Here is a 125,015-nt window from a genome sequence, read left to right as displayed (position 1 = left end):
GGGAAATAAACCTGCTGAATATTAAGTGGCCTACCCAATAGCAAGGTTTTTTGTTTTTGTTTTTCTTTTTTTTAGAGGCTGTCTCAGACATGTTCCAAAATGAAGAATGAATGTTTGCATCTTACACCTTTCACCACAAAAATGAAGTACAATTCATGGTGTACTTTCTCATGTACTAGAGACAACATATTTCACACGTGGAATGACATCTGCAAACCATCTGTAAGTCACACAAAACACTTTAACCTTCAGTTAGGTTCAACGCAAGAAAGAGTTGGCTGCAGTGTACGCAGCCCAACGGTTTTGGCTATGGGCCTAGAAGTCTCTATGCTATTAGAATATGAGCGGTGGAAAGATACCAGGTGTAAATTATGGTTAATTCCAAAAAAAGAAAAAAAGAGAAAAGAAAAGAATCGCATTGCAGACCTCTGTAATATTAAGAAAAGCCATGACACATGCAGAAAAAAATATATACACCATTAAAACTAACAAAAACCAGTAGCAGCTGCAGTTGCTGAAGCCAACCTGAGTTTCCAGGGACAGGGCACCCTCCCCTCAGAAGAATAGAGCACCCGACTCAGGTGCTTCTTCCGGCCCTAGGCCAACAGAATTTACTGAGGTGAGAGGGGCGAGAGCTCTTCCAGTCTGGCCAATCACATATCCCCAGCCTGGGATTGAGGGGTGGAGTCAGGTGTTCGGGCAAGTGATTGGCTGGGAAATGGTCCTCTCCACCAATGGGAGGGGCGGCGGAAGGAGGGGCGAGGCCTGGCTGCCTTAGTGCTTCCTGGAAGTCTCTGGCTGGAAAGATTCCAGAGGCAGGGAAGGGGCGCCTGGAAACAGTGGAGAGACAGCGGTGGCGGTGCAGTCCCGGATCCTGCAGGCAAGTAAGGGTGGCTTGAGGGATCTCGAAGCCAAGAATCGGGTCCTCTCTGTCCACTCTGAGGCAAGCCCTTCTTGGCCGACCCTGCTATCCCCGGCTGACCGCGTGGCCCTGTCTCCCTGTGTGGGCCGGTGTTGCATGTAGCCCTGGGTCCTCACTCCTGGCCCTCAGCGTCTGACCCGGTGAGAAGCCCCAGGAAGGCGGGAAGTTGGAAGGAAGTAAGGCAGAGAGGGACGAAAAAGAAATGGGACTCAGTTTTATAGCAAGGCAGGTTTCCTGTAGCTGTCTTGGAAAGTAGCCCGGGGCTATAGCACAGGTTCACAATTGTTTTGTGCCATGAGTCAAACTGCAGGCCCCGTGAAGCTAGGCATTGGTGAAGTCCAAGTTGTCCTAGTGCAAGAAACACTCATGTTTAGGGGGAAAATAGTTCCTTTTATTCTTGAGCCACTCCTTTTCTGGCTCTGGCCTTGTCTGTGTTGTCACTCTCTTGTCCTTACCTGTTGCACTCACCCCCACCTTTTCCTTTCACGCCTGTGCCAGCCTCCTGTCTCTCCAGAAACTCTTTCTGGCCACCATTCTTAGAGCTGTTTCTCCTGCCAGGAGCCTCCTGTTGTTCCCTTTCCCGACCCTGCTTCATTGTCTATAATCCCCAGTAAAGGGAGGAGGAGTCCCGGGAGAGTTGAAGGTGTTTGGACTCTCCTTTTAGTAGTGTATGAAAGGATTTCCCCCAAAGCAGTCCTTTGATGAGCTATTCCCCCAGCTATGGCCCCTTTTATTTCCACAGGCCTTGGGCTGTCAGCTTGCTTTCCAAGACCTTCCTTACACTCTCTCAGCAAAGATACAATGTTGCAGTATTTATGTTGAGGGTCAATAAGGAAACTTACAATGCTATGTTCATGCAAGGCATTGAACATCTCTAAAACAGGTGATAGAAAATGGGCACCAAGGAGGATAAGCAGTATGAGTTGCATGTTCCTGCCCCCAAATGAGGTGTTAGTGTGCCAGCACACCCTCAGTCCTGGGCGTGGTGGGGATCTGCTCTCTGAAGCCAACCTGAGGAGAAGTGGTTGAGCTTTGGGAGCTACATGCCTGAGGCCTGTGAACTCCAACTCTGTTGGTGGGCTTTCCCTGTGGTTCACAGTCTAGCAAGGGCCTACCTAGCATGTGCAGCAGCATTTACTGCAGGCAACATTTTCCAACCTGCAAGAGACCACCTGCCCTTCCTACTCATCCCATCCAACTGGGATCTTCTTCCTCTAGCTTGCTGTACTTTAGATACCATTAGGATTTACCAGGTTTCAGTGAGTTCTACTATCGAGGCTGATGCATTTTTAGGAATCTTAGATGAGTTGGCAAAAGGTTCATGTTTAAATATGTTAATTACTGGACGGTGTGGAGAATGGGTTAGAAGAGTTTGTCAGATGGTCTGGGCTGCTGGGATCCTTGTTCACTTTTTCATGTATTTTTTTTTTAATAGTAGAGAAACAAGGTTTCTAGCTTATGTTTTCCCTTACCCACTTATTGAAATATATATTTTTTATGTTTATCTCCTTTGAGAGAGGAGAGAGAACTCACATGAGTGAGGGAGGGCCAGAGAGAGAAGAAGAGAGAGAGAATCTCAAACAGGTTCTGTACTGTCAGTGCAAAGCCCAGTGCAGGGCTGGAATCCATGAACCGTGAGATCATGACCAAGATTTCAACATTCAGCATGGCTTGACATGAACCATGAGATCATGTGAAGGTTTCAATATTCAAACCAACCGAGTCACCCAGGCACCCTTAATGAAATAATGTATTAAATATGTTCCTTTGTCTTCCCTCCACAAAAGGTCACTGAGAGCCCTAAGAAGGTATTTCGCCCGTAATATCAAGGAGGAAATTCTCTCTTCCCATGTACTTTATTTTGGAAACAGACACTATTTTCTTATTCATCTAAAGAAACTTCTGAGCTGATCTGGAAATGAATATAAATAGTAATTCTTAGGGAAATAAAAACAAACAAAATATTAACAATTTTTTTGTTGTTATTTTACTTGACCCTGGTAGGGACAGAGATACAGAACACCAGCCTATGGAACAAAATGTGACTATTTGGCCAGACTACCCATGATTCCCCAAATTCTGTGAGATCAAGAAGATTATGTGGTCCATCCCAGTTCATTATAAGATGGGAATCATTTACCTTGGATCAGGGACAAGCGGGGCCAGAAGACAGAAGCACAAGCCAGTGTTCCAGGTCGCCACATCGACTATCACTCCTAATACCTCCACTTCTCCCTCAAGTCACATCTGTTGTCCAATAATAGTTACTTATGACCAGCTAAAGGAGAAAGAAATAAGTCTAGACTGATTGAGTAAAACAGACTGCCTCTACACTACAGTACCACTCAGGAGTGTCCTTGGCAGATAAAAGTGAAGGGAAACGCACCTGAGATTTGGAGCTTCCAGCAAAGGCAAATGTGCCCAATAGTTACAGCTTCAGGAGGTGTACCCGATCATCCTTTGGTGTTAAAAAGAAGTGACCTGCGGTAAGAATATATGTAGACTCCCAGAAATGTGTGAAAGACTAATTGGTCAGGAGGCTGGACAGAGAAGTAATGAAACACTGGACAAAAGCGTTCTGTAGAAGAGACATACAGCTGACCCAAAGCAGAGGACACCCGCGTAAAGGTGTTTGTGTTTACAGTTAATATCCACCAGACAGCTTCAAGCATGGAAGGATCTTGAAGCAACCAGTTAGACAGAATGGTGTGGCCAGAAGTCATCCTCTGTCATCGGTCACCCTCAGTGTTGGAACACGTGTGAAACGTATGCAGTAGACATGAGGGTAGAGATGGAAGTTGTGCATGAATCCAACTGTGTGGGTCCCCACACACCAGGGCTACTGTCATCGTTGCTGCTGAATGTGCAGCCTTCCAGAAACAGAGCTGATGTGGACACCAACCAGCCACTTAGTGTCAGGTTAATTACAATGGACCTCTTTTGCCCTGAAAGAGTCAGCAATTCATCATGATTGGAGTTGATTGTATTCAGTCAGTTACTTTATGGAATTGCCTTCTCTGTTTTTAGGACCTCAGGAAACAAAAGTAACTGAAGGTTTACAAAGTAATTGATCCTCCCAGATAGGATCTCATCCAACTTTGTAGCCTGGAGGTGCAGCTCTGGGCTAGTGGTCATGGCACCTGTTAGTCTTCTTACATTATCACATGACCCAGAAGCTGTTGGCCTACAAACGATGGAACAGGCTTGGAAGGTGCTGCTGAATTGCTAGTTAGGAGGTGATACCAGCGGAGATTGGGTGGCTTCCTCCAGGAGACGGCAAATGCCCTAAATCAGCGGATGGAGGTCTGCAGTGCCCCCAGATCAGGTAGGATTTTTTTTTTTTTTTGCTTTTGAACAAAACGTTCTTTTCTTGCCTCAAAATATCCTTTTCTTTGCTCTGAATATGCGGTCACATAAGAGGCAGAATCAGGCCCTTGTGAAGTTACATTTTATTAATTTCAAAAATGGTTTCATTCTTAGCCATATCTTGATATGCTAACATACTTTTAGGTTTAATTATTAAATCTACCTTGTAAAACTTCTAAATAACTATTTCTAAAGTTATTTTTATTGTTTTGGGTTCATCTATTTTTATCAGCATTTGTTCCTTCTCTAACTTTTAACGTCTTGAAATCTGGTATTGTATTTTTATTTCTTCTTTTAAAAAAAGTTTAGGTACTTAAGACCATAATTCTGAGGGGGAAAAATATATCTAATTGAAAGCCATATATATTCATATGTAAATTTCAGTTTCATGAAACATGTTAATTGATCTTTGCTTTTCCAAATATATGAGGAAGCAGACTCCAAGCTCTGACCTGTCAACACAGAGCCCGATTCAGAGCTTAACCCATGAACCGGGAGATCATGACCTGAGCCAAAGTCAGATGCTTAACGGACTGAGCTACCCAGACACCCGGGGAATTTAATTTTTAATAGATATGTAGAGGAAAGAAAACATACCTGGTTTGGGCACTAATCTAAGAAAAATTTACTCATTAGTTTCAGCATGTTTCTGTGTAAAAATAATGAATGAACTCTGTAATGGAGAAACAGGTGTGATATTCATAACTCTTTGCTTAAGAACTAATAGTCCTTTGAGACTTAATTTCCTCTTATCTAAATTGGGAATGATAAACCATATCTATTTGGGGCCATATTTAAGCAAGATAATGAATCTAAAACACTTAGCAAAGTGAGCTACTGCATCTTTGGCACTTAGCACAATGCAACTTTGTGTTTTCTAACCCTCCCCTATATTCTAGCAAGCTGTGTTTCTTTGTCCTGGGGCTTGGTAACCTCATAGCATGCAGTTAAGTCAAGGCATGTGCTTCAGATTCTGTGTCTCCCCCGCTCTCTGTTCTTCTATTGCTTGCACTCTGTCTCTCTCTTTCAAAAAAATAAATAAAAACTTAAAAATTCAGAAAAAAAGGGGTGCCCGGGTGGCCTGTAGGCCAAGGATCGGACTTCGGTTCAGGTCATGATCTTGCAGTTCGTGAGTTCAAGTCCTGCATCGGGCTCTGTGCTGACAGCTCAGGGCCTGGAGCCTGCCTCGGATTCTGTGTGTGTGTGTCTCTCTCTGGCCCTCTTCTGCTCACACTTTGTCTCTCTCTGTCTCTCTCTCTCTGTCAAAAATAAATAAACATAAAAAAAAGAAGGCAGGGCAGTAGTGGACTTCGTAAAAGGGCAAATGATGATCCTACTATGGAAAGAGATCTTTGCCAGGGTATTTGGAAGAACCTCAGATAGAAGCTTGCCTTTGCGAACTACACACAATTTGGCCTTGACCACAAACCATCTCAGAGGCTTTTATTTGTTGGTTGAGGTGATGATCCCAGTTACTGTGTTCATTCAGAGCAGAGCAAAAGGAAAAGGTTCCTTTGCTATTGACACTTAATTCCAAGGTATTTTCCAAATTCAATTTAATGTAACATTAATAATGTAGTGATTTTGCCCATTTTTTAAAAATATTGTTTAAGGTTATTTATTTATTGTTGAGGGAGATAGTGCAAGTGGGGGAGGGGCAGAGAGAGAGAGAGAGAGAGAGAGAGAATTCCAAGCCGGTCCTTCACTGTCAGTGTACAACCTGATGCAGGGCTCGAAGCCACAACTGTGAGATCATGACCTGAGCCAAAATCAGGAGTCCGATGCTTAACCTACTGAGACACCCAGGTGCCCCTGATTTTGCCCATTTTATTCACATTGCTCTATCCCAGTGTTTTTACTGTGTCTGGTAGTAAGAGGTGAATAAATATTGAATGAGAGTTATTAATTTGCATAATATAAAATGAATTGGTTTCTCCTTTCTTTGGAGATCTTGCAGTAAAGGTCATGTAGAACAATTTTACATCTGAAGAAAGACATAGCACAAGTTCAATTTTAATGAAATTCAGGATGAGTTCTTACCATTGCTATTGGAGAATTAATAGAATTTGTTCAGTGGTAGGTATCTTTATTTACAATCAGATTGTTAATCTTTTAGGACATTGGCTTTTTGAATTATTGATTCTAGAGCACAGTATATATAGACATACTTCCTCTTCCAGATTTTCTTCTTGTATTTTATTGTTTGGCCTTTTGGATTAAAATTGAAAATAAATCTGCAGTCTAATTTTTGTATATGGTGTGATGTTGGCATTAAGATACACTTAGGAGTATTTTTTCTCCATACAAATATCCAGTTTACTCAATAACATATGTTAAAAATAGAGAGCATTATTCTCTATTGCACTGTGTGGCACTTTGACATATCTAGACAGTTGTCCATTCTAGATTTCGTGTTTATCACATTGGCCGTTTTCAGAATCTTTGCATCAATACCACTTTGACAAAATGGATACAGACTTTTGCGTGAAGCACAGTGAAGCCTAGTAGGAGTACAGAGGTTGGCTTTAGTTATTTGAGGACCTGGAGGTATATTACAGAGTAAGGGAATAACTATGTACGAAACAAATGTCCTCATACTGAAAATACAGAACACTTGCTTCAGTTAAAAATCTCCTAAGGACATGACATAATTTATATTAGTGTGTCTGTTCTTCTTAGTTGCTACAACTCATCAGGGGTCTTTATTGGCATCCTATGTACAACCTCTGTTTGAGAAGTTCAGAGAAGATAGAATTTACACCTAGGACTAAGTGTTTCTTTATGGGGAGTCGTGGAACATTCTGGCTAACATGATTGTCTTCAATTTGCTTATATTACTGTTGTAAAGTTAATTGCATTTCAAAGGGATTTTTGGAGATATGATAATGTTCTACAACCCTTTGAACACTGACCAGAGTTATAGATTGACCTGGCAAAGTGGCTGGCTTAGAGGAAGAAATCAGGTGAATAAACTTAGGGCAAGAACATTCCAGTTCTAGAAGGTTAAATCATCGTGGAACCTGCTTGGGATTCTCTATATCCCTCTCAAAAACAAATAAATAAACTTAACAAAAAACAAAACACTTTTCCATTTGGATTCATTGACATCATACTTCCTTAATCCTTTTATTGCTTCCTTTTCAGGCTATTTTTGGGGATTCAACTGCACCCTGTTTTAATGTTCAGGGTTTTTATTTAGCATACTTATATTATTTCCTTTTCTTACTCAAGTTGTCTGCTCTCATAATCTCAAACACCATGTTTATGACCTTGATTTGCAAATTCAGTATCCAGCTCTACTCTTCTCATCTGATACCTGATACCTATATCAAACCCCAGGCTGGATATCTCTCCTTAATTGTACCTTGGGCAGATCACATACGTAAAAAAGAATATTTCTAACACAAATGCCATTCACCCACACCTTCCTTATAACAGGACATTGCTATAGGATCTCTGTAGTTTCTCATTCCAAAAACCTCAACATGATTGCCACTTCCATTTCTCTTATCCCTGACAATCACCAACCTTATGACCCCACCCATTAAACACATTTTATATACACTCAGTTCTTGCAACTCCTGGAACTGACCCTTGCTCAGTCACTACTCTATCCTTTTATTGAGACTCTTTTATCTTGTCTTCTGCTGTCAAGTTTGGGCCTTCTTATTATTCGGTACAGGACTGATGTTCTTAACATCAGTCATAAATGATTGATGATTTCACCATTCTAATTGCAATACATTTGTAGTCACATGTTGCCCTAAGGATTAAAACTAAATTACAATCTCATCTTTTCTAACCTTGTATCTGTCTGCTATTCAGTTTTTACAGCTGAATCTCTTAGTCATTTATTCACCTGTTTTTTGTACAGTCCAGTGTATTCACAATTTTGTTTTTCTCTTTGTTTTGCCTGAAAATTCTTTTTCTTATATTCCTCAGGTTATTTATCATCAATCTTCAAGCCTCAATTACATATTACTTCCTCAGGGGAGTCATTACTCAAGTCCTTGTATTAGATTACCATCCCCTGTCAGGCTGCCTGTGCACTCTTCATTTCTGAATAGCAATTCTCAGGATGTTAATGTCAAAGTTTGCTTAATAATTTTTGTCTGTGTCACCTGTTACACTGAAGGCAAAGTACTCATTTTGCTCCCCAATGTTTTCCTGTACCTGAGCAGTGTCATGTCTAGTACTGTGTATGTGACATTTGGGAGTACTTACTAAACTCAGTATTTTCAATGGATATTTATCAAAGTTCCAGAGATATCTCAAATGCAGTGTGTTCAACATAGCTTCCACCATCTTATCACATAAATAATATTCTTTCTTTGTCACCATCTCATTGAACAACACACCATTGACTTGACTTCACAAACCAGAAACTTGAGCATCAACTATGAAATCACTCTGGTCACCAAGCCATAAACAATTATTAGGTATGCTCATAGATCCTAAATATTCTCATACCCCTTATCATATTTCAGTTCTCACAGGCACCATCAGTTCTTAGTTGTGCTTTTGCTATAGTTTCTAAACTGTTCTCTTACAGATTTATAAAGAATTTAAAATGCCACGAAGAAATGCTAATGATAGAATGGTACAAAACAATGTAAAATGAAAAGTTTATATATGCACTAAGGTCATGTCTTCATGGCATGGACAGACTCTAATAAATAAACATTTGGAATAGAGGGATTATATAGCTTTTAATTCCAACATCTTTAATGGGTTTGCAGTAAGTCACTAATGGGAAAAAATAATAAAAGTGGGAGAAGGCTCAGCATCATAGTTTTAGATGTTCCTCAGGTCACCTCTAGGAATGAAAAAAGTCCAATTTCATTGTGTCCTGTATTTTGATATAATGACCAAGTGACAGAATAAACTAAACAATAGTCATGATTCCACAATTTTAGGTAGACACGTGTCTAAATGGGTGGACATGTGTCTAATGCATTAGAAAGCCTCTTGAGTTCTTTAATAATCAGGTATCATAAAAGACCATGAAGTTATGACATTATTATTCAACTTGTAAGTTGTTGCACACATGGGAAGTAGCATTACTCTTCTGACCTTAAAATATTCTTGCTGATCAAACCCAAGGGTTTTACTACATTTTCAGGGAACACCACTTCTTCATCCTGCTTCGGATCTGCTGGGTCTTTACACTGTAGATGATTGGATTCATCAGGGGTGGAAAGAGAATATAGATGTTGCCCATGAGGACATGAACCGAAGGGGAGAGATGCTTTCCAAAGCGGTGCACCATGGTGAGGCCAATGATGGGGATGTAAAAGACCAGGACAGCACAGATGTGGGACACACAGGTCTGCAAGGACTTGAGCCTCTCCTCGCGGGATGCAATTGCCAGCACTGTGTGCAAGATGAAAACGTAGGAGATGAGAATAAGCACAGCGTCTAACAACAAGGTACAGATCACCAGAGCCAGGGCATAGAGGCTGTTGAAGCGGATGTCAGAGCAGGCGAGCCGGAGCAGGTCCTGGTGCAGGCAGAAAGAGTGGGAGAGGATGTGAGGGTGGCAGTAATGGAAGAACTTCAGGCGAATGATGACAGGGAGAATGGACAAAGCTGCCCTCATCAAAATGGCCACCATGAAGTGAATGACTCTACTGTTAGTCAGGAGGGTTGTGTATCTCAGAGGATTGCAGATTGCAGTGAAGCGATCAAAGGCCATGGCAAGAAGGACCCCAGACTCTATGGAGGACAGACCATGGATAAAGTAAGTTTGGGCAATGCAAGCATCTTGACTAACTTCTTGGTTGAGTCCCCACAGGACCCCCAGCACCGTGTGCACTGTGGACAGCCCCATGCACAGGTCAGTGAGAGCCAGCATGGCCAGAAAGTAGAACATGGGCTGGTGCAGACTGGGCTCTGTCCGGATCACATGCAGCACCATGCAGTTTCCCAGGAAAACCATGGCATAGATGGAGGAGAAGGGAATGGAAAACCAGGGATAGTAGTGGTCCAGGCCAGGGAACCCCGTGAGAATGAATATTGAGGTATTGATAATGGAAGCAGAAGAAGCAGGCATGATTATTTGAAGGTAATGTTCAAGATGAGATCAATATTTACTGACAGTTTTGTCAAAGTGTCTGCTGTGTGGGAGCAGTTGAGTCTAACACAGGTCCTCACACTGTAGCACAGGTCCTCTACAGTACAGGACGGTCTCACAGGGAAGCTCCTTGGTATTAGGTCTCAGGTTATGGGAGCAAATCAATGTCCTGACCGTCGTGGGCAAATCAGATCATGCCCTTCATTTGCTTTTAGTCCCTCTGAGCCGCTTGCAGGACACACAGCAAGTGACAGTGGCAAAGCCATTGAGAGCATAAGGTTGCTCCTGTTCTGCTGTCCCGAGGAAGCCTCTGCACGCTGTCCTGTGGCCAGTGCTTGTGGCACAAGGAGTCAGAAGGCTCCGGTTTATGAGGAAGGAATGAGAGGATTGTGTGGACCAGGTGGACCCAGGCTCCTGGGAGGCACTCTTCCCTCTTGGTGGCTGATGCAAGTGGAAGATTCCACCTGGTCACTGCAGGCTAGTGGCTCCCTGGGATTGAGAGGACTGGGTAAATGGCAGAATTTTCCAGATCTTTGTCAGGGAGAGAGATTCACTGGGTCGACTGAAAATTCAATACCTACTCTGAAGGAGATGGAACGAGGTAAACAGTCAGGGAGAAAGGGTGTATCAGTATACCAAATAATTTTGAGTTTCCATATCTATCTGAATCAATAAAAATGTTTATATAAGGCTTCTTTATTTCTTCCCCAAATTTCACCTTTACTTTTCACTGAAGCCTTAGTAAACATTTCTCCATTTTCTGAGCCCCTCAGAAAGGGTAACAATTGTGAAATATACCCAGAGGACTCTGTATAACATAGACCAATGATTTTGAGGAAAAAGACTGCTTCAACCTTATCCCAGTTGAGGGAAAGGAATACTCTTTGGTCCAGCTGCCTCAGAATTCCTGTCTCATCTAAGGACAACAGGGACCACCATTCAAAGATTGTGCATTCTAAGCCAGAGAGGGAAAAAAAAGGAGCCTGGTGGTGGTAGAGGAGGAGGAAGACCACTGTGGAAATCCTTGTGGAGGTCACTCCTCTGAGAAACAGACCCAGTAAAATCTCAGAAGCACTAAGATGTAGTTAGAAGATTATTGTATGCTTGCCTTCTCCATCTAAGGTCCCTTACCAGCAACCCAACAGTGGTCCAATAAAATAACAATTGATCACAGCTAAAAGATCTGTAAAATACAGATTTTCTCTAAGGAGGAATACATTGGAAAAATTAACGTCACAAGGGGTATGAAGAATGGGGACAACAGCTTCTCTATAGCTACAATAAACACAGCTCAGCTTCTAGCTGCTACAAACCTTCAGTTTGTAAAACACACATTACCTGCGAAGTACAATCAAGAGAAGTACAATAAAAAGAGGTATGCCTGTATATTGGTCTATATTATCCTTTTCTTGTAATGTCTTTGTCTGGCTTTGGTAGGAGGGTAATGCCGTTTCATAGAATGAGTAATAAAGTGTGCCCTCCTCTTCAGTGTTTGAAGAGTTTGAAAGGATTGGGCAGTATAATTTTTAAGAGTATCAAATTCAGTTTCAAACTGACCTCATTACAAATCCCAGTTGTGCCACTTTCTAACAATGTGATCAATTACTAAATATCTCTAAGCTTCAGTTTTCACCTAAGAATAAAAAGTATTAGATTTTCATTATTTGAAAAATATAAGAAATATTTATAAATTACTTAATATTTTTGCCATTTATTTAATTGCTCAATAATTGATTAGTTGTCAGAATTTTGTAATGCAATTTATGTGACAGGCAATTCAGAAATATACCACTCATTATTTAATTTGTCACCTCAACAATTTATTCCTAATTTTTTATATTCCAAGCACAGGGAATGGAGCAATGGCCATGTTCTTAATATATCTTCTCTAACCCTTCTGTTCCATCTAATTAAAATTAAAAAATATATATTTATGTTGAATGTTTTCTCTGTCCATTTAAGCACAATTTGGGTCATTAGTCAACTAAATATGCTTAATTAAGTTTTAAAATAATTGCTTTTTAAATAATTTTTTAAAACATTTCCAACAAACAAATATGTCTTCAGTCACCTTACATACTTGCTTTTCTGAGTTTAGTTATTATCCTCAGCTTTCTAATATTTTATGCCTAAGAATGCTTCATGGCTCTTACCATATGAAATTTCACACTTGTCCTGTGCCCATATGAAAGTGGAGGAAAGGAGAAGTATAAAAGTTTTGCAAAGCAACTATTATTTTTTGGGGAAGATAGCCAGTTTGTCTCAGACTAAAGAGAGATAAGTATTATCCTCTTGTCTGGTACTTCTGTAGAGCTCCTTTCTGCTCTCATTCTCTATCTGCTTTCTTACAAAGGGTGGCTCATGGCACACCTTCCTGAAGGAAAACTCAAAAAGTCTCAGCAATTTCCTCACTTGGTGAGTTTAGGTAGCTTTTATCAGTGTGCCTTGGGCTCCTTTTGGTACTTTTTTAATGTATTCAGAGACAAAGAGAATATATGCTAATTCTTAATCTACCTGGAGGGAATTATCTGAAAACTTTTTGCAATATACCTTTGAGGGAAATCTAAATATCTGCACCATATAGGTCTACTGTTCTTGTTATAGAGATTTGGGAAGGGAATTTTTATTTCCATACACTGACTTCAATTACAGAATGACTATTATTACATTGTGTTTTCTTATATCTGTCTATCTATCATCTATCTATCTATCTATCTATCTACCAAACAGATCCTTCTGTTCCTCACATGAATCTCACTTCTCTGCCTCCCATTTTCAGTTTCAATAATGACTAATCACCCCAGATCAGAGTCCATGACATGGAAGTGTGCTTTGCTATTGGGTGATTTCCAGTTATAATCAACTATTTGAGCCATGAATATTGTTCCAATGGTCTCCCCATTATCCAGCTATTTGGCTGTAGAAAATTAGTTTCTGAGACTTTTTCTGCATGGCTAAGCAGACACTTAGCTATTGGACCAACAATGAGGCCCTTACGGCAGCAAGGGACCATTCTATGGACAGGATTCTGTAATTCAGGGTGGTGTGCTGATAGGAACATATACCAGCATTAGCATGACTGCTACTACTTTTGCATTTGAAGTAGTTGAACTGAGCTTACCTTATTTAAACTGTTATGAGCCTTGTGAAGGAGCAATCTCTTCACTCCCTTATCCTTCTTGGAGTCCATTAAAAGCTAAATACTTTCTCATTGACTTAATCTTGATTTCTTCAGTGTTTATTCTCTGGCCACTGCTTATTCTTTCTTCCCTTGAAATCCTTGGGCAATAAAGTCCTTGTCATTGTTTTAGCTATCACCTGTATACTAATTATTAACACATACATATTTGAAGTTCTGACACTTTCCTGAGCTCTATATTCAGAGCTATATATTTAGCTATTTTCTGTACATAATTGTTTAATTACCTGCAGAAAACTCACATTGAACAATGCAGAATAGAACTCTACATCTTTTTTTTTTAATTTATTCACTCTGTGGGGGGTGGAGTGCGCTATTTAATTTGTGGGGAGAGGGTGAGACAATACATGGGAGGGGCAGAGAGAGAGAGGGAGGGAGAGAATCTCAAGCAGGCTGCACTCAATACCGAGCAATGTGGGGCTAGAACTCACAAACCATGAGATCATGACCTGAATCAAAATCGAGTCCGATGCTTAACTGACTGAGCCACCCAGGTGCCCCTGAACTCTTCATCTTCTCATCCATCTTTATTTATAGTGCCAGTAAAATATGCTATGATCTATGGTGAGGAAGCATGCGGCAAGCTGACACCCTGCAATCCACTCCCCACCCCCAGGTGGGATAAGTGTGATATTCCTCAGGCACTCCTGGCTGCCCAAGAACAAAGGAAATGACAAAAACAAATGGTTAAACTGATAAAGTCTCCATCAGTTTACAAATATTTTAGTAAATTACAAGAAAAAGGCGATCTTATCAACAGCCTAATCTCCAGAATCTCCCTACTGCTAGAGAGAAAAACAACCTTAGCTTGACAATAGCTAGGCCTCCAGTAATCTGTGAGTCTTCTTTAATGGAAATCCCTTTAAGAAACATCCTCTTGGGGCACCTGGTGGCTCAGTCAACTAAGTGTCCCACTTCACATCAGGTCGTGATCTCATGGCTGGGCTTGAGAGTTAAAGCCCTGCCTTGGACTCTGTGCTGACAGCTCAGAGCCTGGAGCCTGCTTCAGATTCTGTTATCCCTCTCAGATTCTGTTATCCCTCTCTCTACCCCTCCCCCACTCACACACTGTCTCTATCTCTGTCTGTGTCTCTCTTTCAAATATAAATAAACATTAAAAAAAGAAAAGAAACATCCTCTTGACTTCATTTCCTCCAACTCTAAGGTATATAAACAGTCACTCACTCTTCACAACCCCAGTGCAGCTCTTTCTGCCCAAAATTATAATTTTGTTGTTTTGTATTTTGTGTTGTAACATCCATCCACTTACTACTTCCATCCCCCACTGTATATAAGTTTCCCTCTTAATCTATTGTCAGTGCAAAAGCTAAAAGGGAAGGTTTTACAAAGTATGCACAAAGAAGTAGCCACAGCATTCAGTGCACAGGCTATAGCAATGGAATTCACATGTTTTATCTTCAAAGCATCCTTCATTTATAGTTACGTTCAAAACTGATGAGATTTTTAGAAAAAGCCTACAGAGAAGATAATTTTGATTGAAATTTTTTTCATTCTTGGTATTTAAAAATATGTGTTGAAAAAAATATATGTTGGTAACTGTGACCAGTTTAAGAGTTAGATAACCTTACCATTCTTGAAATTTCTATTGAGAAAAACAGCAAAATCCTAAAATTCCCTAAAAGCAAAATTAAGAAGTCCTCATAGGTTTGATTCTCACATATCTGGAATTACATTCATTGCCTGTGAACATTTCACCCTTGCAAGTGATACAGGCTGGCTTTGTCGGAGGACTCAGAGAGTGGGTCCCACAGTACCAGCCAAAAGGGTCATTGGCTTTGCACAGGATAGAAATCAAATGTGAGCTGGTAGGAAGTAAGAGCAGTTTATTGAAGACAGAGAGAGTGCAGATACAGACAGAACTTCTGGGAGGCTCAAAAAGGAAAGGAAAGTGAGTCTCCTTTTTGCTTCGGGTGTGGGTTTTTATTGAGGGCTGTGGTTTGGTGCACATGTCTTCTCAGGCATCCGGAGTGCTTAGGTGTTCTCCGTAAGTCATTTATGCCCTGGAGCCAGGCGTCTTGGTGAGTCAGTGTTCTTGGAAAACGTTCATGACAACCCACCTGGTCACCCCTTCGATGTCATCTATTGTGCTGGAAGCCTCCAAAGAAATCATTAACTCCTCCTTTACAAGGAGGATCTACATTATCTGTTTCATAAAGTGTGTGTAAAGTCGGGGTATAGGTCCTAGCAAGAACAGAAGCAGGAAAGGTAGCACAAAAGCAATTTTTGTGGACTCCTTTTGGTTTTCCTGTTTCACAAATGTAGCCCCCCCCCCAATCATTCATTTATTCAGCAAATACTAACCAAGTACCTAATGTATAGGAAAGGGCTACCTTCAGGAAAAGGGATGCAGTCGTTAGCAAGAGAGAATGAATGCCTTTCTTCGTGGGGATTATTTTTAGTGGGGATTTTCCAGAATGCTTCTAATATAACTGAATTCCAAATATACCCATCACTCTATTTGTCAAAAATTCTTTCTCCTAAACTCTGAGGCAAAGCCCTCATGTGCATTTTTATGCATTTGTAAAGTTCTTAAGTTGTTCTTTCAAACGTTTTCTATTTAAATTGGTAGTCCCCTTCATGAGTCTTAGATATTATGAGGTTTTCCTCAAAAACAGTGGCTGTATCTTAAGTTTCATTTGTATTTCCAAGGTCAACAATAGTGTATTTTACAGAGTAGGTGCTCAGTGAATTTTTGTTTTATTAGAAATAAGTAGAGGAGAATGTGGTTATTTTTTTCCCATGCGTGAGAACTTCATAAAAAGACGATGCTGTCTCCTTGTTACATTCTTCTCCTCACAATGGTATTTTATATTAAATGGCTCATTACACAACAACTATGACTTTCCCTCTCTACCAAAGATTTAATGAGCCTGAGGGTCTCTGATGCCAGCCCCACCCAGCCAGAAGAGGCTTAGCATCCTCAGCCGGATCTGCTTGGTCTTAATGATGTAAACCGCTGGATTGACAACGGAGGCGTAAGAAAATGAAGATAGGAGAGCAGCACACAGCTGGAAGGGGAAACCCCCTTCCCAAATCTGTGGATCATGGACAGGCCAATCATAGGCGTGTAGAAGAGCAACACAGCACAGGCGTGGGAGACACAAGTGTTGAGGGATTTGAGGCGCTCAACATTGGAAGCAATGGATAGCATTGTTTGGAGATCAGCCCATAGTAGAGCACAATGAGCACCACAAAGAGACCATAGGCACTGTTGATGTGGGTGTCCGCACAGGCCAGCTTCATGACATCTGGGTGTAGGCAGTAAGAGGGGGAAAGCAGGTGATTCTGGCAGTAAGGCAGCTCCTTCAGCATGATGGGGGCCGGGACGTGGAGCCTGATGCTGTGCACCACACTGGCCAGGCCCAAGCTGGCAATGTGGGAGCTGGCGAACATGGTGCTGTAACGCAGGGGGTTGCTTATGGCCCCAAAACGGTCAAAGGCCATGGTCAGCAGCACAGAGGACTCCGTGATGGAGAAAGTGTGGATGAGGAAGAGCTGGGCCAGGCACATATCCACCGCCACCTGTCTGAGACCTAGCATGTAGAAGGGGAGCATGGTGGAGGGGAGCGTGGAGGCAGACAGGCCCAGGTCAGTCGCTGCCAGCATTGACAGGAAGTAGTACATGGGCTGGTGCAGAGTGGGCTCTGACTTCACCACCCACAGGATCAGGCTGTTCCCTTCCAGAGAGGCCACATACATGGCACACAGAGGGATAGAGAGCCAGCTGTGCACAGCCTCAAGGCCTGGGACCCCTGCTAGGAGGAAGGAACTACCAGTGTGGTTGGAGTCTGACATGGTGACCCAGCAGGCAGAGTCCCAGGCAGAAATGCCACCACAGGCCCTGAAATCAGAGGAGTTGCTGGGTCAGAACCTCCACCATGAACCAAGACCTTGCAGTGACTCCCCAGAGTGTTTCCCTGACAACCCTGGCCTTGTGATTTCTGAGGTCTTTCCCCCAATTCCTAGATAAGGGCCCTTAAGCAAAGGTGAGTTTGAATTATAAAAGGGAATCTTATAATCATGGTGAGCCTGGCTCTGGAACCACACAGCAAAATTTACCACAAAAATCAGAGTTTGAAACATGGATCTAGAAAAGGTCTGAGACAATATTGGTCTCAACTCTTCACTATATACATCCTGGGATGTGAACTCTAGATCCTTATATAGTTAGTGTGTCTGATCTAGGAGCAGAGTACAGGCCCTTCACTTCCTGTCAAGTTCTTCTTCACACTGTCTTTAAATAGGTACTTCAGGGTGGTGAATATCCCAATCTTGCAGACTGACATCTTGTTTTAAAATTAAAACAATTCAAAATAATTCCCTTTCACATGTTAGCCCACCTGTGTGAGCACACAAATACAACTTTATCACCCACATGGTTTAAAATGTCAAGCTATGGCAAAAATTCTAGATATTTTTCCAAATATGAGTCATTCTCCAATTGACCTGTGTCTCGGGAACATTAAATAGTATGATCTCTAACTCATAGAAAATTAAAACTACCTTGAAGCTTTTCTGTAATTTTTTCAGCATTATATTGATGAGCATATAGAAATCAGAAAAAGATATTTATGTGTGGAGGAATCAGAACTTAGATCCACTGATAAAGTGATTTCTGGAAAAATACAATAATGGGGGACTACATTTTCTGTCTTTGCTGTGTTCACTCCCATGTGCTTTAGCTCCTGTTTCATTCCCTGCCAGTTGGGCTCCCTCCTCTATTCCATCCATCATGAGTTCCATTTTCTGAGAAAGCACTCAAAGGACTGTCTGAAAGCTTTTGCCTTTCCTCCTAATCATAAACAAAGGAGGGAGATTTCTGGAGTATCCCAGGAGTACAAAACTGAAGAATAATAGCCAACAAGGACAACTTAATTTTTAGGAATCTTAATCATACATTCAGAGATTTGTTATGTTTGGTCTTTCTCCAATGATACTGATTTTTCATTTTATTGCCTTTTCTCTCATGTATTTGAGAATAATCTAGTATTTGTCCCTCTTTCTAGGATTTCCACATAATAATGAATTCTGTCAGTTTTTCTTCAGCAGGTAAAAATGTGCAAGTGTAATTTATTGCTTCCATATTTCACCTAAAGTAATTTACACAATGTTCTCTGATATTTGATTGTAAAGCATCTCAACCCTTAGAAGTTAGATCAGTTTTTCCAGATTAAGAAACTTAATCCTTAAGAATTCAAGTGAATAACTTTACTCAAGTCCCATCAATTGTAAAGGAGAATCTAGGATTGGAAAAAATTTTCTCTGACTCAGTATCTTTTACTCTGGATATTGTTGTTTGAATGTAAAGACAAATGCCAGCTATTAACAAACATATCAAAACATTCACAAACCTTATCCTTACATCTAAGGAAATAAAAAATTCCCATGAATTTCTGTGCTTAAAAATTTCTTATTAGGTGGCCATTTCTGGTTTTCCTCTTAAAAATTTCCTATATGATGGCTATTTCTGGTTTTCTTCTTCTAATTTACTTTATTTCCTCCAGATTAAATGCCCTCATTTTCATTCAGTAATTAAACCATCTAAGGAACTGTTCTAGACACAGATATTAATAAGATCCCTTCAATAATAAGGGAAGCATGAATCAGTATGTCAAGTATGTGAAGAAAATAAAACAGTGTGGAAAGAGAAGGGCATGTAATTTTCAATAGTGAGTTTAGGTGAAAGCTCTCTGAAGAAGGGAGAATTGTAGACAGGGCAAAACAGAAAGAGGGAGCAAGACTGTACCTGTCCGGGTGAGTGAGTTCTAATTGGCAGGGAATGTATGAAGGTACATCACTAGAAACTTGAAGTTGTTAGCGCACAAGGTAGCTATGAGATAGGTATTTGTTAAAGCTGGAATTGTGATAGAAATAGGAGAAGTTAAGATAATAGAGATAACCTTCCAGAACCAACATGATTACTTAAGAAAACTACATTTCACTTGACTGGGAGTGGGGAGGTATTTTCTTCTGTGCTTCAGCACATACACCTAGTGGCTCTGACAGTGTGGACTCTGGGCTGGTGGCATCAGCAGCACAGGACAGCTTGTAATAAATACAAATCATTAGGTTCCACCCCCAACCTACATGCCCATCAGGATATGTCCAGTTGAAGTCCAGCATTTGGTGTTTTAACAAACTCTCCAGGTGATTCTGATGCAACCCAAAGCCTGAGAATCACTGAGGCACATCGTTAGTTATAGTACTTTTTTTGCAAGCAGATGAGTGCTGTCGGAAAAGCAAGGAAGTGGGAGAAAAGCAGAGGTTATGAATTAACAGAAAAGGGACATTCTTAGACAAAGAAAGAAACCTTGTTCCCCAGTGCTAAGAAAATCTGCAGTCTGCTAAATTCTGCTGCTGTTGGAAGCTGAACAGGGTGTTTTAGCTCTCTATATACAGATGTATGAATTCCTAGTCAGTTACTGACAGAGGAGCTAGCGTGAAATAAGACAGAGAGATTTTTGAGGACACGGGGAAGAATTGTGTGTTCAAATTAAGTGTTTGAATGCCACGTATGAATTCTTCATCCTGTGTTCATGCTGCACTGTTTCTTTAAAATTAGAAAACAATCTTTAAGATTTTTTTTTTAACAGACTGAGAGTTCTCTACCTTAACCCATAGATTTCAAATGTGGAGATAGAAACAAAATGAATGGACATAGTGCAAGCATAGTCATAACTTCTGGACATTATTTCAGTTAGCATTTGAGAAAATGGACTTATTAGAAAAGGCCCTGAGGTGCTCATATATGTGGAACATATTATTTTTGTATATTGCATTAAGCTGACTGTGCAGAAGAAGAAGAGTTTGGTGAATTCGTGTGTGTGTGTGTGTGTGTGTGTGTGTGTGTGTGTTGTGTGTGTGATAGTTTTTCTTAATTTTTAAGAAATACTTGTGGAATGAAAGGATTTTGTGATAAGAAACAGAAAAATATAGGTGAAAAGGCAGGGCAACTGGTTTCTGGTCCTGGCTTCAGCACGAAACACTGGAAAACAAAAACCAAACAAACTTGAGCAAACTTAGACTTAAGTGACAGCTATTTATCCAAAAGTAAGAATGCACTACGAGAGGGGTGCTAGGGTGGCTTGTCCGTTAAGCGTCTGACTCTTGATTTTGCCTCAAGTCATGATCTCACAGTTCATGAGATCAAGCCCTGTGTGGGGCTGTGTGATGACAGTACAGAGCCTGCTTGGGATTCTCTCTCTCCCTCTCTCTCTCTCTACCCCTCCCCTGCTCCTGCACACATGCTGTCTCTCAAAATAAGTAAATAAACTTGGGGGGAAAAAAGACTTTGCTGTGACCTCCTTTACAGAAACTGTTCCTTTTGGCTTGCCAGCAGATTTTCAATCAGGTATCAGCCTGCAGCATCATGGAATAAAGTGGTGGTTCCTAACACCAATGTATTTTCTTCTGGAGTCGTATTTGGATTCAGATTAATATTAAGTGTTAACAGCCAATATTCTGCAATGCCATTAATAAGAAATAAGAGAATAGATGTACACAAAGGATTCTCCTCTCATACCATATATCTACACTTACATATACAATGCTGATTTCACTTTTCCTATTGTCTAAATAATGGAATAGGGTGAATTGTACCAATTCTCACAGCATACCAATCTCGTAGGTTTCTCTGATGATAAACTAAGACTGGGTGGATGAGTTCCTAGTATTCTGTACACCACTTAGAAAATAATCATTGTTAATATGTGTGTGTTCTTTAGTTTTTCCTACCTTTACTTACCATGCTCAGAATTCAAGGAGCTTTTCCAAATAGGATTCTTCAAAGATTTAGAAGTAATTGCAATTAACCTTGATCACTCTGGATTTGTCTGTTCACATCATCATTCTGTTACCTTCCATCATACAAATAGAAACAGACTGCCTTTTCAAACTGTCTTCACAAACGAGGAAATTTCCATTCCTTTCTGCTCCTCAAACTTTTCCTCATCTCAGCATGTCTCCCTTAAGGGGCATAGAATCCATCTGCCTAAAGTCTTAGGAAAACATAAATCAGGCTATATTTAAGGCATTGAAGATGTATGCTCGTTACCAGCTCATCTCCTAATTTTCAGCCTATCTCCTAATTTCCGATTTATTTGGTTTTATCTATTGTGACAGCACATTTGAGGAAACTTATCCAGTAGCTCCCAGATGGTACCCAAAGATAAAGAATATTTTTCTCCATCTAAATCTTTAATACTGTACTTTTTCAGGGTCTTAAAACATATTAACTCTATTCTTAGATGAGCACTAATAAGGAACCTTGGCAAATGGCTATACCCCTTTCCTCCCAAGCCCCGTGTTCCTGGCTCACCCACAAGGAGGACATAAGAGCTGAAGACATTTCTCACCCTCCCCCAGGGTACATTCCTGGATATCATCCCTTGATGAACACAGTGGGCAGCATGGGCTTTGGGGAGCAAATACCTTTAACCATGTCACTGCCAAAGAAGTTTTGCATTGCCTGTAAAGAAACTCCGTCGTGATTGGAAACTCTTTGGTCCTGTCCAAATCTGTCTCAGTTTCTGACTCTACTTGTATTGTGATTAAAAAGTAATTAGCTGCTCGAGAGTGCAGGCTTCAACATCAGAAAGACCTGAATTGAACCTCTCAGTTTCCTTACCTGTGAAGTTGAAATAGTGAAAGAAACTAATGTACAATGTTGTTGTGAGGATTAAATCAGGTACTCCCTTAGAAAACTTACAACAATGTTTCTCAATACTCAAATAATTACCTATTATTTTATCATTATTTTTCCATAATAACATTGTGGGTATTTAATATGATAGTATATGCGAACCATCCGTTATCATTCCTAAAAAAAAAAAAAAAAAAAAACAAAACAAAAAACAAAAAAAACCGCACATTAAGCACTTGATAAATGTGGTGATGCTGATGTTGATGTACATACAAATTCAACAAAGAAACTTTCTCTTGTTGCCACGTAAATAATAAGAGTTGAATGCAATGAAGGACTTTATATCTTTGAGGAAAATAGAAATAGAAAATAGAAATAAACAGAACAGAAACAGGTTTAGCCACAGCATTGAAAACCAAGGCAGACAATTCATACTTGCCCAAAAAAATGTTTTGTAAAATTCTTTGTTTCACGATACAAGTGCAAAACAAAAAATTGCAGCTCGTTGTGAGCACATTTGTCAAACCTTTGAGTATGAATGAAAGAAAATTGTGAGGCTCCCAAAAGCTTTCAAACTCAATGTTATAGGTCATAAAGAAGAACTGGATGTTGAACATATTCCGACAAATAAACAACTGTAACTCTGGGCAAGATATATAAAATATGTCAGGCATTGTAAAACAGACAGTGTAGAGCTGTGGTTCCTTGTGATAAAGGAAACAGGAAGTGAGCTAGATATCCATGCAGGTTCTCTGCCAGATGGTGCTTTATAAGCTCAGCCAAGGAAGTTGAATGCAAAGTGAGGGCAGCTCTCTACCTACTGGAGGGAGAAGACCAAAGTGATTTTAGAGAGTGTGAGGGGTCAAAATTTGGGGCACCTACTGGATATAAAGAAGTTGAAGAAGGAAGGAGTCCTAGAAATCTACTTTGGTATCCGTTTGAGGTTTTCACCAAGTACTAAGCTGCAAATTCATGGGTCAAGAGTCCAAAAAGCTTGGCAGAGAACATCTCTGAGACAGAGTGGGCTGTAAGTTGCATGGAAATTCTGGAGGTCATTCAGTATTGGTACAACTGGAGTTCCAAAAAGGGAGAGTGGACAGAGCTCTTCGAACACCTTGGACATTGACATGAAATCCTAGAAGGGCCATACCATAGGGATAGGAGTATATGGTATGGTTTCTGATTTCATGCAATTGATTCAATATCATGTGCTCCTTTGACATCTGAAACTGGGAGAGCATCTAAAAGCCTAACAATAGCTGCCCTGCTCTTCCCAGATATGCCCCCACATCCAGTGGACAAGGGTCCCCTCCCAGCTCATTCCCCTAACAATCAAATATGCTGCACTCCAACTAATGGCTTTCACTTGCCTGTAAACCCATGAAATTATTCAAACAAAGCACTCACGTTCTCCTTTGGGAATGAGAGGAGTAACCCCATCTTGCTGTTACTACCGAGCCTGCCTCTCATGGGCCTTTGTTTGTTTGCTTTGTCCCCAAGTGTAACCCAGGTGTGCCCCTTGCCTGGTGTGCAGTTTCCTCCTTTCCCCAGTCTATGAGTATCTATGTCTAATAAACTGCTATCAATCCTATCTTTCCAGCATCAAGTACCATGCTTTCATCTATTTCCATAACCCTACAGTAGAAATCCCTTTCTCACCAACAAGGTGAATAGCAGGAAATTAGGAGAGAATACTGTAACCAAAGAGTGAGGGCTAATTAGCATCAACCCTAATAAGGCATAAAGTCAAGATGCAAAAACATTAACATGATCCTGACTGCCAGCTCAAATCAGATTCTCTTTATATAGGATAATGTGACCCATATTCTCAATAACATAGCATTTGCAATGCTTATGGGCACATTAAAAAAAGACAAGTAAAAAGCAGAAAGATAATCAGAATAAAGTAAAACAGCTCATAAGAAGAGATTCAGGATGAACAGAGATTCTAGAATTGGGAGAAAAGAGCCTTAATAATTTTGAAACTAAATTTATGTATATGAGGGATGAAATGATGAAAAAAATAAATTATAGATAATGGTATCCAGATTTCTCACTGCCAGAGAAAGAAATTAACATATAAGAAATCATATTTTTAAAGTCATATAGGGAAAAAAATCCTTGAAATTTACAATTCTAATCTAGTAAAATTTTAGAGTAAATATTAAACATTTTCAGGCTGAAAGGAAATGATGACAGGTATAAATTTGCACATATGCTAAGGGATACAGAGTATTACATGTGGCAAATGCGAAGGGAAGTATATGCAAATTGTGGTATATCCACAGTGAAATATTATTCAGCAATAAAATGGAATAATATAAAATCAACTCAAATGGAACTCAATATACTTACGCGGAGAGAAAAAAGCCAGACTGCTAGCAAAAACCATATACTTTATGAATACATTGATGTAAAATTTTAGAAAGATGTACACTAATCTGTAATAACAAAATCATCTCAGCCTTTGACGGGTTGAGTGGGAAAATGTACTGGGGAAGAACAACAGGAAACTTGGGAGTAGTGTGTATGTTCATTATCTTGAGTTTGGTGATGATTTCATGGGTGTGTATGTATATTAAATTTATCAAATTGTATACTGTAAATATGTGCAATTTCTTATATGTCAATTATTCCTCAATAAAGACATGCATGTGATATTAATAGATTTTGAGGAGGGTTACCCAACATAACAGAAAATGTGGTGGTATGCTAACAAAAGGTATCTTCAGGGGCACCTGGGTGGGTCAGTTGGTTGAGCATTAGACTCTTGATTTCTGCTCAGGTCATGATCTCAGGGTCATGGGATTGAGCCCTGAGTTGGGCTCGCTGCTGTGCATGGGACCTACTTAATATTCTCTCTCTCTCTCTCTCTCTCTCTCTCTCTCCCCCTGCCTCTGCCACCCCTCTCTACCATTCACTCTCTCTTCAGTACCTTGACAATTAAAAAAAAAAGTGTCTTCAGTACCTTGACAATAGAGCTACATGTGTGGGGTGGGAGCAGTAGAGTGGTAGCAGAAGAGGAAGAGCATTGGATGTTGCGATCAGAGTTACAAAATGAAGTAGCAGTCAGATGCCAGAACCTGCCAAGTGTTCATTAGGCACTTCAACTTTTATTGTGTTTCTGGAATGCAGGATCTGTTGAGAGATGAAGTCAAATCACAAGGGCTTTGTATGTTGTGCTTATATATTTCATCTTTCCAGTCCCCACTTAAAATTCGTAAGTTCAAAGAGGTATCCTGAAATTTCCATCATTCAAATGGACCCATCCTTCTTGTGTCCTCACCGGAAGCTGTGCTGTCTGTTGTCAGAGCACCTGTGACTCACTGGGGAATTATATGCTTACAATTCAATTTTCCCTGATGATTTAAACTTTTCACACTGAGCTAGAAATATTCTATTTTGTTTTCTTTATATTTTGAATAGGAAGTGGCCTAGTATAGATGAATAAATAATATTGAAATGAATGACTCTGTAGGAGAGAAATAAAATACTGGTAGTATGTTTCTTTTCATCTCAACATTATAAATAACTTTACAATGTGTTCTGATCCTAAATACTAGCACTTAGGTAAAAGTCTTAGTTGACTTAGTACTGGTTATGTTTTTAACAGGGCAATTCTATCAGAGAGGTTAGCTGAAGATTTAATCCAGAAAGAAAAAGACCATGATAAAGCGAACAAATCATTTTCTCTAGCTTTGACTTGTTTATGAAAGCCTAGTCAGTTCTTTTAAGAATCATCTTCCAGGAGGTCTACTTTGCTTATTTTTTCTAATATTCCCTGAAAGATTGAGAAAAAAATTAAGTTCTACATGATACCTATCATTCAAAAATTATAGCATGCCATGGTAAGTTTATGAAAGCACAGAATATCTCTTGTATTTATTAGGAAGTGAGGAACAGCTTTCACTTCATTCAGAGAGCTGAAGAATATTGGAAGCTGTGTCCACCTTTCATGTATCATGGAGCTTAAAAAAAACCTGAACTGCTAAATAGTCACATTGTAATACATTTTATTATGGTAATTCAGGTATTTGTTTCTTGAAATGTATTTAAAAGTTCTGTAGTTCATTTGGTGTGTATTTTCCAGTGTAGCACACATCTAAAGTTATTACGTAATTCATAAAAAACATATTTTGATTTTAATATTTGCCAAATTTTCAGAAAATATACAAAGTAAAGCCCTCTTGAGCTAAAGTTTATAAACCTCTAGATTTTTAGTTGGAGGGTATTTTAGATGTCTTTGAATTCCACTCTTCTAATCTGCTTGCTTTTTCATGTAAATGATACTCTTTCAAGTGGCTGACAGTTTCTTCTGTAATAATCTGAGTCTTTCACAGGCTGATATTGATATTTGCAGAATGAGCAACATGTTTTTCTCATTAAATAGGTACTGTTTTAAATGGTATATATTTAAATACATAATATATTTCAGTCAGTTTTTTTAATAATTAATCAACATCAGATGGAAGCTGTATACTCTGTTTCCTCTCAGAGATGTGTTCAGTCAGCAGGCTGATTATCAAAACCAGTATTTTATCTCTGTGATTCAGAGTTTTTTTAGGTGGAGCATCTTCAGAATGCATGCCCGAATCTCTTTGGTTTTAACACTGTAGACAATTGGGTTGAGCATTAGAGGAACAAGAAAGTGTAGATAGGAGAGAAACATGTATATACCTGAGCTGGTAGCTTCTTTTTCCCAAAGTGATGGATCATCGACAGGCTGACCAGTGGGGTATAAAATAGTAATACAGCACAGCTGTGGGAAATGCAGGTGTTAAAGGCTTTGAGCCCCTCAGTGTTAGAAGAAATGCTCAATACTGTCCTCAAGATTAGCATGTAGGAGAGGAGAATGAGTACAGCATCCAAAGCCAGTGTGGAGAGCATGACAAAGAGCCCAAAGTCACTGTCCACAAGAGTGCTAGAACTGGCTAGCCTTAAAACATCAGGATGAACACAATATGAATGAGACAGAGCATTCATAGGCTGAAATTGCCGTCTTCCAAGGATCAAGAACAGGGGCAGATGGAGGGCAGCACTACATATCACAATGGCCAGCCCAATGGCCCCAATGCGCTTGGTTGTGAGAATGGTGGCATAGCATAAAAGCTCTCGAATAGCCACATGGTGGTCAAAAGCCATGGCCAAGAGCACAGATGATTCAATAACTGAGAAAGTATGGATGAAGAAGAGTTGTGTAAAGGTTGCATCTCCCACCTCTCTCTGGCCCAGGAGAAAGACAGCTGTCATTGAAGGCAGTGTAGAAGCTGAGAGGCCCAGGTCTGCCATTGAAAGCATGGACAGGAAGAGGTACCTAGGTGTGTGGAGGCTAGGGACAGGCTTGACAATGTACATTATGGTGATGTTGCCCAGCAAAGACACAACATAGATAGAGCAGATAGGAATAGCTGTCCAGCAATGAGAGGTCTCCAGTCCTGGGAGTTCCATCAGTATGAAGATGAAGCTGCTGGCATTATTGTTGTTAAGAACTGCCATAACTTTGGGAAGAGCTTGCCCTGGAAAAATTATGGAGAAGGCAAAAAGTTATTCTTTCACAGCATTTTCCTAGCATCTCATCCCACAACGCCCATGACCCATGCTTGCAGAGTAATAGCACTCTCCTCCTCTTTTTACAGCTCTAAATCCCATTCCTTTAGAAGTTCCTCTAGAGTACAATGCTGGCTCTTTTCTTGGCTGCCACGAAGCCTAGTTTTCAGAGGCTTTTTGTGCCTTTCATTGACAGAAAATTCCTTCCTCATTTCAAGATATGTCAAGTTTTGAAAAATGGAAAGGGAAACTCTGTGGTGAGAGTGCGCGGTACCGATGCATAAACTAGATTAGTTTTAATACCAGAAAATCGGGCTCTAAAGAAACCTAGGTAAGGATAATTGTATTTAATGGCTGCCTGGGGGTTAGAAAGTAAAGTGTAAGAATGTTAATACTGACTCTGAACTCCTGATGTCACCAGAAATATCTTTTTGTCTGAAAGGGATTCAAAAGTAATATATGTGACCAGAAGACAAGCCCAAGGGTTTGGGCTTAATGTGTATGTCTACTGGGTTAAATCCCTTCTCAATCTTTGTTATCACTCTCTGGAAAAGTGTTTGGATAGCTGGTTCAGATGTATGAGATGAAGAAGATGAAGACTAGATAATATTTGCAGCTAGAAATACATGTATTCTCAATGGCATCACACATTTACTGAGCTCCTACTACTTCATTTAAATAATATAATGACAGGCAATCTATAACTTATGCCTTTGAAGGTCTAGTAATCCACTGGCCAACACAGAACATATCCATGAGGGCAATGACCATGGGACAGCTAAACATCCCCTCTGGGAATCTACACTCTCCACAACTCACCTTTTTCATTTTTTTTTTTAAAACTTTATTCAGTTTTGAGAGACAGAGAGAGACAGAGCATGAGCGGGAAAGGGGCAGAGAGAGGGAGATGCAGAATCTGAAGCAGGCTCCAGGCTCTGAGCTGTCAGCACAGAGCCGGACGTGGGGCTGGAACTCACGAACTGTGAGATCATGACCAGAGCCAAAGTTGGATGCTCAACTGACTGAGCCATGCAGGCGCCCCAACCACAACTCACCTTTTTAAAGAATGATCCTGGTACCTTCAAAGACAATTATTAAAGAAAGGAATACAGTGTGAAAACTGAGTACATAGAGTTCAAAAGAAACCTTGGTCACATATATGAAGTTCACACTGAATGATGATTTTCTTTGCTAATACCTTAGGAAATTTCTCTTAACAAGGGAATTTTCAACATGCTCTGGGCAGTCATGACCAGTAGGGGGCAGCCGTGACCAGTAGAACGATCTTCATTGTATTCCACGTTTTCAGACGCTAATTATAATGTTGCCCATAAAGTCATGAAGAATACTTTCAACATGCTAACCATTAGTCTAAGGAAAACCTAGAGAAAAAATTCTGTGAAGAGTGAACAACGTGTCAGAATCAAAACAACATGGCATTTGAACAGTAAACAAATATTGGCAATTATTATAGGGCAAGTTGTGGAGGAAGAAGTGTATAACCACGCATAAGAAAGGCAAAAAGAGGCAGGCCTATCAGATTTGAGAAAGGATCTGCAATGAAAAGAGGAGGACTGAGTTTCTGTGTGTTTATACCCATGGAGAAGTAAAGGTAGCTGAGTACTAGTAGTCATCTTTGTTCTAATAAAAACTCCCTCTGGTTCCAGAGGGCAAGGTGTGCAATGCATACACTTGGTATTCATTAACTTGCCTCAACAGTTTTTCTTATAAGCTGTTAATCGCAGTGTATTTTCAAAAGAAAAGAAAAGCATCCCCCTCCCAAAGTCATATACTAAAATTCTCATGAATGCAGAGAAGTTATAATTATTCATCAAAATAAAACATCTGGGATTCAGCATCAATATTCCTGGGAGAATATTTAACAAGCTGCTATAAATAAAACAGCAAATCCATTACTGAACCATGACGAGTAGGAAAGAGGACAATTTTATATCCAGAAGACTAGATAGTATGTGACTAACCAGTGATCAATTCACAAGTAGGAAAAGTCTCAGGGGCTACTTGGAAGTCTTTGCCTTGACTCTACCTTCTAAGAATGTCGGGAAAGAAAGGTTGCTACTATCAGGCTCTAAAGCATGGTGTATGGATTCTATCTATGTGTCTCATTCTGTCCAGAATAGGTATTGAGCTGTGTAGGAACCAGTCATGTCAGGAATACAAGCTTCCACCCTCCAAGGATTGTGGATCCTCGCCAAATATAAAGCTGAATGGGAAGAATCAAGGACACTAGGGATTTGGGGAATTGCCTGAGACAGGAAAGCAGAGAAAGAAAATAGTACCAGACACTCTATTCTGTGAATAGTATGAAGTAATTGTTTTCAGTATATTTCGATGTGTATTATGTGTCAGGTACATTACTGGACTTTGCAGAGAGGTAATGGTGTATACAAAACCTAATTCTGATAGAGAATAATTATCCAAAGAGCATCATTTCATCTGAAATAGTTGTGGCAATCAGTGAGGAGAAGAGGGAGAGGTGTTTCTGACAGGCCCAGTCATGATGCCAAATGTTTAAGGACCAAGGAGATAAAATCAAGCAGAAGTTAGAAGCATGTATTTCTCTGCTTATTTCTCCTCGCTGTCCACTTCTGAGTATGAGCATATGGGAGAATTAACCCTCCCACATGAACATTTGACAGGATGTTTATGGTCACAAAGTGAGTAGCAAAAATGCTATCTTCTTTATTTGAGCTTTACCAGGAAAAAAAAAAAGAGAGAGAGAGAGAGAAACTTTGAAGATTTTTCAGTCATCTTGTCCAATTCCTGCTAAATTGTTACTGCAATATCCATAAAATAAATGTGAAACTCTGTCTCAGAAAGTAATCCATTCTATAGTGATATTTAAGTAACTCACGAAAGACATCTTTCTGTGCTGCCTTTTGTGCAAATTGGAGAAGTGTTCTAAGCCCTTACTTAGTAATTGACAGTCTAGATTGTACCCGATGAAATGAGCCACCTGGATTTCCTTTACTCTCATAGTCTGAAAGGATTTCTGTATTTAATATTTAGTAAGGAGTAACTATACAATGTTGTTATTCTTTTACTCATAGAGAACGGGTGCATATACAACTCCCTGGATTTGGACTCACAAAGAAATGCTAAAATGACAGGAATTAACAAGGACTGTTAATTTTTTACCTCTGGATAAAGGCTGACTTGCAGTGCAAGCCAGTGTTATGCTTGTCTCTTTTTTTTATTTTGTTTGTTTAATTTTTTACAGTTTATTTATTTATTTTGAAAGGGAGGAGGGGCAGAGAGAGAGAAAGAGAGAGAGAGAGAGAGAGAGAGAATCCCAAGCAGGCTCCACACTGTCAACATGGAGCCTGACTTGGACTTGAACCCACAAACCATGAGATCATGCTTTGAGCCAAACTTGGACACTTAACTGACTGAGCCACCCAGACTCCCCGGTTATGCTTCTCTCTGGACACAATTCACTCCTCAGTTTCTTCCCTAAGTGTCTCATCATTATAAACTGAGGGGCGTTGACATTTTGTTGAATAGTGCCTAATATTCGTAGAAGATAGTGGAAATTTGAATTCCAAAAATCTTGTCTCAAAAATATACAACTTTCTGAGAAACACTGCTGTATTGCCCATACCCTATGGGGCTCTTTGGCTTTACAGACTTTCAAGTTGTTAATGCTGCTTCAAAGCACTAGATGGACAAAGATGGAGTCCTGGAACTGTTTGCACCTGCCCTGGGAAACACTACACGAACTAAGTCACATCAGTTCCTCAGGGAGGAAAACCAAGAAACATACTCTTAACCACAGAGAACAAACTGATAGTTACCAGAGGGGAGGTGGGGGGGGGGGGGAAATGGGTGAAACAGGTGTTAGGGATTAAGGAGGGCACTTGCGATGAGGACCTGGTGATGTATGGAAAGGTTGAAACTATATATATTGTACCCATGAAACTAATATTACACTGTGTGTTAACTAAGTGGAATTTCAATAAAAACTTAAAATACCCCAGCATGAATGCAGAGTTATTATCCTTTTTAAAAAAATCTCAGGGGCGCCTAGGTGGCGCAGTCGGTTAAGCGTCCGACTTCAGCCAGGTCACGATCTCGCGGTCCGGGAGTTCCAGCCCCGCGTCGGGCTCTGGGCTGATGGCTAAGAGCCTGGAGCCTGTTTCCGATTCTGTGTCCCCCTCTCTCTCTGCCCCTCCCCCGTTCATGCTCTGTCTCTCTCTGTCCCAAAAATAAATAAACGTTGAAAAAAAAAATTAAAAAAAATCTCATAGCCTAGGTTCCATTTTATCAATCCTTTAAATCATTTCTTTTAAGACAAGAACTCTACATAGCTTTTCATCCTGGGAGATTTATTAGTAAATATTTGGTGTTGCCTCTGTTATAATATTGTGTGAGAATTATGAATCATATTTTCAGATTTCCAGTTTCCCTCCTTCCCTCCTTTGCTTACCTCTTCCCTCTTGTCTTTCTTACCTAAATTATTTATCAATTATCTAATACGTGTCTTACATAAATGATGTTTGGGTTGGTAGTTGATCTTAAACTTTACGGGAAATAATTGAGTGATTGTTGGGTAAGGAAAGGGGGCCAGGGATTATTCCCCAAAACTATAGAATATATCATATAAGAGGATTAGAGGCACTGTATACCTCCAGCAAATGTTTTTCTTGTCTCAGAGATCCTCACACGGAGTTTACAACCATATCTAGGATAGCCCATGACTTTTCTTGACTTCCATCCCAAGTATGCATACAACATGATTTAAGGTAAGCTAATGTCATTTGAGGAGTTTCTATCACTCACCAGACCCCAGGGCAGGGACACAAGCTTTGTGGATTGTCATGCAGCTGGGGGCTCATGAGGCCCCCTGCCTTGAGCATAGTGCCAAGTAAGCAAGTTTATAAAGCATTGGTTCTGGAGGCTCACAACCAATCCCAGTGAGACTCACACCCAATCCTTGTGGTATAGGATCTCAACAAGCATCAGATGTTCATGTGCTAATCTTAGTGTGTCTTTGCCAGGCCTCTAGGTGAGGTATAATTACACACTAGAACATGGAGCCAGTCCTTCTTTGAACTTCCTTTCTTCTTTTCCCACTCTAAGACATCCTTAGCCCCTTATGAGATATTTTTTTAATGTTTATTTTTGAGAGAGACAGAGAGAGACAGAGCATGAGATGGGGAGGAGCACAGAGAGAGAGAGAGAGAGGAAGACACAGAATCAAAACAGGCTCCAAGCTCTGTATTGTCAGAACAGAGCCTGATGTGGGGCTCGAACTCCCCAACTGAACCGTGAGATCATGACCTGAGCCAAAGTCGATCGCTCAACTGACTGAGCCACCCATGTGTCTTAGCCCCTTAGAAGTAGAAGTTATCACATTGATCCTAGCTTTTTTTGGTCATGGAAACATCTTGTGTCATATTCTGATCTCCAGGACATACAATCTTTATATCCTCCCTGACCCCCCAATTCAGCAGGTTTTTTTCCCTTCAATTGTATATATCTTGGGTGGTGAGAGTTGAATATCTGCAGCACTATTTTCATGAATGATAACATGACCAAGATTATTTTGCACTGATCGGTCTTTGTTACAATAACATACAGCTAACTTTTCCCTAGTGCTGCCCCTTTTCCTCCTCCCTACTTCCTCAAAGTGAGTTTTCAAACTTACTGAGGAATGGGTGAAGGAGATTAAAAAGGATTCACCAGGAACATACGAAAGGGTCCTGGATTTTGTTTTGAAGGTAAAAAGAAGAGTGATATAAGATGCAAAGTTTGGTCATAGTAGGCATGGAGCTGGGCAGGAGTGGCCTGGGAAATTGAAGTAGGGACCAAACTGGGCATGAGGCAGAGGAAACATCCAGGGGTACCACAACCACTTGCTAGTTCAGTGGTTCACCAAAGCACTCATACAATTCAACAGAAAGTTATACTCACGGCTAAGATTTGACATAGCAAAGGACACTGTGCAGGAACAGCAGGAAAAAGGTGTCCATTGTGACGTCAAGAGAGGCCACATACAGGCTTCCAACTGTTTCTTCTCTTTCTGCAAGGGTCACTGTAGCCACAAACCTCAGGGACACATGAGAGATGCCTCTGTCCAGAGAAGCCTGCTTGAGTTATGGAGTCCAGTGTTATTAAAGCAAGCCAGTTACATAGGTACATATCTGTTGCATGACCAGTGTGTGTAGACCCCAAACCAGGCAACAGGACACATGATAAATTCTATATTTGTCTAACATATGCTACCAACCTGGTTCATATTGAACTACTGCTTTGGCATACATAATAACACTACTACTCAGTAACTATGTGAACATTCCAGAGAATTATTTTTAGAGTTTGGTCAAGGACCACTCATGAACATGTCTACAGAGATATGCAAGAACTGAGTAAAATGGATCTGTTGCATTAACTCTTTTCTTGCAGGGATCTTCTGTGCATTTGCAGGAGTATGTCGTGACCATGACCACACTGAACATGGGTCGGAAATGTTTTCATTCAGCATGTGTGAAATATGAATAATTTTTAATGTGACCTAAACATAATTCTAATCCTAGATGACAAAATACAAAAAAGACTAGAAATATTAAATCAAAACTAGGTGGATTCCCATTGTGGATCCTTAAGTGACAAGGAGGATATTTAAGGAAGAGAATATAGCTGGAACAATTGTAATAATTTGCTAGAGAGACAGCAGGTGGTTAAGTAAGAAGGTCATTTATTTTAGGGCATGGAGCATATAATCAGTGACAAAAATTTTGAGCTAGAAAATTATCAAAAAATAATAGTGGTAGCTGTGAGTAAAGACTAACCTGCAAGTGAAGAGGAGCAATGGAAAAGTTTAAATGAGTGCGCAACATAATCTTTAGATTTTGAGAGCTATTTTCAGTTCTGCTTGGAGTTGTTTGAGAATGAAGACAGGGAAGCCAACTAGCAGGATGGCTACATGATCTACTTAATCATTAAGGTCTAAACTGAGGCAGGAGGAGTGGAAATGTAAAAGTGGTGAAAAATATTAAGAGAGTGAAATCTACAATATTGATAAGGGATTGGAAATTACAAGTGAGGGAAAGTGAGAACCATGTGTGGCACTTGGTCTGCATTTTTGGCTGGAGTGAGGGAGTAAAGGGAAATGCCACCCACATACATGGAGAACACAAAAGTGGAAGCAGGAAGAAGTAGCAATCGAGGTTGGAGCAGAATGAGTAAGTTCTTCTTTGGCCTTGTTGAGTTTAAGATTTCCATGTAGCATACAAAGGGAATTATCCCAGAGTGACATGTGAACATATCTGAAATTCAGGAGGGACGCTGAGTTTGAGATTGATATGGCAACATTCATATTCCGGGGGTTAGCAAAAGAAGTGAAAACAGAAAATGCAAGGAGTCAAATTATTCAGAGAGATCAGAGAATAAGCAGAAATGAGGGGTGTTAGAGAAGCCAAAAAGTACAGATATTGAATAACAAGTGAGTGGTCAACAGTGTCAATAATTGATGAGAGGTCCAGGGCTGAAAAGGCAGATTTGAAATACGTTATTTGATTTGTTATTTAGATTTCTTGATGACTTTTGCCCAAGCAATTTCAATAGAATTGTAGAGGCAAAATTTTGTTATAATGGCGTTGAAGAGGAAATGATTTCTACTTCAGTTAAATTGTTGGCAACTATGTTGTTTGAGGATGCATACTTAAATAGCCCCACTATAAAGAAAAACAATGAAATGAACAGTACAAAAGTCAGCATACTGGTTTAATGCGCTGACAGTGGTGAGGTTATGTTCAGGAAAGGCTGCAGAGAAAATTTAGGTGTTGATAACTTATTATTTCATTCCTTAGGTGATATTTATACAGATGCTCATTTAATAAAAATTTATTGAATTGCACATTTATTTCAGTGCAACTTTCTATATGTACTTTATATTCCACCATAAAATATATTTAAATTTGACAAGGAGGAGCAAATTAAGACAATTAATGAATATTTTTCAAGTAGCTTATTTATGCCAAAAAATTTTATTGAAGTGAATTTTATTGAAGTGAATATTATTGAATGGAAGTCAAGGGATGAGATAAGAGTCTTATATGAATAAGGATAGCATGTATAATGAAATTACCCCAGAAGTTTTCTTACAGAGATTGGGGTTGAGTCTGACAATGTTATGGAGATGGGAAGTATTTGCAGAATTCTAGAAACCCCTGCAATACTATTAATGATATTATGTAGGTAAAGCAAGAGGCAGAATTACCTGGAGGAACTGAATTTCTGGAGCTCCCTTTTATCTCCTAAACAACACAGGAATCTTTACATCAGTGAAAATAAATATATCCAAATAACATGTAACTATATGGGCAAATCTCAAAAGCATACATTTGTGACAAAGAATAGTGATTTTTTTTTTTGGAGAAGATTTAAAACAGTGCTATAAAGCACATACATGCATATCACATACACTTTTGTGTATGCTTGTTATATACACACACATCCATTTAACATAATAAAACATGGAAAAGAAAGATAAGGAACAGAGTAAAATTGTATGATTAATTTGGATATTGAGTTTAACATCTATGATTCAGAGAGATGCAAAGAAATTTTGCCTTTATTGTAATTTGTTTTACTTAAAACATTCTGACTCAATTGAGGCAAAATATTATAATTCAATAGAACCATATAGAAATTGTATGGCTTCTGTATGTTTTTTGTATTATTGTTTGCATCTTTTCATCCTTGAAGCATTTCATAATAATCATAATAATAATATAAACAAAAGGGGAAAGAGAGTAAGGTGGATGGCAAGATGGAGTGTTTCAGATAATAAAAGAAACACATTTAGAGATGGACATGTTTGACCATCTTTGAATAAAAGAGATTACATTCTTTTTCTAATATTGGAAGGAAGAATTTTGATGGCATTTCTAGATATAGATTCTTTTATGTATGTGAAAGTGAAGAAAGGGTCTGGTGTGAAGCATAAGTGACTGGAAGAAAGTTGCAGGTATTTGAAATGGCAAGTGTGGATCATGAAAAATGTCACCGAGGGTTTCAAAAATATGCATCCAGACACTGAAAAACCAAATGAATTGAAGATCATTAATTTGTAGCCATTACAGTATGAAAACTCTAGTGTTATTCTTAGGGAGAACTCAAAAGCACAGATGTAAGACTAGAAAATACAAAATATTTAAATTGATTCCAAAGTTAAGTTTACAGTTGAAAAGTATTAAAAGAAAAAAAAATGAGTGCTGATGGAGCTTTTCCTGGAATATGTGTGGTCCATAGTGAATAGGAAAGTCAATGATAAAATGATGGCTGTCCTGGACTTAGGGAAAGTGAGGGATTTGGGACTAAAGATCTCAAGCCCAAAGTCCAAATGCGGTGAAGTCAAGGAGTGAACATTCTTGAAAGACAGAATATGATACTACAGATTGACATACTGGATTTAAACATTATACTTTTTCCAAATGATGATGATTTTTAGAGTGTGGCAAGAGAAGTTTCGTACGTCCAATATAGGTAGAGATTGTTGGTATTGTAAATTTCATGATTTTATAGTTTTTTTAAATAGCAATATTAGATATTCACTTGTTTGCTTCTTTCCTTTACTCCCTACTTCAACAACAATATCATCAATAAAACAAAGCACTATGCAAGCAAGAACTTTGCTTAATTCATATTATATCTTCAGCTCCTCAAAAAGTCAAGGATAAAGTAGGTATTCACTAAAAAGTTAACACCATGTCAAGGTATAGATACAGATGATAAGACCAAGTACTTTGTTCACTCTGTCCAAGATGAACTATAAGACTATAAACTTCTCTGACTAAAATATATGAACCAGTGGACAAAGAAATAATGCAAATAGTTCATTATTTCAGATTTTTATTTCCTGAATAAATTTTATTGTTCAATGTACATTTGTTCAAATCATAGAATAGAAACAGTTTTAAAAGTTACCCAAACCAATATACTGTATAATTCAGAAGAGTCAAACAGAATCTTTGTGGGCTTTTAGAATATCAGCAGCTCTTTGCTTTCATGAAGCATTCTTTCTCTCTTAGGATCGTGCTCATTTATGTTGTAAATGTGACTTGGGATTCTCCTGGTCTTCTTTTGGTGAAGAGTTTCTGAATTTTATCTCGTATCTGCTTGGTTTTCGCTACATACACAACAGGGTTCATCACAGGGGGAATGAGAAAATGCATGTTAGCCATGGTCACGTAGATACATGAGGGAAGTTTGGGGCCGAAGCGGTGCAGTATGGACAGGCAGATCATGGGTGTGAAAAAGAGAATCACAGCACAGATGTGGGAAATGCAGGTGTTGAGAGCCTTGAGACGGCCACCATAGGATGCAATGCTCAGTACAGTTTTAAGTATCAGGACATATGAAAAGAGGATGAAGAGAAAATCAAGTCCCATAGTGGATAGCACCACAAACAGTCCAAAGATGCTGTTGATCCTGGTGTTGGAACAAGAGAGCTTTATGATATCAGGATGCAGGCAGTAGGAATGAGATAATACATTGGAATCACAGAAGCACAGCGTCCTCAAGAGGATGGGGAGAGGCACCTGCACAGTGAATGTTCGCACTAGAATGGCCAAACCTATCCTGGCAATTACACCGTTGGTGAGAATGGAAGAATAGTGCAATGGACGAGAAATGGCCACATAGCGGTCAAAGGCCATTGCCAGTATGATAGCTGACTCAAAATCCTGGAAGGTGTGAATAAAAAACATTTGGGTGAAGCAAGCAGAGAAGGTGAGCTCTCGGGCATCCAGCCAGAAGATCCCCAGCGTTGTGGGGAAAGTGAAGAGGGACAGACCCAGATCAGAGACAGCTAGCATGGCCAGGAAGAGATACATAGGCACATGGAGGGTCTGGTCCTTGCAGATAACTGTCATGATGGTCATGTTGCTCACCAAGGTAATGAAGAACATGGCACAGAAGGGTATGGAGATCCAGATGTGCACAGCCTCCAGCCCAGGTATGCCTGTCACCACAAAGGTGGAGACAGTGGATGTGGTGCTATTGGTGGGCAATATAATGCCAGAAGTGCATGCCTTTCCTAGAACAAAATTTATTGACTCAGTCACAGATGTTAAAATTTGACTTGAACCTTTGACAACTCATAATACACCTTACTTTAAATTGACCCTGAGTTGTCTCTAATATGAGATTAAATGCTGTTTCCCAACAGAGCATCTAAGCCTCTAGACTAACAAACAAGACCTGCTTTTTTTGATCAAATTCCCTAGATATTGTAGCTTTATGAAGGAAAAATGAAGACAAAAAAGTATCATTGGTATTTAGTTTATCTAAGTACTTTAACTGATATAATGTTTGTTATAAATAAATAAATAATAAAAAATCCAAAGTATATGATCTGTTCAAGTAAATTTCTTTTAAAAATCCATGCAAATTCATACTTGTTACTGTAATTACAGTGGTACATTCCTGGGTATTTCTTACTGCCTTAGACTACCTTGATCCATATTAGACAAAGCTACTTAAACTGTAGTTCTTGGCACATTTTGATATCCTATTATTTCTCCAGTGAGATGAGTGCAGAAATTTAAATAAACCTTTGATTTAAAGGTTTATTTTAAAGCCTGGGTGGCTCAGTCGGTTAAGCATCTGACTTCAACTCAGGTCATGATCTCTCAGTTTGTGAGTTTGAGCGCTGCAGTGGGCTCTGTGCTGACGGCTCAGAGCTTGGAGCCTGCTTTGGATTCTGTGCCTCCCTCTCTCTCTGCCTCTCCCTGCTCCCTGTCTGTCTCAAAAATAAATAATAATTTTAAAAAGCTAAAAATAATAAAAAAGTAAAATAAATCTTTAGAAACTTTTGCATTAATTGACATAATGTATCTATGCTTTAATTTAAATAATTTAATTTAATAATACTAATTATTATTAGTATATAATAATAGGGTTATTATTGCATGTATTTTTCATTTCATTTCCATTAAACATAATTTTAGTTATATTTATGAAAGTATTTGGTGATTGCAAAATTTTAAGTATACCTTCACTCCATAGGTTATGAAGCACTGTTTCATGATAATTCATTGTTGAATATAAATGTGTTTTTTTTTCAATTGAACATGAACAAAAACAGCAAGAATTTAGTTCTATATATTTAAAAATACTAAAATTTTGAACAAATTGTTTAATTTTTTTAATGTTTATTTATTTTTGAGATAGAGACAGAGTGCAATCTGGGGAGGGGCAGAGAGAGAGAGGGAGAAACAGAATCTGAAGCAGGCTCCAGGCTCTGAGCTGTCAGCACAGAGCCTGATGAGGGGCTTGAACTCACGAACTGTGACATCATAACCTGAGCCGAAGTCGAAGTGATTGAGCCACCCTGGTGTCCCTAGATTGCTTAATTAAAAAAAAAAATCATGTTCATGGTTATGTTTGACCATGTTTGACCAAAGTATTGTAAATATTTTGAATTTTAATTAAAAAGATCTAGAGATATTTTGCATAGTTACTATGTACTTGTGTAAGCAAACAGTTCATTTTTAATGATGATAACAAAATGTTATACAATGCCTATTTTATTGACTTAATTCAATATAGGTATGGTTATTTATTCATCCAAATATTCAATAAATATCAATTATTTTTCTCCATATTCTTATTGGCTCTAAGCTTGAAGATTATAACAAAGATCTAGGAAAGTAAAATTAGCAACTTCTTTGAAGAAGTGACAAGCTTATTTAATAATCAACAAAATGCACAGTATGTCAGAGATGAGACCGTTTTCATAGTCTTCATTACCAAAACTTATTTATTTAAATAAAACAATGAATCTTGTGATACACTGAATCTCTTTCCCACAGACAGCAAAGTACACATTTTTATGAGTTCATCTCTCACCAGATTCTGTTTTTATGGAACTACATAGACATTGCATTTATACTTATATACCCTTCCTATCGTAGCAGTTATCTCACAATGACAATAAGCCATACAAATATTTGCACGTATGCCTTTCCCAACCCCTCATCTACCCTCACTCACCAATGTCATCCTTGGTATCATTTGTGGGCCTTTGTAGAGATGTGCACTTCTAAATCATCATTCCCTGGGTGGAGCTGATGGGCCTTAGCTGTGGTGGCCTGAGTATTTCCCAGCTGTTCCTATTTGAATTCTCCCTTAAGTCTAATCTTTGGTCAGATTAAGAGTCTCAGATAAAATAATAATGTTTTTTTTTTAAGTTTTTCTATAAAGTCTGACTACCTAACTTGGTTGGCATTGTGGGTAAGAAGCTGGAAGATCCAGCCCATTTGTCTCTGCTTCCATTTGACAGGTTAGTGAATTTTTCAAAATCTCAATTCAAGTCAATTTGGATCAGACTTTTAGAAATACTAACAAGGGATTCACTAGATTTCTATGCATTGTGTTTAAAAATTACAAAAATTGGAATTATCTTCAAGAGGCTTTATTAGTATTTTTTTTAATCTTGAGTTTTGTTTTAAAAGATAGAGAATGGAGGTAGAATGGCTAGAAAACTCACTCTTTGTTGGGTAAAACTCATTCTGCTTAGTCAAATCATTGCACCTTCCAACATTAAGGGTCTGGTGCCATGTTTATTCACAATGCCTTTTATTATGCATGGGTTTTGCAAAGCATTTTCAGAATCCAGAGTCTACACTTGTTGTTTTCAAAGGATGTTCATGTTTAGATATGAGGCTGAATCTCATGGTCGGTGTAAACATAGGCATGGGTAGTTGTGCACTTCTCTAGTTCAGGAATACGTTAAACCCACTCACTTTTCTTTGGCTCAGTAGCATTGTCCAACTGTTTCAGGTTCTTGAGGGAAAACAAATTAGAGATACTTTCATAGAAAGAAACACCTCTAGATTCCTGTAGTTCCTCATGTTACAGGCTAGAGTGTCTATACTCACTAATTTATCCATAGTCTCTTTGCTCTTAGTCTTTTCCAAATGCAAGTAAACAATATCTTCTCTCTTACCTGACATCTCAAGGTAGAGTGTTTGCTAAAGTCCTGCAGGGGCAGCTTTCTCTTCCATGTCCAAAATCAAGAGTCCTATGACTTGGTTTGAGCTTCTTTATTATTCATGCAGCTATCTCACGAGGATATAATCTCCTAGGAAGCCCCAGTCTCTTCTTGATTTATTTATTTTGAAAGTTTTAATTTATTTATTTTAAGAGAGAGGGAGCATGCACACATGGGAAGTGCAGAGAGAGAGACGGAGAGAGAAAATCCAAAGCAGGCTCCACACTGTCAGCACAGAGCCCGATGCAGGGCTTGACCCCACGAAATGTGAGATCATGATCTGAGCCATAATCAAGAGTCTGACAGTCAATTGACTGAGCCACCAGGTGCCACTTTTCTTGATTTAAAGTCCATTCTTCATTGTTTCCTAGGGAAGCTCCAGAAATAGCCCAAGTACTGGGTACTTTTTTTGCATCAGGTTAATTGAAAGCCTCTCATTAAGTCTTGGTGTCATCTCATTTCACTCTGAAGCGAATTGTTTTAATGTAGTATCTACATCTTGGGATTGTTCATGTCTTCTACAATATATTTTGAGATTTCTCAAAATTTAATTGCTTCACAGACATCTGTTTGAATTCTGCTATTGTTCCATTTATACTGTATGTTTCAGAAACCCTATAGAATATATGTAGAAATTACCTTGGAATTCTGAAATTATAAACTATATAAACTTTCCCATCATCATTCCACACTACCCCTACACACACCATGCACCTTACACATAACTGCATGTCAAGGACCTTTTTTGTCATGTAGTTTCACATAAACATATGGACTTTCAGGCTAGCAGAATGCACAGATTCAATGGCATTCAACAGGAGTAGTCAAACTTCCACAAGTTCCACAAAATAGCATTAGACCCTCCTTGTGATGAATCATGTTAAGGAATTAAAAAAAAAACACTTTTATGTGTCTTTTATTATTTACCTTCTCACATAAAAAGCCATATATTCTTCTCACTTCAATTAGCAAATCATGTTCAGTTTGAACAAGCTGAAATTCAAATATATTAATTTATCGAACCCCCCCGTCAGACAACTAATATGTAGCCAATCTAGGATTCAAAGGTAATTCATGGTCCCCAGCATGTTCTCCCTTTATCAAAATATACTTCAAAAATAACATCAAAGTTATAATTTTTATAAACCTGACTTGTAATGATAAAGTATCTTTTCTCTGATGAAAAATGTTTTATTTCCCCTTCTATGGAAGAAAAGCAATCATAATGGAAATCACTTAAGTGCAAAATTGGTTGATCAGCTATCTCCACTGATTCTTCTTGTCCTGATATTCTATATTCATAATATAGATGTGAATTGAAGCCACTAATATATATAAATAAAATACCACTGAGAATGATATATTACCCAAAGTAGCTTCCTATTTCCCTGGGTGTTTTTGTCATTATTATTTTTTTAATTTAAAGATAGAAATATTGAAATATAGATTATAATTAATAATCCTTTACTCATTAAAATTTTTTGTGTGACTTAGATTAAAATAAAATAGGTAGTTTCCTGTCTACTCAAAGTTGTGAAGACCTATGACCTTTGAGAAAAAGTATAAGTTAAATGTGGGACTGGGAACCAGAGAAAGAGGTCTTGCATAAATGATTCCTAACATGTGAGGACAGATTCTTAGATGAGGTGTTCAAACTGAAAGTTCAGTCACCTCCAGGAAAAAGAATATTTCTTTTTTTGTATTCTCCTGTTGATTTGTCAGATATATCAAGGCCCAACACAGAGAAGGCGTTACATAAATCTTACATTAGTATTAACAGATCCAGCAATATGCTATTTATTGAAGATATGCATTGAACAACTTTGTGTGTTAATGTGTTAATGACAGTAGCTGTATTCTTGAGATATAGCTGTGAGAAATGACTATATAAAATGTCATTATGGAATTCATCAATTTAACGTCTCAGGAGCCTTTGAGAATAACTAAAGATAATACATATAAAGATGTGTAGAATCTCAGAGTACTAGGTAGTATACACCATTTAACTCCAGCTTTACTAAATGTAAAAATTCCTACTATTCCTATCAGTGAAATGGCAAACAGAACCAAGAACACCTGAATAAACACAGAACATATCCAGACTGTGAACTGAGAATACTTATGTCAACTCTCTTACTTGTGCAGGAACACTTTTGCACAAGGAATTAAAGATGTAAAACAGCAAATAAACCCATCCTTTGTTTTATTAAATTCCTGAAAATAAATTTATTCAAATAATCAATAGGCAATCTGGGCAAATGGAAATTATTTGAGAGAAATTGATTGCTCACATAGAAAAACAGCTTAGGTCCTTTATCAAACGACAGTTTATTTATCAAGATGGCTTTCACTTTCCATACCACATTATTTCTATCCTAAACTATTATGCCATGAGATTTATATATTGCCATTCAGTTCCAACCTTCAAAAAGATATCTCAGATCTTGGGTCCGGATCCCAAAACCCTAGAAATATCCCAACCTGACCACTTTCTTCTGAAGTACTACTGGAAATATGTCAAAGTAGTGTTCTCTATTAGTTCAATTCGTAAGTTATGGATCTAGTTTATACTTGGTGTCCTACCATGGCTTAAGACCCCATAATTCATGAATCTCCTGCTTGGAGATATCCAAGATGCAACATGAGGTAAACCTCATGTTGTGCCTGGTCTCCACTTCTTAACACCGAGTTTCAAATTACTGAGATTATATTTCATCATGAATAAGGAACACTTGCTTTTATGCAATCCTTTCACATTTGCTTCCGTTGGTGCAAATTTGCCTTATTAATAGACATACTTTTGTTTGTCTTTCTGTTGTTATTGCTAATTTGTGTGTTTAAGAAGTTTCACGTGGGTGAAGGCAAATCCACAACTTGGTGTCAACTCTGTCCTTGAGATGGCTCCAAGGACTGATGAAGACAGAAGGCCTCCACAGTACAGCAGACTTAAAGGAGCAATTTTGCCTTGAGTGACCAAAAGGATTAGGAGAACTTGTCTCAGCTCTTTTCCTGTTTACCATGGGAATCTGGTTGGGGGAGAGAGAGCTCTTCTTTTAATGTTCTATCTGCCAGGAATTGCATATTTATTAAATCTTCAGTTTAGATAGCCAGTAACTAAGGACCCAAGACACCAGGTGCATGAACAATTTAATTTCCCAAGTATTATCAGGCATGTATTGATTTGTCTCATTCCAAGTGTTTTCCTCTCCATGACAGATTACGCATCTTAACTGTAGCTGTGCCAAAACTCTCATTAGTGCGCCTGTCTTTTCAAATGCCATATTTATACCAAATATAATTTATAATGACTTTGGCCTCTTTGGGAAAGTCTCAGTGTGAAAAATTGTCTATTTGAGAAGTGCCCTAAAATAAAAAAGAAGTAAAATGTGAACTTGTGACTTGTTTAAAGGAAGCTTCCAAAAGGAATTCAGGCAGGATTGTTAGACTAGGTTATTAGCATAAATAAGTAGACAAAATTTTACAGAGAACTTTAGTTTATGAAAATATGATCTAGTACTCCCATATACATCAATCAGTTGATATATTGGTAGAAATTACAGTTGAAAAGTTTGACTTTGAAAAATTTGAGTTTTACTGTCTAATATTACCCAGAATAATCTTAGATGCAACTATTTTGACACAGTGAAGGCAGAATCACAGTGGAGGCAGGACAAGGATATAAAGACATGAAAAGGTTTTGAGGGTGACTCTGAATGGGGTCCTGGTTTAGAAATTTGGATTTAATGATGTTCCCCAATCAAGTGCCTACATGGACTCAAATTTTCTGAAAAATAGTTTGCCTTTATTTTAAATATAAAGATAGAACTGAGATAATAGGGACTCTAAAAGTATCTATTTGAATATTTTGAAATACGAATTTGAGTAATTTACCAAAGAATTTGCACACATGTCCAATAATACATAACAAAGATCATACCTTACTAATAATCAATATAACAATACAAATTAAGGGAATAACAATACACTTTTTTTTCCCATTTGGTCTAGTATGTTAGGAAATTTAAGAGATTGGCAAGTGTGAAGGAAAAGAAGTCAAATCTTTATACTTCTCTGGATGTATATTTATTTAACATTTTTGAAAGGAAGCTAAACAGGAATTAAATATGTACTAAGATGGTATAATTATTAATATTTGTGAAACATAAGCAGTCTAAAAATCAGAGAGGTGCTTAATATATTACATTCTTATTGTGCAGTATTAAGTATCATTTATTTATTTATTTTTTAAGGAGGCTTCATGCCCAGCATGGAACCCAGTGTAGGGCTTAAACTCATGACCCTGAGATCAAGACTTGAGCTGAGATCAAGAGTGTGACATTTAACCTACTGAGCCACCCAGGGTCCCCAATATGAACTATCTTTTAAAACTCAGAGGGACATTTTTTGTACTGTCATGGAAATATGCCTTTGATAAATCCTTGAGAAAAAAACCCACAAGATATAGAAAGATACAGTCTGAAGTCATGTACTAAATAACTTTAATATATTTTCTTTTTTAAATGTTTCTTTTCTTTTTTTAATGTTTATTTATTTTTGAGACAAAGAGAGAGAACTTGCCCATGTGAGCACACAAGTGGAGAAGGGGCAGAGAGAGATTGGGCAGAGGACCCGAAGCAGAAAGCCTGATGCGGGGCTCGTGAACTTAGAAATCATTACCTGAGTTTAACTTGGATGTTTAACTGACTGAGACACCCAGGCATCCCGAAATTTATTTTATTTTTTATGCAGAAAGATAAAGTTAGACAGTTTTGTTTTGTTAACTCTGGGGAAAATAGTTGTTGCAATAAATTACATGGAAAAAAGTTTTGACAGCATGCAAGTATTTATTTGTATTAAATACTTTTTTCTTTTTAAAAATTTATTTATTTTGAGAAAGAGATAGAGAAAGGCAGAGAGAGAGAAGGAGAGAGGGAAGGGAGAGAATCCCAAGCAGGCTCCATGCTGTCAGCGCAGAGCCCAATGTGGGGCTCAGGAACCCATGAACTGTGAGATCATGACCTGACTCAAAATCAAGAGTGAGATGCTGAACTGACTGAGCCACCCAGGAGCCTCTGTATTAAATACTTTTAAGTAGTTATTATTCTATTTGCTAAGAAGCTTAACATTTCCTAAACAGCCGATCTTGTTTAAACATAGTTCTGGTTTACATGTTTTCACTCCAGCTTGCTTTTCATATAACAAAGGAAGAAATTGCTCAGATCCACTGTGTTCAAATAAAAATGAAAGCTTTTGGTTTCTCCAGGACAAAAAGATGCTCTATGGTGTACAATATCTAAAAGATGCTTCCTCCTTTCTCAGATCCCTTGGGGTGAAAATAAATTTAAGCTTCTTAGCTAGGGGTTGGGAGCCCACAGTGCCTTTTAAATCTCAGCAGAGCTTTCTGGGTACTTGGGAGACCTTCTCTTGTTGGCCTGTAAGCTACCATTAAACAACCAAGCCTTTGAAGTAAAACTGCTTCCGCACACAGAGCTGTGGGGTTTTGTGTCTTCCAGGGAGGGACAGTCCTGCCAACAGACACATGGGAAAGTGAAAAGGCCATTCGCCGTGTAGTAAGTGAAGTATTTCAGAGATAAATAATAGCAACTACCATTGTAAATGTCCTTTCAAGTAAATTGGTTATAATGTTCTTTCAAGTAAACTTATATAATAATAACCAGTTTTCCAAGGTAAAGGGACCCATAGGAATGGCTAGTGTTGAGTTAGGGTATGTGAGATTTGGGGACTAAATTGTTCAGAGAATCCTGTGTTTGATAACCAAACATTTTAAAGTTAACTGTAAGGTTAAAGTCACATGCTTGTTTGAATTTCATCTGTATTTTCTTCTGAGTACTAATTGGTGTAGTCATGATCAATTTAAAGAGTATCTGTTAATGCTACCTGTGCATATTGTGGTTACACAGCTAGTATTAGATTCCTGAATTACATGGACTGCATTTCTTGATTTAATAGCTTTCCCTGGAATCCTGAAACCTGTGTCTCAGGAATATATTTTGCAGCATGAGTTAGATTTGACTCAATCAGCATGTTCTGTTTTTAGGTGCTGTTTTTAGGTTCATGGAGAGAGCAAATGCTTTTGCAAATTTTGGGACTTTTCTCCCCACCTTGTTTAGCAAAAGTGCTTTTCCCAATATAAATGTTGAGTTCATGCCTACTGGTAATAATAGTCATCTTCTTTACAAGTTTCAAGATGAGGATATGTGTTTTGGGAAAATGACCATTTAAAACCAAACTTAGGTGTTCAGATAAAATATAAACTTGACCTGGGTGAAGAGCTGTTCTGCTAATATTTAGAGACTTGTCAGTCTGCAACGTCAATGCTGTATTCATAATACTAAGCTGCCATAATATTCCTGATCTCGGTTCTCTGTAAAGTCGCTATAATTTTGCAGAATTACACAAGGAAGGTTGTTCCTTTGCACAGGAAACATATTTGCTTTTACCCAACTGATGCTTCTTTAGAATCCTCCTTAAATTCAACTGATCATTGGAACCATCTGCAATATCCCTAAGTTAAAATTTATACAGAGTGAAGTAGATATGGATATAAATTTGATATATACCTCTCAATCAGACCTCAACACAGTACTACACAGTGACTTTTGCAAGTTTTGTTTTTCAATTCTGTCAGCATTATAATAAGCTCTTTTACTGTTTTCTGTTTAGTCTTTCTAAATACCCATTAAGAGGTATGATTACCCATATCTTGACTGCAAGGAATATTAGTTCTTCGAAAGGTAAAATGACCGTTGAAATTACATAAGAGGGAAAAGACAAAGCCAATTTTTAAACCATAATAATTTAGTTTCTTTCATAATGCTGTTTTACTTTAATGCTTTACTCCAATGCTTGGAATGATACCTGACAAACAACATTCTTGTTAAAATGTACATAATTGATATAAGGTAGTATGACATGACATGACATGACATGATGTGACATGACATAAAATGACATAGTGTAACTTCAAAGGGGAAGCAGGTAAAATAAAATTTTCCTTTCAGCAGCTGATATAAGAATGGATTTAGAGCTAGATCTTTTCTTACTTTAAGTTTGTTTATTTTTTGAGAGAGAGAGAGATCATGAGCTGGGGAGAGGCAGAGAGAGAGGGAGAGAGAATACCAAGCAGCTCAGAGCCCCATGTGGAGCTCGAACCCATGAACCATGCGATCATGACCAGAACTGAAATCAAGAGTCAGACTCAGTTTAACTGACTGAGACACCCAGGCACCCCAAGCCATATCATTTCTTTAACTAAAAAAATATTTATTATATTCATATATAACATATTATAATATGTAATGTATAGTTACATTATAAATGCATTTATATTTAAATATATTTGAATAATTATATAATTACCTGTGTAAAATATTATAAATAATATTTACATATATGATATATTTATATGTAAAAATAATAATCAAAGAAACAGGGCTAATGGGATGGAATAGAATGAATTATATTCAATTTGTGTTTGAAGCTGGAGTTATAGTAAAACAAGAAGCTTTTATGCTAGTAACTAAGATGCATTCATAACAGATACATGTATGTGAATGACTATATTTATGTATGTGTAATTGCAGGATATTTTTATAATCAGATGTGTTATGTGTTTTTAGCCCACTGCTACCAGGGGCATTTCTCAATTATACATGTTTAAGATAGAGCCTTTAGTAAATCAAAGTGAAACTTTTTTAGAAATTTGTGTAAGAACATAGCTTTTGGTTGGACTTTGAAGGAAAAATACCCCCCCACACACATATATATAACACACTCAATATCCATATATTATTTTGGTGAATTAATATTTATATTAATTAATTTGTTTTCTGATAGAAATTCAAGTACTAGGATCCAGGAAATGTATATTGACTTCACCACTAGTATTTGAAGATGGGCCAGGTATCAGCTATTCTTTAATTTTTTCTAGAATTCTCTTTCTTTTATTCTTTCCTCCCTCTCTTCCTCTTTTTCTCTTCCCTTCTTCTTTCCCTGTATACCACTGTCTTTTTCTGCCTTTCCATCTCTGTTTCTGTTGCCTCTTTTCTTTCTCCAACACATATTTAAGCTCCTCATTGACCTGGAATATTGGTTTGATCAACTTGACCTTACTTTTTTTTTATAATGTATTCAAAAATATAAATAACACATGGGAGAGGTTTGATAGACACACTAGGTAGATACTCTGACCTATATGTATATATAACAGCTTATATATACATATCACTTCTCTCATATACTTTGATTTTTAATAAAATCCATTCATGGTTTTAATATGAAATCTTAGAGTAAAAGAATGTGAGAGTATATTATTTTGTAGAAATATTTTAATATTTCCTAACAATCAGTGTGTGTCCTAGCGAAGTTAATAAGGATTTTTATAATGTTTGCAATTCACTTAGACATACATTTTTATTGAATTGAGTATGATAAAGGCCAAGAAACAAATGTTGATTGGTAAGGTTTTAGGCAGTGAGTGTGCAGTATGCTTTTGCTCTGTCTCATACATTTAATCCTCACAGAATTACTTAATAAAGTATCATTAATACAAATTTACTGAAAAAAAACCCTGAAATTTAGTGAAATCAAGCAATTTACCTCAATCCTTATTAATCAAGTCAGCCATTTACCTATACAAATTGTTTATCATAATATATAAGGTTTTTCAGGTAAAAAATCTCATTTAGAGAAATAACCTGTAATCTCAAGTACTTGTAGATTAGTCGACAGGGCAGAAAAATAATAAAAAATTCAAAAGTTTATGGGTGTAATGATAGAAGCATTAAAAGGTACCAAAGAAGGAAGTTTGTTCAATTATTTTGAAAGGGATCAGGGAATACTTTTTGGACAAGATAAATTTGAGATTTATTTTTAAGACTGAAGAGAAGTTCATGAGGTATGTAAGAAAGAGGGATATTTCTGGAGAAAACACAAGAAAAAGTTGTAAGCATCAATAAGGGTTAAATTAGCCCTTATACTTAGGGTACGCATTTGAATTTCCTTTGAAGCATATGGGTAGAGATATCTATGGGTCAGCTGAATATATATTCAGAAAAGGTATGTGGGTAGGATATGGAAATTTGGGAGTTAACTAAAGCCTTGAGAGTACTCAAGTTGCCCATAAATTTTATATAAATCTGAAAAGAAGAGAAGAAGATAAGTAAATCAATTTGAACTAGAGAAGCCATGCCTTTTGTTCAAAGCCACCTTTAGATTTCTAAGAGATAGGATGCACGTAGGGTGTTATAGTTCTTTAAAATGGAGAAAAAATGAAAGACACTGTTGACAAAAATATTAAAAGAGGACATAGAGATTTTTTTTTCAGCGTGGATGTGCACCATTTAGATCAGAGTCAAATAGGTAAATGTGTAAAAAATATAACTTGGCACTCATCCTAGATACAATAAATTTCTAGTAGTGGGGTCAAGTAATTTCACAGACTACAGTGACATTTTCTTTATGAATGAGTTGAAAGGAAGGATTTGCAGAAGATATCCTGAAGAGATACATTTTGATGAAGTACAGAATTAGAATAATTTAAAAGCTATTTATTAGACAAAAATATTGTATTTTTGGTTAGCTTTATGGAGGTGAAAACTACCTAGAATAAAATTTACCCATTTTAATAGTACAATATGATGAATTAAAAAAATATATATATATATATACACACACCATTCAATCAGTACATTAGCCATGGTATGGGCATTTTCTTTAAAAAAATTTTTTTAAATGTTTATTCATTTTTGAGAGAGACAGACAGACAGAGCAGGGGAGGGCAAAGAGAGGTGACACAGAATCTGAAGCAGGATCCAGGCTCTGAGCTGTCAGCACAGAGCCCGACATGGGATTATGACCTGAGATGAAGTCGGACGCTCAACTGACTGAGCCACCCAGGCACCCCAGTATGGGACATTTTCATCTCCCAAAAAGACAGTTCTGCCTGTTTGCAGCCAATGTCTTCACACTCCCTGTTCATCTCTCAAACCTCTGAGCAAATATCACTATGACATTGTGTTTTCTAGAATTTCATATAAATGAGGTCATACATCTTTGATCTTTTATTTTTGCCTTCTTTCACATGGCATTAGTGATCCATTCATTCTGTTGCATCTATCAGTAATCTCTTCCTTTTTAAAAAAAAGTTTATTTATGTATTTATTTTGAGAGAGAGAGAAGGAGAGAGAGGGTGAGAGAGAATCCCAACTAAGCTCTGCACTGTCAGTGCAGAGCCTGACACAGGGCTTGAATTCACGAACCACAAGATCATGACCAAAATCAAGAGTCAGATACTCAACCGACTGAGCCACTCAGGCACCCCCCTCTTTGATTTAAATTGTGTGGATTTGTCACAGTTTGTTTATTCATTCAACAGTGGTTGTATATTTGGTTTTTTTCTGTTTTTTTTGCTAGTATGAATAAAAATATTATGGATAAATGTGTACAAGTCTTTGTGTGAACATGAGTTTTCATTTCTCTTGGACCAACTTTTTTTTTAATTTAATTTTTTTAATGTACACCCAAATAAGTTAGCATATAGTGCAACAATGATTTCAAGAGTAGATTCCCTAATGCCCACTACCCATTTAGCCCATCCCCCCTCCCCACAACCCTTCTAGTAACCCTCTGTTTGTTCTCCATATTTAAGAGTCTCTTATGTTTTGTCCCCCTCCCTGTTTTTATATTATTTTTGCTTCCCTTCCCTTATGTTCATCTATTTTGTGTCTTAAAGCCCTCATATGAGTGAAGTCATATGATATTTGTCTTCTCTGACTAATTTCACTTAGCATAATACCCTGTAGTTCCATCCATGTTGTTGCAAATGGCAAGATTTCATTCATTTTGATTGCTGAATAATACTCCATTGTATATATGTACCACATCTTCTTTACCCATTCATCCATCAATGGACATTTGGGCTCTTTCCATACCTTGGCTATTGTTGATAGTGCTGATATAAACATGGGGGTGCATGTGCCCCTTCGAAACAGCATACCTGTATCCCTTGGATAAGTACCTAGTAGTGTAATTGCTGGGTCATAGGGTAGTTCTATTTTTAATTTTTTGAGGAACCTCCATACTGTTTTCCAGAGTGGCTGCAGCAGTTTGCATTCCCACCAGCAGTGCAAAAGATCCTCTGTGTCTGCATCCTCGCCAAAATCTGTTGTTGCCTGAGTTGTTAATGTTAGCCATTCTGACAGGTGTAAGGTGGTATCTCACTGTGGTTTTGATTTGTATTTCCCTGATGATGAATGACGTTGAGAATTTTTTTCATGTGTTGGTTGGCCATCTGGATGTCTTCTTTGGAGAAGCGTCTATTCATGTCTTTTGACTCTTGGGCCAACTTTTAAGAGTGAAATTTCTGGGTACTGCTAACTGTATGATAAGTGTATGTATAACTTTATAAGAAACTGCCAAACTGTGTTCCAAAGAAGTTGTACCACTTACATTCCAGGAGAGAGAGTTCCAGCTGTTCATATCCTCATCAACACATGGCATTTTCAGTCTTTTTAATTCTAGCCATTCTAATGGTATCCTATTGTATTTATTTACATTCACCTAATAAATAATGATGTTCTACATCTTTTCATGTACTTAGTTGCCATCCACATATCAAAATAGTTATGAAGCTAAAAATAGAAACTCAATTTTTCAGTTCTCCATATTTTAATTTTATATTCTGTGCATCAATAACCTATTTACTTTAAATTTGGCTTTCACATTTCCTGACACATGGTTTCTCCTTTATAGGTTTGCAAGTATCCTGAACTACAGTCCTATGTGCATCTTACTATGTTGGCTTTTAATAACACTTTCTTTAATTGGCCCACTTTCTCCTTCATTGGTATTCCTGGTCTGGAGGCTGCACATATATGGATCTCCATCCCCTTCTGTATCCTGTACCTCATAGCCCTTGTGGGTAATGCTGTTCTTCTTATCCTAGTTAGAGCAGAGAAGAACCTTCATGAACCTCAGTTCTATTTTTTGGCTATGCTAGCCCTTACTGATCTAGGCCTTTCATTGTCAACAATGCCTAGTGTCTTGGCTATCTTCTGGTTTGATGTCCGTGACATTGGCCTTAATGCCTGCCTAACCCAGATGTTCTTCATCCACACCCTCTCCTCAGTAGAATCAGGTGTCCTGGTGGCCATGGCTTTTGACCGTTTGGTAGCTATCTGTGCTCCATTAAACTATACCAAGATCCTTACCCACTACACCGTTGCCTGCCTTAGTGGAGCTGCCCTCATACGAGGTGCCACTCTGCTGGCTCCTCTGCCTTTTTTCCTTAGGACTTTTCCTTTCTGTGGGGCCAATATCCTGTCACACTCCTATTGCTACTACCCAGATATGCTGAACTTAGCCTGTGGGGACATTACCTTCAGCAGTGCCTATGGATTGGTTTTTGTTCTCTGCACATTTGCAGTGGATGTTGTCTTCATCTTAGCTTCATACATGAAGATCTTGGACACCATTATGAAGCTGGAGACTCAAGACAGAAACTGGAGGTCACTGCACACCTGTGCCTGTCACCTATGCATGGTGCTTGTGTTCTACCTGCCCCTAATCAGCTTGGCAGTGCTGCATCGTTATACCCAGGACACTTCCCCAATTCTGTATACCACCATGAGTAATGCCTACCTCCTCATGACACCACTGCTCAACCCTCTTGTCTATAGTCTCAAATCCCAGCAGATCCAGGCTGCCCTGCGCAAGCGATTTTGGGTGCAACGTGTCATTGCTGGGGAATGATATTTTCTCTATATTAGAAGAGATAACCAATTTAAAAACTGCTATTCAGGATCTACTGTGTGCCAAGTAGTATGTTAGGCACCATGAATTCAAAACAATAAAATACTTAGGTTTTCTCAAGAAATATTTAATCTAACTAATGAGGGAAAGGGAGGCAGAATGCTTAGGTAAAAGATCATAACTGTGATCATGAATGATGACTTTGGTAGTGGTAAGGAGAAATGACAACAGGAAGCCAAGCTCATTGTGTTTGGTGTGTGAGTTGGAGGAAAATCACATCGCTCCAGGTGTTAAACTGAGGAGTCCAACTCTGGATTGTAAAAGATCAATGAGGGATTAATTTTATAGAGAAAACAAAATGTCTCCTAATTCTTGACTGGCAATGTTGTTTAAGCTGAAGCACGAAAATTCAAAATTGATGATAAATTTATGACGGTATGTTTATTATTTCTGACTACTTCTTGTAGTTGGATACTAGCTAATGTCTGAACCTTCTGACTTTTAACAAAAAGTAAAGGAGCTTTCTGAAAAGAATAATATATAAGGATCTGAGAAATAGTTATTCTTACTCATTTTGCTACTTCATTCAGAATTCATGCTTTATTTGGATATTGTTTTATTTCACATTTCACACTGAGGGTAGATAGGGTTATATGCTGCCTGTTAAAGCAAGGCTACATCTTTTTTTGTTCTCCTAACTTTCCAAGAGGAAAAACAAAGTCATTTATTCTTTTCTAGGGTCAGCTCTTGAAGTTAGAGTAAGCAAAGGAAGAATTGTCCTGCTAGGATCAGCATAGGAAGCAAGTAAAGAGAGAGACTTAATTGTCCATGGGAATGAATAAACATGCAGTTATCATTAGCAAGAATGTCAAACAACTTTAAGAGAGCTTTGAATGAATTTCTAAAGGATAGCTCAAGCAATCAACTGGAAAATATTTTAATGTCTGACATATTCGGTAGACACCAGAATCATATAAAAGACATAGATTTAATATTCATATAGCTTACATTCTACCCATGGAAATCAGGAAATAGCAGCAAAACCATGTTACATAATGTAATTAGTAAGGCTGAGACTTGCTTTGAATTGTTAATATGAATTCAGAGGAAAGTAAGCTAGTGAGGACTGGGGTTGCCAAGAACTTCGGCCTGCAAGACAGAGAAGATCAAGAGAAGAAGTATTATGGAAGCTGGAAATCTATCTCAATTCCAAAAGCATTCAGTAAGCTCTTTTAGGTATTAACAAGATAAAGGGAGTTATTTTTTTTTTAAGTATGGTCTTTACCTTTATGGAGAGATTATTTGAGGAGTATAATTAAGACGCTGAAAAAATTAAATAAAATTCTAATTCTTAAACTGTTTCTTCATCTTTTAAGGCCTGATTTAATCATTTTCTTTATTGTGAGTCTGGCCAAAAGCCTCCTAACTCTGACTTCCCTGAGCATGAGTAGAGGGAACTGGGGATCATTTTTCAGCAACTGTTTCATTGTCTTAAAACACTGCACAATTTTCCTTTGAGGAAATACTTACTTGTCTGTAGAGTTTGAATGAGACCAATAATAACAAAATTCTACCATATCCCTCCTCTGATCTTTCAGCTATAGATATTAAAAACTGAGGAAAGAAAATCTCCTTCATGTTTTATGCTAGAGTTAGTGTGAAAGAGTCTCCTTTCTGGAAGGAGATCACATCACATGTGGTCATCATGTTCCATAGCTTTGTGGAAGCCATACCTGTCTACATTAGGAGAGCATGAGTATGGAGGAGAAAAGAAGCAGATATAAGAGGATGCCCCAGAGAGGAAAAGTGACATGACAGTGTTGAGTCCTTAAGCTTGAGTCCCTGAGATCCTTCCTTTGAATCTGTGACCTTTCCTGGTAATTTTGTTTTACATTTCTTCACTTATAAATTAAATGATGAAGTAACTTAATGGCATATTCTGTCTGTTATGAAGTGGATTGGATACTTTATTTGATTCTGTCTTAAAGTATGCCAATGTATTCCTGTCTTGTCTCACTTACTAAGTGGTACTTCCCTGAATGATGGCATTTTTGTCTGATTCATCTGTCCCATACAGTGTGGTATATAGTGAACCCCAGAATGGTTGTGTGAAGATGTAAAATAAGGAGTCACAAAGGACAAAAGGTGAAAATAAAAGAATTAAATATTATTATTGAATCAATAAATTAATGAACCATGAATTCATGTCCACATAACTTGATTAAAAAAGGATGAAGTAATAGGGCACCTGGGTGGCTCAGTTGGTTAAGTGTCTGAATTGATTTTGGCTCAGGTCATGATCTCAAGGTTCATGACATAGAGTCTCACATTGGGCTCTGTGCTGACAGCATGGAGCCTGCTTGGGATTCTCTCTCTCCCTCTCTCTTGGCCCCTCCCCCTGCTCTCTCTCTCTCTCAAAGTAAATAAATAAACATGAAAAAATTTTAAATGGATGAAGTAATAATGTCTAGCTCTGCTGTATTATAGTTAATTTAGAGGCATCACTAGTATATATAAAGAATTTGGTGCCTGTCTCTGATCTGCAATGATAATATTGGGCATGTAAATATGATATACACAAATATGAAATATATAAACCTGGTCTGAATCATTTTACATATTTGCAAACAAACATTTTATAAAATATATATAAAAAGAGAACTCTAAATATGTCTTTGAACAAACTGTATTATCCTCTGGTCACCTTTGATATCACCATCTGAATGACAGAAGCCTTTATTCATTTGTATTTATCTTTAAATCCTGGCTTGGCCTTTGTCCTCTACCATATTTTTGGTTTATAATAAAATGATTCATATTCACTGAACATTTGAAATATACTTTTCATTGTTACAGACATATTACATAACTTATCACATTTCTTCTTACAGTGTCCTTACAGAGTAGATACCATTATTAACTCATTTTCACTGATAGAGACACTGAAGCACAGAAATCAGGGTCATCATGTTCCCTGGATACATAACAGATAAGTTTCAGAGTCCTGATTTTAGCTTAAGCATATATATTTATATCTTCAACTAAATATGAAATCTAAATTAATACAACCTGAGAAAATCAAGGATACATTACATAAATGGCAGATTTTAGGTACACTGCTTTGTTATATTTTCATTTTAATCTCTCACTGAATTTTCATGTTATATGAGGCTTAGATTGAGATGGTTTCAGCAAAGGAATCATAAAACATAAACATATTTAAACAAAAATTATGAAAATGAAAATAAGCCTTCTTTTCTCTCATTTGGAATATTCCCCTCTATAATATCTCAAACTCCCAAAAGATAGTATATGTCTGCATAACAATGTAAATATTTTATTTTAAATAATATTTCAGCCATATAGCTATACATGTGGGAATCTCAGATAGAAGTATCTGTAGGACTCTTTAGATTGAAATGGCCTCATAGGTAAGTGCTGTAAACACCAGGAATGAAAAACATAAGTGAAGGTGAAAGGGGTTTTGGGCATCTTTCTTGATCAAATATTTAAAACCAGAGAGGAATACTATATTTCTAGAAAAATTACAATAAAACCATACAGAGATGTACTAAAGGAAGTACCTCAGCACACAGGAAAATAATGTCTGTTGGTTCTTCTTTTTTCAATATCCCTGGTAACTTTCAGTCAGTCCCTCAAAGGGATCCTACTCTGTTCCATCAACCTACTTAAGTGCAAACAGTCTACATTTTGCACTTCTAATTTGTTTTCTTTTCACACTAGAAACAATAGAGTTGAGGACAGGTGTGAGGAAAAGGATAATGTTGGACATAGTGATGTGGGGTAAAGGGGAGTTGTATCTGCCTGTCCTGTGGATCAGAACTAAGCCAATAAGTGGGACCTAGACAATGAGGACCATGACAATGTGGTAGACACGTGTGTTGAGTTCCTTAAGTCATCCTTCCCCAGAAGCAATGCCAAGAACTGTCTTCAAGATCAAAGCATAAGACAGAAACAATAAAGACAGAGTCAACACCAAAGGTGCAGAGAACCAATGCCAACCCATGGGTGATGTTCACATGAATGGACACACAAGCTAGTTCATCACTTCAGGGTGGAAGCAGAATGAGTGGGATAGGATGATGTTCTTACAGAAGGGAAGCCATTTGAGCTGGATGAGTAAGAAGGCCATCAGTGCCACTCCTCGAGCCGTAGCAGCCAATCCCACCTGAGTCATGCAGGAATGGGTCAGGACCACAGTGTAGCACAGCGGGTTGCGTATGGCAACAAAGCAATCAAAAGCCATGGCTTACAGGAGGGCTGACTCCACAGAAGAGAAGTGTGGATGAAGAACGTCGGAGCTAGGCACCATGGAACTCAATCCTGTGGTTAAGGAGAAACATATTAGGTACATTAGGCAGTGTAGATGCTGACATGCCTGTGTCGGTGGCTGCCAACATGGATAAGAATACATACTGAGGCTCATGAAGGCTGGGATTCTTGTGTATTATGGTAATTATGATGCGGTTCTCCAGGATGGCAATTATATACGTGATGCTCAGTTGGATGGAGACTCAGATATGAGTCTTCCTGAAATAAGGAAGAAGGGTGGCTGGTAGTAGGTGCCATTGAACATAAGCATGATGCTAAACCTAAAAAAGAGAACACGTGTAGGAAAATCAAGTGGTAAATTAATTCAAGTTCATTCAGTGGTTGAAGAGAGAGTCTAGAGGCAGAAACAAACTAAATATCTGTTGCATGCCGAGCAAACTGAATAGGGTAGAATGTAGTTTAATTCAAAAAGCCTATATGAGTAATTTTTAGGTGATTTGTAACTGCTATCCTGTGGGCAATTTTGTGGATGCAATGGTAGCCTTCAAAAACACTACCAGATAAACTAAGGAAGTTTTGAACAGAAACATTCACAGAACAAAGTAATATTCACCAATCACATGATTTACTTAGTTAATTTAAAACACACAGTGAGAAGCAGGAGGACAGAGATGGGGTTGTGTTAATACACATAGAATTGCATCCAAGTAGGAAGGAAGGTCCACAGTATCTGAATGCTAGATTATGAAATATTTCTCTGTTCTGTCTCTCTGCTGATCATGTTAGAAAGATCACCAGAGTTGAGGTTTGAGCAAAGGGAATCCTATAGATGAAAGGTACCTGGGGTCAACTCACACTTTATCAGGCACACAGCATCATGCATGCATGGCCACAGCTGTAGCTCATCAATAAGACTGGGGAGTATCTATGAATTTTACCTGCATTTCTTATGCTGAGAGCATGTGGGACCAGGACAAAACCACAACGGATGTCATTAATAGTTGACTGATTTACGTATCACACAGCCGCCATTCTAGACATGGCATTATCATGCCTTATGATTTTTTTTCTATTCTTCTTATCTATAAATAAAATTTTTGTTTATCATAGATTCCATATGTTTTATCTTTAACATGTTGTTTAATAGCTCCTATAACTTACCTACTATCCACATTTACCATAATTGGTGAATGATGCCTATATCTTAGTCATATGATATCTTCTAAGCTACTTATAAATTTACTCCCTATCTATGTTTAATGTATCTCATGAGTTTAATCTATACTCCATTTATCATCTTGTTTTTTGGACTCAAGTTAAATATTCTTAAGTAATACAAAAAATATACATTACTACTTCTGGGGATACAAAATTTACTAAGATATGATTTCTGCCTACATACAAGCTACTGTTTGCTGGTGTGACATACAGATACGAACAAATAAGCAAATACATATGTAACACAGTAAGAGTGATATAAAATATATCTATAAATAAAGCAAGAACTTAATACATGAATTATAATTATAATGAATTGATTGTGTGGGACAGACCACAATCAACACAGGACACGCTAGGCTAAAATAAACCACACAGGGGCGCGTGGGTGACTCAGTCGCTTGAGAATCCGACTTCGGCTCAGTTTATGATCTCCTGGTTCATGAGTTCGAGCCCTGCATTGGGCTCTGTGCTGACAGCTCAGAGCCCAGAGCCTGCTTTAGATCCTGTGTCTCCCTCTCTCTCTGCCCCTCCCCCACTCTCACTTTGTCTCACTCTGTCTCTCAAAAATAAATAAATGTAAAAAAAAAATGTTAAATAAACCACACAAACCTGGCACCCAGGACACCAAGCTACCTTAACACATTTCTGTTGTAAGCACAGCCATGAGAATGCTTTCATAGCATTTTGGGGAAAAGTGTGTCTGTATAAAACCAACAGTTGCTGTGCAGAGAGTTGCTGGGCAGGATTATCTGACATAAGTCTATTGCTTTAATGGCTATGGCCACTGGCTATTTATAGCTCCCAAACAAGCATTTATCTCCAGTACCTTAGAAGCAAAACAGAGTTCCCTGTCACTTTAGAGGCATAGGAAGTAGAAGTCACTTATTTAAGAATCAATTGCTAGCAGCTAAGAATCATTTTCAAACCATGTGTCCTACATCAATATATATTACATCAAACTTCCTGCTTAAAAAATAGAAGTAGAATGTTAAATAAAGGAAACAATAATAGAAGATTAATGTAATTAATAAAAGGAGTTAAAAAAGAGGAAATTTATTTTTTTTCAATATATGAAATTTATTGTCAAATTGGTTTCCATACAACACCCAGTGCTCATCCCAAAAGGTGCCCTCCTCAATACCCATCACCCACCCTCCCCACCCTCCCACCTCCCATCAGCCCTCAGTTTGTTCTCAGTTTTTAAGAGTCTCTTATGCTTTGGCTCTCTCCCACTCTAACCTCTTTTTTTTTCTTTTCCTTCCCCTCCCCCATGGGTTTCTGTTAAGTTTCTCAGGATCCACATAAGAGTGAAAACATATGGTATCTGTCTTTCACTGTATGACTTACTTCACTTAGCATCACACTCTCCAGTTCCATCCACGTTGCTACAAAGGGCCATATTTCATTCTTTCTCATTGCCACGTAGTACTCCATTGTGTATATAAACCACAATTTCTTTATCCACTCATCAGTTGATGGACATTTAGGTTCTTTCCATAATTTGGCTATTGTTGAGAGTGCTGCTATAAACATTGGGGTACAAGTGCCCCTATGCATCAGTACTAAAAAAGAGGAAATTTATAAAGGACAACTGAAGAATGGCAATTATTGTGACCCAGACTCTTGTACAAGTGCAATGAGAGACAGAACAATAGAAAACTGTGAGACACAGTTGCCAAATATTATTGAACTCTTAATATGTACCACATATTGTTCCATGATTTGCAGTTGATAACAGATGCTATGCAACTTATGATCCCTGTTCTAAAGTTCCTGATGTAGTACAATATATTTGGGGGAAAGCACATCAGTTCAAAACTATGAACAAGGAAAGACATTGTATAATGAACTCTCACAATGAATAGAACTTCACTATTTTTTTCTCAAACATTATTTTATTTGGTTATAATTTCACCCCAGCAAGGAGGAAGCCAGCCTTACTATATCCAAACCAAAATTGGGGCACCTGGGTGGCTCAGTTGGTTAAGTGTCTGACTTTAGCTCTGGTCATGACCTGTGGTTCATGAGTTTGACCCCCGCATCAGGCTCTGTGCTGACAGCTCAGAGCCTGGAGCCTGCTTCAGATTCTGTGTCTCCCTCTCTCTCTGCCCCTCCCCCCCCTCTCAAAAATAAACAAACATTAAAAAAATTTAAAAAAACACAATCAAAATAAACAAAACAAAGAAAACAAAGAGAAACAAAAACCAAAAGCACACTAAACCTTAAATTAGGCTTGGAAGGGTAAATAATTCCTAAGGTCACATGACTTTCAGTCAGCCCTTAGAAAAGCCTAATTTTTCTGTCCTATTGTGCTCTTTCAACAACACTCCTCTGTTAAATTATATAAAACAAATATGCAAATAGCAGGCATACATTGAAAGAGAAGTAAATGAGGACTTGAAAAGCCATAGAAGGATTCAAGGAGAGAATGAAATGTAATTTGTCATTGGCTGATGAAGAACTTTAATTGGAAGAGGCAAAATCAGAAATAATTGCAGGCTGATTGACTTCAAGAGCAAAGGTGTGGAAATCAGAATAAGGCTTATAAGGGAAGAGCACCGAGAATATCCTCCTGAATAGAATGAAGAGTTGTAAAAAGAGGGAAAGTTAAATAAGATAGAATAGGTAGAATGGAGTCTTGTTGGAAACCATAAGGTCAGGGTAAAGAGGATGCGGTATGCATAATGAGGCTTCTACCAAGTATCAGAACCCAAAACACATTAGTATGTAAGGCTGTGTGGTCTCAGGACAAACCCCTCGGCAATTCTTATAATCATTAAAAGGTCAAGTGGTAAAAACCTAAATAAGAATATTTGATTCACTAGGGAGAAATGGAGGCAAGGGTGTTTTGCGGTGGCGGGGGGGGGGGGGGGAAACCAAACAGGATTTAGTTAACTAGATGTGTAGCAAGAAGTCCCCCACTCTCATTTTATGCTAAGATTTTGAGTCTGAGTTCTTGGCTTAGAGATTGACAGGAAAAGGTATCTCAGTTCGTTTATAGCTATATTTTGGAATAGATGATGTCTGTAATGGGAAGGATGGCCAAAAGGTGTAGAGCTAATGAGGTCTAGTTGATGTCCATACTCAGGAACTTGGAGGAGGAAACAAGCAAGAAAGCACAGGATACACAGGAGTAGATTAAGAAAAAAAGAGAGCGGAAGAGTGGACTGTCCTGGAAATAAAATAATGAGAAGGTTTCAACAAATAGATAGTCAAAGGAAGTAAATAAATGTTCTGTAACGGAAACACGAGAACTGAAAAATCCCCTATGTTGTTCTTGGTGATTAGAGAGGTTGTTGTTAAAAGTGGTTCTAGAAGAACAGAACACCAGAGGTGTGTGGGTGGCTTAGGTGGTCAAACATCTGACTTCGGCTCAGGTCATGATCTCACAGTTCGTGAGTTCGAGCCCCACATCTGGCTCACTGCTGTCAGCACAGAGCCCACTTCAGATTCTCTGGCCCTCTCTCTCTGGCCCTCCCCCTCTCCCCCTATCTGTCTCAAAATCAATCAATCAATCAATCAATCAATCACCAGAAAGCAAGACTGACAGGAAGCATCTAGGAGTGAATGGGTAATGAGAAACTGGTTGTGGAAAAATATAAACTATATGTTTATATTTATAAAATCTATAAAAATATAAGTTACACAAACATAGCATAAGATTTTTCACAAAATAACAGAGATGAGAAAGACGATTTAAAATGGGGTTTAAGACCTTACGCTCTGGAGTCAGAGAGACTCAAATCAGAATCCTGCTACCACCTCCCCTCCAATTTACTAGATTTGTGATCTTGGACCAATTGCTTAACCTTTCTGTTCCTCAATATTCTGTTCTGTAGAATGGATTAACTACAATCTATCACACTGCCTTTGATGGAGAAACTTCAAAATAAAAGGACAACAGAGTGTGCACTGGTGGAAGAAGGGAACTCTAAGAAAGGAGTGAGGTGGATAGGTCTTAAGAAAATCAGGTGGGGGTGGGGGATTTGGAAAGAGAGCACCTACCTTTCAAAGATCAAAGTCTACACATTCGTTCAACTGTAGAATGGCATTATTTTTTAAATGTTTATTTATTTATTTATTTATTTATTTGGGGGAGGGGTGGACAGAGAGAGAGAGAGAGAGAGAGAGAGAGTGAAAGACGGAGAGAGACAGAATCCCCAGCAGGCTCCGCACTGTCAGCATAGAGCCCGAGGTAGGGCTGGATCCTGTTGAACCCTGAGATCCTGACCTGGGCCTAAATCAAGAGTTGGTCACTGGACTGACTGAAGCACCCAGGTGCCCTTGTAGAATTGCGTTATTAAAGTTACACACTGTTTTTCATCACTCTGCATGATACATATACAAAGAACTTTCAGAAACTGCCAGGTGGATCATATGCTCACTGTGAGAGAGTCTGGCAAGGAAGGAGCTGCTCAGGTACAGAATCTCCTTTTTTTGCAAGTCAGTTGAGAGCTGTGGAACAATAGTCTCTCTTAATTACTCCTGGGTTGAGGTGGGAGGATGCTTTGCTGGTTGTTAAAAGACTCCACAGATCAGGTGTGAGGAGCAATAAGAAAAAATTATCTAGTAACACTCATCCCATATGTTCTCTTCAAATATTCCAACAAAATAAAGTAGGTTAGTTTCTGTTCTAGTTTTGCAAAAGAGGGTAAATCATACTATTGTAAACTATGTACGACATTGACCATTTAGATCATTTAGTAAAATGATTTAACTCAGTAAGGACTTAACTATCAGAAAAAATTGTTTGAGAAAGAGTAAATGGATAATGAGTATATGGAAAGGAATGAAAAGTAAAGGCTGACACATAAACAAAAGAGAGAATTAGCAATCTTAATGGTTTGGTTGCCTTAAATTCAGCCACTATTAGAGTGTTTTCATTTCCAGTGTTAACCAACCTGTACCCATCTTGAGCTGTAGTAACTTGCTGCTTTCAGGTCTCCATACATAAAGTCTAGTCAGAAAAGTCCTTGGTCACATTTGGGACCAAGGCACCTAGGAAAGACAGTAGCATCTGTTGGACCATGCATAATACTTGGGGCATTTTTCCCTCTTTCAGGTGGAATAGCTAAAAGGCAGTAAAAGGTCTTCTGTCTCTTCCACTTCCTTTGAGGATTGACCAGGCCTGTGATGTCCTAGATCACAGAATCCCTAAGGGAATAAGATCAGGAAGTAAGTAGTGAAAAAACAAAACAAAAAAGCTCAGCAAAATGTCCTTTCATTGTCCTTGTACAGAGTCATTTTTAGCAAAAACCACTTTTGTGAATAAATAATGGAAGTAGCTAGATCCATAGTGAGATTTTTGTGAAAGGTGAGATAAAATGGGGCAACTTATGTCAGGGGGTTTGAAAATTGAGGCAGGAGGCGATTGAGGAGGTAGGTGAACCTTATGCACGTTCTCACCCACTGGAACCTCGAAGTTTTGAACTGGGCCAAACCGAAATATTCCAGTGCCACAGTAATAGACTTTTGCTTTCTGATAGCCTTAGAACCCAATTGTTTAGCAGAGATTAGTTTTCTCCTTCCAACAACAACAAAAATTCTTTAACAATGTATAAGGGCATTGCCTTTTGTCTTTAAAAACGAAACCCTGGACTTTGGTTCCCTGAATTGGAATTCTGAGACCCCCAAATAAATGCTTTCATTTTATTTCAGTTCTGTTTCTTTTCTCTGTTGAAAATTTAGTGTCATGTTTGAGCGTGTGTGTGTGTGTGCATGCGTGTGTGTGTGTGTGTGTGTGTGTGTGTGTGTGTGTGAATTATTAGAAGAATATAAGGACAAGGGATTGGAATTTATTATTTTTAGTTAAAAAATTGTTTTTTAACTTTCAAAATGTCAATCTGAATCATACTCATCATGATTGCCTTAAATTCAACCACTATAAGAGTGTTTTTATTTCCAGTGTTAACCAACCCCTACCCATCTTGAGCTGTAGTAACTTACTGTTTTCAGGTCTCCATACATAAAGTCCTTGTTCACATTTGGGGCCAAGGCACCTAGGAAAGACAGAAAAACGCTGTCACTTATTTGAGAGAACACAAGTACACAGATGTTAGCCCAGCCAGACCAATTCTGAGACCAAATTTAAAGCATATTGTTATAGTTTTGGATAAATGAAAAGACTGCAAGATTATTGAAAGAACACTTCCCCACAAAAACAAATAAATAATATGTCAATTCAGTTGTTGATGAGTCCCTTCCTCATAGATGCTGGAATGAAAAGGGATTATAAAGACCATCCTGATACATTATTTTATAGATGGGAGACACTGAGCAGGGGTGTGAATTATCCAGGTTCATCCAACATGTTTATACAGAAATTAAAAATGTAATTTCAGGGCACCTGGGTGCCTCAGTCAGTTAGGCATCTAACTTCAGCTCAGGTCATGATCTCACAGTCCGTGAGTTTGAGCCCCAAGACGGGCTCTGTGCTGACAGTTTGGAGCCTGGAACCTGCAGCCTGCTTCAGATTCTGTGTTTGTCTCTCTTTCTGCCCCTCCTCTGCTCGTGCCCTCTCTCTCTTCCTCTCTCCCTATCAAAAATAAATAAAACATCAAAAAAATTAAAAAATGTAATTCCAAGTTTTTTTGACTGTATTTAAGCTTAAGGGTCACTGAATGTGAAAACTAAAAGGTTCTGCAGTCAGAATGCCTGCAGACAAAGCTCCACTGGACTTGGCCACTCACCTTTGGTGTCCTTTAACAAATGGCTGAAGCTCACTGTGCCTTTATTTGCATGCCTATGAAATGGGTATTTGTATTAATACATCAAACATATAAAGAAAATAATACAATTGACAATGTTGAGCTGTACCTGAGCCCCTGTCATCCTGGAAAACAAATGATCAAGCTACCCCACACCCTTTGTATTTGGGAAAACTGCTTTCTGCAAACAACCTCCCTTCCCCATATGACAGAGATGAAACTCATGGATGCCCCCCTTTTTACCCATAACAAGACCAGACAAAGACCACTCATATTCCCCTTGTCCATTTTTTTTTTTGCCTCGTATATATTTAGCTAAACTGCTTTGTCCCCACCGAACAGTCAGAGCATATTAATGCTTGTTCAACAAATGGTGGTTAAGCTGATCTCCTCCCCCAGGCCTCTGAGTTTTGATAGCTCCCCTGGAGAATATGTGGGCCTCAGGGTAAAACACTTTCTGATTCCCTATCCAATCACACCACATTTTCATCTGTACTTCCTCACACTTCGGTCTTCCTAGTCTAGCTCACTCCTCTCTATAAAAGAAGATGTATTGGGGCATCTGGGTGGCTCAGTCAGTTAAGCATCTGATGTGGGCTCAGGTCATGACGTTATGGGTTCATGAGTTCCAGCCCAGCATCAGGCTCTGTGCTGACACCTCAGAGCCTGGAGCCTGCTTCGGATTCTGTGTCTCCTCTCTCTCTACCCCACCCCCAACTCGTGCTCTGTCTCTCCCTCTTTCTCTCTTTCTCAAATAAATAAACATTAAAAAAAAAAGAAGAAAAGTAAATATATTCTTGGGGCATTTGGGTGGCTCAGTCTGTTAAGTGAAGGACTCTTGATTTATGCTCAGGTCATGATCTCATGGTTCCTGAGATGGAGCCCAATGTCTGGCTCTGCTCTAACAGCATGGAGCCTGCTTGGGATTCTGTGTCCCTCTCTCTCTCTGCCCCTCCCTGACTCCTTCTCTCTCTTTCTCTCAAAATTAATACATATTCTTTTTTTTAAAAAAGAGAATATATTGCCTAATCCTTGAGATGCTTGCAGTTTTAGTCACAGCCCTCTCCCTCTTGCAACAGTCTGCTACTCCCTTTGCAATAATCTTTTAAAATAAATTCCTTACTAAGCTCGAATTTGTTTTGTATCTGAAAATTTCATTGCAGGTATTAAGCACTATAAAGTCATTATTTATTACAATTTTTACTATGTGATATTTTATTAGAAAAAATGAAACTTTGTAAACTAGTTTCATGGACTTTTAACCTAAGCTATTTAATGTAAAATAAGAAATTTTATGGAATATTTAAATTATTTAAAATAGCATAACATAAACTTTTAGATAGAAAATAATGAAAAAATACATGGGCATATCTTGGAGATACTGTAGATTTGGTTCCAGACCACTGCAATAAATTGAATATTGAAATAAGGTGAGTCAAGAGAATTTTTGGTTTCCCAGTGCACAACCAGGTTATGTTTACACTGTACCTTAGTCTTTGTAGTATGCAATAGCATTGTGTCTAAAAAATGTACACACATTATTTTAGAATATTTTATTATTAAAAAGTGCTGACCATTATCTGAGTGTCAGCAGGTCGTCATCTTTTTGCTGGTGGAGGATCTTGCAAATATTGATGAACTTTGTTGTAATTTTAGGTGTAGAATGTGGATATAGAATGAAATGGTATAAATTATAGCTTTTATAAATAAAGGTATAAATTAGATAGTCATAATATACTATGCATTCCCACTTCTTCCTTCACATGCGGTTTCAAACATCTTGAGAAGAAAACGGGGACAGATGAAGGATCCTTGGACAGTGTTCATGACAACCCCACTGTCACAGGCAAGTCTAGTATTCTTCCACTTCCAAATGCAGTTTCTAACTCAGCAAGTTTGTGAGAAGTCCAAAGAATTTGACAAATCCCCCACCCTATTCTCTAACTTCCTAGTTTATCTCTTTTCTTTCCACTGTGTTTTATTAATTTCATTTTATTTTTTTGTCTTCCTTGTCTCCTGCACTGAAATCTCCTTGAGAATATTTATATCTGCTACACTACTTTAACTGTGTCAAATTGCCAAGTTCCTGAGTCATAGCAGTAAGTTCATATTTTTTTTTTTATTGCTCATTTACCCAAGCATTGGCTCAATTCAAGAAAACTCTTCCCATTCCCCCTAATATGTGAAAATCCAGGCTCTGCAGAGAAGAACGTTTGTCCTGGTTTCCAATAGATTCTACTATTTTTAGTTTATATATTGCTTTTAACATAATTACTGAATACATTTTGTTAATCATTTTGAGAAGTTTTCCACTTCTTTTTGATCTCCAGATAAGCGTATGTACGTCGATATGTTCAGCATGACAGCAGTCTTCAAATTCATGAACTTCTGCTCCAAATGTTTCTTTCTTTTAAATTCCCTTTGTACATAAATTGGAAGTTTTATTTTGTTATAGAGAAGATAATGATCCTATTATCTCTCTATAGTCCTCTTACATTTACCCACATTTAATTTTCATTAATTTAATTCACTCTACCACCTAAATATATGTTAAATGGGTTTATATATCTATTATCTCTGTAGTTTTCACTAATTCAAGCTTTTTTTTTATCTCTTTATCTATTGCAATAGCTGAGTTTTCTTCATGTAATGTTACTCCATGCCTCAACTATTTACACTGCTGTATAAACTTTGTAAAGCAAATACTGTCATGTTGACTGTTCACTTAGAATTTTTGCAATACAATCCACTTTTGATATGATAAACTTAATCTAATGTATATGATATGCTAGGCTTCCCTTGACTTGTCTACCTTTTCTGGTACCCTAGTCTTATGAAACTAGTTTCAATATTCTGAATACTATATGTTAGTTCAAAAATGCTTTTGACTTGCCAATACCTATACCTGATGTAAGCTTTTCATCCTTAACTGAGAAAATCCTTGCTTATCTTTTAATAACTAGATGATGATTTCCTATATACCTTCTATAACATCAAAAAATTCAATGAATCCAGTTTTTCTATTGGCTTATTGACTCCTAAGCTTAGCTCTACTATGACATCCTCTCAGTCATCCAAGTGGGTCAATTTTGGTTCATGTTTTCTTCCTTATTATATAGGCTGCATCTCCCTTCTTTGTATGTCTGATATTTATTTAATTAAATGCTACACATTGTAAATCTGGTTACTGTATATTTTTGCATTCCTAGGAATGTTTTTAGGGTTTGCTCTGGGATATAATTTAGTTACTTGGTAAAGATCAACTCTAAGTTAGAGATTAAAAAGTCTTGCTCTGTTGCAATAGCAGAAGCAATAAAAAGAGATTTTATCATGAATGGGATGTGCAAGGTGAAAAATGGTGGAGTTTAATGATGACTTTAGGAATGTGCAATCTTCTTTACTCCAACTATTTTATTGTGTATGCATTTACCAGTAGTACAAGAGGGATCTAGAGTCTAAAACAGAGATATGTGCATGCAGTACTGATACACAAGCACGCACACAGGCAGCAACAAGAAAGAAATCATCATGTTTTGGCCTCTGAATTGTATGTATGGAACTGAGGGCTATCTCGTTAGAAGAAACTACAGAAGAATGAAATAGAGAAAACCTAAGGCAGGAATCAACTGATAGACTTCATATAAAAAAGCTCTATGTTGATGAAAGGAAATGCAATTGAAGAAATAACCTGTATAATACAAAGGAAAATTATCAGTTAAATGCAGTGTGTAGATGAAATTAAGACACAGATTCTCTCTCAAACTGTCTGAAATCACCCAGTCCGATTTTGCCAAAAAAAAAAAAAAAGGTGTTTTACATTTATTACTCACCACCTAACACTGTCTAAAACAAAGGGAGTGCAGAATATTGATATAAACATTTACAGTGTTCACCCACCTCCCATTTTGCATACATCTATTTTTCCAAATACAATGCATAGAAATAAGTAGTAATAGGTCGTGGAATGCAGTGGCCATACTGAAACTAAAGAATTCCTATTTGGGAGCATGGTGTCATGGTGTGTGTGTGTGTGTGTGTGTGTGTGTGTGTGTGTATGTGGAGGTGGGGGTTTATGAAAGATAACAGGAAAAAATAACTACATGAAATACTATCCATTTCAAGGCAAGGGTCCTAACAGTGGGAACTCTAATAATTGTTAAATAATTTCAAAAAGATGTATGAGAAATTATTTCCTAACAGATCACCAGTGTGACCTTGGTTATGGTGAAAATAGTCTGAGGGCATCAGTCTATCCCAAGCAGAGCATTTCAATGCCCTGGAAAAATATAGAATCAGCTAATAAAAGATAGATAATTAATTATTAGAATTAATATGTTAATATATCAGTTAACATTACATTGCCATATTGCCCTTTGTCACCCTTACTCCAGAGTATCTCCTTTGGTTACACTGTATTACTTGCATTTCCTGTAAGCAAAATGTTTTGTCTTACTACCATGTGTTTGTACATTCTGTGAACTTTTCCCAATATACCTGATCTACTTTCCTCTGACTAAATGTTGTTTGTTGTCATTTATACCCGTTTTCTCATCTCAACTTCTGCAGTAACCTTCTCTTGACCCTTAAATCCTAGGCTAGTTGCTTTTTTTGTATAATCCACAGTACTCTGACCTTACCCCTATCATGATACACACTATATCAATTTACATTTCTGTTTCTTCCCAATAGACTCTCTCCAAATCATAAGTAATTGGCTGGATCATTGTTATACTCTTAAATCCTTGCAAATGTGAAATATATTGATTAGAAGAACAAATAATACATGACTCCACTTATATCAGGAATCTAAAGTACACTCAGAGAAGCAGAAAGTAGAATGGTAGTTTGTCAAGGGCTAGGGGAATAGCCTGCTTGGGATTTTATCACTCTTTCTCTCTCTCTCTCTCTCTCTCTCTCTCTCTCTCTCTCTCTCTCTCAGAATGAATAAATAAACTCTAAAAAAAGGAAAAAAAAAAGAAAAGAGAGCCAGGTGTTTGAAGGATATGTATTGGACACATGATAATCACCCAAAACTCTCCGCCTCTCAGAACTATCTTTTTGTTTAGTCTATTCCACTGAGCAAAATTCCATATTTTATCGTTCCATTCCTAAAATGATGTTATTTTTTCAAATATAAATACTTTTTTTTTTAAGGACACTGACCCAGACTCTCTTTGGACATTAACATATCAGTCGAATTTGGTCTAAGGAATAATTTTTTCCTTTTTTCTTTTTATTGAAATGAAATTCACATACATAAAGTCAACCATTTAAAAGTGTACAACTCAATAGTATTTAGTACATTCATATTCTTGTACATTCATCACTTCCACCTGGTGCCAGAATATATTCATCACTCCAAAATAAAACCTCATCTCCACTAAGCAGTTAATCAACATTCTCATCTTCCTCCAGCCCCTCACAAACACCAATCTACTTTATGTCTTTATGCTTTTACCTGTTCTGAATATGTCATGTAAATGAAATAATACAATATGTGACACTTTGTGTTTGGTTTCTTTCACCTAGAATAATGTTTCTGAGGAGCATCTGTGCTACAGTGTGTCAATACTTCATTTTTATGGCTGAATAATATTCCATTGTATGCATATACTACAATGCGTTTCATCCATTGATCAACTCTCAACAGAATGATCAACTTCTATAGAAGAGACAACTTTCAAGTTCTGATGTCTAATGAACACTAAAAGAAGCCCTTCCTTAATTATCAGATGTTTCACTTGTGTTCGTGAATGATTCTTTTCATAGATAAGTAGAAATTCGTAAGAACAAGATAATTTTTCCATTGTGTTAGCTAATTGTAGTTAATTTATGTTTTACAGAAGATGATTGTTAATTGCCTCGTCCATCTGTCTTTCAAAAAGAATATCCCAATATTTCTTTAAAAAGAGAGCAAATAAAAATATACACACATTGACCTCCACATACACTCACATTTCACAATGTGGTAAGGCTATACATTTTGGCAATTTTCTTCTTAGACTTCAGTATGTGGTGAAGTTGAGAGCATGATGTTTGAAGGAACATGGATGTGAGTTTAAGTCCTACTTCTACAGTGGGTAGCTTTCTTGGGCACTGTATGCTTTATGCAGACATAGTGTGACAAGAAAAATAGTGTATTTTTGAACAAGACAGGGTTTGCTGGAATCAGGAAATTTGTAGTGTCTAATGTAAGTGAACATTAATACAGATAAAATTAGGTTAACATACTGCAATTAAATACATGGGTCTCAATGACACCTATGTGTCTACATATCTTTAAATCTTATATAGGGCAAAAAACACTAGGCTATGGCAGGATTTATGTGTTATTTTACATAATATGTGGTGGTTTTTAATTCTGACTCCAATAATTTTTGATTGGGGAGATACTGAAATATTATTTAGTATCTTTTAACTGTCTCCTTTCCTTTAAAATGGAGCTAATAAAATTTACTTCCTTTGGTTTAAACGAGGCTAATTTTTGTAATGTAGTTAAAAGTTTGGAGTTTGAAGTAGACATCCAATAACTCAATTTCCTGTCTTCTTTCAATAATACATCATTTTAAAGATTTCCCTCACTTGTTTTATAGTTACATTTTAATGTGTAAATGTCATACCTTTAAAAGTACAACAAAATACCAATGACATCTCTAATTGACATATTTATTAGTTTATGTATTAGTATGCATTCATTGTATACAATATTACATATATTCCACTATGTACTGAAGATGCAATGACAGAAACAACAGACATGGCCCCTGACTGTTTAGAAGGGGAGGGTAATTAAACAGTAGTTATGTTAGCAGGTAAGAGTCATGATTGCCAAATGCAATTACTTATGCTCACAGACATTCATTCATTTATTAAAGAAAACAATTGAGATTTACTGGTATATACACTTGGTATATACACTGGTATATACACTAAATAGGTATATACCAGAGATTTAGAATAAAGCAACACAATGCCTTCCCACAACAATTCTTAATTAATTGGGGACGATAGACATGAAGATGTAAGTAAAATTGTACTGTATTATAATAAAATTATTAGTGGGTTATGTTGAGAGGAAAAGAGAAATGACAACTCTACTAAAATGTTAGAAAAACTCATCACAGAAAAAAATTTAAGTTTATTTATTTATTTTGAGAGAGAGAGAGAGATCATGAACAGGGCAGCAGAGAGAGAGAGAGAGGAAGAGAGAGAATCCCAAGCAGGCCCCATGCTGCCAGCATGGAGTCCAATGTGGGGCTTGTGAGGTCATGACCCAAGCCAAAACCAAGATGTTCAACTGACTGGGCCACCCAGGTGCCCCAGAAAAATTTTTGTTTAATATTGGTGTTACAATTTCAAGCCAAGCAATTGGTAAATGCTTAGAGTCTTGGGAAGTTGGTGTATATGTATAAAAACACACTGAATCATCCAGTTTGAAAAAAAGTGGCAATGTGTAGTCAGAGGCTGGAGAGAAAGGTGGGGATAAGAAAATGGAAAACTTTCTAAAATATGTTAGTAACTTGACCTTTATTTTATACCTAATTGTAAATCACTTAATTATTTAAACTCAAATATTTAAGTAGAAGAGAGATATAAAAATTATTTCAGTAAGATCTTTCACACAATACTTTTGTGGATGATAAATTAGATAAAAAACAGTAAATAATAAATTGCATCAAGACAATAACCAAAATAATACCATCCACTTGGCAGACAAAAAGAAAATACTTCCACTCTCACAAAACCATCCTTGAAATGATGATGTATTTCCCAGAGGGAAACAGACAGATGAAAGGTAAAGAGAGAGTCAGGATGTCACTTTCATTAAGCCAAACTTGACTACTTCAGCAAGTTTCTCCTGGCCCTGAGTACCTTGTGTACTGCAGACCTTATCTGTTTCGTTTTTAGGCTATAAACCAAGGGATTAAGGACTGGGGTCAAGAAGAGAAAGAGATTGGCCATGGTGACATGGAGAAGAGGAGATGTGAATGTACCAAACCTATGAATTAGAGCCAGGACAATGAGTGGCACATAAAAGATGCAGACAGTGAAAATGTGGGAAATGCAAGTATTAAGCGCTCTGAGCTGACCATCTTCTGAAGCAATACCCAGCACTGTTTTCAAAATAAGGATGTATGAAATGACAATGAACACAGAGTCAACTCCAAAGGAGCAGAGCACAAGAGACAGTCCATAGATGATGTTGACTCTGACAGGGCCACAGGCCAGCTTCATAACATCAGGGTGGTAGCAGTAACAATGTGATAGAATAACATCCCTGCAGAAGGACAATCGCTTGAGCAGGATTCGCAAGGGTACCATCAACACCACAGCCCTGACCATGGCTGCAATTCCCATCCCCATGATCCGAGGAGAGGTTAAGACCACAGTGTAGTGCAATGGGTTGCGAATAGCTACAAATCGGTCAAAGGCCATGGCCAACAGGATGGCTGACTCCATGGAGGAGAAGATATGGATGAAGAACATTTGTGTCAGACAAGAATGGAACTCAATTTCTCTGTGATTCAAGAGGAAGACACTGAGTACCATAGGTAGAGTTGATAAAGACAGACCCACATCTGTGGTTGCCAGCATCGATAGGAAGATGTATTGAGGGTCATGAAGGCTGGAGGTGTTTTTGATAACAAAGAGGATGATGCAGTTCCCCAGGAGAGCAATTAGATACATGACACACAGTGGGATAGAGATCCATATTTGTACAGCCTCCAGTCCAGGAATGCCTGTTAGGAGAAGAGTGGGTGGCTGGAACCAGCTACTGTTTATAGGACCCATAAGGATATTTCTTGGGATCCAGCCCAAATGAGCTTCTAGGCATTTCTCTTAGGAGAAAAACACAGATTTTAAGATAGGAGGACATAGTGTACCTAACTCCCCTGGGGCAGCACTAATCCTAGAAATCCTTATCTACCAAAGAATTGATTCTTAAAATGTTTCCAAATTTATCTGAATAACTACCTGGAGTTAGGGCAATGGATGACTGCTAGTAAAAGGTAAGAGCTACTAGAGTTCCTTTGGCCTAGAACACTCCAACATGGATCAAGTGACAATGAAAATTTCTTGAAATTTCTTTAAAGAAAATAATTTTCTTTTTTATATCAGTGCTTAGAAAAAATTATTGTGAGGACTCTATTTCTTAATTTATTTAATTATGCTTGCTTCCATTTTTATTTTCAATCACCTTAATTGAAACTCTGAAAGAAATTCCTGCACTTTCTCCACATCAACATCATACCTATTCAGGCATCTGGAAATCTGGTCATTTTTCCTGTTCGTTTTACCTATAGAGATAAAGCATAGGATATTTCAATAACCCACATAAACCTCAAACCATTAAAAAAAGTTCATGTGACATCCTGACATCCTTCATTTTTACAATTAATTCATATGTTGATTTTTTGAAATATGAGTGATAAAATCATTAAAGTGGATACTGTTATTATATCTTAGCTGGTGCTAGAATAGTTTCAAATATTAACAAATAATTTATTGAATAAAATTTGAAATACATCTATTTAAAAACATAGATATCGTTTACTAGGAAGTAAATAACAATACTTCAGTAAATATCTTAAAAATGGCGTAATTGATGTGGAATTTGTAAAAGAAAGTAATAAACAAAAAAGCAGAATGAGACCTATAAATACAGAGAACAAACTAATGGCAGAGGGAGTTGGAGGTTTGGGAAACGTGGGTGAAGGGGAGGGGGAGATATAGGCTTCCAGTCATGGAATGAATAAGTCATGGGAATAAAAGGCATAACATAGGGAATCTAGTCAATGGTATTGTAATAGTGTTGTATGGTCATATGTAGTATAGTACATATAGTACATATAGTACCTATATGTAGCTACTATAGAGAGTAGCTACGCTTGTGGTGAGTGTAGAATAACGCATAGAATTGTTGAACCACTGTGTATTATGCCTGAAACTAATGTAACACTGTCTGTCAACTATGCTCAAACAAAAAATAGCATAATTGGAGGAAATGAAGTTAGCACTTATGTATTTATCTTACAAAGAAGGGTAGGAAGAGATTACAAATAATTGGTTGAATACACTTAGATTTAAGTTTTTTTGTTTATGATTGCAAGCGGAAACAAAACAGTGATGTAACTGCATTCGAATATGTGAGATTGGGGAAGAAGGGAGGTAATATAACTGACCTGGAAGAGCATGAAATCAAAACACAATGTCTTTTGTGAAATTATATCATTTAAAAGTATGCCCCAAAATTGAAAAACCAGAAGAAAAATTAAACAGAGATTGATGAAGGATTCCTTTTCAGGAAAAAAGCTAGAGATGGGGAATATTAGCATAAGAGACATTCTTTTTTTTTTTTTTTTTTTTTTTTTGCCCTCAGCCAAAACTGTGCTGTTTTAAAAGCATGTCAATGTAAGCAAAGTTATCTTTTTATAGATATAAACATATTTTCAAGGAGCAGATCCCAAATGAATCACAATATATACATTTCCATGCATTGATGTATAGACCTATGCTTGTTCAGTCCCCTACTCTCATATTCTTGGTAGTGAATGTCTACTCTATCCTACTATATTCTTTCATAGAATGTCTATTAAAAAGAGTTTCACAAAACATGTCGTTTTAGCTGAGGGAGTGAATCAGCACCTCATAAGGAGGGCCCCTAATAAGAAGACTGACTTTAGGCAATTAGAATACTGAGCTTTATATATTATAAATTATATATAAATATTATATTATACAGAAAAGATTAATATTAAAATATTTTTATTTATTTTTGTTTTTTAATTTTATTTTTATTTATTTTATTTATTATTATTTTTGTTATATATATATATATATATATATATATATATATATATATATATAAAAGCTGTATACATGAAATATCTCAGTCTTCCTTGACATGAGTCAAGAAGGAGAAGGAAGAGAAGGAGGAGGAACAGGAGGAGGGGGATGAAGAAAGTCATAGTTCATAATAGAGAGGGCATCTGAACATACCACACACCCACAGTTACTCAACACACTGCATCCCACCACACTAAGAGCTGGAACAGACATAAAATTCTGACCCACCACAATACACAATGTACCTCATTTAAACACACAGAAATACATATACTACAGGTTCATATATACACATAACCATCTTTCCTCCCTTTGCTTTATTTCCCAATATACCTTGGAATTCATTCTTCTCTCTTTTATACTCATTTCCCCCTTCTGTTTTGGTCACTGAGCCATGAAGCACTACCAGCACACGCATCCATACACCAGGGACATCACTGCACCGGCAATGTGAAACTCAAGCATATATTCAGTCATATTGTTAGTGTTTCAATATTTTTTAGCCGTTACAGGTTTAATACTTTTTGTGGTGTGCCTAGCCCTGTTCCATGAGAATGTCTTTTATTTCAACTAATTTTATTTTTTTTCTTGTCACTCTCCACTCTAGTCCGATTGGTTGCTTAATTCCACCACATACGACTTTCTCATTCCAACATCAGAATATTTGTACACTTTCTGATGGGATCCCAAATGTGATCATACTCTATCTCCACTGATGGTGATTAAATTAATTGATTGAAAGCCATGGGGCACTTGGGTGGCTCAGTCAGTTAAGTGTCCGACTTCGGCTCAAGTCATGATCTCATGATTTGTGGGTTCCAGCCCCGTGTTCGGCTCTGTGCTGACAGCTCAGACCCTGGAGCCTGCTTCAGATTCTGTGTCTCCCTCTCTCTCAACCCCTCCCCCACTCAAACTCTGTCTCTCTCTCAAACATAAATAAACATTTTTAAAAAATTAAAATAAATAAAATAAAAAAATAAAAGCCAGTCTATATCCAGCATTCTATAAAATCCTCTCATGCTATTTCATATTATAAGAATTCCTCAAGCCATCAAATCCATACAGAATGTACTTTTCCCCCCAATAGATGGCATTTATGACATATAATTTCATATTGTCTTCCAGCTGAAACCTAAAGGAGTTTTCCTTATGCAATTTGATTTTAAATACCTTTAAGATTGGGATTGTACCCTTCACATATTGCAGTCCAATACTGTTTGGACACAGAAAGCTCATAGTAAATTTTGTTTAAACACATAAATTACTTGTTTAGAGGTTCCTACTGTAGTATAAATTTGCTAACCCCTAGCGAAGATTTAAAACTCACAAGAAATCCAGGCTCCTTTTTACTTGTTATTATTTTTTAAGTGTTTATTTATTTATTTTGAGAGAAAGACAGCACGTGTGGAGGAGGGGCAGAGAGAGAAGGAGAGAGAAAATCCCAAGCAGAGTCCATGCCTAGCATGGAGCCCAATGTGGGACTCCATTCCACAACCATGAGACCTTGACCTGAACTGCAATCAAGAGTCTGATGCTCATCTGACTGAGCCACCCAGGTGTCCTGAGCTCCCTTTTAAAAACCGATGTAGAAAAAGGGTTTGGGGTCATCCTCCTCACTGAGGCTCGTTTAGAACTGAAGAGTAGATGCCACTAAATTAGAAGCAGAGAAGGAGGTGACAATCAGATGAAGAATATTCATTGGGGTATTTATCAACCTGCTCGATTTCCAGTTATCCTTGTGCTAGAGTTCCATTGAATTCTGGTAGATTGCTCATCCTAGCCAGAGAGATATCTTGCTGGCTGTTCCTGGAGAGCCAAAGACATTTAAATACCATCTCCATAAGCCCTCCTTCCAAGCTCCTAAAAAACTCCTTTTAAGATGTATGTATCACTCCTGGAGTCTTCCTCCAGAGCCCACAACAAAACCCTGCTCTCTCACTTATGTACTATGAATCCCCATCTGTTAACCTTGAACTACAGAACACACTTCTTGGCTCCTCAATTAGGTGTATTTATTCTCATCATTTCCCAACTCCCTTTTGGTTTCTTTTTTAAAGGCACTGATCTTCCATGACTTTCATTTTGAATCTATGGAAAACTTCAATGAAGCAGCTCCTGAAGAGGGTTCACCATCTTTTTTCTTTTGTTTTTTTAAGATTTATTTTTTTAGGTAATCTCTATATCCCAGCTGGGGCTTGAACGCATGACCCTGAGATCAAGAGTCACATGCTCCTCTGACTGAGCAAGTCAGGTGCCCCTCATCTCTGTTCTTTTAAAGAATATTCTTTCAACAGTTCTTTTTATGTGCCAGGCAACCTCCTTACTATGCAACCTGCATCCTCAGCATGGGTTGGCAGGTGAGCTCAGCAGCACAGTTCTCTTGGACTCACCTTCCTTGGCATAGATGGAGAATGGATGGGCTCTTAGAAGATGCTAGAAACCACTGATAGAGATATTTGCCCAGCAGCCAGAGTTATTTATTGCCACAAGTAGAAAATCTTAGACACAAGGTGCCAGAGGGAGATTATCAAAATATTCTCCTGAGATAGTGGTTTTATCGTGCTACATATGAGATGTCACAGAAAACAAAGTCTTTGGAAGCAAGGACATGCCAAGCCTGCTTTTCTCAATACTCCAGAGTCCCTGTAATTAATCACACATTCCAGCATGAAACCAGTTGTATCTCTACTGTTCACCACAAACATGTGATACACCTTTTTTTCAAGAAGTGATTTTTCCTGATAAGTGACCTTTAGGTATCCATACTTAGCTTGGATCATTTTCTGAGGTGAATAATTTTGAACTGTAATCTAATGTTTTTGAGAAGCTGAGGTTTGGACACTTTCTTTCACTATCATTGTTATAAATATCCATTATTATATTATTTCTCAACATTGTACTGCGGTAGTTTTTTTCTGAGAGGTATAGGACCACTTATATTAGTATGAGTTAGCAGGATTTTATTGAAACTTCTGGGTTTTCCTTCCTTTTCTTACTGCAAAGCTGTTAGTTGTTAGACACTTTCTCTCTTTTTAAAGTTTTATTATGTCTTTCCTGTGATTGTAACATTTTCCTCTCCTTTTAAAGTTCTAATCTTTATTTCCTACTTCATTCACAATGCCTAGAATGATACCTATCATATAGAGGCATTCAATATATTCTTGATCAATGAAAAATAAATGATGATGAGGACTACTTTTGGCAAAAATGGAGTAAGAGCAATTGAATTCATCTTCTACTCTCAACCAAAATAATTAGAAAAAATGTATGAAGTAACAGTTTTTAAGACAATGAATCTCTGGCAACAAAGGACTATAATCTATGAGAGTCAGGGAAACATACAAAATGAATCCCACAGGGATGTCTGGGTGGCCCAGTCTGTTAAACATCTGACTCTTGATTTTGGCTCTGGTCATGGCCTCATGTTTATGAGATCAAGCCCCGTGTCTTGCTCCCTGCTGTGCAGCTCAGACTCTGGTTGGGATTCTTTCTCTCCTCTCTTTCTGCCTTCCCCTCTCAAAATAAATAAATAAACATTTAAAAATAAATAAATAAATCCTACAATGGCCCTAGCTCACTGCTTTGAGAGAGTTTCCAGGCAGAAACCTAGACAGAGCCTATGAACTTCCTGAGTTGAGGAACCATTGCTGAGAATCCAAGAAGACAAAATTGTTTATAGAGTTCATGAGACAGAGTAACAAAGAGGAGACAACTACCAAAGGTAGAGCCTTGAAGATCTGCAGAGGGTTCCCTCAAATACTTATCAGAGTCCTGATTGGTGCATATGTGTAAAGAAGTGGCCTTTACCTGAGGCCAAAGGAAAAACTCTGTAAGAGGAAAATGAAATAGGTTTAATAACCCACACATGGCCTGAGTAAGTGCCTGTTCCCAGCCACACTGGAAGAACTCATAGTCCACAGGTCATTGGGCAGAATACTTAGAAAAATAATGTCCAATCAGTGGGGGTAATGAACAATTCATTCTAGGTTAAAAGCTCACTTGTCATGCCTGATAAATCTTAAGCATAAGAACTTAAGGATCAAACTTAAATTCCAGATAATTTAAAAATCATATCAAAGCAAAGCTTAAGAATATTTATAGGTATATAAATAAATTTTAGGAATATAAACTTTAATATAAAATTTATATATAATTTTTAGTAAATATAAATTCTACTTACACCCAGCAAGGTAAAATTCATAGTATCTGAAATCTAATTAAAACATGCTTGCAGGGGTGCCTGGGTGGTTAAGTTGGTTAAGTTGGTTAAGTGGTTAAGTTGGTTAAGTTGGTTAAGTGTATGACTCTTGATTTTGGCTCAGGTCATGATCTCAGGGTTGTCAGATCCAGCCCTGCATTGGACTCTGCACTGAATGTGGAGCCCACTTAAGATTCTCTCTTCCCCCCCCCCCTCTGCCCCTTCCCCACTTGCATGTACACACACCCTCTCTCTAAAAAAGTAAAAAAATAAAAAAAACCATACATACAAAGAAGCAAGAAAATATGACTCACTAAGAAAAAGAAAAAAATTAATCTAAAGAAACTGATCCAGAATTGACAGATTTTGGAAATAGACAAGGGCATTAAAACAGTTGTTATAACTCTATTCCACATATCAAAAAATAAAATAGAGACATGGAATTAAGGCTCAGTCTGAAATATATATATATATATATATATATATATATATATATATATATGAAGACAGATGGAGAAGTACATTTGGTAACTATATTTGTATTTAGCTTAGGAAAGATTTTGGTTGGAGGTATAGATATGAGTCATCAGATGGGAAATACATACAGAATGAGAATAATGTATCACACACAGAAAAAATCAATAAGAATTATCTTGAGTGAATATGTGTGTTGTGGATGTGGATGTGTATCTGTATATGTATATGTGCATACAGTAGGGGAGTCCGTAAAGGAGGAGCAGATATAGAGCAGACAGAGTAGCACACTGAGTTGAGGTGACAAGGCACATTTACTCAAAGACATTGAAGACTTAATTCCATCAGAGATATAAAGGCTGGGAATGAAACTTATCTACCATTAACACAGAAATCGTAGCTTGCAAAGGGTTGAAATTGCATTAGAGAGCGAGCAGATCCCTCAAAGACATAGTATGGTGAAGGAAGTGAAGGAGCTGATGTTAGAACAAAGAGAAACACTTCCATGTAAGAGACATGACAAAGAAGAAAATGCTTTAGAAATTGTTTGAAGGAAAAGATTCCTGACTGTTGGGAACAATATTGCTGAAAGCCCAATAATATATAGTCATTGAAAGAAATTTTTAAGGGTTAGATGAAGTGAGCAAATAAAATAAGGAAATAATACAAGACATCTGATTTTCTAATGCAGAAAGCAATTTTATGAAGATCATGACACAATATTTCTGGGGATTAAGACAGGCTTGTGAAGAGAAATGAATGTTTTATAAGGTTAAAAAGTATTTGCATTTATGAAAAGATCTATATTAGTATCTGTATTTGCTAACCAAAAGAAATATGAAGAGGGTTTTCACTTTTATGGAAAAAGGTGAAGAGTGAAGTAATGTTCAGTGTTTGTGTTGCAGCGAGTCATTGTAGAGGCAGCTCATACCCTGAGCAGCGAGAGCGGCCTGGCCAGGCTCCTTCCTCAGGAAGCACACTCAGCCTCTCAGCATCAAGACATTGTGGCTTCGAATTGTGCCTCTGAGTATCTGTGCAACCTAAGGTATCAGAATAGTCTAAGAGGGGTTAATTTTTGGATGTGGGAATATTAAAGTTTTTTCACATGAAATTAATAGTAATTGCTTTTTTGCTTTATACCATTTGGCTTCCAAAAGTTTTCATAAGAATGCTCTAATTTTAATTTTTTTATGTTTATTTATTTTTGAGAAAGAGAGACAGAGTGTGAGCAGGTTAGGGGCAGAGAGAGAGGGAGACACAGAATCTGAAGCAGGCTTCAGGCTTTGAGCTATCAGTACAGTGCCCAATGTGGGGGCTCAACCCCACGAGCCATGAGATCATGACCTGAACCGAAGTCAGACACTTAACCAACTGAGCCACCCAGGTGGCCCTCTAACTTTCAGATGGGAAGACACTTGTATTTGTCAAGAATGTAAGACAGAGCTTCAGAGCTTTCTCTATCCCTAACTAGACCTTAATCTGACTTCTCAACAGCCTTATCTCATTTCTGCAGGGCATGAACTAAGCATATTACATCATTGTATCTGACCTTACTGTATGGAAGAAGTATACTGTCCATATATACTGTGGGTTCCCTAAGGGTCACTATCAAGATATGAAAGACCATTGAAAGTATATTTTATTGGTGTGGGGCCCTGTCCACATAAACAATTTGATTCTACAATGCAATACAAATTCCATGGATCCATATGACGTACAATGAAGATTTAGAATAATGGGTAGAGAAAAAACACTTATATATTATTTATCCTCCAAATCAGTGAATTTGGACATTCTCCATCGTGTTTAAGCTCTGTCTTTTTCTGTTCAGATCCAAGAACTATCTCTTTACTGGCACATGAACTCTTCCTTGATAATTTCCTATCTTTCACTGTGACAGAAAGGAAAGGTAGCAACAAAATTAACTTGACATGTCATGACTCTTAAAGAGTCTCTTTGTATTGATGTAGTCTAGCTCTTGTTGCCTTTTCCACTCCCTAAAACCACTAGCAAATGTTGGTTGAATCATCGCTCATGACTGAATGATCCACTGTGTTGCCGGAGTGTATTGGATTCCTGGACAAACAGCATGTGGGCATCAGAAAGAACGAGGGGTAAGGTTATGGTATGGGGCAGGGACAATCTCTGTCCAATAATCCCTGAGTGATACTACACAGTGTCACATAGCTATATGGGTGTACAGATAGATCCATTTTCACACTGATTTGTCCCATTCTTTTCTTTTTTAAACTGATTTTTTAAAAGTTTTTATGTATTTATTTTGAGAGAGAGAGAGAGAGCACAGACAGGAGAGGGCAGAGAGAAGAAGAGAGAGAAAATCCCAAGCAAGCTCCACATTGTCAGCACAGAGCCCTGTGTGGGGCTCAAACTCATGAACCATGAGATCATGACCTGAGCCAAAATCAAGAGTTGGACACAACCGACTGAGTCATCCAGGTGCCCCTATCCCACTCTTTTCAATCTGGGGTGATTTTTAATCTTATAATTATGTATTAGGTGGGTGTATAATCTTTGCCATATAGTGTAAATATAATCCATACAGGACTATACTATTCACATAGTATTTCACATACAAAAAATAAATTACACTGAACACTTTGTAGCTTCTAATGAATAGTTTTAATTCTGTTGGAGAAGTACTTCTTTTACTTGATCACTCTAAATTTGTATTAATAACAGAGTGTTATCTAAGAAGAGCATGAGATTTGGCAAGGAGAGCCTGACTTAATTTTCAGTTTTATTTCTTACTATATGTGTAGGTAAACCAAGTGACTAAACTTTTTGGACTTCAATATCCTCATCTTGCCAATAGTAAAATAATACCAGATATTTTTGTGGTTTTAAAAGAATTGTTATAGGGGTGCCTGGGTGGTTCAGTCAGTCAGTTGAGCATCTTCCTCTTGATTTTGGCTCAGGTCATGATCCCAGGGTTGTGGGATCGAGCCCCACATCAGGCTCTGCACTGAAGCAGAGCCTGCTTAAGATTCTCTCTCACTCTGCCCCTTACCCCTGTTTGTGCACCCTCTCTCTCTTTCTAAAATTAATTTTAAAAATTAAAAACAAAAAAACTACAAAACAAAAGAATTGTTATATCAGAAATTTGTGTTAAACTTGGCAAGTTTTATGGCAATGGTAGTGATATTAAAGACTATTTTTCCCCACATACATATCTCCCTTCCTACACTAGACAGCAGGGGTTGCAGGTTTTATATTGATTTATATACTTGTGTTTGATACAGATGTAATACAGGATAAAAATGGTTTTCAAAATATTTCATGATAAATTGCTCAATCCCCCCCCCATATGGATCGTATGCTATTTTTCAGGAGGTGGAAGATTCCTAAGGAACACATTCTCATGACACTAAAAAATAGACCCTCTGCTCTGACAATCACACTTTCACAGAAATTCATGCATTTGACAAGTTGAAACCTCAACAACTTCTGTATTTCTATAACTTCTTCATGTCTATGAAGGCAGTCTCACTGTGGACTACTGCCCCTGATAGAGCCATCATTAACTCCCCAAGATTGTCTAAGAAGGATGCTCTTCCTATAAGGCTACTTATTCCATCATTGGTTCTTTCTTAGCCTTACTAAAGGATAAAGAGCTCAGAAAACCACAGATGCTTTATTAGATTCCCCATGTCTCCTGGGTTTTAGGTCTCCCAGGATAGAGAAAGCTATAGAACCAGGTTCCGAACCTCAGTGTTCGGAGGTTGGGACCTCGACCAAGAACATCCAGCCTATCTTGCAGGGCCTTGGAAGTCTGCAATTGCTGAACAAAGGAGGTAGTAAGCTTCTGATATCCCATATTGGACAGTAAGTGACTGCTGTGTTCTGAAGGCATGTCCTGTGAATCTCAGGTTTTAGATTAGGCATACTCCTGGTAGAGAAAAGGATATGCGACTTTTTTCTTGCCATATATGCCCATGTACAGCACCTGCCCCAGGGTCATGGCCTAAGAAGATCTATGGTAGTGATGGAGGCATGTCCAATACCTGTGAAATGATACTTGTCATTGATATGAATATCTGACTACCTGGCTGGACCATGCTCTTCAAGCTAATGAAGAGTTCATTGAAGGGTGGTTTATGGCTCTTGAAACAGCCAATCTGTGTGAGGAAGAATTATTTCAGAATATGAAAGTTGGGTTAATTCCAAAATGGGTTTCTTCTAACAGAAGAAAAAGGCTTGGGGCTTTGTTGCCCCAGCTGTAGTCAGTCACAGATAAGATTCCTTTATAAGAGAGATCCCTAGATGTTTTTAGGTTCTATACCAAAGGCTTCTGTTTTGGGTCTTTATTTACTTTCAGATTTCTGGTTAAAACTCTTTTGGAACAATTTAGTGCAGAAGGAGTTTGTCTCATTTCATCCAAAACAGAAAAGGAGTTGAGACACAAGTCTAGCTGTAGTGGGTGTGGAAGCCAGTTTCACAGGACAGTAAGAGCTCTAGCTCAGAAGGGTCTCTGATGGCAGCTTTTGCTTACTGGGTTTTATTGATATTTTTGTGGGCGGGGGGAGGCTTATCTATATATTTGGGGTAAAGAAGAATTAAGGTGGTAAATAAAATGGAAATGCTAAAATATGACATAAATCAGAAGTCAAGTGTATGAGAAAGATATAGATGGTTTGGAAGAAAGAATGGAAAAAAAGGAGAACATTTACGAGAACCATCCTTCTTGGTAAATAACAAACCCATGAGCCCCATTGGACTGCATGCGTCTGATAAAGTTCTGGCTAGCTCTGAGAAAAGGGTTACAAGTTTCTCAGATCAGTTGGCTCACTGTGGCCTCTCCTGCCATCATCTGTGGGTATGTTCCTTCAGCGACAGCAGTATGTTAGCTTTGAGTGAGGTAAGCAGTGAGTATTAGAAAGGGAAATTATGTGAGTCATAATAGAAGATACTGGGTTTCCGGATGATTCTTGGAACATAACTGAATGGCTGAAAGTGATAAAGGAAGCCTCAGCCAAAGACTATGAGGGCCATGCCATCTCTGCTTATCTTATGAACTGTGGTTGAGTTGGTATCTAAGCTGGTTTTCAAAATCAGCACATTTCTGTGTATTTATGGGATTGATTTTAATCTATTAGTACACATTCATTTAAAATGTGGTATCCTAGAGGTGCCTGGGTGACTCAGTTAGTTAAGGACCTGACTCTTGGTTTCAGCTCAGGTCATGATCTAAGGCCTGAATCAGGCTCCGCGCTGACATTGCAGAGCCTGCTTGGGATTCTCTCTCATCTCTCTCTTCACCTCTCCCCTGCTTGCATGCTCTGTCTATCTCTCTATCTCTAAGATAAATAAATAAACTTTAAAAAATGTTGTATCCTCAGTACTTCTGAAAGAAAAGTGATAGAATGGGAACAAGAGAAGAAGATATGAATGGGGAAGGTCACTGCAGACCTGGGTTCAGAGAGGAAAGAGTTGGAAGGTTGACTAGCATCAGATGAAGCAGGCAACAATTCCCTCTGACCAAACCTGATCTTTCTTGGTTCCTTGGCATGTCACCAGTCTTTGTGAACAACTTGTTCTTTCAGTCATCATTTCCTTCCACTGCTGGACAACTTTGCCCTTCCTGTCATTTGATCCCATGCCTCTGTTTGAGTATTCTTGATCATGAAATTTGAACTTTCCTGGTGAAAAATCAGTTGAGCCTCTGTTCCTGTATGGCTTCTTCTGCCAGGAGACCCTTAATTCTACTATAAAATCTTTCTTTATTCTCACCTCGCTAGCCTTCACCACTGTTGGGCAATTGTTTTTTCATTCTTATTTTCTATTCTCCACATCTTTTTTAAATAGTATCTCTTCCAGATTTCTCCTTTTTTTCCCACATGAGCTTTGGCATTAACTCGAATAATTATTGCTTTTTATTTTATTGCAAAGATCTGGATCAAATGTGAGTCTTTTGAAAATCTTCCATATATCCCTTAATATTTTTCTGACTACTTTTTGCCTCAGTGGAAGAAGCAGAACACCTATATAGTAACTGATTGAATTATCTTTTGTAATCATGGGGGCTTAATCCCCAAAATTGTTCACTTTCTTGCTTCAAATTCTTCTTTACTACCAAACTCCTCTGACATAAACTGCCATTTTCATCTCTTATGTTCCAGAGAACATTTCCCAATACCTTTTGCTCCTTCCAGTTACTGTTTTCCTTTCCTTTAGTGCCTACCTTCTTAACAGTTGTTCATAACTGGTATTCTCAGCTATTTTATACCCAGTGTCTTTCAATCTGGAATCAGACTTCACCCTCATCAATTCCTTGAAATTGTACTAGACACTAATGAAAGTCTAATATTTTTCACTAGATGCTAGTGAAGGTCTAACATTTTTTAATGTTTATTTTTATTATTTTTAAGAGAAAGTAAGTGAGGTAGGGGCAGAGAGAGGGGACAGAGGATCCGAAGCAGGCTGTACACTGACAGGCTGAAAGCAGTGAGCCTGATGTGGGGCTCAAACTCACGAACCACGAGATCATGACCTGAGCCGAAGTTGGGCACTCAATCAACTGAGCCACCTAGGTGTCCCAAAGTCTAGTACTTTTATTCTACATCCTACTCTCAACACGACAACTGGGAAGTGGCAATAAATCATGATCATGATCATCATCACCACCACCACCACCAAACTGAAAATAATAAAAAAAAATAGCATTGAAAAAATGACTCAGAACTGTGAAAATTGTAGTAGGTAGACAGGACTGTAATGAAATCAAGGCAAATGAATGAGAAGAAAGCTTGAAGAAGGGATTGCTCACTAGTGGCAAATGAAACAATGTGTTAAAAACATGGGTTTTTTAAGCAAGAGAATTTGAGTTTGAATCTCTAATTGGTTAGATACTAGCTTAGACAAATTATTCAAACCACTCATGCCATAGTGTCCTAAAGTGTGAAGTGGACCATACTAGCTGTCATTCTGTTGGGTTCTTATTGCAATTGAATGGTATTTTGTGACCATTAAATTATAGATAAGTGGTTAACACAGGATATAACTCATGGTAAATACTCAAAATTAGTTGAATAGTATAAATAATGTGGGGACTAAAATGTGTTATTTGAGGGCTGTCACTGTGATTAAATAAACTACATGTTGGAGATACAGTTAGGGAAGAGATTTAATACCAGAACTTCTCTTCTTAGGTCTTTCTTTTTTAAAACTAATAGAATAACTTACAGTAAACTAAACTGAAATATACAGCTTGATATGTATGTATTTTTGCTTTGAGGTCCAGGTCCATGATTGGATGTTAGTCTTTTGTGTCTAGAAGAGAAGTAGCTATGAGCTAGTTCCATTCCAACCTATATGGACAGAGAATTTGGAGTGATGAAATGCTTCTACCAAGGTCCCAGTTGGTTCATGGCATAGCTGAGACTACAGTTCAGTTCAGGCTAGAACCTCATGCTTCGTCCACTTTTCTTTCCCTTGCACTATACAGGTTTGAGATAGTCTGCCAGATTTATTTCCTTAGTGGTTCCATAGACATGCCATAAACTAATATAATTTAAAACAATTGTTTTAACTTTCTCTGAAAAAGAAATCTCCTCCTCTATTCCCTATGTTGATTAGTGGCATCACATTTTTCTAGACAGTGTGTCTCAAAATGTCCTATTGCCTTTCATTTTGCCTCATATAACCTATCACCTGGAATTATCTTTCATTTATTTATTTTTAAACACATTTTTTCAAGGTGCCTGGGTCGCTCAGTTGTTTGAGAGTCTGACTCTTGATTTCGGCTCAGGTCATGATCTCACAGTTCGTGGAATGGAACCCTAAGTTGGGCTCTGTGCTAACGGCATGAAGCCTGCTTGGGATTCTCTCTCTCTCTCTCTCTCTCTCTCTCTCTCTCTCTCTCTGTATCTCTCCTGCTCTTACTCACTTTCTCTTTCTCAAAATAAACAAATAAACATTTAAAAGCCCCACACTTCTTCTCCATCCCCTTTTTTCACTGTTTAAACTATGTTCCGAGTTCTACTTTGGTTTGTTGGAAAAGCTTCCTACAGTAAATCAGGTAAATCCTCCACCTCATCAATCTATCTTTCTGCCTTTTAAACCATATTTACTCAACAAAAATATATTATGTTAGATGTTGAATATATACTCATAGCCATCATGAAACTTAAGAAAGATTGGTGAAAAATATTACAAACTATTCATTAGGAATTGTATCGGTGTGCTATTGGGAAGTAGAGAATAAAAAATAAGCATATTGTCCATCAGCAAAGACCTCTCTGAAAGGGTAAATCTTAAATTTTGATCCCATTATGTTCTCCTTAAAACTGTGGTAAAATATTAGAGATTCAATAAGTATTGTTGAATAAGAAATCAATTCTCAGTATAAGAGACCTAAACCTAAAGTCTTTAGCTTGACTTTTAAAACTTTGAATCTTCAAGACACAATTTATTTGTCCGGTCATATTTCTCATGTCTCTAAGCCTTTGATACACTACATAATTTGATTTTTATAGTGACTTACAGTCCTTGTTTTAGGTTTTTACTTGTCTTGGTTCTTTTTTTCCAATGATAGTCTCTTGAAAGCCAAAGGCTTTCTGATAAACACATCTACTGACAACACTTCAATGAATCTTTGTATCATCCCCTAGTTAAAGTAATGTCTCTTTCACATTATACACACGTGACTGCATGTCTCCCGTCATTCTTATCTTGATCTGCTTTGAGAGGATGCTTACTTGTGTCTATGTCCCATGATCCTCACAAGGGTAGGAGATCCTTGAAATAGAGGATATGTATAGTTTATATTTAATTCCTTCTTTAGCATAGTATTAATCACAGAATGAACTTAAAGAAATATTCATTAACTTATTTAAATCTTGCATGTGTCTGCAACTCATTTTTTATTATTGTGGTTATTTCATTACCTATGAGATGCCTTTCTCTTTTCTCCAGTAATGGTATGAAAGTTTGAGCAGAAAAAGAAAAAAAAGAAGGGAAGGAAAAGACAAATATTTGAACACAAGCTGGAAGGAATAAATTGGAGAAAAAGGCAGTGGAGACTAGGGAGAATGAAGGGAGGAATGTAACATATGTGGAAGATAGGACACATGGTCTGTTGAGTTAGAATGATGTTATATGAGTCCTTGCTTTGCACAGTGCTGTATTAATACTGTGGATGTTGGAAGAACATGTTTTCAATATGCACAGTATTAAGTTAATACAGCACTATGCAAAGCAAGGACTCCCTAGACTTCTATTTCTCTTTCTCTCCAAGTTATTTTCACTTGGTGATGAAAAGCTAAAGTCTTTAAATTACAGAAACAATGGTCGTTACAGATTTGAATTCTCAAAAGGTCATACCAATATTCTGGACACTTTGTTACTGGAGTGTGCAATTAATCACCAGAAAGAAACTGTGATTAACACTGGAAATGACCAGTCATATAAGAAGGAAAACCATGATGTGCAAGAGCATATAAGAGACTTTCATGTATGATGCTAAGTCAATAAGTACAATGTATCTGCCACAGTGTCTAGACAAAATTATAAACCTATAAAATGTTTATTATCATTACTGTTGTTGTTGTTCTTATAGTTATAGTTAAAACCATTAGCATTACCAGTAGCATCAGTTCCATAAGATCATGGTAACTTTCATGTCAATGAAGCCTATCTGGCTTGTCATCTTTGAACCATTACTTACTATCAATCCTTTCTTAAAGCAACAACTGTATTGCAATGCCAAGATTCATACTCAAACCAGATGAAATAACTATGATTTTTCACTCTGTCTCTCTCTTTTTCCATTCCAGTGTCCAGTGTCAGAGGACAGAGTAAAAGATGACAATCTCTTCAAACCACACCAACCTTAGAGATATTTGGTATACCATGACTGGGATCCCAGGACTGGAATATGCACACATATGGATCTCCATTCCCATCTGTTTCATGTACATAGTTTCTGTTTTAGGCAACACCTTCTTATTATTCCTGATCTTCACTGAACGCAGTCTTCGTGAACCCATGTACCTTTTCTTGTCCATGTTAGCCCTGGCAGATATCTTTCTCTCCACAGTCACCACACCAAAGATGCTAGCAATCTTCTGGTTTCAAGATGGGGGTATTTCTTTTGGTTGCTGTGCGTCCCAAATGTTTTTTCTCCACTTCATCTTTGTGGCAGAGTCTGCTATATTGCTGGCCATGGCATTTGACCGCTATGTAGCCATCTGCCATCCACTAAGATATACTACAATTCTAACCCCCTCGGTCATTGGAAAAATGGGCATTGCATCTGTGATCAGGAGTTTCTTCATCTGCTTCCCCTTGGTTTTTCTGGTTTATCGGCTTGCTTACTGTGGGAGGAATATTATTCATCACTCATATTGTGAACATATGGGCATTGCCAAGCTAGCCTGTGATAGCATCAAAATCAACATCTACTATGGGGTGATTGTAGCCCTATTTTCTACATGCCTGGATGTAGTGTTTATCATCGTCTCCTATGCCCTTATACTCTGTACTGTTTTTAGAATTCCTTCCCAAGATGCCCGACTCAAGACTTTGGGTACTTGTGGCTCCCATGTCTGTGTTATCCTGCTGTTCTAAACTCCAGCCTTTTTTTCATTCTTTGCTCACCGATTTGGGGGCCACCATATACCACTCCATGTACATATCCTCTTTGCCAATCTTTATGTGGTGGTACCACCCACTCTCAACCCCATCATTTATGGACTTAAGATCAAGAAAGTTCAGGAGAAGTTTGTCCATGTCTTTTCTGTGAGCAATAAATTCTGCTGATGTAGACTATCCAGCTCAATTTTTCATTTTTCTATGTAACTAATTGAAGAGTACTTAAAATTATATCAGACATCTTATATCATGCCAGCATTAGGGTAGAATGATAACAGTAAATTTTTGAGATAATTTTACATCATAATTAATTAATTAATTAATTAATTAATTGCTGCTTTTGTTCAGGACAGTATCAGACCAAGGGCATTTTAGATTCTGTGTAAATGTGAGTTCAGTTACAACAGACTTAAAACACAATAACTCAATAGTTATCTTCAATTTCATATTGATACAGAAAAACAGGAAAAGTAAAAACACAACCCACCCACTAAAAAAATAGAAAAAACAAATTGCTAAATCAACTTAACAGGTTTTCAGACTATTTTCCCATATTATCTTTGTATTTCAGAGAAAATAATACTTATATATTTAGCATTGTGATCTATCAGTTGAGTAGCTGGGCTCTAAATTCAAGATTTGAATTTTAGATGTCTCATCTTTGTAAAGAGTATTTACCCTTTCTGGGCTTCTTTAGCTTTATATTGAGCTTAAAATATTTCATATTTTATAAGGTTGTTGAAAGTATTAAATAAGATGATTTACAAAGCTTCTAAACTGTGCATAACACACATTGAAATATATCCCATATGTGTGTGTATATATATATATATATATATATATATATACATGAAATACCACAAAAATTCCTTTTGAAAACTATAGATTTTTATTTTCTTCCACTAGAGTCTACTGTCATTAAATGCTTCTGTTAAAAAGTACCAGTAGAACATGGTAAGGAAGAAGGAGGTTTGACTGCAGAGGAAGTTCCTTTTAGAAACAAAAAAGGAGTAGCAGAACCCCTTCCAGCATGAGATGGGGGAGAGACACAGATAGGAATGGAGAAAAAGGAAGATACAGTCCAAGTTTCAGCTGCACATTCTCGGTATTCATTCAAAGTATCAGGGCATACAAAATAAAAAGATAGAAACCCAATGAATTTAGAGATGAAAGTGAAAAGCAGTGGAAGAGGAATACCTTATTTCCTACTTAAGTATCTGAGGGAGATTTCTGAACAAATTGTCTCATGCCACATGGGAGAACAGCATTAGAGTAAAAATGACCATGTGGCATGTTCAGTCAGTGAACTGGTTTCCTCTCGTTCCACAGAAACAACAGATGAATGTAGGAGTTCTTTACGGCACTGTGGGGAACACAAAGATCATGGTGAATGCTGACTCATGAAGTTGAAAAGGGAGAGGCTTTGGCTAAGGGAAAAGTGGCTCCATAGCCAAGAGCCATAGACACAAATGTTAGAGTCAGCAAAGTAAGAGAAAATGGGTCAGGTTTCAAGGCTTGTTGATTAGATCCAACATTTCAGATGCCTCGTTAAGTGGGATCCAAGAGACAATAATCAAATTTCAGCAAAGGCTGCGGAAAGGATAGAGGCCACACAGAGTGAAGAGGTAGGATAAGGTTCATTCAACAAGGCTCAGCTAAGTACACAGACATAGACCAGGGGCCCATCCAGTTCTCACATCCAGTCCCTCAGTGTTGTCTGGATTGTTGACTTCCCCTTGAAAACAGATGATAAGGGAATTGTGTGGGAGAATAGCAATTTCAAATTGACAGAAAAGTTACTGACAGATTACATGATGCCACAGAAAGCATATTTCTTAAACTCAAAAACTTTAATTGACCTGTAAGTGGGAAGTTGGAGTTTCAGATAACCATTGGACTTTTTGAGTATAAAGTACAAAGCCTATTGCATAAGATTTTGTGTATCAAAACTGGCTGAGAAAGAACAGCCTATTAAATAATTGTTTCAACTGGTAAATTGTTTGAAAACCTAAATTTACATTGATGTACTATTTAAAATTCTTAACCCATGTCATGAACATGACCACCAACAAAAACAAGTTGAACAATGGAGATATAAGTGTGATGTCAAGAGGAGCCAAGATGGCAGAACAGCATGGAAGTTTTTTGTGTGTCTTGCATCCATGAAATAAAGCCAGACCAACACTAAACCATCCTACACACCTAGAAAACTGATTGGAAGATTAATATAACAATCTGCACAACCTGAACCACAGAATTCAGCAGGTACGTGGCAGGGAGAGGTGAACTTGGGGAGTGAGAAGCTGGCGGCGGGCAGGGAGCTGCTTTTGCAGGCAGAGAGAGGACGGAGACTAGGGGAAGGGGGCAGAATACAGGAAAAGCACCCCTCCCAAAAGCAGCTGGAGAGAAAGCAGAAAATTGGAAACAGCCGCAGGGACTAAACTAAAAAGGGAGAAAGGAGAGGGTTTAAATTCCATGCAGACTTTAAACAGGGGGCAGGCAGTGTCTGAAACCCTGCAGCTCGATACCTGGTGGTGCTCTGGTGAGAAGGGTGGAACCCCAGGAGCAGAGTGGTGTCCAGGAGGTTCTCAGGCCATACGGGGAAAAGCAGTTCCACTGCTGGAAGGACATTTGGTGGAGACTGTTGAAGCCACTTGGTCCCAGCAGACCCCAGAAAATGGCCATATTCACTGGTGCTGGAACAAGGTGGTTAAAGGTGAAGACTGGTGCCAGATGCGTGTTGTGATTTTTCCATAATCCCTGAAAAGCTGCTAGTATGCTATCTTGTGAACTTTTTCTGGGGTGGCCTGGCACCTGGCTGCAGTCTTGGGCACCAGCAGCAGCAGGGTCCAGCAAGCATTCCCGGGTATAGCCGACATTCAGCCCTTGCTCATTCAGCCATTGCTCAGTGAGACCCTGAAGAACAGGTCAAAGCCACAGTCCCTCAGAGGTAAGGGGCCAGGGAAAGCAGCCACATCTGAGACAAAACTGGGGAAAGAGGTGCTGCCTGGGGCTTGGTCATGGACAGTGAAGAAGTGGAGTGGACGAAAGCTGAAGACAGAAGACAGTGCGCAATTGCTGATCCAGGAGAACTGAGTTCCGATACTAGAGACAGGGTACCTGGGTGACACCATTTTCAACACTCCCAGGTATGCGCATATGCACCTACAAGTGCCGCAACAATCCACCCCAGTAGGCTATCAGCACCATCTACTGGAGAACAGCCGTTACACTGAGCCCCGCCCAACTGAGCCAACCTCGCTCTTGAAGAGCACAAGTCTCACCGCCTACTTCGTTTATGAACTATAAAGCACTACATAGTCTGACTTCTAGGAGAAAACAGTAATTTCAGGTGTATTTCAATCTCTTAGCAGGTCCATCTATTCAATTTTCTATCTTTTTTTTCCTTTTACACAACTTTTCTCTTTCTTGAATACAGAATGAGAAAAATACATTTTTATTTTTAATTTTTATTAAAAACATTTTTGTTTAATTTTTTCTACTATATTCTTTACTTTTGTGTAATTTTTTTTCAAATTCTATTTTACTCCCATCATCTCATTTTAGTCTAATTCAGTGTATTCATTTTTTCAAATTCTCAAATGATTTCATTCCCCCCCCCCTTTTTTTCCTCTACTCTGTCAAGCCATTCTCAACATGCAGACCAAAACACACCTAGGATCTAGCATCATTTAGATTTGTGTGTATGTGTTTTAATTTTTTAATTTTAATATTTTTTTATTTTAATTTTTTTAACTTTAATTTTTCTACCTCATTAATTCCTTTTCTCCCTTCAAAATGACAAAACGAAGGAATTCACCCCAAAAGGAAGAGCACGAAGAAACAAGAGCCAGGGATTTAACCAACACAGTTACATGCAAGATGTCTGAACCAGAATTTAGAATAACAAAAATAAGAATACTAGCTGGAGTTGAAAATAGATTAGAATCCCTTTCTGCAGAGATAAAAGAAATAAAAAATAGCCAGAATGAAATTAAAAATGCTATAACTGAGCTGCAATTATGGGTGGATGCAGCAGCAGCAAGGATGGATGAGGCAGAACAGAGAATCAGCAATATAGAGGATGAACTTATAGAGAATAATGAAGCAGAAAAAAAGAGGGAGATTAAGGCAAAAGAGCACGATTTAAGAATTAGAGAAATCAGTGACTCATTCAAAAGGAACAACATCAGAATCATAGGGGTCCCAGAAGAGGAAGAGAGACAAATAGGGATAGAAGGGTTATGTGAGCAAATCATAGCAAAAAACTTTCCTAACCTGAGGAAAGACACAGACATCAAAATCCAGGAAGCACAGAGGACCCCCATGAGACTCTACAAAAACCGACCATCAACAAGGCATATCATAGTCAAATTCACAAAATACTCAGGCAAGGAGAGAATCATAAAAGCAACAAGGGGGAAAAAAAGTCCTTAACCTACAAGGGAAGACAGATCAGGTTTACAGCAGACCTATCCACAGAAACTTGGCAGGCCAGGAAGGAGTTGCAACATATATTCAGTGTGCTGAATCAGAAAAATATGCAGCCAAGAATTCTTTATCCAGCAAGGCTGTCATTCAAAAGAGAAAGAGAGATAAAAAGTTTCCCAGACAAACAAAAATTAAAGGAGTTTGTGACCACTAAACCAGCCCTGCAAGAAACTTTAAGGGGGACTGTCTGAGGGGAGAAAGATGAAAATAAAAAAAAAATGAATAAGTAAAGACCAAGAACAACAAAGATTAGAAAGGACCAGAGAAAACCACCAGAAACTCCAACGCCACAAGCATCATAAAGGCAATAAATCCATATCTTTCAGTACTCACTCTAAATGTCAATGGTCTCAATGCTCCAATCAAAAGACATAGGGTAACAGAATAGATAAGAAAACAAGACCCATCTATATGCTGTTTACAAGAGACCCACTTTAGACCTAAAGACACCTACGGATTGAAAATAAGGGGATGTAGAACCATCTATCAGGATAATTGTCAACAAAAGAAAGATAGAGTAGCCATACTTCTATCAGACAATATAGACTTTAAAATAAAGACTGTATCAAGAGATGCAGAAGTGCATTGTATCATAATCAAGGGGTCTATCCACCAAGAAGACCTAACAATTGTAAACACTTATGTGCCAAAGGTGGAAGCACCCAAATATACAAATCAATTAATCACAAACATAAAAAATCTCATTGATAGTAATACCATAATAGTAGGAGACTTCAACACCCCACTCACAGCAATGGACAGATCATCTAACCAAAAAAACAACAAGGAAACAATGGCTTTGAATGACACACTGGACCAGATGGACTTAACAGATATATTCAGAACATTTCATCCTAAAGCAGCAGAATATACATTCTTCTCCAGTGCACATTGAACATTCTCCAGAATAGAACATATACTGGGACACAAATCAGCCCTAAGTAAGTACAAAAAGATTGAGATCATACCATGCATATTTTCAGACCACAGTGCTATGAAACTCAAAATCAACCACAAGAAAAATTTGGAAAGGTAACAAATACTTGTGGACTAAAGAACATCTTACTAAAGAATGAATGGGCTAACCAAGCAGTTAAAGAGGAAATCAAAAAGTATATGGAAGTCACTGAAAATGATAACACCACAACCTAAAACCTCTGGGACGCAGCAAAGGCAGTCATGAGAAGAAAGTATATAGCAATCCAGGACTTCCTAAAGAAGGAAGAAAGATCTCAGATACACCACCTAAACTTATGCCTTAAGGAGCTGGAAAAAAATGGCAAATAAAACCCAAAACCAGCAGAAGACAGGAAATAATAAAGATTAGAGCAGAAATTAATGCTATTGAAACCAAAAAAACAGTAGAACAGATTAATGAAACCAGAAGTTGGTTCTCTGAAAGAATTAACAGAATTGATAAACCACTAGCCAGTTTGATCAAGAAGAAAAAGGAAAGGACCCAAATAAATAAAATCAGGAATGAAAGATGAGAGATCACAAGTAACACAGCAGAAATAAAAACAATAATAAGAGAATATTATGAGCAATCATATGCCATCAAAATGGGTAATCTGGAAGAAATGGACAAATTCCTAGAAACATATACATTACCAAAACTGAAACAGGAAGAAATAGAAAATTTGAACAGATGCATAACCAGTAAGGAAATCAAATTAGTAATCAAAAATCTGCCAAAAAAATAAGAGTCCAGGGCCAGATGGCTTTCCAGGGGAATTCTACCAAACATTTAAGGAAGAGTTAACGCCTATTCTCTTGAAACTGTTCCAAAAAATAGAAATGGAAGGAAAACTTCTAAACTCTTTCTATGAGGCCAGCATTACCTGGATTCCAAAACCAGACAGAGACTCCACTAAAAAGGAGAACTATAGACAAATTTCCCTGATGAACATGGATGCAAAAATCCTTAACAAGATATTAGCCAACTGGCTCCAACAATACATTAAAAAAATTATTCACCACAACCAAGTGGGATTTACACCTGGGATGAAGGGCTGGTTCAATATCTGCAAAACAATTAACGTGATTCATCACATCAATAAAAGAAAGGACAAGAACCATATGATCCTCTCAATAGATGCAGAGAAAGCATTTGACAAAATACAGCATCCTTTATTCATAAAAACCCTCAAGAAAGTAGGGATAGAAGGAGCATACCTCGAGATGATAAAAGCCATATATGAGCGACCCAATGATAATATCATCCTCAATGGAGAAAAACTGAGAGCTTTCCCCCTAAGGTCAGGAACGAGACAGGGATGTCCACTCTCACCACTGTTATTCAACATAGTATTGGAAGTCTTAGCCTCTGCAATCAGACAACACAAAGAAATAAAAGGCATCCGAATCGTCCAGGAGGAGGTCAAACTTTCAGTCTTTGCAGATGACATGATACTCTATATGGAAAACTCAAAAGATTCTACAAAAAAACTTCTAGAATTGATTCATGAATTCAGCAAAGTTGAAGGATATAAAATCAATGCACAGAAATCAGTTGCATTCCTATACACCAACAATGAAATGAAAGAAGGAGAAATCAAGGAATTGATTCCATTTACAGTTGCACACAAAAACATAAAATACCTAGGAATAAATCTAACCAAAGAGGTGAAAAATCTATATACTGAAAACTATAGAAAACTTATGAAAGAGATTGAAGAAGACACAAAAAAATGGAAAAAGATTTCATGCTCCTGGATAGGAAGAACAAATATTGTTAAAATGTCGATACTACCCAAAGCAATCTACATATTCAATACTATCCCTATCAAAATAACACCAGAATTTTTCACAGAACTAGAACAAATAATCCTAAAATTTGTATGGAAACAGAAAAGACTTTGAATAGCCAAAGCGATCTTGAAAAAGAAAACCAAAGCAGGAGACACCACAATTCCAGACTTCAAGCTATACTACCAAGCTGTAATCATCAAGACAGTATGGTACTGGCACAAGAGCAGACACTCAGATCAATGGAACAGAAGAGAGAACCCAGAAATGGACCCACAAACGTATGGCCAACTAATCTTTGACAAAGCAGGAAAGAATATCCAGTGGAGTAAAGACACTCTCTTTAGGAAGTGGTGCTGGGGAAACTGGACAGCAATATGCAGATGAATGAACCTGGACCACTTTCTTACCCCATTCACAAAAATAAACTCAAAATGGATGAAAGACCTAAATGTGACACAGGAAGCCATCAAAATCCTCAAGGAGAAAGCAGGCAAAAACCTCTTTGATCTTGGCTATAGAAACTGCTTACTCAACATGTCTCCAGAGGCAAGGGAAACAAAAGCAAAAATGAACTAGTGAGACCTCACCAAAATAAAAAGCTTCTGCACAGCCAAGGAAACAATCAGCAAAACTAAAAGGCAACTGACAGAATGGGAGAAGATGTTTGCAAGTGACATATCAGATAAAGGGTTAGTATCCAAATTCTACAAAGAACTTACCAAACTCAACACCCAAGAAACAAATAATCCAGTGAAGAAATGGGCGAAAGACATGAATAGACATTTCTCTAAGGAAGACATCCAGATGGCCAACCGACACATGAAAAAATGCTCAATATCACTCATCATCAGGGAAATACAAGTCAAAACCACAATGAGATATCACCTTACATCTGTCAGAATGGCTCACATTAACAACTCAGGCAAAAACAGATGTTGGCGAAGATGCAGAGAAAGAGGATCTCTTTTGCATTGTTGGTGGGAAAGAAAGCTGGTGCAGCCTCTCTGGAAAACAGTATGAAGGTTCCTCAAAACCTTCAAGGTTTTGAAGGTTCCTCAAAAACCTAAAAATAGAACTACCCTATGACCCAGCAATTGCACTACTAGGCATTTATCCACGGGATACAGGAGGGCTGTTTCAAAGGGACACATGCACCCCCATGTTTATAGCAGCACTATTAACAATAGCCAAAGTATGGAAAGGGCCCAAATGTCCATTGATGGATGAATGTGTGTATATATATATATATATATATATATATATATATACACACACACATTGGAGTATTACTCGGCAGTCAAAAAGAATGAAATCTTGCCATTTGCAACTATGTGGATGGAACTGAAGAGTATTATACTAAGTGAAATTAGTCAGAGAAAGACAAAAATCTTATGATTTCACTCATATGAGCACTTTAAGATACACAATAGATGAACATAAGGGAAGGGAAACAAAAATAATATTAAAAACAGGGAGGGGGACAAAACAGAAGAGACTCATAAATATGGAGAATAAACTGAGGGTTATAGGAGGGGTTGGGGGAGGGAGGATGGGCTAAATGGGTAAGGGTCACTAAGGAATCTACTCCTGAAATCATTGTTGCACTATATGCTAACTAATTTGGAGGTAAATTAAAAAAATAAATAAATAAAACAAGTTAAAAAAATAAGTGTGATGTCAAATGAAATTGAAATAATAGAGGTAAAAGTGGTGTGAAACTATTTCTCCCCACTGTTATCTCCTAGTAAATTAAAATACCTTTATTTAAGTTGCTTATCTGCAAAATTGAGTAATTATGGTCTACCCTGTAGATTGACTCTGAAGATCAATAATGAGAATGACTATGAAGGTAGTGTGTCTATGGTGTCCAGCATAAAATAGGCATCTGGTAAATATAAACTAAATATTATTTTTATGGTGATTATGATAATGATTATTACTTGATGAGTGTTGTATTATTCAACGTAAAGATGCAAGCATCAAAAATAAAGTCTAACTTGGAGAAAATACATGTTCATAGTAGCTTTATTCAAAATCAAATCTGTAAAACACTAAAATGTCCATCTGCAAATAAATGAATAAACAGCTTATTATCTGTGATAAAATGGAATAAGAATCAACAATAAAAGTAAACTGTGCATACAGATAACAAGAGGGAATCTCAAGAGGATTTTTGCAAGTGAAAGAATCCAGACATAAAGATTACACTCTTTATCATTTAATTTACACGATCTTCTCTTAAAGACAAACTGAATGACAGATCAACTTAGTGATTTCCATAACCTGGGATTGTGGGTAAAGAGTGAACACAAAGAGATTAAAGGGAATTTTTGTGAGTGACAGTGATATTCCACATCTTGATTGTGGTGGTTACATGACTAGAAGTGTTTTTCAGAACTCATCAAACTGCACATGCACATCAAAACAGCGAATTACTGTTTGTAAGTATACCTCAGAAAAACTTACCTTACATATATTAAGTAGATTGTATAAACACAATGGTAGCAACAATATTTTGGGGAAATGTACACATACCAACAGTCCAAATATGTACGCTTTATTTACCATCCATGATTTACTTTGGTGATCTTTCTACTTTTATTATGAGATAAATATTTTTATGTTGGCTGCATAACCATTTAGTAAACTTCATATTAAAAAGTACAGAAAGAAGATAAGAATAAAAATGTCATGTGATTTGAACTAAACAAGAGAATATATCCAAATCCCATCACCTACTACTTCCATATCATTTAACTTTTGTATGTTTTAAACTATTCATATATGTAACAAAAATAGTATCTACCACAGGTTCTTGATGGTGAGATACCTTAGAAACATATTTATATCAGTTGGCCATAGTGACACTGTATGCTTTCCTTCTCTTTTTTTTAAACTAGGACAGGAAATTTATTATTTTTTTTTAATTTTTTTTTAACGTTTATTTATTTTTGAGACAGAGAGAGAGAGAGACAGAGCATGAACGGGGGAGGGGCAGAGAGAGAGGGAGACACAGAATCGGAAACAGGCTCCAGGCTTTGAGCCATCAGCCCAGAGCCCGACGCGGGGCTCGAACTCACGGACCACGAGATCGTGACCTGAGCGGAAGTCGGACGCTCAACTGACTGTGCCACCCAGGCGCCCCTAAGACAGGAAATTTAAATGAGATATGGACTCATAGGAATCATTTTCAAACGATTTTCAAATGGTACTTGTTTTATATTATATGATTAAAGAAACTAATCACAAAAGTCTATTTCTACCCTGGTATTTACTATTTGTCAGTATCCCTAGTTCAGTTACTGATTGTAGGAAGGGAGTAGGGAAAGACTGTTTGGCTGGCAGATAACCTGGCACCAAGATTAGTTTTTTTGCTGTTTGTCTCACTACTTTTTTACATGATCCAATTACATGACCATATATTGTACAGTGGCTAATCTGTATAGCAGGTAGAATGTCTAAATAATAAACAAGAATGTTGCCTAGAGTAGTGGAAGTGGACTAAGATCATTGTTGATCTTTTAGTAATTACTTAAACTACTTAATAAGTAAAATTTATGTTTTCTGTATGAGTGGATGCCAAACCATCTTCACTCAATTGGATATAGTGAGATATACATTTTAATAGTGAATCTGCCTTATTCATTAATATGATTCTCAGCCCATTTTATATATACTTTCCAATTTATAAAACTGATCACAATATAACCCATATCAGTTTCACTGACTTACGATGGTTGTGGGGAAAATGGAGAGGGAGTAACATAGAAAACATACAAATAGAAGTCATTAAATATATTTATAATTATTTACTCACCCTTCCCCTTTTGAGCTCCACTTGTCTACTTTTAAATAAATTCGCATCTGATCTCAAGACTTAAAATTTTTTTAAATTAAACAATCTCTGGACTCTTCTTCGTATTTGTTGGGTCTTGATACTGTAAATAATGGGGTTCATCAAGGGTGGGAAAAGGATATAGATGTTGCCCAGGAGGACATGTACCCATGGTGAGAGGTGTTTCCCAAAGCGATGCACCATAGTCAGACCAATGATTGGGATGTAGAAAACAGAAACAGCACAGATGTGAGATACACAGGTCTGCAAGGACTTGATTCTCTCTTCCCGTGATGCAATAGCTAAGACTGCATGCAAGATCATAATATAGGAGATAAGTATGAGCACTGCATCCAACAACAGGTTGCTAATTACCAGGGCAAGACCATAAATGCTGTTGAAACGGATGTCTGAACAGGCCATTCTAATTAAGTCTTGGTGCAGGCAGAAAGAGTGAGAAAGGATGTGGGGGCGGCAATAATTTAAGAACTTTAGGCGAATGATGACCGGAGGTATGAGTAAAGAACTCCTACATAAGATTGTCACCCCAATTTTCATGATTTTGTCATTAGTTAGGATGGAAGAATAGCGTAGTGGGTTGCAAATGGCAATGTAACGGTCAAAAGCCATAGCAAGGAGGACAGAGGATTCCATGAAGGACAAACCATGGATGAAGTAGGACTGGGCAATGCAGGAATCTAGGCTGATCTCACGAACGAATCCCCACAGGATCCCCAGCACCGTGTACATGGTAGACAGCCCCATGCACAGATCAGTGAGGGCCAGCATGGCCAGGAAGTAGAACATGGGCTGGTGCAGGCTGGGCTCTGTCCGGATCACATGCAGCACCATGCAGTTTCCCAGGAAAACCGTGGCATAGATGGAGGAGAAAGGGATGGAGATCCAGAGATAGTGAACTTCTAGGCCAGGAAAACCAGTGAGAATAAATCTGGAACAATTAACATTAAAGATAGAGATAGGAGACATTAGTAGACGATTGAAAATATTTCTACAGAGATGTTACAATTAGATTAGTTTATGATCTCCTAACTTCCAGTAATGTTTGTCTGCCTTTGAGAAGAAAATAAAATAAAATATAATACAATTTCCTTAAGTGTCGTAAACTCAGAAAAATAGAGACCTATTTCTGTATTCTATAAGGCAAAAATCCATTGTCTAGTCATAGCTTTTCCAGGACTAGTGATTAGGTATGTCAAGAGACTAGGGGGTTTTATGCAGAAGCAATGATGTTTCTGGGTCCATGGGGTTTGGATTTGGGCTGGACTTGTGGGACTCTCTGTTTATTCCTGAAGGAAGATAACATGTGACCTGTGTGTACTGTTACCATGGTTGTCATTATCCTCAGTAAAATGTGAAATGCATTGCTAAATTTTTCTCTTGGTTACCACAACTATTTCTCTACCCCCAAGGGGCCATAAGATCCCAGAGGAAGTAGACTGAGTAAAGTAATCTGACTTTGCGGGAACATTACAATTTAGCCAAGAGAAGGGGAATCAGAACTTTTTTTGCACATTCTAAATTGTTTAACCCCTCTCTAAATCATTTACCCTTTTTAGTCATACTTCAGTATATTTTTCTTTATTTTTAGGCATTTCATTATTCTGTATGAGATTTCTCCTTTTTCTGACCTTCACAATGTTTTTGTCTCTTATTTTTTATATAACATAAATGATATTTTAAACTGTAAAGTACCAAACCAATACTTTCTGTCAGGTAATAACTTGGAAGAGAATAGTTAAATCATATGGTACATATTTGTTTAACTTTTGACAATATTTGTCAGTGTGTCTTCCAGGCAACTGTACCATTTGACTTTCGGACCAGCAGTGTATGAGAATTATAGTTCCTCTATATCTAGGCCAATACTTTGTACGGTCAGATTTTTATTTGTTGTCTTTTGTTTTGCTATATTAGTAGATGTGTAGTGATATATCATTTTGGTTTAAATTTGCACCTCCTTTATCATATTTTTTTTGCATCTTTTCTCATGATTATTTGTTATATATACTTCTTGGTGAAGTGCTTCTTCAAATAATTTTCCCTTTGTGATCAAGTTCTGCTCTTCTTGAGTTTGGAGAGTTCTTTACACATTTAAATTACAAAATCCTTCACAGATACATGATTTGCAACTAGTTATTTTCAGATTGTTAATTGTCCTTTATTTCTCTTAACAGTGACTTTTGCAAAACAAAGTTTTGCAAGAGTAGTGGAATTTGTTTTTTTTTTAGTATTGACAGACTCCAATTTATATGTGTTTTTTTTCCTTTAAGGAATATGCTCTTGTTATTATATCTACAAACCGTCAAATCCAGGTCATGAGATTTTCTCATGTTTTCTCCTAGAAGTTTTACATTTAACCTTTGGTTCTATAATCCATTTTAAGTTAATTTTTATACATGGTGTCGAGTTTATTTTTATCTTTCAGTACTTCCACTTTGGAAAAGATTATCCTTTCTTGATTGGTTTATCTTTGAACTTTTGCCGAAAGTCACTTGAATATGTGGTCTATCTGACCTCTCTATTCTGGTATTAATCTATGTGTTTATCCTTTTAAACACCACACTACTGTGATTATTATGGCTTTATAAAAGTCTTAAAATCCAGCAAAGTCCTCCAAATTTGTTCCGGCTACTATATAATTCCTTTACCTATACATACAAATATTGCAATACACTTGTAAATACGTGCATAAAACTCTCCGAGATATTGATTGAGATTATGTTGAACCAAACATAAAACTGGAGAAATTTGTCATGTCTTCCAATCCATGAAAATGAAATATATTTAAATTTGTGTATGTTTTTTATTTTTCCCATTACTATTATGAAGTTTTAATTCTAACATTTTGAGTGATTTTTTTTTTCAGATTTAATGCCAAATATTTGATTTGGGGAATGCAATTATAATGGCATTAATTTTTTTTTATTTCAAAGTTAGATTGTTAGACTTCTGCTTTCTGTTCTGACATGTAAAGGCTTTGGAAGTTATCACTCCCATTTTTACAGCAACAACAATAAAAACAAAACAAACTGAAACCTGAAGGGTATGCTTCCTTTTTGTTTCAGATTTTATATTGTAAAAAACTGTCCTTTTCCTGGGGTATTTAGTGCCGTGTTTTAAACATTTCTGTTGCTTTGGGTGCCAATTTCACTTTCTGAAATGGCCTCCAAGCATAGTACTGAAGTAAGGTCTTGTGTTCCCAAGTGCAAGGCTGTGATGTACCTATCTTGCAGAGAAAATACATGTGCGACATAAGCTTCCTTCAGACATGATTTGCAATGCTGTTGTACGTGAGTTCAATGTTGATGAATCAACAATATGGTACTTCCAGAAAAAAGAAAAGAAATTCCCTGGTGTGTCTGTATTATCGAGAAAGGGCTAAAGTAATGTGTGTAATGCATGGTGAAACAGAGGAAACAATGAAAAAGCAGCCACATTTGTGGATTCAGGAGATGACAGCCGACAAAAACTGCATAGCGGCGATCGTTGTGAGATTTAGAAATTTAGGTTTAGGAAAATGTTAACCCCACTCAGCTAGCACTGGCTGGCTTGTGTGCTTAAATGGCAACATGGCATGAAGAATGTGCAACTTCAGGCAGGGCAGAGACAATAGTTCAGGAAACTGTAGAAGAAAGTTAAAACATCTCATAAATGTTCTGCAGGTAAAGGGTTTTGTGCCTGAACAGGTTTTCAACACTGTTGAGACTGGCTTGTTTCACAGAGACACTGGTAAGGGAACAATTTTTAAAAGAGAACAGAATAAGTGAGCCTATATAATACCACAGTGTTTCTGTTAAATCTATTAAATGCAAAACGCTGTTATACTCAAAAAACGTTGTGACTAAGGGTTACCTTTTTCTTTACCTTTTATTTTTCTTGGCAGCAATACTTCAGTACTCATTAATTCAGTGTTTGTGGCAACTTTATAACCATGAAAAAAGAATTAACTTGTAAGTGTGCATTAAGGATTTCAATATATATATAGAGAGAAATACATGTAGATGCAATACCCTAGCTCAATTCTCTGAGAGAGCCTGGAAACAGTGATTCCTCAATAGATATGACCCATTTGGGGAGCCTGGGTGGCTCTGTTGGGTAAGTGTCCGACTTCAGCTCAGGTCATGATCTCACAGTTTGTGAGTTCGTGCCCCACGTCAGGCTCTGTGCCGACAGCTTAGAGCCTGGAGCCTGCTACGGATTCTGTCTCTCTCTCTATCTGCTCCTCCCCCATTCATGCTCTATCTCTCTCTGTCTCTCAAAAATAAATAAACATTTAAAAAAAGAAAATAGATATGACCCATCTAGCATGCAATTCTTAAACTTCTAGGTACTAATCTGTATGAAAAGGGGATCTGGGGGTGCCTGGATGATTCAGTCAGTTAAGCGTCCATCTCTTAATTTTGACTCCACTCATGATCTCATGGTTGGTGAGATCAAGGCCCACATCGGGCTCTGTGCTGACAGTGCAGAGCCTGCTTGGGATTTTCTTTCTCTTACTCTCTCTCTTCCACTCCCCTGCTTGCTCTCTCTCTCTCTCTCTCTCTCTCTCTCAAATACACGTTAAAAAAAAAAAAAGAAAAAAAAAAGGGCGTGAGCACCTGGGCGGCTCAGTTGGTTAAGCTTCTGACTTTGGCTCAGGTTACGATCTTGCCATCCGTGGGTTTGAGCCCTACATCGGGCTCTGTGCTGACAGCTAGGAACCTAGAGAGCCTGCTTTGGATTCTGTGTCTCCCTCTCTCTCTCTGCCTGTCCCCAACTCGCACTCTATCTCTCAAAAATAAACATTAAAAACAAAAGAGAAAGAAAAGAGGATTTAGCTTTCTGTGAAAATGGATGTTTATAGGGCCATGGTAGTGAAAGTACACTGAATATACCAAATGTACCAAACATAATTGTACCAAAAATTAAGAAGTGCTAAAATATGTATAAAAAAGATACAAAAGCCAAATTATGGTGCTTTCACTGACTAAATCTGGAATATAAATTGAATACTAAAAAATGATAGTGACTGATAATTACCTATTGAATAAAATATAAAACAATGACTATAAGATATTTATATAGTCTCAAATACTCTCCTACAAAATACTTATTAAAAGTGAATGGAATGGAGCACCTGGGTGGCTCAGTCAGTTAAGTGCCTAGCTCTTCTTTTCAGCTCTTCTTTTCACGACCTCAAGGTTTGTGAGTTCAAGCCCTGGGTCAGGCTCTACACTGACAGTGCAGAGCCTGCTTGAGGCTCTCTCTGGCCCTTTCTCTGTCCCTCCTCTGCTTGTGCTCTCACTTGCTCTCTCTCTCTTCCTATCTCTCCCCCTCTTTCTCTTTCAAAATAAATAAATAAACTTAAAATAAAAGGGAAAGGAAATATATATTAATTTATAGTAATGAATCCTGGAAGACCCTACTTTAAAAAATAATTGATCATCATCAGTGTTTGGACGAATTCAAACCACACACAGCCTGAACATATGCATGAGAAGAATAAGACCTCATTTTCATTACATTCCTATATAATTTGAATCTAACCATGAGTATGAATCAAACACACTCAGATGAGAAGCATTCTATAATGACTTGTAACTTTCAAAAGTTTAAGAGTTATGCAAATCAAGGAAAATCTAAAGAAATTTCACAGGGAATAAAAGTAAAAATATAGGAATACTAAGGCACACGATTCTGAACTGCATTTTATTTTACTATCAATTACATTGATGGTACAATTTGAGAAAGTTTATCTGGGGTCTGATAATTTGATGACAGCAATATGGCAGCATTGCCATAATTTCATGATGATGATTACATTATGGTTATGTAGAAGAATGACCTGCATTGTAGAAAACAATGGACTTTGGGTAGAAAATTTATCATTAAATCATTTGCAAAAATGCTCTTTACGCTCTACTCAAAACTTTTCCCCAAGGAAAAAAATTGAAAATATCTCAAAAGAAAAAAGAAATTTGAATGAAGTAGTTACCTACAATTTTACATACAACACCAGTGAATGATACAAATATGAGGAGGAGAAAATATTTTAAGTATTTCACACATGAGTGCAGAATTAACCTTATATTACTGACACATAAGTAAATATTTTAGCAATATGTTTTGTGTCATTTTTGTAGCACTTTTCCCTAACATTTTTATATATGGTTCTTTATATTATACCTGTCAAAAGTAGCTCAGGGGCTCAGAAAGGGAGACATGTTTACCGAGGAATTTAGTGAACAGTGAAAGTAACATTTAAGGAAAAACAATGAATAAGTAAATGTAAGCCTTATGGAAATATTTTAGTTGATTTCAGACTGAAACTGAGACTAAAAATTCCTCAGAATTCTGATACGATCTTTTCCCCTTGGGTGTTTACTTCTTGCCTCCTTCTGAGTGGGTATTAGATTTTCAGTTGACACACTGAGTCCCCTTCCCTCCAAGATAGAAAAGATCTGTGGACTCCGGGAAACACTACCAGTTGTCCTTTCCTCTCAATTCCAAGGAACTGCTAACCTGCAGTGACCAGGTGGAATCTTCCACTTGCATCAGCCACCAAGAGGGAAGAGTGCCTCCCAGGAGCCTGGGTCCACCTGGTCCACACAATCCTCTCATTCCTTCCTCATAAACCGGAGCCTTCTGACTCCTTGTGCCACAAGCACTGGCCACAGGACAGTGTGCAGAGGCTTCCTCGGGACAGCAGAGCAGGAGCAGCCCTATGCTCTCAATGGCTTTGCCACTGTCACCTGCTGTGTGTCCTGCAAGCAGCTCAGAGGGACTAAAAGCAAATGAAGGGCATGATCTGATTTGCCCACAACGGTCAGGACATTGATTTGCTCCCATAACCTGAGACCTGATACCAAGAAGCTTCCCTGTGAGACCGTCCTGTGCTGTAGCTCCTCCTGGAGAGGGGGCTTCCCTGGCGTCTACTTTAGCTTGACCTGTGCTACAGTGTGAGGACCTATGTTAGACTCAACTGCTCCCACACAGCAGACACTTTGACAAAACTGTCAGTAAATATTGATCTCATCTTGAACATTACCTTCAAATATCATGCCTGCTTCTTCTGCTTCCATTATCAATACCTCAATATTCATTCTCACGGGGTTCCCTGGCCTGGACCACTACTATCCCTGGTTTTCCATTCCCTTCTCCTCCATCTATGCCATGGTTTTCCTGGGAAACTGCGTGGTGCTGCATGTGATCCGGACAGAGCCCAGCCTGCACCAGCCCATGTTCTACTTCCTGGCCATGCTGGCCCTCACTGACCTGTGCATGGGGCTGTCCACAGTGCACACGGTGCTGGGGGTCCTGTGGGGACTCAACCAAGAAGTTAGTCGAGATGCTTGCATTGCCCAAACTTACTTTATCCATGGTCTGTCCTTCATAGAGTCTGGGGTCCTTCTTGCCATGGCCTTTGATCGCTTCACTGCAATCTGCAATCCTCTGAGATACACATCCCTCCTGACTAACAGTAGAGTCATTCACTTCATGGTGGCCATTTTGATGAGGGCAGCTTTGTCCATTCTCCCTGTCATCATTCGCCTGAAGTTCTTCCATTACTGCCGCCCTCACATCCTCTCCCACTCTTTCTGCCTGCACCAGGACCTGCTCCGGCTCGCCTGCTCTGACATCCGCTTCAACAGCCTCTATGCCCTGGCTCTGGTGATCTGTACCTTGTTGTTAGACGCTGTGCTTATTCTCATCTCCTACGTTTTCATCTTGCACACAGTGCTGGCAATTGCATCCCACAAGGAGAGGCTCAAGTCCTTGCAGACCTGTGTGTCCCACATCTGTGCTGTCCTGGTCTTTTACATCCCCATCATTGGCCTCACCATGGTGCATCGCTTTGGAAAGCATCTCTCCCCTTCGGTTCGTGTCCTCATGGGTAACATCTATATTCTCTTTCCACCCCTGATGAATCCAATCATCTACAGTGTAAAGACCCAGCAGATCCGAAGCAGGATGAAGAAGTGGTGTTCCCTGAAAATGTAGTAAAACCCTTGGGTTTGATCAGCAAGAATATTTTAAGGTCAGAAGAGTAATGCTACTTCCCATGTGTGCAACAACTTACAATTTGAATAACTTATTGGAGGGTTTGTTCTTTTATGAGGTCTTGGATATTAAGGAACTTAAGAGATGTTCTAATTCAAGAGAGAAAATAGAACTAACTTTTTCCAATACACATTCCAGAAAAGATTTCTGAATGTCTGCTATAGGATAATCATGGCCATTATAGATGTAATAATAAGTGTCTTTGCATTTTGTTGACATGTTCTTGAAGCGTGTTTGCCATATGAAAATTGTGACCCTCAGTTCAACAATATTTTCATTCCACTTAGACACACCACTGTCTAAAATTTTGGAAAATGCCTATTAGATTATTCAATTAATTGGGACTTCTATCAAAACATATAATATTGTGTAATTGGACTTGTTTTATTCCTAAAGGTGAAGTGTGGAACATATGAATCTACTATGCTAAGCCTTCCCCCACTTTTATTACTTTTTCCCCATTAGTGGTAATGCAAGTCTATTACAGGAATTTTGAAATAAAAAGATATCCCATCCCTCTATTCCAAAGACTTTATTCTTACTTCTTTCCATGCTATAAAGATGTGACTTCATTCCACATTAAATGTTCATTCTTCATTTTTTCACTAAATATAATGTCAAGAGACTCTGGCTGAGAGCACCTGGCAGTACCCTCCTTGTGATGAAGACTGGGATAAAGATCTGTGGGAACAGATCAACAAGCACCCCATTTGTCTGGGGCACAACCAACTACCGTGGCAACAATGGCCCTGCAAGCAACATAGTTACGGAACATAAGAATAACCTGTCTTCAGGCATGCGTGTTCCCAAGTCTCTGCCATATGTTCTGCCATGGAAAAACAATGGGAATGCACAGTAACTGAATATCTATCTCATCAAATGCCAGATCCTAGAAGACTCTTGCTTCTTCCTGCTACCAGTGAGTTCTTCATTTTTTTTTCTCCTAGTCTAATTATAGAAAGATAAACTGTGACTTTCAAACTGACAAGTACCTTTTGCTTTTTTTCTCCTTGCTTTGAGTCTCATTTCATTTGATGCAGGAAAGAACCTTCAAACTCAGAAGAACTGTTTCAAATAAAGCATCAACATAGATTTTAAAAAAAAGTGGAAAAAAGTAGAATGAAACCCATTGTTGGAGGTTGACTTAACACATTTCAGGTTTTCGAGACACCTGAGTGGCTCACTCAGTTAAGCGTTTGACTCTTGGTATCAGCTCAGGTCACAATCTCACATCTCACGGATGTTGAGCCCCACATCAGGCTCCACACCAAGCACAGAGCCTGCTTGGCATTCTCTCTCTCTATCTCTCTCTGCCCCTCTCTTGCTCTCTCTCAAAATAAATAAATAAACATTTTAAAAGAACACTTCAGGTTTTCAATATTTGTTTATTACTGGACCCCTAAAACCTGGTTCTTGAGTCTCAGTGTCATAGAAATGAACACTGAAAGGGAGAGAAAAAAATAGGTAGAGTTTATTAGAGAAAGCTTGTATACAAGGGAACCAACAAGAAAGAGGAATGTCGCTCTCAAAAGGGTAGTGTGTACAGCTTATAAAGGCACTTTTCCAAGGTTTGAAAGCCTTGGAGTAGGGAAGTGTCCTTCAGTCCCATGATCATTAGCTTATACACATTACTCTAATGGCCACGAGGCAATCAGGATGCCCTTCTTCACAGTCCAGATTTTTTTAGGGTGTCTGAAAAACAGAAATACTTATGTAGGCAGGCTTAAAATAGTCATTTCTGTTTAAACTCTTTCTTTTGTTTTTGTTTAAACAACTGTTACTCCCTAATGCTCTTATCACTTGTTTGTTCTCTTTCCTGGAAGGAGGTATTTGTCTCTAAGCCTATGGAAACTTTTAACACTTGCCACAGATCAGAGGCTTTACAGGAATTATGTTCCTCTTGTTTTCCCTATACTGCCTCATGTTGATAGAGAAGTAAATACAGATACAATGTATGTAATGAGTGTGATCTAAGTGGATAGGTGTGGATGTGTGGATGTGGGTGTATATCCCCTCATTCCTTGTCCTCTGAGTGGTGCTTTGAGTAGTGATTCCCCAGTAGCAATGTGCCTAAATGATGCTTTCACTGTCTCTCTTCCAAGTGAACCCTAATCAACACAAAGTAGGAAAGACTTTGGCTTAATCAAAATCTAATTCTACAAGCCTCTAGGGTTTTGAAATTCCATTCTGGTGATATGAGTTTATGTGAACTACTTTTATTAGATTTAGGGCCCTGATGTCATGTACCTTCTTTGTGTTTATATCACTCTTCTCCAAGTCAATAGAAACCACCTTAAAAATGGAGACGGAAAAAAAGGATGGAGGTCTTGCAGAAAAGCCCCCCAGCCTCAGCTACAATGCTCTCTAATGAATGCTGCTGCACACCATCAATAGTCACTGCAAAGTCTTAAGGTCTTAAGGGCACTAGACCATCTAAAGTCGACAGTGTCTTTGCTGATAGCACAAATCCTACCAGGAAAATCTTGCCAGCCTTGCAAATGTGCCTACTGCATCATCTGGGTTTTCATATGTATCGTGAGGGAATTTAAGATAATATCAATTAGAAAATTATGGATTAAATTGTCATTTGGTGTTCTTAGTTTCATTCAACCATCTTTAAATATGATCTCACTTCAGTATTATGACTTATTATATTTTATTTTTCACTTACACAAAATCTGCCTAACTGTAATGATCTACCCAAAACATAGCTTAAGTTTCCATCTTCTCATATGTCCAACAAGGTATCTCCTTGGCATTCTAAGAGAGTACGGATTATTCAGTGGTGCCTGGGTAGCTTAGTCAGTTAAGCGTCAACTCTTGATTTCAGCTCAGGTCATGATCTCATGGTTTGTGAGTTCGAACCCTGCATTCCACATTGCACATTGGCAATGTGGAACCTGCTTGGGATTCTCTCTCTCTCTCCCTCTCTCTGTCCCTCCCCTGCTCGTTCTTTCCCTAAAACAAATAAACTTAAAAAAAAAGAGAGTATGGATTATTCAGTTAAATAATATGCAAATTGTTAAAATATGCTAAAAATGGACTGCATAAAATTAAGTTGAATATTCTAGAAGAACTCTAATATAACATAACATTAATTTGGTTTAAACTTTGCAGTTGAATTTACTTCAAATACATTACTCAGAAGGATTGGGAAAATCGTGAATAAACTCTGAGAATACACTTCACTGTGCTTCACGATGCTTTTTATTTTTATGACATTATAAAATATTGGAGACAGAAAATTTGAACAGTGTCTTTTAGCATATATTGGAAAGAAAGGTCATACTTGAAAATAGGTACATATTTCAAGAATTAGTGGTCACTGGCCTTAAGTGAAAAAAATGGATGTAATTTTTGTTTCTAGGGACAATAAAATTCATGTGTTACATGTAAGTTTTCAAATAACTCACTATATTAATTAAAACTTAAAAAATTACAAATTGTTGATTTTGTAGTTGACATTTCTAGAAAACCAGGATCAGAGGATAATATTTGAAAGACAAGAAGTGTGCACAAAATGAAAGATTTTGAATTCAATACACATATTTGCTACCATTTGTTTGATCTTATATTTCCTGCACCTTTCTACAGTATTCCTCATAGCTTAAATAATTTTAAGAATTATTTTCATAAAGGAGAGAAATGTTGTTACAGAACAAAATAACATATTTTGGTATCACACAAAAACAGAAGAGACCTCTTATAAACCAGTTTCAACTGATTAAAACTCTGTAATATTCTTTTATTTTACCACATTTTCTCCTTTAGAAATCAAATACTATTATAGTTTAGGGTTTCCTTCTGCATTTTCCTTTAATTCCAAAGCTGTTTAGTTCAGCCAGTCCTGCCTTCAACAATGAAAATAAGGAACTTTGCCTGAAGACTTCCACCCATTTGCTGATAGAAGGCTCTTACTCAGGTTCTGTGTGTATGTGTGCATGTATGTGTGTGTGTGTATGTGTGTGTGCATGTGCGTGTGTGTGTGTGCGCACGAAGCATTCATGAGCAACCCACATAGTTGTGGAAAGTTATGCCAAAGCAGGTGATGAGTTTCATGATCAAGAAGTCCAAATCCTACACTCTATAGATAAGGGAAGTAAGCCCCAAAGATGTCATAAATAATGGCCATGAATAATGAGAAGTATATTTATCCAGGATTTTACTAGAAACTGTTCTGAATCCACAGACTAGATTAGTGCCCCTCAATCAACCAAGAAGCAAGAAACATAAGTAAAAATTAATTATATATTCATTAGGAATGTTCCTATAGAGTAAGAATTATGGTAGAATCAGAGTTCCCAACTTCATGCTGTGATTGATTTTGTAATGATAGTAATAACAACAATAATGATAATACACTTATGAGGAAGTTTTCCTTCCTTCAGAAACCAGAAGGTGCCTTCCTGAGGTCAACAACTCTTTGCTATGTAAAACAACAAAAGCTATATTAACCACTCATTAATGTTTCGGGATATCATAGGTAAAATAGTTCTACTGAGGCAGTATTAGGATTATGAATCAGTGTAACTCATTTTGTGTAAATGTGCACTTTTTTTGTGTAACCAAGGTGAAAATGCCTCTATGATCCAGCTTATTATGAAAGACCAGGTAGTTGATCCTATATTTGGTCATTTGGTTAGCACCAATCGGTTAAAATTAACCACCAAGGTGATTTCTAGAAGTAAGAGATTAATCTAAGTGAAAAAAAAAGTCCCTAAGGTTTTGTCTCACAAGTGTAAAAGCATCTTCCATGTGTTTAGATTAGCTCTTCCTGGGAAGACCCCTCAGTTTCCACTTCTCCCTTTCAGCTTCATGAAGTTAAATTATGAGTCCCTGAGTATACTTGCAATGGAGTCCTGGTTTCAGTGCTTACTTCTTTCTGATATTCATGAATTCAATTTTAGAGGCTATTTGAAAGCTGGAAAAAATATTCTATAGTATAGGAAGGCAATATGCCACTAACTACATTCCTCAAGAGAATTGCATCTCTCAGGTGGGCCTTTCCCACCTCTGATATTGTATTTGTCCTGTATTAGTCTCATTGGGAACAATTTTTTTTTATAACTGTGTGTTTGGCTACATTAGCACGCCAGTGTATGCACATGAGAAGATTGGAGAACTGGGATTGTGAGTACACAGAGAAATGTCAGAAAGGGTCTAAAAGGACAGTGGGAAAGTGCCACTTGTAATTATGTATGAGGAATTACGAAATTCTAAAAGGAGCAGAACAATTGTCAGAATTTCATGTGGGACATGAGGAGCATAAAGAAGGGATACTGAGTTCATCCTGGTCTTGTTAGCATTTTTGACTAGTATTTCCCCCTCTCTTCCATGGTAAATCTCTTCATATCTTTAACCAAAGCAAATATACATCCTGACTTATGTGAGTGTTTGAAGAGAATACTGAAATAAAAACAGTGGAAACATATTCTTTCTAGATAAGATTCTTAACACTTTTCGTACACTGATTCTTCACTTTTCCTAATCTCTACCCTCTCTTCTCCACGCAGATATACATCTGGAAATAGTGTCAGTGAATTTGCATCTCCATTAAGTTTCATGCATTTCTGATGTTAAATAGATTGGGGGAGGGGGAAGTAAAATACTAATTAGTTCCTACTGTGATGTATTTAATAAATAGTCATATGTTGGGGGCATAAAAGAAGAATTTTGAATTTTGTTTATAACATCACACAATTCTTCACAGAGGAGGTGACGTTTGAGTTGAGAGTTTAATAATAAGTATTTGGCAGACAAGAAAGACCAGGAAGGGTAGGAGGAAATCTGAAGGAAATGATAGAAGCACAGGAATGAATTACTTTGCAGAATTCTAGCATACGTTTCAACGTGACTGATAAGTTTGCAAGGGTGATTCAGTGAGAGTTAGCAATAATATTAATAGCACATATGGAAATAGTGAAATTAGGAAATTAGGAAATTGCCTATTCCTAAGCATTTCATCACTGAATATACCCCTGGATTTGAAAGAGGGCTAGTTATTCTATTTTCTTCTACAGGAATTTAGGATTTCCCCCCACCATCTCCAGCTATGCACAATAAAAGCTCTAGTTACAAGAGTCCTGAACCTAGTGAGGTATATTGGCTAGGTGACTGGCAAGTCTGGATTAAATAAAGATACATAAATCTAAAACCCAAATCAGATTTTTCACTAATTCTCCCTGCTCCCTGAAACAGAGGACCTTCACCATAGCTGGGACTGTTACACAGGGGATTTAATGAGTATGTCTTGTCTTTAGGTTAGATTTATGGAGAGGAGATAGTTATGTACTCTTAATCCGTGGTTATTGAAACTATGGATTTGGTAATATTTCTGGACAAGAAGGATATATAGAATAAGTAGAAAGAGATCCATGGAGAGGAATACAGTTATTAATGGAAGTTGTGGCATCAACAATATAAAGTGAGTCAAACAAAGCAACAAGGAGAGGTATTTTGAGACAGAAAGAAAAATAGGTTAGAATGTGACACAGAAATGAAAAACGCATTTCAAAGAGAAAATATAATGACTACTGAACAAATATCAACAGAGTCTTCTGAAAATTTATCATAATTTCATTGAAGTGCCATTTAAATTTTTTCTAGAAAAAAAATGGACTTCAAAGAGTTATGGATACAAAGGTTTATGAGAATGATGTGGAAAATAACTTATTGATTTAAGAAATACAGCTCGTCATAGTGATTCATGGAAGGATTACAGTGGCAATTAAAATAAGATGTTAGCAGGAGGAAACCATGACACATATTATAACAAAATGTGTTTAAACCTGTAACATAAAAAAAAAAACAACCCATATGTCGGAAGGAAAAGAAAATACAGGGTTTGGGGAGAAAGCTAATGAACAAACAAAAAAGCTAATTGTTTAGAAGAGAATATAATTAGGAATAGTAGCTGCCAGAGAAGAGCCTCTCTTTCTGCTGGAGTAAAGGATGCCAGAGGAAAAGAAGTGAGAGTTTGTAACATTGTAACCAACATCTTACCATCAAGAGAGAGGAGCTATTTATAGAGTTGAGGCGGGGTGAAATTTATGAACAGAAATGGCTGGAAATCAGCCAGGGAATTAAAAGCTACAGGATTTTCATGGGAATCCTTCCAGAATCGTGATTTTTTCTCCAATATCATTAAGCTTCTCTGTTGGAAAAACAGAATATATAGATTATAATGTGAGATAGTCAGGCACAGGGGGGTAGACAGTGAAAGGAGCAAGGATGTGGTGTCAGGTGGCAAAGGAGCAGCTAATGCATTATAGCATGAGTAAAACGTGAGAGAAATGTGAATCAGAAAGAGGTGGTAATGGCAGCAACAGTAACCAGTGAGAATATGGGTTTCACATTAAGGATTTCTGTGAGGTTCTGGGGCTTGAAAATGAGAATTAATGAAGGAGAGCTATATGGTCAGAGAGATTGGTGTATTCCTTAGTCAGCAAAGAGGAGTGGTGATTTTAAGCAAACAAATACACAAAGCTTTTGAATTTATAGCCCTTAAAGGACTGAGGGAGTACTGTGGTGGATGGAATTTTGGTTTCATTTACAATAGGGTTTCCATGATGCCCCCAAAATAATTTTGCACAAGCCTGTTGAAGGAAGAAAATCTCTGTTCACCCAAATTGAGTAAAAAGTAAACATCACACTGGGTGGGATTGCAGGCTTCAAGAAGATAGTTGGAGAAATAGTCATTTAATATATCTATCTCTCTAAGTAATTTTATAAAAATATAAACTGACTCCTTAGACATTCACCTTTTGGTAGAATTAATAGTGCACTAAGAGGCCAAGTGGTCACAAACAAATGTTCCATAAGGAATCATATAATCAGTTGTGAAGCTTTATAGAATACTTCCCAAACATAAGATTCTGGGTGCAATAAATCCCCATCAGAGGAGAAATCAGCTTTCCCTTTGGCATTAAGTCATTCTCAGAGCAAAGCCTCCTTCAGGTACTGTTGACTCTTGTATGTTGTGGTCATAGCCCAACTGTGCTCTGTCACAGCTGACAGAGACACCAAAAGGCTCAGTAAGTGTGAAAAAGTAAAGATGGACTGGTGAGAAGACAGTTTCCTTGGAAACTAAGTTCTTCTTCTCACTTCAGAGAGGAAAAAAAAATCAGTACATCATATACTTATAATTAAAATGTGCCTGATTGAACAAATATTCTAGATAATGGTGTGTGTGTGTATTTGTGTGTGTGATGAGGTGGGAATTGAATAGTCAGGATTAGGAAAGTAAGGGCGAATAAGAGCAATACCAAATGTCAGGAACAGAATAATTAGATCAATCCAGAGAGTTTACAAGTGGTTCCTGTCTATAGATTCTGGACATATCTGAGATCTAAACTGATTGAATGACCACATATCAGTGACTAAGGAGTTCTCTCAATCCTGGATTACCTACTAATCACCTAAGCAAAATGCTTAGAGCAGCACACAAGTGGGGTTTTCAATTAAATTGATTTTTCAATACAGAGATAATCTTGAAGGAGACCACCTAGCTTTTGCATATATATACACATTTTTTGTACCTTCCAAAGGAATATAAATTCAGACTTAGCATTGTATTTTCATTGAAATTCAGCAAATGAGAGAATAAATTTTGTCAAAATGTCCATATATCTACATCTTGCCTCTGGTCCCCTTGGAGTTGAGGCTCTTAGAGAAGAATTAAATTATTTAGAGGAATGGCCAGGAATAGCTATTGCAAATATCTATAAAGTGATTTTTTATCATTAAGCAAGAGGTTAGAAACCCAGGAACTGGATGCAGGGTATAGTTGAACCATAGGGCCAAATATCCCAGTGTGAAAACGGAACCCCAGGATAGTCAAACAAGTTCAGTCTCATGTTCTGATACAAGTGAGTTCTGTACCTTTGTTGTTTGGCCGTCCTGATCTTGGCACAGAACTTCATCTTCGTAAAAGGCATTCAATAAAAAGATGTTAAAATTAACTTAATTCCAAATTAATATTGTGCCTACTTTCAGTATGTGAGAGGCAAATAAACTTTAAAAAAATTACACTAATGCTTAAATAGGGGAATTGCCAGCACACGTGAAATTTAAAACATCTTCTGCCACTTTCAGAGCAGAATGATGGCAGAGTACAGGGAGCCTAGCTGGGTAATAGTTCCCAAAGGTGGCTCATTAGAAATATGCTAAAACTGGTTATTTAAAAAAATTTTTTTGATGTTTATTTATTTTTGAGACACAGAGAGACAGAGCGTGAGTGGGGGGGGGGGTGCACAGAGAGTGGGAGACACAGAATCTGAAGCAGTTTCCAGGCTCTGACACGAACTAGAACCCATGAACTGTGATCATGACCTGAGCCAAGTCAGACACTTAACTGACTGAGCCATCCAGGTGTCAAAATTGGTTATTTTTTATTAGAAATAATATCATAACCTAAATCCCACTGAAAAAATATAATTACTTATTTACTATTGCATAGTATATATATTTGAAGTATAGATGTTCAATGGTTTGGATACTTTCTGATTTATTTTAATAAAATAATATTAAGATCAGTTTTTCCTATATACATATGAAAATGGAAATATTATTTTATTAATAGAAAAACTTCTTGATGAAATAATCAGAGAAATATTTGATTTGGGGCTCTTATTCAATCAGAAAAAAATATCCCTAGTTCAATTTTCAAATGAGAAATAAATTTTCCAATGGGCAAATCTTGTAAAACACTTTAGTCTAACTTAAGTTTGTCTTATTTATGCTTTGTCATGGTAAATTTTATTTTTATTTGAATTATTTATCAAATATCAAATTTTATCTACATTTTTTTCAGAATATTTCCTTAGATTCCAACTTTGGGATAAAGGCAGATTCTAAATACACCATTGTAATCTTTTTTACATGCTCCATATGCATAATTTTACACTACAGCTTGTCATGTGGCATTGCCACAGGCAGATCATTGCTTTCTGAGGTCAAAGTCCCCACTTCATGACTTCTTGTTTGCCTAAGAGAGAGAATAGCTCCTCAAGAGTGAGTGTTTCATTATTATTATTGTTGTTATTGTTGTTATTTTACTCCTGACTGCCTGACTGAAAGATTTTAAACTTATTTGGTTAAAAAAACAAGAAAGAAGTTTAACATAGAACATCAGTTAAATTCCCCAATCCTATCCAAGATAAGTCATCTAGGGAGCCTGTGTCTGCATTCCTGGATGCATTTAATTGTCCCATCAAGAAATGAGTATGTCTGACAAACTGCCATTGAAACCACACTCAGCCTCTGATTGTATGAATGCAAGTGAGAAGAGAAAACAGCAGACAGACACTCAATGCACACTGGCACTTTGAATCAGAAGCTCTAAACCAAGAGTCTCTAAAACCAACATGCGTGCTCCAAGCTCAATGGCACAGTCTTCATGCCCTCAGTGTTGACACTGGTCGGGATCCCTGGCTTGGAATCTGTGCAGTTCTGGATTGGAATTCCTTTCTGTGCCATGTACATCACTGCTCTGTTGGGGAATTGCCTGCTCCTGGTCATCATCAAATCGGAACGCAGCCTCCATGAGCCCATGTACCTCTTCCTGGCAATGCTTGGAGCAACAGACATTGCTCTCAGTACCAGCATCCTACCCAAAATGCTAGGAATATTCTGGTTCCATTTACCAGACATATATTTTGATGCCTGTCTCTTTCAGATGTGGCTTATCCACACCTTCCAGTGTATCGAATCAGGAATTCTGCTGGCCATGGCCCTGGACCGCTATGTGGCCATCTGTGATCCCCTGAGACATGCAATCATCTTTACCCACCAACTCCTCACTCAGATTGGGGTAGCAATGACACTCAGAGCAGCCCTCCTTGTATCTCCATGTCTCATCCTCATCAAATGTCGGCTGAAACACTACTGGACCACTGTGGTCTCCCATTCATACTGTGAGCACATGGCCGTCGTGAAGTTGGCAGCAGAAGATATTCGAATCAACAAGATCTATGGTCTGTTTGTGGCTTTCACTATACTTGGATTTGACATAATCTTCATCACACTCTCCTACATCCGAATATTTATAACTGTCTTCAATCTGCCTCAGAGAGAATCTAGGCTCAAAGCCTTTAACACCTGCATTGCCCATATTTGTGTCTTCCTTGAGTTTTATCTCCTAGGTTTCTTCTCCTTCTTTACACACAGGTTCGGGTTCCACATTCCACCCTACATTCATATTCTTCTGTCCAATCTTTATCTGCTTGTCCCTCCTTTGCTCAATCCTATTGTGTATGGGGTGAAAACCAAACAGATTCGAGATCGAGTGTCTAAGATTTTCCACTTTAAAGATCCATCTTAAGGGGTGCCTGAGTGACTCAATCAGTTAAGCAGATGACTTCGGCTCAGGTCATGATCTCACAGCTCGTGAATTTGAGCCCCGCATGGGGCTCTGTGCTGACAGCTCAGGGCCTGGAATCTGCTTCAAATTCTGTGTCTCCCTCTCTCTCTGCCCCTCCTCCGCTCATGCTCTCTCTCTCTCTCTCTCTCAAAAATAAATAAAAACATTAAAAAATTTTTAAAAATTAAAGATTCATCTTGATATCTCATTTATCTTTTGTCAAATAATAAAAATTTATTTAGAGAAATACTAGTTTGAGTCACATTCTGTGCTGTCTCCAGTTTGTTTGTGCTGCTGACATATAAAGTTTTAGGTTTTACATAGAAGACAGGCTCTGATTCCTATTTAAACAAGTTCACTTTTTATGGATACAGAATTAATTAATCAATAGATGACATAAAAGGCAGAAAACATGAAGACTTGTTTCTGGTTTAGTCAGTGAAGAATTTTCTTCAATCTTTCAGTGAGGAAGTTTCACAAAAACAAGTAAATTTAAGTGGTTACCCTCTGATTGAAAAATTTAAGATCATGCAGTTCTTTAAAAACAAATTCATTCTAAAGTTGATAAGTTCAATGATCATGAACTAACTACTTCTTTGTCATCTAATTTTGATTTCAGTAATCTTTCTCCTCCATCTCATCTTCATCATCATTTTATCACCATGAAAATCTTTTAACTTATTTTCTGACTTACTTTCATCTGAGCACTATGAAGGTTCAGATGTTTAATTCTGTATTGGAATTGTTATGATCAGTGAATCAATATGGGTACATTATAATTTACTAAAGTTAATATTTTATTCATTTTTAAAATTTTTACCTGATTTCTTCCTCACCACCCCCCCCCCCCACCACCACCACTGGGTCCCATCCTGGATGCCCCATTGCATTTAGGTGTCAAGAGTCCTTAAGCTTCTCTTGGCTATACTTTCCTTCTTTCCAATGACTTGGACAATATTGAAGAGTACTATTCAGGTATTTCATAGGAATCCCTTCCATTGGAATTAATCTGATGTTATTCTAATGAGTAGATTGGAATTGCATATGCTGGGGAAGAAAGTCATAGAAATTAAAGGCCCATTTTGATCGCATATCAGGAGTACATATTATCAACAATTTATCCACTGTGTGTATTGACTTTAATTACTTGTCCGAACTAGTGTTTGTCAGATTTCTCAATTTTAATTCCCATTTTATACTGTATTTTTGGAAGAAAAATCGCTATATGTAGCCTATACTTAAGGAGTGGGGATTTATGTTCCTCCTTTGAGGATGGAATAGGTGCACAATTTGTTGAATTATTTAGAATTCTTTTACATGGCAGATTGATTTATTCTCCCTACTTATTAATTTATTCAATCATTTATTTAGATCAGTATAGATTTATGGGTATTTTTGTTATAATTTGGGTTATAATCCAATGTTACTTTATTTTATTGCTCACGTTGTCCCAGTTTGACCATTGGGTGCACTTTCATTTGGTTTTCACTCCATTTTGACTAACCCCTCATTTTGTGTGTGTGTGTGTGTTAGTGTGTGAGTGTGTGTGTATGTGTGTGTAGCAATTCTTGCTTTATGTCATTGAAAGGTGCTCTAGGCTCATCTTGGG

The 125,015-nt window shown here is 37.7% G+C and overlaps 9 protein-coding genes and 2 pseudogenes across 9 annotated transcripts; 4 read left to right on the top strand and 7 right to left on the bottom strand.

Moving 5' to 3' along the window:
• Positions 1–3,622: 3,622 nt before the first annotated feature.
• Positions 3,623–93,078, top strand: LOC106966042 (olfactory receptor 52Z1P-like). The gene is given in 3 exon segments (XM_053203607.1): positions 3,623–4,247; positions 83,207–83,346; positions 92,093–93,078. A coding segment is annotated over 1 exon segment (957 nt). The 5' UTR covers positions 3,623–4,247; positions 83,207–83,346; positions 92,093–92,120; the 3' UTR covers position 93,078.
• On the bottom strand, positions 9,382–10,560 carry LOC106966048 (olfactory receptor 51V1-like). The gene has a single exon (XM_015062128.3). The coding sequence runs from the start codon at positions 10,338–10,340 to the stop codon at positions 9,399–9,401; it is 942 nt and encodes a 313-aa protein (XP_014917614.2). The 5' UTR covers positions 10,341–10,560; the 3' UTR covers positions 9,382–9,398.
• Positions 16,443–17,376, bottom strand: LOC106966046 (olfactory receptor 51G2-like; annotated as a pseudogene).
• On the bottom strand, positions 26,855–27,775 carry LOC106966004 (olfactory receptor 51G2-like). Its single transcript, XM_015062081.3, has one exon. The coding sequence runs from the start codon at positions 27,716–27,718 to the stop codon at positions 26,855–26,857; it is 864 nt and encodes a 287-aa protein (XP_014917567.2). The 5' UTR covers positions 27,719–27,775.
• Positions 37,837–41,751, bottom strand: LOC106966045 (olfactory receptor 51G2-like). Its single transcript, XM_015062126.3, has 2 exons — positions 41,745–41,751; positions 37,837–38,831 (listed from the first exon to the last, which is right to left on the bottom strand). Exons 1-2 carry the CDS (start codon positions 41,749–41,751, stop codon positions 37,837–37,839), a joined length of 1,002 nt encoding a protein of 333 aa, XP_014917612.2.
• LOC106966044 (olfactory receptor 51I1-like) lies at positions 53,501–55,170 on the top strand. Its single transcript, XM_027039667.2, has one exon. The coding sequence runs from the start codon at positions 53,604–53,606 to the stop codon at positions 54,558–54,560; it is 957 nt and encodes a 318-aa protein (XP_026895468.1). The 5' UTR covers positions 53,501–53,603; the 3' UTR covers positions 54,561–55,170.
• LOC106966043 (olfactory receptor 51I1-like) lies at positions 58,246–59,163 on the bottom strand (annotated as a pseudogene).
• Positions 74,621–75,655, bottom strand: LOC106966003 (olfactory receptor 51A4-like). The gene has a single exon (XM_015062080.3). The coding sequence runs from the start codon at positions 75,572–75,574 to the stop codon at positions 74,621–74,623; it is 954 nt and encodes a 317-aa protein (XP_014917566.2). The 5' UTR covers positions 75,575–75,655.
• A 10,835-nt stretch (positions 93,079–103,913) lies between the features above and the next one.
• Positions 103,914–105,022, bottom strand: LOC106966120 (olfactory receptor 51V1-like). The gene has a single exon (XM_015062195.2). It carries the CDS (start codon positions 104,971–104,973, stop codon positions 104,029–104,031), a length of 945 nt encoding a protein of 314 aa, XP_014917681.1. The 5' UTR covers positions 104,974–105,022; the 3' UTR covers positions 103,914–104,028.
• Positions 105,023–111,045: 6,023 nt separating this feature from the next.
• Positions 111,046–112,217, top strand: LOC106966041 (olfactory receptor 51V1-like). The gene has a single exon (XM_015062123.3). The coding sequence runs from the start codon at positions 111,046–111,048 to the stop codon at positions 111,985–111,987; it is 942 nt and encodes a 313-aa protein (XP_014917609.3). The 3' UTR covers positions 111,988–112,217.
• Positions 112,218–122,376: 10,159 nt separating this feature from the next.
• LOC106966038 (olfactory receptor 52A5-like) lies at positions 122,377–123,525 on the top strand. Its single transcript, XM_015062121.3, has one exon. It carries the CDS (start codon positions 122,444–122,446, stop codon positions 123,365–123,367), a length of 924 nt encoding a protein of 307 aa, XP_014917607.3. The 5' UTR covers positions 122,377–122,443; the 3' UTR covers positions 123,368–123,525.
• The last annotated feature ends 1,490 nt before the right edge of the window (positions 123,526–125,015 follow it).

Source organism: Acinonyx jubatus, chromosome D1, assembly GCF_027475565.1.
Source record: "Acinonyx jubatus isolate Ajub_Pintada_27869175 chromosome D1, VMU_Ajub_asm_v1.0, whole genome shotgun sequence".
NCBI lineage: Eukaryota > Metazoa > Chordata > Mammalia > Carnivora > Felidae > Acinonyx > Acinonyx jubatus.
Note: the sequence above shows the minus strand (reverse complement) of the source record. Positions and strands in the feature narration are given on the sequence as shown.

What these genes read in the sequence shown, in the direction of transcription:
- LOC106966038 (XM_015062121.3), top strand. Translation starts at nt 122,444, where the DNA reads ATGCCCTCAGTGTTGACACTGGTCGGGATCCCTGGCTTGGAATCTGTG.
- LOC106966044 (XM_027039667.2), top strand. Translation starts at nt 53,604, where the DNA reads ATGTTGGCTTTTAATAACACTTTCTTTAATTGGCCCACTTTCTCCTTC.
- LOC106966120 (XM_015062195.2), bottom strand. Translation starts at nt 104,973, where the DNA reads ATGTCTCCTATCTCTATCTTTAATGTTAATTGTTCCAGATTTATTCTC.
- LOC106966003 (XM_015062080.3), bottom strand. Translation starts at nt 75,574, where the DNA reads ATGGGTCCTATAAACAGTAGCTGGTTCCAGCCACCCACTCTTCTCCTA.
- LOC106966004 (XM_015062081.3), bottom strand. Translation starts at nt 27,718, where the DNA reads ATGGCAGTTCTTAACAACAATAATGCCAGCAGCTTCATCTTCATACTG.
- LOC106966041 (XM_015062123.3), top strand. Translation starts at nt 111,046, where the DNA reads ATGCCTGCTTCTTCTGCTTCCATTATCAATACCTCAATATTCATTCTC.
- LOC106966048 (XM_015062128.3), bottom strand. Translation starts at nt 10,340, where the DNA reads ATGCCTGCTTCTTCTGCTTCCATTATCAATACCTCAATATTCATTCTC.